General features: G+C 43.7%; 3 protein-coding genes and 1 pseudogene across 6 annotated transcripts; 1 reads left to right on the top strand and 3 right to left on the bottom strand.

The window, feature by feature from the left end:
• The first annotated feature begins 3,714 nt into the window (after window positions 1-3,714).
• On the top strand, window positions 3,715-13,161 carry Lgals12 (galectin 12). Its single transcript, XM_038313346.1, has 9 exons — window positions 3,715-3,893; window positions 6,486-6,574; window positions 6,708-6,921; window positions 9,221-9,340; window positions 9,890-9,928; window positions 10,663-10,689; window positions 11,216-11,304; window positions 12,272-12,422; window positions 13,015-13,161. Exons 1-9 carry the CDS (start codon window positions 3,825-3,827, stop codon window positions 13,159-13,161), a joined length of 945 nt encoding a protein of 314 aa, XP_038169274.1. The 5' UTR covers window positions 3,715-3,824.
• Window positions 13,162-26,205: 13,044 nt separating this feature from the next.
• On the bottom strand, window positions 26,206-50,528 carry LOC119803305 (phospholipase A and acyltransferase 3). Of its 3 annotated transcripts, none has more exons than XM_038314515.1 (5): window positions 50,394-50,528; window positions 49,951-50,016; window positions 35,708-35,810; window positions 30,688-30,956; window positions 26,206-26,445 (listed from the first exon to the last, which is right to left on the bottom strand). In XM_038314515.1, the coding sequence occupies exons 2-5, from the start codon at window positions 49,963-49,965 to the stop codon at window positions 26,344-26,346; spliced, it is 489 nt and encodes a 162-aa protein (XP_038170443.1). In that variant the 5' UTR covers window positions 49,966-50,016; window positions 50,394-50,528; the 3' UTR covers window positions 26,206-26,343. The 3 variants fall into 3 exon arrangements, with proteins under 3 accessions (XP_038170443.1, XP_038170451.1, XP_038170434.1); XM_038314523.1 differs by lacking the exon at window positions 50,394-50,528 and adding an exon at window positions 50,148-50,266; XM_038314506.1 differs by lacking the exons at window positions 49,951-50,016; window positions 50,394-50,528 and adding an exon at window positions 46,819-47,009.
• A 2,457-nt stretch (window positions 50,529-52,985) lies between these two features.
• Window positions 52,986-53,687, bottom strand: LOC119802246 (annotated as a pseudogene).
• An 11,195-nt stretch (window positions 53,688-64,882) lies between these two features.
• On the bottom strand, window positions 64,883-107,557 carry Atl3 (atlastin GTPase 3). Of its 2 annotated transcripts, none has more exons than XM_038326059.1 (13): window positions 107,339-107,557; window positions 92,767-92,981; window positions 92,417-92,560; window positions 86,968-87,072; window positions 85,624-85,674; window positions 82,375-82,431; window positions 82,022-82,114; window positions 80,426-80,564; window positions 71,562-71,689; window positions 70,940-70,996; window positions 69,857-69,928; window positions 67,725-68,156; window positions 64,883-66,410 (listed from the first exon to the last, which is right to left on the bottom strand). In XM_038326059.1, exons 1-13 carry the CDS (start codon window positions 107,382-107,384, stop codon window positions 66,324-66,326), a joined length of 1,626 nt encoding a protein of 541 aa, XP_038181987.1. In that variant the 5' UTR covers window positions 107,385-107,557; the 3' UTR covers window positions 64,883-66,323. The 2 variants fall into 2 exon arrangements, with proteins under 2 accessions (XP_038181987.1, XP_038181996.1); XM_038326068.1 differs by lacking the exon at window positions 107,339-107,557 and adding an exon at window positions 106,442-106,562.
• Window positions 107,558-117,387: the final 9,830 nt, after the last annotated feature.

Here is a 117,387-nt window from a genome sequence, read left to right as displayed (position 1 = left end):
TCAAAGGAGGAGACTGATAACTTGTTATCCACCATGGTTAATAGCCTGGTGGCTTTTGCGCTGTGTGACTGAGACCATACTGGATCCTCCCCAAAACCCTTATTGTGAACTTGTTTTCCCAGTCAATCTATAGCACCACCGAGGGGTCACGTGTACTGTACAAGGAGTTTCAGTGTGGTCAAGTCCAACCTTTGTTTCACTTACTTTGTGCTTTATTGTGCACATGGGATTGAGTTATTATCACCAGGAAAGTTTTACCAAATTGTGCTGTGCTTAAATATGCCAAAAATAAATTATCTGGAGTCAGACTTACAAAGTTTGAACCAGCACTAGCTACTTAGTCATGCTGCGTTGAACTCCCTTCTTGCCTCCCAAGGACTGTTACTCTGATGGCCATTGTGGTCACAGAGACACATACACATATTCATATTACTGTAGAGACTGTAAAATAGTCCACTGTGTGGTCATACCTTGATTTATTGATCCGGTGATAAAGTTACTGGGTGGATAGCTTTGATTGTTTGCCTTTCTCCTTAATTGAAGCAATTGGAAAGGAACCTGAATTGTGTCTTGGTATATTCATGCAAGAGAGTTATTGAGACTTGATACCCAAGGGTACATATAAATTTTCAGCTTTAAATAAAAAAAAAACTATCTTTTTTCTAACTGACAATATCAATTTTCAATTCTACCAGGAATATGTTAGAGGTCTTATTGGTTTACATTTCATCAGTGATTAATGTCAGGAGCCGTGTGACTTCTTCGGGGGACAAGACCTGAGAATAGCACACACAAGTTGTCCTTGTGACAAGACCCTGGAGAATCTGACCCATATTTAGCAAGGCCAATGGATAGTTCACGGCATAACTTTGGGCATGACCCCAGGAACAAACATGCCACCTGCTCTTCTCGTTTTCTTTATAAAAAACATATTGCTGGCTGCTTCTAGCTTTACTTTCTCAGAGCTGTGGATAAAATAGTTATTACTTCAGGAAAACTTCCCCCTGATCTTCCTCTGGGTGAGCCAGAGAGGATGTTGTTAAAAATAAACAGTGGACCTGATTCAGCCCCTAAAGCCTTTGATGGTTCAAGTGTGACCATGAATTCAGTCTTCTCAAGAACAGGATGTTGCCTTTCCAACGCACCTTGTGACTAGCCTGAAAGAGTCACAGACATTCATGACAATATTACAAATTATTTACATAACTGTTCTGAAGAGAATGATTTTAACCACAAGGGTCTAGGAGAAATTCTAATAAATAGATGATAACAGGAGTTAATGGGAACAGTCTAGGAACGGAGAATGAAGCAGAATGATAGAAACCCACAATGCCCTCATTGGGTAGCTCACAACTGCCAATACACCAGCTATGGGGGATCTGATGCCTTTGTGGGCATTTGCGCTCAAATGGCATATACAGGCATACACTAAACATAAATAAAAATGATAAGTAAGTGAATACCACAAGAGCAATGGGATAAAATGTGGTTGGTAACGCTTCTGCTCATTCACGAAAACCCAGCACAAGACACAGGGGACTTGTTCATCACTGGGAAAGGAAAGAATGTTCATATGTGAGAATGATTATTCATGTTGAGAAAAGTGAAGATTTTTCCCCAAATACACAAAAATAATTCCAGCTAGGTTAAATGGGGGTGGGGCCAGCTGCCAAGATCTGTCTACTCTTCCTGACTAGTTTTTCTCCTACTGTTCGCACCTCTAATCATCCCATCTAGTTCCCAGGTGTTGTGGACTGGCTCCTATGTGACTAAGGACCCCTTTCTTGTTCTGGAGAATGGATTCTTGGGGTGTTTTGAGCTTGCCCAGGTCCCTCCCAGATGTTCAAAACCTAGATGACCTAGAGAGAGAGGCATCATGCCACCCTTCTTCCTCCACTGCCCCAGAAGGCCCTCATTGGCCACACCCCTCACCACTGGACCTTGGAGTTGAGGAGGAGAGCACAGACCACTGCCCTAATTCAGGCCAGTTGTGACCTCTAAAAAAAACTGTATGCTGAATCCTGACCCCTAGAACTTTAGAAATGTGATTGTGTTTATAGACACAGCCTTTCTGGAAATAATTAAGATAAAAATGAGGTCTTGTTGGTGTACCCTAGTCCAATATGATTGCAGCCTCACATAAAAGGGAAAATAGAACCCAGCCACAGAGAGCAGAGACAACCGTTTGAGAACAAGAAGAAGCCGTGTGCCACCCCAGGATAGAGACCCCAGGAGAAACCCAACCTGTCAACAACACCTGATCTTCAACTTCCAGCCTCCAGAACAGACAAAACAGAATTCTGTCGTTTACAGCCCCACCCCCAGTCTGTTGTGTTTTGTTGTGGCAACCCAGGTGAATGAGTACATCCTCCCTGTTTCCTAGCAGAACCGAGTGTGGAGTGGGTGAAGGGCGCCACTGGCCTTGGGGACCCAGATCTGACTACAGTGCAGGGCGTTGTATCCTGGCTCAACTGGTCTCTCCACCTATAGTTTCTCCTCCCCACTGTACATAGATAGCATTTATTTATCCCGAACACGGCTGGGACTGGATTTCCCACAGAAATACCTTTGGCTCTGCTGCTCCACCTACCCAGCAGGAGCTGAACAAACTCCCTGGCTTGTGCTTTCAGTTACAAGCTAAGTCGAGGCTTCTCAGACATTCATGCACAACAGAACTGCCTGCAGGGCCAGTTCTTGAACTTCACCCCCAAAATACCCTCTTCAGTAGGCCTGGGGTGGAGGCCCCACAATTCACCTCTCTGGCAAACTTCTAGATGAGGAGATCAGGTGAAGTAGCCCATCCAGATCCCTCAGCGCAGGCCCCTCACTTGCTCTCCCCGTCCCAGGAACTATTTTCCTTTTCTGCACCCACGCACTTGGTCCTGCCAGGAATTCCCTGCTGCCAAATCTGACACGGTTAGACTAACTAGACTAAAGACAAGTTAGGCTAAAGTTGAGAAGTTATGCTATTTTTAAAGGAGAAGCTTTACTGGAATCTGTACCAGGCCTTGAGGCCTCTCCTAAAACACAGCTCTCTAGGCCCAGGCTCAAACACAACACCCGGCAATGGGCACCCTCTTGACCCACAGGTGAACAAAGGGAAGTGACTGTTCAGAGAGAAGAAATGACTTGTGGGAGGACACAACACGCAAGAGCAGAGGCTGAGTTCCCACCAGCCCAGGCTGCTCTGTCTGAGCCCAAGGGAACTCTCCTCTCCCTTTACTGGCCCCACTTTCTTGTGACCCCTAGTTGGTCCCTGGCATTTGCAGCTAATGCTGAAATGGTCTCAAGGGACTGTACAACTGGGAGAAAGGGGCATAGGGAAAGAGGCAAGGGAATGAGGGCAGGAGGAGCCAGGGAGCTGGGGGCGGAGCCTCTCGAGGAACCTGCACACGTGTACCACCACCATCCCTTCCTCTGACCCGCTGAAGGCCCAGGTGAGCCCTCGCTGAAAGGAGCCAACCCCAGGCTTCCCTTTGAGATGGCAGAGTGCTTCAGACACAGATGGGTTAGTTAACCGGCCCGTGACTGAGAGCCAGCTACCAGCCCCTGGACAAGGCGCTCCTGCTAGCAGCATTCAAAGCTGCTGCTGTGTACCGCCACGGCTGGGGGCGGAGCGGGGGCCGATATGGGTCCTAGAGGTGGACCACTGACCTTCCCAGGTCTGCTCCAAAAAGCATTAGGACTCCATAAAGAACAGGTGAGACTAACAGCTTGAACAGCTGTTACAGAGGCTGAAGACCCTGCCTGGAAAAGATTCGGTGGGGGACAGCGCTGCTGGAATCAGGATTGGCCGCTGAGTTGGAGTTGCCCCGCCTGCTCCCATGTCCGCGGCTGAACACCTGGACCCGATTCCTGACAACTTCATCCTGCAGCCGCCGGTCTTCCACCCGGTGAGTAGTCTTAACTCAGTTGAGGAATCAGCTAAATTCCAGCTTGCATGGGAGTGATTGGGCTCCCAGGGTCCTTGCCTCTTCAGTTTGTCTCTTCTGAGCGGGGTGACCAGAAGAACGGAGGTGGGATTGTTGAGAGACACTAACGACTAAAGGAAGCTGCTTCTCCGAGCTGGAAGGAAGGGCCTGGGAACGCTCCCAATCAGGAGTAGTGGAAAACCTTCTCTCCTTCCTCCCGTTCAGTGCCCAGGAGACTGCAGCCCAGCAATGCTCTACAGAAGGCCAAGCTCCCAGCAGGCACTGCCACTAATGAGCACTGGTTATTACCTTGCCCTGCTTGGTCGTCGTCGCGTCTCTAGAGGCCTCCATCTCTCAGTTAATTAACACATTCTGCCAAGAGCCTGGGAACTGGAAGCCACTGTGCTGCTGGGTCCTGCAAAACTGTGGGCACCATGCCATGTGGAGAGCCTGGCCTCTGGCATCTCCCCAGGTGCCTGAGTAATGGGCTGAAGTACGGGAAATCTCCTGGGCGCCCATCGCCTCTTCACAGGCTAAGAACCACCACCTGGAGGGCTCCCTGGGGTGGTCTGGGTTCTCTGATTGCCACTGGGTGTTGACAAGCAATACATGAAGGCTGACACTGTGACCCCGCCACGGGGTTCACCTGCTGGCCTGTTGGTAAGCCTTTTGCAGAGCTCCCACAATGCTCAGATACTTGCTGAGCCTGTTGAAGGGAAAGGCAATGAGGCTCCAGTTATAAGGGGCTATGATCTTAATGGGAAAATATCTAGCCAGTGCCTCTATACTAGGGAGCCAAGGACCAAGCTAGCATCGTGAGCTAAGTGCTCCGAGAACTCAGGAGAGGGAAAGCAAAAAAGTGTCCAGATGGAGACAGAGAGAAAAGGGTGAGAGGGAACACGCCCAGAAAGAGTTGAAAAGTGTATGCGTACTTTAGGAAGGCCAGGTGTAGCACGATTAATAAAAACTCAGAGACAGAAATTGGGGTTCAACCTGAAGACCAGAAAAGCAAAACAGCCAGCCACTGGTTCTTACCTCGACCTCAGTCTGAAATGGCGATCCTGCCTCCAGGAAACCTCAGAATGAGACTGAGACTGAGAGCTGTCTCCTCCCATTTTATAATCCTCTCTAGTTCTGAGATTAAGGGCATGCACCACTACTGCCTGGTTCCTATGGCAAGCTACTGTGGCTACTGGGATTAAAGGTGTGTGTCATTGCTGCCTGGCCTATAGGTCTGGCCAGTGTAGATGTTTACTTTGCTGATCCTCAGGCAAACTTTACTTATTAAAATACAAATGAAATATCACTGCAGCCAGGCACCCTCTGTGTGAGAAAAGATGGGCCCCGGGGGTGACTGACCACTGCTGGTGTCTCTGAGAGTTCACAGCAGGGTCAGCTTGGTCCCAACTTCTCCATTCTTTCCTCCTCTCAGCTCCTAAACTCTGGACACTCACCAGTCCTCAGTTTCCTTCCCGGGTGGCATCCAGTGGGTGAACTCCTCAGTGGGGGTCACAGTAGCCTGTTGGTGCTCTGACAGGGCCATGAAGCTATATTATAGGCTTCCCCCAGACATTGTGGTTTTGACATCACTGCCCAAGACAGGAGAGCTTTGAGAAGACCTGTGATGGTTCATTGGACTAACCACTTGATGGGATTTAGAATTGCCATGGAAACAAATCTCTAGATAAGCCTGTGAGGTATTATCTAGACACCATTAATCAAGGTAATGAGAGTCACCCAGAGTGTGGGGTGGCACCATTCTGGGGGCTGAATCCTGGTCTAAATAAAAAAGCGTGCATCAGGCTAAGCACCAGCTTTCATGGTGGCCTGAATCCTGACCGGATACAATGTCACCAGCTGCCCTGCCTCAGGCTAAGCACCAGCTTTCTTTGAATCCTGACTGGAATATATGTGACCAACTGCTTCACGCTCCTATTGCCGTGATGGACTGGCCCCTGGAACTGTGAGGCAGAAGAAACCCTCCCTTCCTTCAGCTGCTCTTGTCGGGGATCTTGTCAGAGCCATGAGAGAAGTAACTTACCCCAGCATATCAGAGAAAACTGGCTCTTCCCCACAAGGACACTTTCTCTTGAAGGCTTATTAGCTACTTTGTCTTATTGCTGTGAAAAAAATACTTAGCAGAAGCAACTTAAGGCAGGAAAGCTTTGTTCTGGCTCCCAGCCATAGGAGATGTGTCCCCTTGCCAGGAAGGTAGTAGGAGGTGCCACTCTCACAACTCAAGTGTCAAGAATAGAAGGCCACGAGGCTTGTACAACACTGGTCTTTGCCTTTTTATTCGGTCTGGGAGCAGCCTACAAAAAGGTACTGCCCCCATTTAGGGTGGGTCTTCCCACTTCAATTATCCTTACCTAGAAAATCCCTCACAGATGTTCCCCAGAGTGTGTTTCTGCAGTATCTGTAAATTTCATCAAGCTAACAGTCAAGATTGACTTCACAGTGGAGAAGCTGAGTTTCCTGGTCTTTCCTCTCCACCACACCCACCCCTACATACAGAAGTCCCTGGCTCCGCCTCTAAGTCTTCTCACCCCGGTTCTGGTTCTCTTCCCTGTTCAGGTGGTTCCCTATACCACAACAATTTTCGGTGGCCTGTATGCAGGCAAGATGATCATGCTGCAGGGTGTGGTCCCTCTACATGCACAAAGGTAAGAAGGACTGTCTAAGACTTCGTAGAGCCCAGATTTAGGGGCATCAACCTGGGGTTCCTCTCTATCTTCAGAATGTCTATGGGTCTCTGATCAGAAGGGCCTCTCAAAAATCACACAACGCTGCCACCAGGTTTCAGGTGGACTTCCAATGTGGGTGCAGCCTGCACCCTCGGCCAGATATTGCCTTCCACTTCAACCCTCGCTTCTACACTGTCAAACCCCATGTCATCTGCAACACCCTTCAAGGTGGAGTCTGGCAGAAAGAGGTCCGGTGGCCTGGTGTCACCCTGCAGAGAGGTGCTAGCTTCCTCGTCCTCTTTCTCTTTGAGAACGAAGAGGTGAAGGTGAGTATAAAGTATAAAGGAGATGCATCAAGCAGTCCAGGCCTGGCACCCTACACCATTCCTTCTCTTGTCCAACTTTCCGTGACCCTGCGATAAACAGCACTGTGGAGAGGGGGCTAAGGCTGCTCTGGGCCCACACAGCAGTAAGAAAACACTAAGGCCCCTGGGTCTAGCGGGCAGAAGAATCCATGGTCAGGGCAAGCACTTGGAGGGCTCCTGCTTGGTGTCGGGCACTGTGCTAAACCCTTTGTGAGAATTGTGCCCATTAAGTCCTCCCCACAAGGTCTGAGGTGGGTACCGTCACAATCCCCTGACAGCTGAGGCAGCAGGAGACAGGGAGAGTACTTAATGCCCAGACTTTGACCTCCAATATGAGCCTAATAGACAGATAATGAGACCTTCAGAAGGCTCCATAGGACAAGATTGCTGTAGAAGGGAAGTGCTAATGCACACGAATTATCCCCAACTTCCTGAGCCTTGGTTTCCTTCCTGTAGATAGGAGAAGGAAGAGGAGAAGAAAGATAATGGCAGTGATAACAGTGGTGGTGGTGGTGGTGGTTGCCCTGAACCACATGGCGACCATTGCTGTTTGACAAAGTTCTAGCATTCAACATTGTAGACAATTCTCCAGCACCTTTTAACTTTCATTTTTATGATTCTCACTACGTGTTATGGGAGTTCCCTTATGTCTTTTCCTTTGGGAAATTCCATGTGGGCTTTGAAGGATGAAAATGTGTAAAACCGCAGCCTCTTTAAACAAAATAATTCCTAGGAAAAACTTCCCTCCACCGTGGAACCATATAGCTGGATGATTCTGTGCTCAGGAATCCTGTTGTGCCCTCGCGATTACACCAAGAACAGGAAAGTTAGAGGTTTACTAAGGACACACTTGACGCCAAGGATGAAATGCCTACAATTCAGATCCAGGGCCTGAGGCCATTAAGGGCAAGAGTTCATTTAATAAGTACAGAGAAATCAAAGTGGAATAAGGGGAAAGAGTAAGACATCTTGATCCTCTCTCCCAGGAGCATATGAGGGGAACAGGCCCATATAGTAAGAGACCAAGACACAAGGGAGGCAATTAGGGGACAGCTCAGCACAAATGCTGCATCCTGCCCCTAGTGATATTACCATGCACGAGAATGGACCACAAGATATACGATGAAACCCACTTTAAGAGTTTTATTAATAAAGAGAAGGGGGAGGGAAAAAGGGGGTGGTGCACAGGCTTGTTTGAAAGCAAGGTGGTGAGAGAACGTGGAGTGGGCGTGTCTGCTTTTTAAAAGCAGTTTAGCACATGCGCATAGGGGCTCACATGGACCCATCACACAATTACAGTGACCACTCTGCCCGTAGATTACCTAGGGCATAAAGTCCTAGAGTTACTAGGCAGTTTGCATGAATGCTGATGGTGCATGCGAGGCCATGGGACCCAGAAATACTAACGCCTGGGGTGACTAAGCATTCTGCCTGAATGCTGATGGCTGTGGGAACCCGGATGTAATAGAAATAACAACACCTAGAGGAGTGAAAATTGTTCTTAAATTGTAGTGAAGTGTCTGGGCCCCAGAAAAAGTCCTTTTCCCAAAGTCATGCATTTGGTTAAAGGCCTCCTTTCCTTCAGGGACTTGAGGAAAGTTCCTACTTGCTAAAAGCGGTTATTCTTATCTCTGGCGGGAGCAACTTGCAGTCCCCATTGGTATAAGTGGGCTACTGGTGGAGCTGCTGACCCTTTGAGTACAATAGGCATTTAGATACTTGCCAAACTCAAAACTTTTGTCTCAGAAAAATGCTATAACGAAGGGCCACTTTTGCCCCTGAATCAGTGAGCCTGCGTTCAATCTTGCCTGTGGCTAAATTAAGTACAAAAGATGTAACCGGTTTCAATAAGCTCGATGGCAGCTTTCCTGATTCACCCTCAGATTTTGTCCTTCTCCCCAACCCCGACCCCGACCCCCAACCCCAACCCCAGGGCTCCATATTTTCTCTTTGCCACCTGACCCCTGCCAAAGCAGGTCTCCAGCAGGCAGCAGCAATGATAATGCTGACAACTCACACTGGCTAGGAAGGGAGAGCTCTGTCATAGCGCATGGACAGTGCTCTGGATCAGCTCTGCCACCTACAGCTCTCCAACCTGGGGCAGATTACAGAAGTGTATCTGCACAATGCACCTGTCTTGCAGAGTTTGGAAAAAAGTAAGTAGAATCTAGGAAGGCATGGGCATGCTAGGGCCTGGGAGAGATTATGCAAACAGTAAACAGTGGACCGCTCTTCAGCTGGGCTCTGTCTGCTTCTCCAGGTGAGTGTTAATGGACAGCATTTTCTTCACTACCGCTACCGGCTCCCACTGTCACGTGTGGACACCCTGGGCATATATGGTGACATTTTGGTGAAGGCTGTTGGATTCTTGAACAGCAATGTAAGTGAGCCATGACTGGGTCAGTGGTGGCTTCTGACTTCCCCTGATCTGGACAGGTCTGAGGCTCGCTCACTCACCCCAGACTGAGAGACGGAGAGCTTACATGCCCCAGATAACTGAGAGAGACGAAGTGCACAAGGTGTCAGAAATGAACGGGGTGGGAAGAAGAGAAGGTAACTTCAGTAAGGAAGCCCTGGAGCCATAGACAAGAATCTTTCCTAACAGTGGAATCTGCTTGTCACTGAGGGAGCAAAGGATTCAGCACATCAGGATCCATGCAAGTTGCAGTTTGAAAGATAGACCCTGTCTACCCAATTAACTTATTCAAAACACAGCTAAATGTGTGGCTCAGTGGTAGAGCACTGCCCCGGCAAACAGAAGGCCCTAGGTTCAAACCCTAGAGCTGCCAAAAACAGCCCTGGGTTGATTCAGTAAACCTGAGGTGGGGCCAGGAATAGAAATGCTCAACACACCAGCTTTAAAAGGCATGAGATGCAGACAGGGACTTACAGTGGTCCCAAAGGATTGTGGCTTTTTTTTTCTTAACAGCCATTTGTGGAAGGCAGCAGAGAGTATCCAGTTGGATATGTGAGTTCCTTTCTTCTGTTTTTTATTACATTTATTTATTTTGTGTGTGTGACTACACAATGTGTCCATGTGTGTATGATGAGGAAACCATGCATGTGTGGAGGTCAGAGGACAATTTGTAGGAGTTTCCTTTCCCCACATGTATCCAGGGAAGGAAGTCAGTCGTCAGGCTTGATGGCTCCCCAGCACAGATATCTGAGTCTTTGGGGAGCAAGGCTGGACAGTCATGCTTAGACGCCAGCTGGCCTCTGTCCTCCCTGCACATGGTCACACAAGGCCCAACTGACCCTCCCCTCACTGCTGTGGACACCGGCAATATGCCTGGCTCCCTTAAGTCCCTGGAAAGCCCAGATTTGCTTCTCCTCTCCTATCTCCAAGGTATCTAGCTACCTGCAGAGGCCCATGATGCCCATTGGAAGATACTTTCTATGGAGTTTTAGCTCCTCAGACCAACCCTGCAAGATGACTGAGGTTGGCTTCACAGGACAAAAGAGGGAGATGAGAGCCATGACCTTACTAGAGACATGGGATGGCCGCTCCACCCTCCTTCCACCTCTTCCGCACCACTCAGAGAGGGGTATCTTAAGATTCAAAGGATCCCCCATTGGGAGTCCAATCGCTCACCTGCTGCTAGGAGAGGCACAAACTCTGTGTCCCCCAATGCAAGCAAAGTAGGAAGACCTCTTTGCCCAGACAAATGCTAACAGCCTCCCCTGCTTCTTTGTCTCCTTCAGCCCTTCCTGCTGTATAGCCCCAGACTGGTAAGTAGCCCTGCTCCAGGACTCTCCTAGAGCGTAGACCCATTTCAGCTCCCTGACTTCCCGGACTCCCTCTCTCTGTGGAACACCACATTAGTGGGAGGGTGAGGCAGCTCTAGGCTGAACTCCAGGTTCATCTTCCCCTCTTCACTTACTCTGCAAACGGGTATTTAATACTACCCTGTGACCGGCTCAGTGCCAAGCATTAGGCTAGGGGGGGTCCATCCAGTCCCAGACCTCCAGTTGCTCATAGGTGTCAGAGTGACAAACTGCCGCATGCCTGCTGTATACGGTTCAGAGCACATCTGTAGAAGGCACCAGGACACTGAGCGCAACCTGGAGGGGCCCGAGGAAGCTCTCAGCAGGTCTACAGCAGGTGCTTACTATATGGCAGGACTGAGTCTCCTAGTTGCAAGCCTCTAGAGAAACTCACCTACCCTGGTGTCCCTGGGTCCCTGAGGGTAGCCTGCTGGTGAGGGACCCTGACACCCCTATGATCACCATCTCAGTCATTTTCTATCTCTGTCAGGAGGTGCCCTGCTCACGTACTCTTCCTCAGGGTCTCTGGCCTGGGCAAGTCATCGTAGTTCGAGGACTGGTCTTGCAAGAACCGAAAGAGTAAGTATTTAATTTCTAAGAAAGGACAGGAGGGAGGGAGGGAGGGAGGGAGGGAGGGAGGGAGAGAGGGAGGGAGGGAGGGAAGGAGGGAAGGAGGAAGGGAGGGAAAAAGGAAGGAAGGAGGGAGGGAAGGAAAGAAAGAAGGAAGGAAGGAAGGAAGGAAGGAAGGGCCCTGTGGTTAAGTTTCCAGCATCACCATTTCGCCGCTTATTAGAGCAGAGGAAAGAGAAGTAAGTTAGCCCAGGTTGCAGAGATCGTGACCAGGGTTGGGGCTGGGAACGGTAGCTCCAGTCATGGGTGCTGCGTCCCTGTGGAGTGAACTAGCTTCACATCACAAGTCCCAGAAAGGAACCTTTGTAGTTGAGACCCAGATAGGGGATATGGCCTCCTACTTTTTCGCAATGCTTGGTTTAGGAAACAACCAAGCTACCCTAGAAAGGAAGTGTTTGGGAGCCAGAACCTAGAGGCAGTTAGAAAATGGATGCTTCCTGGCTTCCCCTCCAGTGGATACTCAAACCCTGACCTGTAGCTTAGATCCATTTAGACTAGAGGCTTCAGTGTCCCCTAATGTCACCCTGACCACATTCAATCTCTCGGTAAGAGATTCCCTCTAGATGCCCATTAAAACTCTGGAGCTGGAGAGATGGCTCAGCATCTAGGAACTCTCCCAATACAACACGAGGGCTGGAGTTCAGACATCAGCACCCATGGAACAATCCAGGTACACTCATAATCCCCAGCACCCATGGAGACAGAGACAAGAAGAACACTGGAGCCTGCTGGCCTCTAGCCTCACTGAGAAGCTCAGGGAGGGAGCCTGTTTCAAAAGAATAGCAGAAAAAAATTAGGGAAGGACACCTGACACCCTCCTCTAGTCCTGGAGTCTCTGCCTCCAGCCTTCTGCTTCAGAGACACAACAGCCTGAAGGCAACAGAGACTGATCCACTTCTCTTCCTGTGTCCTGTAGTTTCACCCTGAGCCTGAGGGATGGGGCCACCCGTGTTCCTGTGACACTCAGAGCTTCCTTCACAGACAGAACACTGGCCTGGGTCTCCTCCTGGGGACGAAAGAAGCTGATCTCAGCCCCCTTCCTCTTTTACCCCCAGCGATTCTTCGAGGTAGGTCTGAGCCATCACATCTCTTCTGGAGCCTATTCCCATAGTGATCTGGGAGACTATGGGCTGCATCTGGGTATCAATGAGCAGACCAATACCCTGGAGCTAGGTAGCCAGAGCCAGTCCCACAGAGAGACTGTCCAGACATTGGCCTTCAGTACTCTATACTGATGCCAGAGATGCTGGACCCAGAAACACAGGCATAATGAATGCAGGTGGGGCCAAGCATCCGTTGTCTTTAAAAGCTCCCCTAAGCCTCTAATGGCCAGGTGTGACAGAGCACACCTGTAATGCCAGGCCTTGGAAAGTAGAGGCAGAAGGATCAGGAGTTCAAGGCTAGTCTCAGCTACATAGGAAGCTTGAGGCCAGCCTGAGCTTCATGAGACCTGATCTCGAGTTCCCTTTATGGCTCCAGCGTTTAACCAGGACTGAGAACATTTCCCAGTGGAAAGCAACATTGCAGATGGTGAACTTTAACCCCTGGACCTGACTGTCTCTGATCATTGTGTCCCCTCATTAGAGGAGGATTTCTCTAGTGGTACAGCAGGGAGGGTTTGTCTGGAAGCCCACCACCCAATCAGGTTCTTCTTACCAGGTACTGCTTCTGTGCCAGGAGGGAGGGCTGAAGCTGGCACTCAATGGGCAAGGGCTGGGGGCCACCAGCCTGGATCAGAAAGCCCTGGAGCAGCTGCGGGAGCTCAGGATCAGTGGAAGTGTCCATCTCTACTGCGTCCACTACTAGGGAGGACTCCAAGGGCACCCCAATCGAGGAGAGAAGAGGAAGGGCAGCTGCAGCCAGGGCTCCACAGTACAGCCTCGCTCTGCCATCCTCGCTGGACCATTGACCTGTCCTGACATCACCACGTCAGGCCTGTTCACGTCAGGTCACAAGCTTGCGTCTATAAGGGCGTCAGGGCCCCACGACTAGGGAAGGCTTATAGCTCTGTACCTCTTCTACCAGGAGCTTGGTGGCTCTGTTTTCCTAGACTGTACTCAAGGAGAACAAACTTTATAACCTCACAAAGACATACACACATTTATTGCATTTTAATCAATTCTGAAAACAAGGGTCCAGGTCAATGTGGTGGCCCTGCACCCATCTTCAGCATTCAAACTCTGCCTTGGTCCTCCTTCCACCACTCCGTGGGGCCATGGGGCTGAAACTATCCAGGCCCAGCCACTGAGAAGGCAAATAGAGTGTGAAAAGATAGGCCCGGGCCTATGATCAACACATCCTATCTACCCTCAAAGGCCATCCCATCTATAGTCACATTTCCATTTTCACTCAGATTTTATCTACAATTGCTCAATAGTTTGTGAAGCTTTGCCCAAAGTCACAACCACCACAGTTGCTTGCATGGTTTTGGCTAAAGGAAAATAGCCACATCCCAGAAAAACACACTGATAATGAGGTCACATTTTAGTCACCTAGCCATGTAAACAACAATGATCACTCATAAAATTATAAAAATAGTCTAGGTGGGTCAGCGGCTATGCTGTCTATGTATAATATACTCTGGGATGTTCACATAGTGGCAAAATGGTTGAATAATGAGTTTCTCAGAATTTCTCCCTGTCATAAAATGACACATGACTTAGCGGAATGAAAAAAGGAAGACTGTAGACGGTTTGATTTGTTCTACTCCTGGAAATAGAGTCTGGGCTCACCTTACAATGGACCTCGGATTATATCACTTGGAAATGTTTCTGTGACACCATCCACATGCCCGTAGCTGTGACAAGTCACTGGGTGGAAGATGCTGATGAAGGATTCGCTATTTCGTAACTTTATACTCTAAGCAGAGAGTCATTTTCTTCCCTCATCTGTTTTCCAAGAATGATCATATATCTATCATGAAAAAAAGAACTCAATAAATATGTGGGGGTGACTTTTACTACCAATATGCCTTTATTATAATCCAGGAAAGGTAGAAGTCAGAGAAAAAGATGGCTGAGAGGCAACCCCTAGACACCAAGGCTCCGGATTCTGGGAAGAATATGGGCCAAAAAGAGAGACAGGCCACTTAACCAGGAGCAAAGCCTGTGCCTGCTCTTATATACCTTGATGGTCTTCTTATACCTTTAAAGCCAACCCTAAAACTCTGTAGAGAAATTTTTTTTTTTTTTGTTTTTTCGAGACAGGGTTTCTCTGTAGCTTTGGAGCCTGTCCTGCAACTAGCTCTTGTAGACCAGGCTGGTCTCGAACTCACAGACATCTGCCTGCCTCTGCCTCCCGAGTGCTGGGATTAAAGGCGTGCGCCACCACCGCCCGGCTTGTAGAGAAATTCTTTATTCTCCTTAAAACTTTTTCTCAACTTTTCTCAGATACCACAATAGTTTTAGATTTAGGTATTATTAGATACCACAATAATTTTTTTAAATAAACTTGTTAAGGACTTGAAAGATGGCTCAGCAATTAAGAGCACTTGCTGCTCCTCCAGAGGACCCCTGGTACAATTCCCAGCCTCCACATGGCCACCCATACCTATCAGTAACTCCAGTTCCAGACGATCTGATGCCCTCTTCTGGCCTTCACAGGCACTGCATGAATGTGACAGATATACACAGGCAAAACACCCACATAAACAAATAAAAATTAGCCAGGTGGTGGCGGTAGTGCACGCCTTTAATCCCAGCACTCAGGAGGCAGAGGCAGGCAGATCTCTGGGTTCGAGGCCAGCCTGGTCTACAGAATGAGTTCCAGGCAGTCAGGGATACACAGAGAAACCCTGTCTCAAAAATCCACCAAAGAAAAGAAAAAAATTTTAAATAAACTTGTCAGTTCCCACACATACATATTCCATGATTTGCACTAATACCTCAGCAGCAATTGTTGATATAATCATATTTACTTATTTAATCTACTAAAGAAATAAATTATATTGAGAAAAATCTAATATACTACCTTAAAATTTTTGGAGTAAGATTTATTTGGTGCAGATGAATCTTAATAAATACATCATGCATTTATTCACTACTATGTATTATTTTGTATTATATTCATAAATTAAATTGGCCTGTCATTTTACTTATTCATACGTATTAGTGGCTTCTCTATTGCTGTGATAAACACCGTGACCAAAGAGACTTCTAAAAGACACGGTTTATTTAGGCTTATGGTTCTAGGAATTTGTCATGGCAGGAGACAGCAGGCATGATGGCTGAGTAGCAAGATGAGAGCTCGCATCTTGAACTATGCAAGCAGGGAGAGCAAATTCAAAATGGCAGAAGTCTTTAAACTCCCAAAGCCATCCACCCCCCCAGTGACATGTTTCCTCCAACAAGGCCACACCTCCCAAGTCTCCCCAAACAGCACCACCCACAGAGGACCAAGTATTCAAGCATCTGGACTATGGGGAGCATTCTCCTTCAAACCACCAAATCATGCATGTGTTAGACTTTCATTGCTACGACAATTTAAGGAGAGAAGAATTTTTGCTGTCCACTCATCATGGTGGAGAGCACTTGGGACAGCTGCTCACATCAACCTGGAAGCCAAGGGTGAGGTGGGATATGCCCACACTAGCTAGCTTGCTGTTTTCTTTTTCCTCTATGACTCCCAGCCTATCAGACCATGGTGCCTGCGTTCGGGTCAGGTCTTTCACACTTAGTAAATCCTCATAGACACATGGGAATCACACTTCACTTCTCTTCCAGACATTGCCTAACAGAGTATGAAGGAAGTTAAATCAAATACTCAAAAGTCGACACAAAAGGAATAGCAGCAGCTGGTAGATACTACCTGGCCTTCAGATGGAGGCATTAAATCATCTGGAATTTTCCATGATAGCATCTGCGACACAGAGACAGTGCTCTTCTATAAATGCCTTGGGTGCACCTAACTCCAGTTTGTCTTTAGAAGGCACTTGCTGTGGAAAAGTCCACGTTCTCTGCTGGACTGGACTTTGAGATCCAGGATGCCTGTGCAGGCCCCAGTCCTGCAGGGTCAGGCTCACCCTGTGTCTGGTGTAGCAGAGCTGTGAGGGGATTTCCATATAGTAGTAAACTATGGGATATTCAGACTCAGCTAATGTAACCCACCCCACCCCAGCTCTGTAACCCTGGCTCTCTCCTATTTCCTTCAACACATTTGTGTGCTTCAGTAAAAGTGTAGAGAAGCCAGTCATAGTGGCAGAGGCAGGTGGATCTCTGTGAGTTCAAAGCCATCCAGGTCTACAGAGTGTGTTCCAGAGCAGGCAGGGCTACAGAGAAAGACCCTATCTCAAAGAAAGAAAAAAAAAAGTAATACGGAATGATTAAAAGTGTTGTCTAAGGCTGAAGAGATGATGTATCAGTGGTCAAAAGAGGTTCCTAACCTTGCAGAGAATTCTAGCTCAGTTCCCAGCATCCATGTTGGGCAGCTCACAGCCACCTGTAACTCTAGTCCCAGGGGATCTAATGCCTCTGGCTTCCAGGAATAAATGCACAAATGTACACAGAATCACGACAGAAGCACACACATATATATTATGTAAAAATCTTTAGGAAATAAAAGAGCAGTGCAGGTTTAGCGATCTGAACTCTGACCCCTCCATGGCAAGGACAAACAGGCTGAACTCTGACCCCTCCATGGCAAGGACAAGCAGGCTGAACTCTGACCCCTCCATGGCAAGGACAAACAGGCTGAACTCTGACCCCTCCATGGCAAGGACAAGCAGGCTGAACTCTGACCCCTCCATGGCAAGGACAAGCAGGCTGCACTCAGTAGAGGGCAGCTCGGTGTCTCCCCCCCCCCCCCAGCTGGACTCAGAACAGACTTTGAACGCATCTCCTGATAGTGCTTCAGTAATCTCCTTCGTGTGCTCAGCTGTGCCGGGACATTGGGTAGAAGACACTGATGAGGATTGGCTAAGGTTAGCCCAGAGCAGTGTAGGGAACCTGCTGTCTCCTGCGGTGAGACACCATCTCCTCTCCGGCAGGACATTTCAGAGCATAAAAGGCCTGGTAATGTTTTTGTGAGCCCAGTACTGATTGCTAAACGTGTGGGAGCCCAAAAATGTGAACCTGCTTCACATTGTCAGGAGGTCAGAAAGTCTGAACTTATTCAAAGTTGTTGACAGGTGTGGCTACAAAACAAGATATCCTAACCCAAGAAGCGGTTGCTTGGTGGTTTGGATATTTGGCCCAGAGAGGTAGATCTGCTCCACCCTGACCAAAGGTCAGAAAATTCAAGCACGCTTCTGCTCCTCCCTTTGAAATAGGAGGTTTGACCTAGGGAGTGGCTGCCTGCAGGATATTTGATCTAGGGTGGGTTCACCGCCCAAACATCAAATACTTTTCTCAAGAATTGACTTGAAGTCTTAAGTATTGGAGCAAATGACTGTTCTGGTTGTCCTTTGTATCATGTTAAAGCAGTCTTTTGCAAGTGAAAAATAGTTGCCTTCCCGGCAGTATCCTACGTATCTGTGTGTCTTCTTACCTAACATTTCTAACCCTCACACTCCTGCCCTGGAATGCACGAACCCGCCACAGCTAGGATCCTGGCAGAAGTCACCCCCAAAAGGTGGCTCCTGACACAAACAGTGAGTTTCTTCCTTAAAAATTGAAAAGGATGGACAGAGAGCTGGCTCGGCGGTTAAAAACATGTACTGCTTTTTCAGATGACTTGGGTTTGCTTCCCAGAATCCATATCAGACAGCTCACAACTGTCTCTAACTCCTGTTCCGGGGAATCTGGTGTCTTCTAGCCTCAACAGACACCTGCACACATGTAGTACATATAAACTTACAGAAACACGCACACACATACACATAAAACATAAGTTAGTCCTTTTTCTAATTTCAAAGGAGTTTCAATTAAGAAATATCTAAACAAAGAGTACTGAAACCAAAACACATGTGTGTGCAAAAGTAAACAAGTGATGTGTTTTACCATCATTGCTTGTGCTGGTGGAAATTGTTTATATGCCAGAAAAAGAGGAAAATATATAGATTTTGATTTATGGAATTGAGCCCCTAAAACAAGTCATTTTCTAGTTTTGAATGCAGAGAGCAATTTTCACCCTCCCTGTTTGCTTTGTTCTCTGGGCATCCCCAGTCAGCCTCTTTCCTCGAGACTTTCTCAGAAGAAACACCTCCCTCCTTCACTTTGCACATTCCCCTGCTACCTGACACACAGCTCCTGAGAACTTCCCAGTTGCCTGCAAAGGGAAATACACCCAGGGGTAGATAGCTGCCTTTGTGCTAACAGAGGTGCTTACTAGAAAGATCATCTTTATCTCTAGTCACCAGATATTTTTTTCTAATAAGTGCACAGAATTGCTGGTGTCCCTGTGTCAGGGGAGCAGCAAATGGCAATTGATATCAGGAGATCAGCCCACTGGGAAACAAAACCCTGCTGGTGAATCTCAGATAGGCAAGGCCCTACCAGCCTTCACCCCAGAATGTTTCTTGCTAGTGCTGTGTCTTTGCATGTTTGGAGCTGCTGTTTTTCTCTGGTGTCTGGCATGGTGTGAATGGACTTAGGGAGATCCCCACTGCCCTTAATGAAGTAAAATAATCTTTTGGAACTATCCCATTCTACTGGGCATTTTACTATGAGATGATTTCTTCTTTTTTAAAGAAGATAGATTTATTTATTTATCTATTTTACATAACAATTCCAGTTCCCCCTTCCTCTTGCTATCCCACCTTCCTCCCACCCCACCCCCATCTGCTCCTCTGCTCCTCAGAGAGGATAAGGCCTTCCTGGGAAGTCAGCTAAGTCTGTCCCATCACTTCCTTGAAACAGGACCAAGCCCCACCCCACCCCAACCCACCCTCATGTCTGGGCTGAGCAAGGTATCTCTCCATAGAGAATGGGCTCTACAAAATCAGTTCATGCATTAGGGTTAGATCCTGCTCCCACTTCCAGTGACTCCACATACTGCCCAAGCCACACACATCATTGTCACATGCATTCAGGGGACCTGGTTCAGTCCTATGCAGGTTCCCCAGTTGTCAGTCCAGAGTCAGTGAGCTCCCACTAGCTTGGGTCAGCTGATTTTGTGGGTTTCCCCATCATGGTCTTGACCCCTGTGTTCATATTATCATTCCTCCCTCTCTTCCATTGGACTCCAGGAGCTCAGCCCAGTGGTGAGTTGTGGATCTCTGCATCTGCTTCCATCTGTTTCTGGATGAGGGTTCCAGCTTCTCTGGGATTGTGGACTGTAGGCTTGTTGTCCTTTGCTTTATGTTTGATATCCACTTATGAGTGAGTGCATACTGTACTTGTCTTTCTGGGTCTGGGTTACTTCACTCAGGATGTTTTGCTTTTTTTTTCTAGTTCCATGCCTGCAAATTTTAAGATGTCATTGTTTTTTACCACTGGCTAGTACTCCATTGTGTAAATGTACCACATTTTCTTTATCCATTCTTTGGTTGAGGGGCACCTAAGTTGTTTCCAGGTTCTGGCCATTATGAATAATGCTGCTATGAACATAGTTGAGTACATGTTCTTGTCGTACGATTGTGCCTCCTTTGGGTATATACCCAAAAGTGGTATTGCTGGGTTTTGAGTTAGATTGATCCCTAATATTCTGAGAAATTGCCGTATTGATTTCCACATTTCCCATTTATCATCTGTATATAGGAGGGTTACTGATTTTTTTGCTTGAGTTAATCTTGTTTCCTGCCACATTACTGAAGGTGTTTATCAGCTGTAGGAGTTTCCTGGTAGAATTTTTGGGGTCACTTATGTATACTATCATATCATCAGCAAATAGTGAAAGCTTTACTTTTTCCTTTCTGATTTATATCCGCTTGATCTCCTATTGTTGTCTTATTGCTCTAGCTAGAATTTCAAGTGCTATATTGAATAAACATGGAAAGAGTGGACAGTCTTGTCTTGTTCCTGATTTTAGTGGAATCACTTTGTGTTCCTCTCCATTTAGTTTGATATTGACTATTGGCTTGCTGTATATTGCCTTTATTATGTTTAAAAAGGTTCATTGTATCCCTGATCTCTCCAAGACCTTTATCATGAAGGGGTGTTGGATTTTGTCAAAGGCTTTTTAGCATCTAATGAGATGATATGTAGTTTTTTTCCTCTCCATTTGTTTATATGACAGATTACATTGATGAATTTTTGTATGTTGAACCATCCCTGCATCTCCGGAATGAAGTCGACTTGGTCATGATGAATGGCATTCTGCCCCCTCAGCAGTGGAAAGCCGCTCTAAAATACTTTAGCCCCCATTTCATGGGTAGCTTGCCTTTCACCAGGAGAGGCCATTTTTTAAGGCTCCAATTATACAGATTATCAAGACTTTAATCTTCCTAGAAAACCCATCGCCAGCACTCAGTACCACTGCCATGAGGGCCGGCCTCTACCAGCACAGGCCTGATGGGGACCTAGGAGTCAGTGAACTAGGACCTTTCTGTCCAAGGGAGTAAGGAAACACACTGCTGAGGGGGCATAACGTATGCGGGTGTCTTTACAGATTCACTTGAATAAGACTCAGATACAAGGTGCAAGGGGGACACTGAGATGGGCTGCTGGGAGTGCAAAGTTATCTGAAGACTCATCCACACCATGGACAGCCTACCAGACTCACAGACAGTGTCCTGGATGGGGTACCTGATAGAGACCAGGGAGAAGGGCTGGCTGGTCCGGATTCTAACAGAGCCAGACTCTGGTTAGATTTCAAGTTGCCTGGTGCTAATGTGTGAGCAATAGAATCCTGCCTTGAGCAAACCTTTTGTGCAGCACCCAAAAGGAATTCATTTGTGTCCAGAACACAGAGCCATGTCCAGTCCTGTGGCCCAGTGGGGATCACTTATTTAATGGGTTCTGTGTGTGTTGGAAATGACTCTGAAGTGGACTTCCCCTATCTGAAGGGGTAGCTAAATTGAACTCACTCAGAAATGTCAACAACTATCATTATGACCAAGCAGAAATCCAAGAGGTGTGTCTGTGATTGCTCAGATTACTTAGCCACAGCAGAGGATAAATTCAGTCCTGCCATTCCAGGGATTGTCTTTCTGTTTCACACTACAGGCCCTGTGCAGGTCTGGAAGGCAGGAGGGAGTCTGACCAGAGGCAGATTGTTTCTGTCTCCTCACTCCTGGTGCCTTCTGATGACACAAGCATTTGGGCCATGGAAATCAGCAGGGTTTAGCTGTGGGGTATAGCTCAGTGGTAGAGCACTTGCCTTGCATGTGCTGGCCCCTGAGTTGGCTCCACACCATGGCAAAAAAACAAGTAAAGATCTTGAATTCGAACATTTATTTTATAAATAGCAGTGTGCTGTAGAATAATCCTTCTGTACACTGTGAATATGTATTACTCCCATTGGTTAATAAAGAAGCTGATTGGCCTATAGCAAGACAGGATAAAATTAGGTGATACATCACACTGAAAATGCTGGGAGGAAGAAATGTGGAGTCAGAGGAGATGCCAGCCAGCCACTGAGGAAGCAGCACATGTAGAAAATGAGGTAAAAGCCATGAGTCATGTCACAAAGCATAAATAAGAAAGGGGGTTAATTTAAATGTAAGAGTTAGGTAGTAACAAGCCTGAGCTATCAGCCAATCATTTATAATTAATATTAAGTCTCTGAATTAGTTATTTGGGAGCAGGTGGTTGGTTCAGGAGAACTCTGCCTTTATGTTGGCACGGTAGTTAATCTTGATGGGGCATTTGATTGATGGAATATAGAATCACCATGAAAACAAGTCTCTGGGCTTGTGTGTGAGGGGTTATCTAGATTAGGTCAAATGAAGTAAGAAAAACAACCCTAAATGTAGCAGGCACCATCCCATGGATAGGGTCTCAGACCAAATTAAAATGAGATCATGATTAAAGCAGGGGGCTTATCACTCTCTGCTTCTCACTGTTGATGCAATGGGACCAGTCCTCTCCTGCTGCTGCTGCCAAACATTCAGCAGTTGTGTACTAGTCCCCAGAACTGTAAACTAATATTCCTTCCTCAGTGGCTTTTGTCAGGTATTTGGTCACAGTACCAAGAAAAATAACTAACAGAGTTAGAAAAGCAACTCCCAAAAAATTGTTCTCTGACCTCTGCAGGGGCCCCAAGGCATTGTACACACACACACACACACACACACACACACACACACACACACACACACAAATAAATGTTAAAATAAATAATTACGTGGATAGCTGGGGTAGTGGCACATTGTTGGGGGCTGCAGACCCCTGGCCCCTTGGATTTCTTTGCCTGCCTCAGACCCTTTGCCTGCTGGAATGAAACAACTTGTTTTCCTGTGCCTGCAGCTGCTCTGAGCACAAGAACCTCATGAGTTCCTGATGGCAGAGGAGTGAATTCTGGTGGGTTTTACAGCTGGAAATCCCAGGAGCTGGGGCGTGGCTATCAGTTAAGGATCCCTATATAAGCTTCCCTGGACACAATAAAGTTGGCATTCTTGTTTCAAGGATGACCTGTGGCCCATGTCTCTGTCTGTGTGCGTGTGTCTTTAAATCTCCAGCCCCTTTCCCGGCTCGCATACCATCCCACAGTGCAAGTGTTGCAGCTCATGTCTATAATCCCAGAACTCTGGAGGCAAAAGCAGGTGGATCTCTGTGAGCTCAAGGTCAGCCTGGTCTACAGAGAAAGTTCCAGGGTAGCCAGGTCTACACAGAGAAACCCTGTCTCAGAAGAAGGAGGAGGAGGAGGAGGAAGAGGAGGAGGAGGAGGAAGTGGAGGAGGAAGAGGAGGAGGAGGAGAGGAGGAGGAGGAGGAGAAGACAGTCTTGTGCATTTAATTAAAAACAACTGCTTTAGGGTTTCTATTGCTGGGAAGAGCCACCATGACCACAACAACGCTTATAAGGAAAAGATTTCATTGGGGTGGCTTGCTCACAGTTCCAGAGGCTCAGTCCATTATTATCATGGCAGGGGACATAGCATGCAAGCAGACATGGTGCTGGCTACATCTTGATCAGAAGGCAACAGGAAGTAAACTGTGACACTGGGAGGTATCCTGAGCATAGGAAACCTCAAAGCCCTCCCTCACAGTGACACACTTCCTCCAACAAAGCTACACCTCCTAATATTGCCACTCCTTATGAGTTTATGGGAACGAATTACATTCAAGCTACCACAACAAGTTTTAATGGATCAAGGATGTTGCTCAGTTAGTAGGGTGCTTGCCTAGTATGGATGAAGACCTGGTTCTGTCCTTAAGACCCCAAAAACTAAGCATGATGGCACATACCTGTAATCCCAGTGTTTGAGAGGTGGAGGTAGGAGGCTCAGAAGTTATTAAAGGTTATCCTCACTACATAGTGATTTGGAGGCCAGCCTGGACTACATGTAAGTCTATCAAAAAAACAAACAAACAAAAAACCCTGTTTCTCTGACCCATGTAAGAGCTAGCCCCAAAAGAAACTCAAATTTAACCCCTTTTAAAATGCCACGTACATGGAATGGAGAAATACTCCAGAGGTTAAAAGCAGGGAACCTGGGTTTGCTTCCCAGCACCCGTGTGTGCTGGGGAAGGTGTCCCAACCATCTGTAACTTCAGTCCTAGGGATTCTGACAATCTGTAGATACGTTGCTATGACACACAGGTACAAATCAGAAGACAACTTTTGGGGGTCAGTTTTCTCCTTCCAGTATAGGTCCCTGATGTGTATCAAAATTTTTCTTGAGGAGACACTACACACGTGTCTACTCCCCCCCAGTTAGGGAGCCCACAACAGACCAAAGTACAGATACCACTAAAGTCCATCTTGGTGACCCAATGAGTTTCACTGAAGTTACAGGAATATGGATGAGGGGTTACTTGAGCAGAAATGACCAAGGCCCACCCCAGCATGGGTGACAGCTCACAGAGATGGGCACCTGGAGCACACTGCACAGACTCAGGCAGCTCAATAGGTTGGTGTTGGGGAATATTATTTTAAGGTGTGTTGCTTTTGTTTATGCTGCATTTGTTTAACTCTGTGAACTTGTGATTCTCTCCCTGTCTAAAATACCTGATGGTCTAATAAAGAGCTGACCGGCCAATAGCAAGGCAGGAGCATGGATAGGCAGGGCTAGCAGGTAGAGAGGATAAACAGAAAGAAAAATGAGGAAGAAGAGAACAAGGAGAGGAGGACGTCAGGGGTCAGACACCCAGCTACACAGCAAACCACAGAGAAAGAAGTTAAAATAAAGTATACAGAAATAGAGAAAGACAAAAGCCCCAAAGCAAAAGGTAGTCCAGATAATTTAAGTTAAGAAAAGCTGGCCTGCAGAGAAACCCTGTCTCGAAAAACCCAAAAAAAAAAAAAAAGAAAAAAAAAAAGAAAAGCTGGCAAGAAACAAGCCAAGCTAAGGCCAGGCACACATTACTAAAACTAAGCCTCTGTGTGTGATTTATTTGGGAGCTGGGTGATGGACCTCTCAAAAAGCCAAAAGAGTAAAACATCACACAACAGGTTGGAAAGTGTCCTTTCCAAATGACTGAGTTGGTCTAAACCTCTTCCAGGCAGCTGATCTGCAGCACCCCTGAAACTATTTTAAATTGTTGAATTTTCTGCTTAAAAAGCTTCCCTGTTGGATGAAATATTTCACTTGCAGAGGATCTGGGGCCAGTTCCCAGATCCCATGGGGCAGCTAATACCCATCTGTAACTCCAGTTTCAGGGTATCCAGTGCCTCTGCTGGCCTCCACAGGCACTGTGCACACACTGTGCACATACATATGTGCGAACACATATACACATAACTTTTAAAAAAAAATCAATTGCAAAGGGGATACCTTGCCCCTGGGATGAGCACTAAGTTATTAGTCACCCCAAAACCACAAGTACTACATGATTGAGCCATTAGACACAGTTAATTGACTTAATAGAAACCACTTGACCAAAAGGCAGCCTATGTGTAGGCTGAGCTCTGTGGTGCACTGAGCCAATCACATTCTCTCTTGGGAATTCAGGGCTGATGTAAGTGATAATGAAATGAGGTGGGAAGAGAAGGGCAGGTGGAAATACTGGACCAGTGGTGAGCACTGAGGAGGAGGAAGAGCCAAGGCAGAAGGACCTTGTACTGGTTAGTTTTTCTCAAGGTGACACAGGCTGGAGTCATCTGGGTAGAGGAAGCCTCCGTTGAGAAATGCCTCCATGAGATTGGCTGTAGTTGAGTCTGTAGTGCATTTTCTTGATCAATGATTGGTGTGGGAAGGAGGGCCCATCCCACTGTGGGTGGTACCACCCCTCAGCAGGTGGTCCTGGATTATATAAGAAAGTAGGCTTTGAAAGCCCTGGAGAGCAAGCCAGTGAGCAGCCCCCCTCCATGGTTTCTGCTTCAGCTTCTCTCAACAAACTGTGACCACGAATGTGTAAGCCAATAAATCCTTGCCTCCCCAGTTGTTTCTGCTCTTTAGCGCAGCAATAGAAAGCTAACTAGAACACACCTGGAATGCAGAGGGACATTGGAAGGCTTTAGGAAGACCAACCAAGAAGTATATCCTGAATTTCTATGCAGAAAGGGGTTGTACTAGGGGTTGAGCTTTAAACCTCATGCACCCCAGGACAGCACTCTGCCACTGAGCTACAGTCCCAGACCTAGAGGATCTGTCTTTCACACTCCTCTGAATATCCATAGACTCCAGCTCCTGAGTCTCAAGGTGCCAAGTTGGATCAAGTTCTAGGCCAGGAGCCCTGGTTATCTGAGGTTTCTGTCCAGGCTGTTTCCTTTGGCATACCACATCTGTCTGATGAGATAATCATGTCGGACTCTGTTTTCTGCAATGCAAAGGGTGCTACAGCAAAGAAAAGGAACAAGCAGGAAAGAATATTGCCCAGAACAGAACCCAGAGCTTCCCTCCAAAGACGTCACACCAGGTAGCTACTGCAGCATCCTTTTGGTAAAATCACCTGCTTGTGCTTTATTGTATGCTGTGAAAATAAGCCTAATTATAAAACAGTAAAATCTATGAATCAAACTTCAAACCCTCTAGCAAAAGAAGAGCCCGTAAGGCTGAATAGTCATTCAACTCATTGCTTCTGTTTCTTGTTTCTGGAACACATGATTCCAATGAGGCCTATGGCTGCCAAGCTCACTCCAGTGATGCCTACCGCTTTGATGGCATCTGTGACCTGCAACAGAGAAAGAGGTGAGTCAGGCTCTCTGTCAAGAATGTGGGAACAGGGTAACTCAGCTCACAGCATCTCATATGCTCCCTTCACTTCCAGTGGCCAAACTAGAGAGCCAACAAATACTGCCAGGGTCAATGGGAGATGAGGACTGGGAGGTAAAGGAATGGACAGAACCAGCTGGCCTGGAATTTACCCGGACCCAAAATGGTAGCCTGAATTGAGCCCCTGACTATTTACATCTTTGCAAGGCATCTGTGGAAAGGGCAGTGAGGTGACAGCAGGGGCTGAAGATCCTGGCCAACCGATGGCGAGTGCAAAGTCAGGAAGAAATTGCAATTGAGAAATCAAAATATATCTGACCTTCATGGCACAGAGACCTCCCTCATGCCCTGTGTCCAGTGTCTGGGCCTGCCGGATATGGAGGTGTTCCCTTTAAAGGGTTTTATTGCTTTTGCTGATTGCTAGTTTTTTTCTTTTGGAATCAGGGTCTTTCTATGTAGAAGACTGAACTCAAGATCCCCCTGCCTTGGCCTCCTAAGCACCAGGGTTAAAGACATGATTTACACACGATCCGCCCAGCGACCAGAGTCAAAGCAGTGGCTCCTATTCCACAGTCCCCTTTCTGTCATCTTTTATGTTTTAAGAAAAGGTCTCATGTAGCCCAGACTGGCCTCAAACTTGAGCTCAGTACATGGTGAAGTCTTAGGGTTTCTACTGCTGCGATAAAACACCCTGACCAACAGCACCTTGTAGAGACAAGGGCTTATTTTATCCTACACTTCCAGGTAACACTCCACCATCGAGGGGAGTCGGTACACGCAGGCAGGGCAGGAACTTATGCAGAGGCCACGGAGGAAAGCTGCTTTCGGGTTTGCTTCTCACACATGGCTTACTTAAGCCTCCTTTCTTAGCACCTGGTACCACCAGCCCAGGGGTGGTAATACCTACAATGAAATAGGCCTTCCCCCATCAATTATCAATAAAGAAAATGCACCACAAATTTGCACACAGGACAATCTGGGGGGGGGGGGCATCTTCTCAGTTGAAGTTCCCTCATTCTAAAATGTGTCTAGCTTGTGTCAAGTTGAAAAAAAAAAAAGTAGCCAGCACACCAAGGTTAATCTGAAACTCCTGGTCCTTCTGCCTCTGCCCACCATGCGTTACTGGTGTGAGCCACAGAAGCTGATTCTCTGTTCTTAAATTCTGCTAGGAATGGCAGTGATGCAGGTGTGAGCATAACTGACTCGTGCTGCTGCCGAGCAGGAAAGGAAAGCACTGCAAAAGAGGACGGTGCGGGGAAAGCTGAACGTTTGTCAGCGCTCACTCTCCTAAAACCCAGCTAAAGTAAAATAAAGCGTTTGCTTGTGTGGGGAGAGGGCAGCATGGTAGAGCACTAGCCTACCAGGGAAAGACACTGAGTTCAATCCCCAGCACCATTTTGGGGCATTTCTTTCTGGTTGTGAGCCTAGTCTTGGTGGCAGAGCCATCACTAGCCCTGGAGGCCTTTGTTTTAAGCAGAATTCAGCAAAGACAGAGAAGCTGAGGCATAACCCTACTTAGAGAAAGAAACTCCTGAGAGGGTCAGACAGACAAGCCAAGGTTCCTCTGGGAGTGAACAGGAGAGAACACTTCCGCCGGTTCCCTGGATCTCCTCCCTCACCCTAGCAGAGACCTGAATGTTTGTTCTCTGGACCGGGATAAACAAGAGCTTTCAAGGTCTACAAGTGTAGAACATGCGAGGTTGTATCATACCACAAACAGGACATTGAGTGACTATGAGCATGTTCAATACGAGTCTCCCAGACCTCGCAGCCTCACTACTGCCCCTCATGGTTGCATGCTGTTCTAGCACCCCTGCTCTAGCAAACTCTCCCTTTGAAACTCCATCCTGCAGTCCCGGCCCCATCTCTCATAAAGCTCTCGCATCTCAGCCTGATCATGGCTGCCTGGGGTTGGGAGGCTCTTGTTCTCTCTCCTAACAAAGCTTTTCTGAAGGATAGCTTTATGTCAGTTCCTTTCTAGGAACTCATGCCCGTCTCCTTTCTTCTAACAGATAACAGTTAGTGTGGGAGAGAAGCTCAAGGGTTCCTCAGTGCACTGGGAAAGAACCAGGGCTCATGACCATCAGGATAAATAGGACTCAGCAACGAATGTTTCTTACTGTGCGTGTCTGTGTGTATTTCTCTCGGTTTGTGTATCTGTCCATGTGTATTTGTCCATGTACGTGCAGTGTGTGTGTGTGCGTTGCTGGTTATTGAACCCAGGGTCTTTAACCTTTATGCCAATAGACAGACTGAGTACTGTCATCCCCCAGATCCCTTCTATCATGGTATCATTTTCTGGTTTTCTTTTTTGTTAATGCTTTATTTTGTTTTGTTTTTTGAGACAAGGTTTCTTTGTGTAGCCCTGGCTGTCCTGAAACTCTAACACACACACACTCTCTCTCTCTCTCTCTCTCTCTCTCTCTCTCTCTCTCTCTCTCTCTCTCTCTCTAGATAAGGCTGGCCTTGAACACACAGGGATCCTGCCTCTGCCTCCTGAGGGCTGGGATTAAAGGCGTGCGCCACCATTGCAATTGCAGTCACCCAAGAACTAATGGCATTCCTCTTATATCCCTGCCTGCTTCCTGCCCCAAAGGGGCTGTTCTATGAAGCCAGACTGTAACTCAGACCCTTGGGAGTGCTCAGCAAACACTGACAATATCGCCTTCCTTGTTCACTTAGCAATATGCAGCTCCTCTATGTCAATCGCCCTTGACAAGGATATATCAAGTAGCTGCTGAATAATCGGCTAATTGAAGAAAGAAATCAGGCTGCCCATTGGACGATACCTAATGTCTCACTGTAGACAAGAGAAACCAAACGACCAGAACAATCAGTGCGAGAGAAAGTATGAAAGCAGTATAAGACAAGCGACCAGTATGGGCAGTACGAGAGAAAGCCGAGACTGTCCCTGTCAGCAAATGCTTCCCCATCCAAGTCACAGTGGCCCAGAATGGCCAGCAACCAAAGCCCTGGATGAGCCAAGCAAGAAGAGCAAACTTCAGAGACTGTCTCTGCAACGGTAATGTATCTGTATCAGCTTCCTTTTCTGAGTCAGCCCTGTGTGGAGCATAAAAATTCTCCTCTCTAGTTCACATGAAATCCTCTGATCAGTTCTCATAGGTACTATACTAAGTGGGGGAGCCTGACTAAACTTGTCATCCAAGATCACACAGCTAGTAAAAGACAGGGGCCAAAGAGCCAGAAAGGGGGTGGTTAGCTCAATAATAGAGGGCCTACCTGTCATGGCAAGACCCTGGGTTCAATCCCTACCACTGGAATAGAAGGGTCCAAGTCTATGACTACAGGAGTCCATGTCTCCATCACCACATTAGCCAAGCAGAAAGAGAAAGGATTTTGAAACACAGACGCAAATAACCACACAGATCTTAATTTCTCACCCATGCAAAGCCAAATGTGGTATCACTTGCCTGGGATCCCAGCACTGGCAAGCTAAATAAATTTGAGAAGACTAAGGGTTCAAGGCCAGGGGTCTTGAAAGAGAAAATGGACAAATGGAAGGGCCTCCCCTTGGATGAAGACAGTGCTACCTGTAGCCTGCTAAGTGAGGCTGGTTAAATGAGCCCACACATCAACTCTCTCTGCCCCTCACCAACACAGCTGCATCGCACTGCCAGGAAAACACAGCACGAGTCTGAAGACTCAAAAAGATTTGTTGGGTGAAATGAATGGCCATAGCCAGATGGCTTTTTCTAGAAGCTTCTAGCTCCTCATCTACAATATGGGGCTAACAGCTGCCTCCAAGGCTTGAAGAGCATCATCACAGGGGTGGACTGGTCGTCACTACCCTATGTGCTGATCTGCACTGCCATCTCGCCTGCCTGACTCCCCACCCTACGCATGACACTCGGGGACAGGAAGCATAACGCCTAGGCTATTTTTTTCTTTAAGATTTATTTATTTATTATGTATCTAGTGTTCTCCCTGCACACCAGAAGAGGGCACCAGATTTCATCACAGATGATTGTGAGCCAACAAGTGGTTGCTGGGAATTGAACTCAGGACCTCCAGAAGAGTAGCCAGTGCTCTTAACCGCTGAGCCATCTCTCCAGCCCAGCCCACACCTAGGCTATTTTTTGTCTTGTTTATAACTCTGTCTCCACCCACACTCACATCCAGTCACTGTCATCTGGGGAAATGACCTGGTACCTAAAGTCAGGTACAGGGGCTAAGGACGTACCTGGTCACTGCGGGAAACTCCATAACGGAGTTCGTTCACAAAGTGCTCACAGTTCTCACTGGTCAGCTTGTAGAGCACCTCCTGTCCCACCAGCTCCTCGGCACGTTTAATGATCTTGCTTAAAGGCAGTGGGGTATATTCACCGTCATGTTTGTTATTGACCTGGTACTTGTCCTTCCCGGCCACATCACACAGCAGTTCTTTCTTCACGATGGCCTTGTCAGTCAAAGCAGACATGATGCTGGCTGCCCCAGCTCCTGCAATTTCACCTGTGGATTCGCAAAGAACAGAGGAGTCATTCCTGGTCAGGGCCAACAAGTGGTAGCACAGGGATTCAGTGCTAGTCCGCAGAAGGGCATCTAGGCTTAGCACCATCCACAAAGAATGAGCAGGACGGAAACAGGTGAGGCTTTAATGCCATAATTTACTGTGATGCTTTAGTGGTAGCAGGGCTAGGAAGGGTGGTGGTCAGTTGAGGGATGAGATAGTGGCTCACTCTATAATCTAACCTGGAAACTACTGTGTTATGTAGTCCAACCTGGTGTCAAACTCTCAACAACTTCCTTCCTCTGCAATCCATATGCTGGGGTGATGGGCATATACCATCACCCCTGGCTACTGGGATGATGGACATGCATCACCACCCTGGCTACTGGAGTGTTTCTTTAACCAAGAAAAGCTGGTCCTTGGCATTGTAACCAGTTCTTGACTCTACAACTATGTGCTAGGACCTCCTCATCTTCCTGGGAAAAGAGCATATAACCTATTGATTCCATCTGGGCTACAATTCCTTGACCTCACTAGGCTGATGGCCTCAGGAAGAGAGGTTGGTTGATGTGGGATTCTCCTCTGTATACTGTGAATATTACCATTGGTTAATAAAGAATCTATTTTGGTCAGTGGGTTAGCAGAGTAAAACCAGGCAGAAAATCCGAACAGAGATACAGAGAGAGAGTAGGCAGAGTCAAAGAGATACCATGTAGCTGCTGAAGAAGAAAGACACTGCCGGAACCTTACCAATAGTCAACAGCCTCATGGTGATACACAGATTAATAGAAATGGGTTAATATAAGATGTAAGAGTTAATAAGAAGCCTGAGCTAATAGGCCAAACAGTATTGTAATTAATATAGTTTTGTGTGGTTATTCAGGCCTGGGTGGAAAAGAAATAAATGTGCAGTCAGTGCTATACCATTGGTCTTCTAGATTCCCACCTATCCAGGAAAAAAAGGGACCAATACTCTCCAGCTGCTCCCCCAAAGAGACCCAGAGGATGTGGTGGCAGCCTCGGCCAAGGTCCACAGGTGAAAAGAGGCAATAATGGAGTGACTCGAAGAAGAGGAACTTGGGTTCTGTAGGACCAGGCTGAGGCAGTGAAGAGCAGCTGACATAGCATAGAGCATGGTCTCTTGACCCGTACCCTGAGGAATGAGCATGCACTGGGTATGATGGCTGGAAAGGAGCTATATCCCGAAGAAGTAGATCCAGGAGCCCATGGAGTATCACAAGACCGGTTCCCTGTCAGGAACAGGGCCCTCTGGGTGAAGAAACGGCACCCCAGTAACCAGGACAGGACCGGTCTTTAAATGTGACACTGGGAGACCATCGAACAATGGCAGAAAGGAAAAGAGCAGAGGCCAAGTAATCTTTCTTCCATGAAGTTCGGCCATAAAATAGGCTGATCTCTTCCAATGCATAAAACATTTGAACTGGGCATTGTGAGATACTCCCTTGATCCCAAAACTCACGAGACAGTCAGGCAGATCTTTATGAGTTCAAGAGCAGCCTTGTTGAATACATGATGAACCATCCTAACTCCATTTTAAGATTAGAAGCCATTTTAGTACAAGGGCAAAATAACTTCACTCTTGTTTTCTGTAAAACTTGGGTTTGACCATGTATTGGCCCTTTTTCTGGAATTTGACATGGTCTACATCCTACACTCTGACTCCACCCTAAGAAGATAAGATATTCTGCCAAATAACTTTAAAATGTTCAGCCAAAAATGGATGGATCTAGAAAACATCATTTTGAGTAAGGTAACCCAGACCCAGAAAGACAATTATCATATGTACTCACTCATAAGTGGTTTTTAAACATAAAGCAAAGAAAACCAGCCTACAAATCACAACCTGAGAGAACTCTAGATAACAATGAGGACTCTAAGAGAGGCATACATGGATCTAATCTACATGGGAAGTAGAAAAAGACAAGATCTCCTGAGTAAATTGGGAGCATGAGGACCATGGGGGAGGGCTGAAAAGGAGAGGAGCAAAGAAAACTGTAGAACTCAATAAAATCAATTAAAAAAAAAGTCAGTCACAGGACAGGCTCCAAAGCTACAGAGAAACCCTGTCTTGAAAAACCAAATAAATAAATAAAAATAAATTTAAAAAAAAATCCGCCCATTAATCCCAGCACTCGGGAGGCAGAGGCAGGCGGATCTCTGTGAGTTCGAGGCCAGCCTGGTCTACAAGAGCTAGTTCCAGGACAGGCTCTAAAAAAGCTGCAGAGAAACCCTGTCTCGAAAAACTAAAAAAAAAAAAAAAAATCCGGCCAAATTCTTTCATAACCAGATTCCTCTTGAAAGCTTCCAACACTTAAAAACTATTAGCCTCATAGTTTTGGGGGGTTATATAAACCCCACTGTCTCTTGTGTTTGATGCCATTTTCTCAAACCCAACTTTAGGGTCATGACCCTATCTGACAGAAAACAAAATTTGCTTAATTTGATCAAAGAATTTGGGTAATGATCTTTACTCTTTGGAGGGATTAACATAAAGAATTCTAGACCATGTAGGATGACATAGTGAGACCCTGTCTTTTGTTTTGTTTTGAAATAGGATCCATGTAGCTCTACCTGTCCTGGAACACTCTATGTAGAACAGGCCTTGAACTCACACACAGAGATCTGTTCCTTTAACTTCAGCACAGTAGCTGTGCCTTAATCTACTGCTATTTCAGCCAGCAATTGTGAATCCACTGTTACTGGCCCGTTTCTCTGGCCTGGTTGCTCAGGCTGCAGCCTGGCAGGAATTCTGTTTCTGTAGGTACCAGCTCTGCCACTGCCACTAACAGTAGCTTTCACTAAATCTCTATCATTCTATTTATAAAAAAAGTTTCGAGATTCAAAGGCTGGGGTGAAAACCTGCTAGCTCAGAAGGTTGCGTGTCAACCAGCTTACCTTCTCTCCTGTGGGTGTCTCCCAAAGAGTGTGCAACCTTCTGCTCCACCAAACAAACAAACAAAAAAGTCATGCCACTCCAAATCCCTCCCTACTCCTTCCAGTGCATCTATCTCTTCCAGATGCCCTCTGATGTTCTATGATCATTTTCTGTCTACTGGTTGCTCACTCAGCCTCCTGACCCAAGATTAATTTTATTTAATGCAAATGCAAACTCTGATCAAATATCCCCCAACAGAGATCTGTCTGCCTCTGCCTCTGCCTCCTGAGGGCTGGTATTAAAAGAGTGCACCACTACACCCACCCATCCATGAGACCCTGTCTTTAAAAAATAAAAACTAGAAAACAGTTATGTATAGCTGTCTACAACAGACCTCGCATAAGACTGGGCCTATCAACAGTCACCCATGGATTGGGGACAGACTCACAGGTCTCTACCCTCCCTGCTGAACTATTGACTATTGGTGGATCTAGGGGCAGGGCCATCATTGTCTTCTGTTGTGTACCTTATAAACCCACCAGTCTCCATCAGATAGTTCCAAAACAAGGGTCATGGTGTGGGACAATTCTGTATTCTGTCAATTACATCTTAAATAAATGCTGATTGGCCAGTAGCCAGGCAGGAAGTATAGGTGGGACAACCAGACAGGAAGTAGAGGTGGGTCAATGAGAACAGAAGTATTCTGGGAAGGAGGAAGCCCATTCCTTCCCAGTCCTACCCAGACACGGAAGAAGGAAGATGTGACCTGCCCCACTGAAAAAGGTACTGAGCCATGTGGCTAACATAGATAAGAATAATGGGCTAATATATGTTATAAGAGCTAATACAAAGCCTGAGCTAATAGGCCAATCAGTTTATCATTAATATAGACCTCTGTGTGACTTTCTTTGGGATTTACGGGCTATGGGATCTGGGCAGGACAGAAACCCCAACAAGCAGCCTCTCATGTTACAGGGTCACACAGAGGACCCTGGTTAAACCAATGGGTCTCAACAACAACAACAAAAAAGGCATAAATATGGGAAAGGGATTTGTAGCGGAGAATGATGAGGGTGGGGCCAGAGAGGGAGGGGTGATATTCAGGATGCACTTTGTACATGATGAAACTGTCTAAGAACAAATTCAATAAAAAATTATAAAGAAAGAAAACACCTCAGCCTCTCTACAAAGACCCCTGTGTGGTACAGCGCCAAAGGGGAAAGGCTTCCCTAGTGAAGTGTCACAGCTCTGAGGGAGGAGGCTCCCCCAGTGGACGTGTCACAGCTCTGAAGGGGAAAGTATTCTGGCAGTCAGAAGCTAAGGAATACCACAAAGTCACAACACATAACAAACCTCACACAAGAGACTTATTGGGAAGGAAAAACCCAGGAGGGTGGTCACCTCTGCTCCTGCAAGAAGCAGCAGAGAACTGAACAGAAGACAGGGTTTATATAGGCTTTTTGGGGGGATGGAGGTTGTCAGGGTGGAGACTTCCAGGGTGGGATTTCCAGTCCTGAGACTGTGCTTTTTACCCTGTAGGGCTGACCTTGGCAACCTACATCTGGAGGGATTGGTTCCAGCTTTTACAGCGCTTAGAGTGTTCTGTGGGCAGAGCCTGGCAGGTGTAGATCCTTGGGGGCAGGGCCTGCCTATTCACAGGCCTTGAGGGGCTGACACCCTCTGCTCTAAGGAAAAGCTCAGAACCCATCCTGACACATCAGATTGCCCTCACATAAACTTAGAAACAAATGGTTAATCAAGGAGCAAGAAGCACCCAGGAACAACCTGTTACCCACAGTTCCACACATCCTTTCCCAGTCCCTAGGCCCAGAACAATAAAGGCCCTGGTGTTCTTACTTGGGGGAGCCAGGTGGATCACATATCCATCACCGACATAGATAGCCCAGTGTCTGTATATAGGGCGGAAAATCTCAATCAGGTCTCCAGGCTTTGGTTCCGGCTGCAAAAGCATGAACACGACTATTAGTGATGGCGTGAAACCTTGAGATGAGAGCAGGCTCATTTAAGAAGGTGCAGCCCTTATGTCCCACCAATCAGTTCCAGTAGGCAGGCCCATGTGGATGCAGGCCCTGCAAGTATGATGCTGGCTTGCCTCACAAGGCCATGATCCAGGCCTGCAGAAAAGATACCATCCCCCACACCCATCCACATATGCCATGATTAAAAACTGCAAAATGGGGGCTGGAGAGATGTCCTGGCAGTTAAGAGTGTTTACTGCTCTTGCAGAAGACCCGGGGTTAGGTTCCCAGCACCCACATGGTGGCTCACAACCATCTGTAACTCCAGTTGCCAGGGTATACTATGTCCTCTTCTGACCTCCACAGATACTGCATGAAGGTGTTACACATGCATACGTGCATGTAAAACATGAATACACATAAAACAAATCTAAGAAAGAAACCTATAATATGCACGATACTGTAAATCTGATCAAAAGTACATTGCTCAGGTCACAGGCTCTAGTAAGGGACCTACTTCTGTTGTTTTGATAAATGGACAGACACACTGTCAAACTCCCTTCCAATACTTGTGTTTATACACATAGAGGCTTCTTCTGCTGCGGGCAAAAGTCAATGCAGAGACTCATAACTTGGCAAAGTGCTGAGAATAAGCAGCTATTGAGTGCTCATTTCTGATGGGACACCTACGTCACCACGGACCCACCCACCCAAGGTTCGGGGAATGTGGCAGAAGAACCAGAGGATGGAGAAGTGCTGCTGTCTTCCGGACGTGACATGGCTGTAGCACCCAGGATCACTGCAGCTATGGTCACCTATAGAAGACTTACACAGAGCAAGAGACCAGACCAGTCAGTATTCCAGCAGGCAACACTAGTTGGATTCAGTGGGTTACCAAAACCAGAGAAGAGAGACAGAAGAGGCAGAGAGAAAGAACATGAAGGTGAGAAGGGGTTATGTTGGAATGGCCAGGTGAAGTTGGAGGCGGGTTATGATCAAGATACATTGTATACATGTATGCACTTATTAAAGAACAAATAAAAGACACTCCTTAAAAACTGTGAACCTAAGCCAGGCGGTGGTGGCGCACGCCTTTAATCCCAGCACTCGGGAGGCAGAGGCAGGCGGATCTCTGTGAGTTCAAGACCAACCTGGTCTACAAAAGCTAGTTCCAGGACAGGCACCAAAGCTACAGAGAAACCCTGTCTTGAAAAAACAAACAAACAAATAACAAAAAAACCCAAAAAACTGTGAACCTAAAAGTATTTTCATGTGAACCTAAAAGGTCTTCTCATTAGCTTTGTCTTCTTAGTGCTCTTGCTACAAATATTACTTACTGAACTCCCGCTCAAGGTGGCGGTGCTGAGGCAGGATTATTAAGAATTCCAGACTAGGGTGAAGAAATGGCTCAGCAGTTAAGAATGCTGACTGCACTCTAGAAACTACAGGGAAACCCTGTCTCGAAAAACCAAAAAAAAAAAAAAAAAAAAAAAAAAAAAAAAAAAGAATGCTGACTGCTCTTCCAGAGGATCCATATTAAATTTCTCAGCACCCACAAGGTGGCTTACAACTGTCTAACTCCAGCCCAGGGAGACCTAAACCCTTTTCTGCCCTCTCTCAGGCACCAGGCACCCATATGGTACACAGACATACATGCAGCCAAAAACACCCATACACATAAAATAAGTAAATAGTTTTTAAATGACTTCTAAGCTAACCTGGACCACATAATGAAACCCTGTCTCAAAGCTTCTTCTTCACTCTCCCTACTCCCTCCAAAACCTTACTACAATGACAAAAATGCATTTAAAATGTAACAGTCCAGCCTGTAAAATATTCAGTTATTTACAAAATAATGAGTTCAAGGTCATATCCCCAAAGCTATACACTGTACAGATTTCTTTATATGACATTCCAAAGTAGGCATAAATATAGGACAAAAAACTGGTCAGCAATCCTGAGGGGCTGGGATGAGGAGAGGCACCATAAGAAAGGAACATGGGGGATGTTAGGGTCATTAAACTGTGCTGCTCTGCAGTTTTCTGACCTTTTTAGTTTCTTCCTTGTATACAATATAGTGTAATCACATTCCCCACTCCCACTACCCTCTCTTGTCCCCTCCTCTTTCCAGAGGACCCCTTTACAGCCCCAGCTAGTCATTTCCTACTATATGTGTGTGTGTGTGTAATTTATTTATTTTAGATGTATTTTTTTATGTATGAAGGTGTTTTGCCTGCATTGTATGCTTGTAGACCAGAGGAAAGTATCAGATTGTGAGCTGCCATGTGGGTGCTGGGAATTGAACCTGGGTCCTCTGGAAGAACAGCCGGTGCTCTTAACGGCTGAGCCATCTCTGCAACCCTGTTATTTCCTATTTTCATGTCTCCATTTTGTGCAGGTGCCATACAAGGGTTCACAGCTACTGTATGTTCAAGACATGCATGATGCAGCGGCCAACTCCTATTCAGAAGACAGTGCCCCAAAACACTCTTCCCTATCCTCTGGCTTTTTCTGTCTTTCCACCCCTCTGCCTCAGTATTCCCTGGTCCTTGGTGAGGGACATAGCTATCCCATTAGAACTGAGCACCAGCAGTCCTTATCCTCCGCGCTTCGACCAGTTCTGAATCTCTTCTTTGACTTAAGGCTATGCGTGCATCTGCTTTGTCCTCCATTAGGGCAATAGTTCACTTGTGTTTATCAAAATGGAACTAACTACACACTTTAAAAGGTGAATTATATAATAAATTTGGGGTTTGGTTTGGTTTTATTTTTGAGGCAGGGTCTCACTTAGCCCAGGCTTGCCTGGACTTGCTATGTAGCTGAGGACAACCCTGTACTGGTTTCCTACACCCACCTCCCAAGTGATAGAATTTCTGGTGTGCATCACTGCAGCTGGCCCTCTTTATTCTATTTTAACTGAAGTTATTATCTTCCCCATGTTATTTCCTGGTTAAATTACACATTAATTTTTAAATTTAAAAATAAAAATTAGCTGAATGTAGCGCCATACACCTTTAATACCAGTACTTGGATGGTAGAGTCAGGAGGACCTCTGTGAGTTCAAGGTCAGCCTGATCTACATAATGAGACCCTGTTCCAAAAGCAAACTGAAACAAGAGAGGAAGCAATAATGAAGAACTAGAGTTGACTGGGTGGTTAAGAGTACCCACTGCTCTTGCCGATAACCCAGTTTCAGCTAGCAGCACCGGCAGCAGGCAGCTCCCAGGTGCCTGTAACTCCAGCTCCAGGATCTGACCCTCTTCTGGGCTCCACAGGCCCTGACCTGCGACTTCACAAGGCTTTGTGAAGGCTTTGTCAACAGAGGACTCGCAACAGAGAAAGGGTAGCCTGCTAATCGAAAGTGTTGTGGACTGGAAGATAGCTCAGTAAGCAAAGTGCTTGCTTTGTTTGACATCCATTTGATCCTCTCTAGAATCCACATGAAAAGGTCAGACATGGTAATTAATGTGTGTTTACAATCCCAAACTGGGTGACTTGCAGGTCACCCAAGTTTGGTTCTGAGTATGCATATCAGGCAGTTCACAGTCACCTGTAACCCTGGCCTCCTCAGGCATCTGCACTCATGCCACACAGACACACAGACACACACACAGACACACAAACACACACACACACAGACACACAAACACACACATACAGACACACACAGAGACACACAGACAAACACACACACACACAAACACACACAGACACACACACACTTAAAAATAAAATAAATCTTTTAAAAATAACCTAAAATGTTTGTTATCTAGCCTTGTACAGAAGAAAAAAAATGCCAATCTGATGGACCAGCCTGATTCCATCTTATTTTTTTTCTAAGTCAGCACACCACAGAGACATTTGTGTATCCGTGTTTATTGCTGCACATTCACAATAATCAGGAAGGAATAGAACCTGTCTAGCTATCTACAGATGAGTACATCATGAACTATTTTGTTATAAGGTCAAAATAAGTTCATTTCTGTTTGCTGCAAAATTCAAATTAACCAAGTTTTTAGCCTGTTTCTGGAATTTGATATACTCCCCACCCTGTGAAGTTTGACTCACACCTCAGACACACTCTATCCTGATATGATAAGATGTTCTGGCTGGGCAGTGGTTGCAAATGCCTTTAATTCCAGCACTTGGGAGGCAGAGGCAGGCAGATCTCTGTGAGTTCAAGGCCAGCCTGGTCTACCAAAGCTAGGACAGTTAGAAGCTCTGTCTCAAAAAGACAAAAAAAAAAAAGTTTTGAGAAACTTTGACAAAATTTACCCTCCTATAATTAAGCAGGATTGTGATTATCCTATCACCAAGGACTGCCCCTGATCCTTCTGTGAGCTGCAGTGGCTTACTTTCAGCGTTGGATGGCCCCCAGAAGCACCTTCAGCTCCCAGGTAGCCTGGGCAGTGTTCCTGGCCACCCAGACCAGATTAGGTATATTCTACCCTGGGCAGAGGCAACATCCAATCTGCTCCTATGGATGAAGGTTTGTATGTTCTGAACAGGCAAGGTGGCCAAGCCCTAGTCATAACAAAGAAGACTCTCTAGAAACCCCTGTCTGTGGACCAAAATTTTGCCCTCCAAAAATCCTGTCCTACGGGACTCTCAGAAGGACCCTGTCCTTGCCCCATGTCCCCCCTTTATCTCCACTGCCCCCACCTCTCCTGAGCCTATTACCTCCTCCTGCTTCTCCCTCACCTCAGCCTCTCCAGCACTCACCCCACTCAACTACTCGCTCTGTTCCAGCTGCCACGGTGGAGCCACCTTTGGTCCTTTCCCCTCCCATATCTGTCCGGGAGGTCCAATGGGTAGCCAGATTCAGTTTCCTGGCCCTGGCCAGTCTACAGCTCGTTTCCACTCCTATCCCCAAGCAGAAGCAACTCCAGATTCAGCTTCCTCCCCCTGGCCAACAGGTGACTTCAGTTTCCATTTCTGTGTGTGAAACAGAAGGACTCCAGTCCCTGTCCTTCCTCTCTGCCAGGCACCTGAAGGACGATACCTATATGTTCCAGGTGCTACAATGGATCCTTACAACTGGAAACAAGAATCCAATCAGCAAAGACCCAAATTCTCTGATTTCCCTGATTAATTCTGTTTTTTTTTTTTTTTTTAACCATCTCCTCACCTAGGATGAATGACTGCCAACAAATTCTCTGCACTCTCTTTGCTAAGGGAGAGAGAGCAAATCCTACCTAGCAGAAGCAGCTAAGGAGCTTGCTAGCATTAAGCAGTCTTGATAACGATCTGAGAACAGCAGCTATTGACAAAGTTCTGTTCAGGAGACCAGACTGGGATTACAGGACAGAAGGAGACAGGAGGTCACCCTGAGTACCACCAGATTCCTCTGGTGGGCCTGAGGTTGGTGGCTCACAAACCTACTAGTCTGTCTACAGAAGCCGATGTAAAACAGGGCTCAGAAGAAGCATTTGGAGGCATGCCCACTATATATACTTCTCCAGATCCGGAGGACCCAGGAAACCTCAAGGCGATTAACCTGGCCTTATGAGAAAAAAAAAAAAAAAACAAAAGATGGATGGGTTTGTAGGAAAGAATTGGTCAGAATTATTAGAAATAGCCCAAAAAAGTATTTGACAATAGAGACATCAAGGAAGATTCTCTAGTGAAAATAAACCATGCCACTGTGGCCGCACCACAGGCTCCTGGCACTTCCAGCCCTGAATAAGCCACCTACAAGAAAAAGAAAACGCCCTTACAAAAGTCCTGCAGGAATTGAATGACCCCAGTGGAAAACGGGTTGGCCTTCTCAGCCACAGATAAACAGTCCTGACTCTAGAAGAACTGGGGTTGGGGACATGGCTCTTTCAATTTAGGCTCCCAGAAACCTATGATAACTTTCTCAATTGGGAACCAACCTGTAAACTTCTGGTAGACCTGGAATCATCACTTTCTGTATTACTGAAACCCCTGAAACCCCTTGATAAAAGGACAATGGAAGAACAGAAGACTACATGGGAAATTTAAAACTATAACTGGACCACAAAATGGACTGTGGTTTTTATTTTCACTCAGTGGGATCAGCAAATCTCTGCTATAAAAGGACCCACAGGGATCCCAGGAGCCCAACTGAATGCTGTTGTATTCTGCATAGGGAACATGGATTGGCTTATCAGAAAGTCCTCTCAGATGCAGGAACAAGGCTGCCTTTTCCAGAATGGGGCTCAGGAAACCCCTAGCCATCACAACACCCTACACAACACAGGCAGGGACAGTGACAAAGCTGAGACTATGCGCCCACAGGATTTCAGAACAAAGCACTTTTATTTCCCACAAAAGAGGGTTGCAGAGCTGTTTTCCTTAGCCAGCAAACTGAGGAATTCTGGCCTCTGAAATTCATTTTGAAAAACAACCCCAACTACTTTATAAGGACCAGATTAAACATATCATGTGTGTGTGTGTGTGTTTGTGTGTGTGTGTGTGTGTACATCAGATCACTGAAGAAAACAATATGGATTTATGTGGACAGGTATAGAAACAATAATAAAAATTTTTTCCAAAAAAGCAAGCCAAAGCCAGACACGATGGTACACGCCTTTAATCCCAGTATTTGGGAGGCAGAGGCAAGTGGATCACTGTGAGTTTGAGGCAAATCTATGTACTGAGTTCCAGGACAGCCAGAGCTACATTTTTTTTTTTTTTTTAAAAAAAAGGCAAGTTGAAGGCTGGGGATGTGGCTTAGCTGGTAGGGTACCAGTCCAGCATGTACAAAGCCATGGGTTCATTCCTCAGCACCCCATAAAACCCAGCACGGTGGTGCCTACCTGTAATCCCTGCATCTGGGAGGGAAGGCCAGAGGAGCAGAAGTTCAAGGTCAGCCTCAGTAAATTCGGAGGCCAGCTTGGGCTTCATGAGACCCAATCTCAAAAATGCCCCTCTCATCAAAAAATAAGTTGGAAGACATGACAGGGTTGAGGATGCCACTCAGTGGAAGGGCACTTGCTTAGCATGCCAAGGTCCTGGGTTTGATTGCCAGAACCACCACCTCCCCCCTAAAAAGACTACTATTTTATTTCTGCTTAAATGTACATTTTTATATACTTGGAATTAAAATGAATTATATATTATGCATGATCTGAGGAAAATATGCCAAACTATTGGTTACTGCCTACAGTGACTGATAGACATTTGGGGACTCATATTTTATTATTTGACTCTTTGAATATTTTTACTATGAATTATTTTAAAAATAAAATTTTTAAAGAGTTGAGTGTGAGAAAACGTGTGTTGCATGTCTGTGTCTGTGAGTGTTCATGTGCCTGTGTGTTCGTTCATGTGTGTGTGTGTGTGTCTGTATGTGTGTGTGGTGTATTGTGTGTGGTGTGTGTATCTATATGTGTGTGTCTGTATGTGTATACAGAGGCCAGATGCCAACATCAGGAGTCGTCCTCAGCCAATTTCCTCCTTATTTTGAGACAAGGCCTCTCATTGACCCTGAAACTCACTGGTATAGCTAGGCTGGCAGGCCCATGAGCTCCAAGGGTTCTTCTCTCCCCACCCGACCCCACCCTTAGTGCTGGGACTGCAGACCTGTACCATGGGCCCCGTTTTTTATATGGATGCTGAGGATCTGAATTTAGACATCCAGCACACATAGCAAGAGCTTTGCTGACTATGCCATCTCTCCAATCCCAGTATTTAAAAAAGAAAATTTAAGTGAGAAGAAATGCTCACATGTTGAATATTCAGTTTTTAAACTGGAAAATGTAGACACCATCTGTTACCAAACCTTCATGAAACTGTCTCAATTAGAAGGATTAATTTTTATTGATTTTCTAGCTTTTCAAATTATTTTAATAGTTGGGTAATGGTGCTGTATGCCTTTAATCCCAGGACTTGGGAAGCAGAGGCAGGTAGATGGATCTCTGTAATTTCAAAGCCAGCCTGGTCTACAGAGCGAGTTCCAGGCAGCCAGGGCTACACAGAGATACCCTGTCTTGAAAAAAACAAACAAACAAAAAGTTTAAATAAATATGTACCTATGTTTTGGTTTTGGTTTTGGTTGATAGGGGGGTTAAATGCTTTATTTTTATTTTTTATATTTTTTATAGGTATGCATGTTTTGCCTATGTACCATATATATTTCAGAAACCTTCAGATGTCAGAAGAGGGCACTGGATTCCCTTCAACTGGAATTATAGGCAGTTGTGAGCTTCTATATGGGTGTTGGAACCTGACTCTTCTGCAAGAACAGCAAGTGCTCTTAGCATCTCAACAGCATCTCCAGTCCCTATCTTTTTGTTTTGTTTTGTTTTGTTTGTTGAGACAGGATCTCACTTTGTAGTTCAGGATGATCTCAGATTTACTATATAACTTAGGCTAGCCTCAAACTCATAGTAATCCTCCTGCCTCACTTTCTTGATGCTACGATTATACCACCTTGAAACTTGACAAAAATCAGTGGGTTATAATCTGGAAAGATGACTCAACAACACTTGTCATGCAAATGGCTTGAGTTCAATCCCCAGACCCCATTATGGAAGGAAAGAACTAGCTCCCATAGGTTGTCTGGTTTCCACACATGTGCCATAGCACACAGGCTCAGAGAGAGATGGAAAATGCGGGATAAAATAAATGTAAGATTTTAAATATTTACTTATAGTGTGGCCATTATAAAGGGCTACATCAGCAATACTGTTCCAAGGACAAAAACCATCGTTTCTGGACCAATATGAAGTAAACTGCTTGCTTTGAACTGTTCAGAAATTGAAAAGCTGGAAACCCTCCTGGATATCTAACAGCTGTGCTTAAATTGTCAGGAGGGATTGTTCTCACCAACAATTCATTTATTCTTTTGTATTATTTACCCACACTTCCATTTATTTTTTTCCCCACGCAACTAACCAACGACCATTTAAATGTGCACGGCATTTAAGAGTCTTAGCTTCCTGGGTGCTAGATTATGGGCGAGGCCCACTATGCCTGTTTAACTCAAACTAAGTTTAATTTTCAGGAACAGCACAGTGATTATGCTTAGGACTTTGTGCTTCAAACCATGGCTCAACTGCTTACTACAGAGCACTGGGCAAGTTTACCCAAATTCTCCCTGGGCCTTACTCTCTTCGGCCATAAAATGAGGACAGTTATATATAGCATCTGATTCAGATTAAATAAGCCAGTAACTATGAAACACGACTGGGTAGAGGAGGAAATAGCTCAATAGAAAAAGCATTTGCCGCACACATACAAAAGTTTGGTTTGATCCCAAAAACCCAGTTTAATAATAATAATAATAATAATAATAATAATAAGCAGCCAGGGGCCAGGTGTCAGGTTTGGTGGCAGCACACATCTTTGATTCACTCCTCTGAGTTCAAGTCTAGTCTACATGGTAAGTTCCAGGCCAACCAAAGCTACAGAGAGACCTTGCTGAAACAGAAAGCCACATTGGAATGAGTAAAAGCACTTGCTGTACAAATGACCCAAGTTCACCTGAGTGCCATCCCTCGAAACCAAAAAGCCAGAAAGGGTGGCATAGAGTGAAGCCCAGCACTCCTGCAGCAAGGAGGGGGCAGAGAGGGAGAACATGCCTGAAGCCCATGGCCCAGCTACACTGCATAGTGGCAGAACCAAGAGAAACCCCCACTCAAAAAAGGCAAAAGTGAGAACTAATTCCTAAATGCAATTCTCTGATCTCCACGCAAGCATTCTAACATATAGTTAGCCAGGAAAGCCTACTTGGGATTTCCAAGCAAGCAAGAAATCTGCCCCTCCCCCCAAAAAGGTAGAGGCTAGAGAGATGCCTCAGCATTAAGAGCACTGGTTGCTCTTTCAGAAGACATGGGTTTGATTCCCAGAACCCACATGGCAGCTCACAACCATCGTAACTCAAGTCCCAGAGAATCTGGGGCTCTCCTCTGACTTTTGTGAGCACTGCATGCATATAGCATGCAGACATATATGCAGTCAGAACACCCACACACATAAAATTAAAAAAAAAAATGAAAGAAGGACAGCACCCAAGACTGGCCTCTTGCCTCCTGATGCACACAGCATACATGAGCATATGCGCGCTGTTTTATAATCAAGACTCAGCACAGAGGGAGTGTTCTGGAATCAGCAGCTTCTGCTGCTGTAATGGGTGGGGGCTGTTAGTCTGTTTTCATCCAGATACAGCGAGGACACCGTGGCTCTTGTGAAGCCAGCCTGAGAGAATTCTCCCTGTTCCAGGAAACCACATGCCCCAGTGAATGTGAAAATACCTGACCATGTCTTTCACTTTCGATGCCGAGTTAAAGGTCTGGGAGCTTGTGGAACACAAATAAACAAAGCCTGAGTCTTGCCAAGAATGGACTTTTCATGAGAAGCTGGGGGAGTTTCCACGCAAAGGTTTTAAGAAAAGAAAATCTGTGAGAGCTAGGGGCTGATCTGAGATGACAGGAAGCCCAGAAACACACCAGACACCCTTAGAAACTGCTCAAACTTCTGGACTTAATCTCTGGGGGTTAATCAGGACTGTTGATAGCTACCCGGTACTGCTTGTGTATGAAATAACTAAGATAGGGCTGAACGCTGTAAAAACCATAAGGAAAATGCTAGAGAGACTGTGCTACAGGCTAGGTGGAGGAGGGGAAGGGGTGCAGAAGAAGTAGGAAGAGCCTGGCAGCCCCAGCTTCCTAGCCTCGGGTCAGAAGAAAGGTAGATAAGACAGAACTGGCCTGACTACCTTTCCTCATGCCCCTGCCCAAGCCTCCTAGTCAGAGAGTGCCAGTGGCAACTCCAGCAGACGTCCAGTCTCAGAAGCCCAAAAGCCCCAAGCATCCTGCCCACCCAGGCTCTCCAGCACCAAACCCCAGGCCTATTCTCCTCCAGGGTAAATCTGGCCCCTTTGTGCATTCCAAACTGCCCCACCCCCAACTCATACACCCCCACCAAACACTACTGGGGCCTTCACAAGTTACCTGGAATCCTGCTAACGGCCTCATTTTATAGATGAGAGAAAAAGAGTTTCCAAGCTGGGAATGAACTTACCCAAGGCATCAGGGACTGTCCAGAAGCCATAGCAGGATTTTACCACAGATCTACCTGGATTCAAGTATTCATTGATAAAATAGGATATGAAAACATAAAAGAGCTGGGGATAGGGGCCACGGGGAAGGCCTATCAGTCTCTCTTATTGTAGAGCCCCGGCTTCAACTTTAGTGTCGGAGCTCTCTTCTAAACTGAAACCAGCTTCAAGGTCAAGTAATAGATAAGTGGGCAGAAGAGGAAACCTCAGGGCCTCTTCCCTCCCACCCTGCAGAGGGAGGTGTTCCCTCCTCCACGATTCCAGCCCAGTCCTTTTTTTTTTTTTTTTTTTGGGTTTTGGATTTGATTTCTCATTGTTGGTGGTAGTTTGTTTTGTTTTGTTGTTGATGATAGTGCTGGTGGTAGTGGATTTTATTTATTTTTGAGATGGGGGGGGTCTTGTTGTATTGACGAGCCTGGCCTCCAACTCTACATGCCACCTCCCCAGTGGTAGAATTACAAGTGTGTGTGTGTGTGTGTGTGTGTGTGTGTGTGTGTGTGTGTTTGTGAGACCATGCACAGTTCGCTAGCTCTCTTAGACAGTAAGACTGTAATGAACGTCTGAGCTGGGGAATGTGTGACCAGCTTCCATGTGTATCCTATTATCTAGACCGGCCAAGCATGCTGAGGGGTGAGAACTGGATCCACTCCACCAGCATCCAGCCTGGCACTTACAGGGTCTCATCAGAGGCTGATGGCCTGGGGAGGGGACACTGTCTATTCCTCCAGTCCCTCCCAACTCTGGGGGTGAAGATGCAACCCTGCAGGAGCAGAAGCCCCCACCACACGTGAGAAGCATCCTCTTTCCTCTCCTTTATTTTCACCCTAACCCTAACTCCACAGATTCCCCAGATATCAAGCTCAGATCAGAAAACAGTCAGGCCTAGCTTAGTGGCCCTTGCCTTTACTCCCAGTGCCTGGGAGGCAGAGACCTGAGGATCTCTTTCAGTTCTGAGATCATCCTGGTCTACACAGTGGATTCTGGAACAACCAGAACTACATAGATACTCTGTCTCAAAGAAGCAAAACAAGATAAGAAAGGAAGCAGTCTGTTCAGGGCTCTGGGCTAAGGACTGGAAGGTACATTCACATCACAGGACTTCGGTTTCAGTTTGAGTTTGAGTATTCACTTCCTGGAAACACCCAAAGTCAGCAAAACAGTGGTAGAAGATGAAAGCATCTTTCATCCAAACTTCTTACCTGGCTAGAAAGTTTAGGGCAGGGAGAGGCCTGGGCTGAACCTTCATGCCGCCCTCTTCCCACAAGCCCTGCCAAGGGAGCTGCACAGGTCTCTAGTCACAGTCTGCATTTTTAGTTCAGGTTTGAGTTTTGTTTTTTAAACTTTTCTCCTTTATTTTTATCTTATCTAAATGTGTGCTTTGACTGCACATTTTTCTATGCATCATATGTGTACAAGTGCTCTTGGATGCCAGCAAAGGGTGTCAGACCACACGGTACTGGAGTTACAGATGGTTGTTGGCTACCGTGTGTGCGCTGGGAATTGAATCCACATCCTGTGGAAAAGCATCGGGTGCACTTAATCACTGAGACCTGTCTTATTTTGTTTGAGTCAGGTCTCCCTACATAGCCCAGGCTAGCCTCCAACTCTGCAGGCTCTTGCACCTAGCTCCCAAGTGGTGGGATTGTGGGTGTGTGCTACCATGCCCAGCTTCACAGCCCCACTGACGGGATAACGACAAATACTGAGCTGAGTGCAAGGAAAAGAACGATGGGTTTCCCTGTTCAGCCTGAGAGGAGAAGGGTCAGCAGTAAGATTTGATAGCTTCTATGCAAACCTCCAGTTGGTAAATATTTATTTCTCATTCTTTTAATTAAATAAAAATGCAGGGGCGGTGTGATGGCTCATCAAGTAAAGGAGATTGCTGCCAAGCCTGATGACCTAAGTTCAAATCCCAGGACCCAAACAGTGAACAAGAGAACTAATTCCTGCAAGCTGTTCTCTGACCTCCACATGTTTGCCAAGGCCGATGCATGCCCCCCAAACACATAAATTTAAAAACAGTTTGTGTATGTGCGTAAGTTAAATCAAAGAACATACAGTTCCACAGTCAAACACACACAACAGAAGCACACATGCGTTTTTAAACAGTCAGTTCCTAATGTCTCAGCGGTAGTTTATGGTGCTGTAAGCGCAGCCTGGAACTAGACTCGTGTGACTGTTCTGGGAACTACTAACTTTTAAATGATATTTCAAGCAGGGGAACAGAATGAATTCGAGCTTGATTAAAATCCACAACAGGTACTGAACTAGAACACAATCCCAACTGGGTTGTCTTCAAAAACCTACAATCTGGACCAAGTCAGTAAAGTCCTTGTTAAAGTGAAGAAGACATTTGCCCAGTAATGATCTCAAGACGTCATGGGTTAAGAAAGATGCTGGGGCTGGAATGTGTCTCAGTTGGTAGAGTGCTTGCCTGGCATACAGGAGAGTTTCAAAAAAACGAGTATGGGTACACACCTATAATTCCAGCACTTAAGAAGCAGAGGCAGGGGAATCAGAAATCCAAGGTTGTCCTCACTACGTAGCAAGTTTGACACCAGCCTGAGTTACCTAAGGCCTTGTCTCAACAAATATACAACAAACAAAAAAATAAACAAACAGAAAATCAGAAAGAAAGGGGAAGGGGACTGGAGGGAAAAGGAACGAAGGAGAAACAAGAGCTGGGAATCTGCTGGCGACAGGGATGGTCATGAAATGAGTCAGCTGAGGAGAGAAAAGCCCACTGCCAAGCCAGTTCAGCCTCGGACTTTCCAGCCCAGGAACCTGTCCAGGGTTCCTGGTTTGATAGAAAGACCCAACCACCAACTTGTCCACCTCTTCTGCCTTCTACTGAGCCTGTTTCAAGCAGGGTGGCTTTCCAACCTGCCCACTTCAGCAACCGCTGACATCACTCAACAAGTGGCATCTGATCCACAGCTGATACCTGATCCCAGCAGTAGAGAGAAGTGTGGCTTTCACTACAAAGATCCTCTTCAAAACAGCAAATCAGACCCCGAGAAGACAAGAGTCATCATAAAAACACAATTTCATCCCTGCTCCCCCTCGCCCCCCCCCACCTCCACCCCCATGCTTACTATGGGCGTTGGCATCTTCTTCAGTGATTGTGGGGCTCAACTTCAGCTCAGCAGCGGTGTGGATGCCTAAGGCACAGAGGGAGAAGAGCTCATTATGTCTCTAACAAGAAGCAAGGTCCCCAAGCCTTCAGGAGCAGGAGGCTTCTCGCAGGGCCCTCTAGGAACAACCCTCAAACTCTTCCAACTTTCTCGCCCACCTCTGCTTTGCTCTGCACTTGCCCTTGAACGGACAAACCCCTCGCCAGAGGCCAGGAGGCTCACCCGATCCCTGGACTCTGGCACTTGTTCTGGCCGGGCATTCGCGCGTCCCTGGCTGCTTCTCTCTGCCCCGGCGGGTGCCAGGTGGGTGGCAGCTACTCGCCTGACTTGTTTATGCCCGCGCAGCCGTTCTCCATCTCCCAAACAGCTCTCGGGGACCCGCAGAGGCACCTGGGCTTTCTCACCTTTGTTTGGGTCCCAAAAGAAGCGCTCCACCTTCCTCCGGTCACGAGCGTACAAGCGAGGCCACCGCAATCAGGATCGGTTTAATGGCTGCAGAGTCCTGGCCGCGCCATGTCACCCCGCCCACCTCCAGTGACAGGCTAATGAGAGCATCGCCAAGGGCCTGCCTGCTGCGTCCTCAGGGGTTCACTTAAATGCCTCCCTCCTGCTTCATGCCTGGCCACTCTGCTCCTCTGCTCCAGATTCCCCTGCCCCTAACAGCCTTCACACACTCCTCTATCAGTGCCTAACATGTAAGAACATGTCACATTACTTGTTATCTTTGTACACGAATCATACAGAGAAGGGTTATTGATCTCTTCCACTCAAGAGTGGGACACATCTGTAATCCTAGCATTTGGGAAGCTGAGGAAGGAGAACTGTCATGAGTTCCAAGTTAGCCTGGGCAACGGTGAGACCTTGTCTCCAAAATAAAATAATAATAATGATGATGATAATAATAATAATAATAATAATAATAATAACTGGACCTAGCGGTTCATGCCTTTGGTTCCTGCACTCAGGAGGCAGAGGTAGGCCTGTCTCTGTGCTGGAGACTAGCCTGCTCTACATAGTGAGTTCTAAGGGGAACATAGAGAAACCTTGCCTCAAATATTGAAAATACAACAACAATAATAACAATATCAGTAATATGGAGCTGAAGAGATAGCTCAGGGGTTAAAAGCACTTGCTGCTCTTGTAGAGGACCTGGGTTTGGTTCCCAGCACCCACATAGTGGCTCATAACCACAGATAACTCCAGTTCCAGGGCATTTGATACCCTCTTCTGATATCATTGAGCACCAGACACACATGTATACATGTATACAAAACACACATACTCATTGTTGTGGGGTATTCACCAGGGACAACTGTTCAGACATGGGTTTAAGCCAATAAAAAGTCTTTATTAGCTGGGCAGTGATCACATTGGGTGTTCAGGATCCCAGTGTAGTACTAAACCTTTCTCATGGTGAGCTTTTAAATACAAAAACCATGTCCTGGGCTGGCATACCTCAGTTAATGAGAACAGCTAGCCAGAAGTGGAACTACAGGAGTCAGAAAGCAAGGTTAGTGCATCTAGAGACTTTCCCAGAACTATGGTCTCCGATGGACTGGGCCTTTGTTGTAGTGTTGGCAGGTGGTGCTGTCTACCTGCTCAGTTTTGCAGCCTGAACATCACTTCTCTCAGTTATGCTAAGGCCTTGGAACCTATTAAGTCTGGGACTCTGTTGCACCCAAAAATAAATCTCAAAACATTTTTTAAAATTAAAATTAAAAAAGTACACCCTCTGACATTTTGATAGAGGAACTTGAAATGTGTAAGCTCTTTTGGTTTCCTTGTCAGTGTTCAGGATACTTTATTAGTTCCTGTAATCAAACCTATGTGAATAAAACCATAAGTGTTTAATACAGTGCATCACCCTAGCACAGATGAAAAAGCAAAATAAACATTTTGGACCAATATTGTAGGAGGAGGGGCCGCTTGTTCATCCTGACTGCCCGGCTAGCTTAGCCCCGAAATAATCACACAGAAACTGTATTAATTAAATCACTGCTTAGCCCATTAGCTATACTTCTTATTGGCTAACTCTTGGGTGACTGTCCAGGTAACAAGATGTCTCTGTCAATTCTAGAGTTTTGGAAGTTGTTTACAATGTACTTCCTGTTTACTTAGGTAATATTATATCCTTCTGAAGTCTTTGGTGGAGTTGGAGAATTTATAGTTATAGCTATAGCTTTTCTTAGTTATGATAAAAGATAAAGTAGATATAAATATTGTAACTGAAATTCTTGCTTGATACCTGTTTTGTAATATGTAATTTTACTATGTTAAAGTTAAAGCCTTCCTTTTCATTTAAACAGAAAAGGGGGAGGTGATGTGGGAGTCCCTTCTGTGTGCTGTGATTAGCATTAATGAATAAAGAAACTGCCTTGGCCTGTTGATAGGGCAGAACTTAGGCAGGTGGAGAAGACGGAACTGAATGCTGGGAGGAAGAAGGGCAGAGTTGGGAGATGCCATGAGCCCACCACTGGAGATAGACGTGCTAGAACTTTGCTGGTAGGCCACGACCTCATGGTGACACACAGATTAATAGAAATGGGTTAAATTAAGATGTAAGAGTTAGCCAATACGAAGTTAGAGCTAAACTGGCCAAGCAGTGATTTAATTAATACAGTTTCTGTGTGGTTATATCGGGGCTAAGCTAGCCGGGTGGCTGGGATGAACAAGAGGTCCCTCCTTCTACACAATGACTGTTAACTTCTTATAATGTTCTTTTCTGTTTCTTAAAAGCAGGATATGAGTCCTGGATGGTGGCATATGCCTTTAAATCCAGCATTCAGGAGGTCTAGCAGAAAAGACATTTAACTCTAAGCCATGTGTCCCCAGATGTCTGCATATATATTCCCAATGGCACACAGTATTTTACAAGTGAATGGATGGCCAAGCAGAGCCCCTTGCTCTGTGATAGGCCCTGGACTCCACAGAAATAAAATAAACTCTTCTTTTTTAAATGGGTTCAACCTTTTATTGGACGTGTTAACTAAAGAGGTTTAATCAAAAAGACCAAAGCCCATGTCATCATCAGACTCCTCAGATTCTTCCTTCTCTGCTTCCCCTTTCTTCTCCTCAGCTGGGGCAGCAGCGGTGGAGAGGGCAGGACCTGCTGGTGTGGCTCCAGCTGCTGGAGCAGGCCCACCAGCCCCTACATTGCAGATGACGCTCCAGTGTTGACATTAGTCAGGGACTTTGTAAACAAGCCAGGCCAGAAAGGTACAACACTGATACCAACTGCTTTAATGAGGACATTAATATTATCGTCCATGGCCGTCACCTCGTGGTTGTACAAGATGAGGGTGGAATAGATACAGGTGAGCTCAGAGATGGAGATTATGTTTCAGACTGCCGGCACGGTGCTTGTCACAGGAAGAAGTAAGGGCCTCACCAAAACTGAGCCTTTGAAGTGAGGCTCGTCAGACCAAACCCTAGTCTTGCCCTTGCTACTTTAAGAGAATACAGTGTGTAGCTCCCTCTGAGCCTCATTCTGTTCATCTATAAAATGGGTTGCTGATGCTATTAGGCAATGTATAAGAATATATTTCCTGAAGGAAGAGCTCATTAACCTGCTGAGCACTGTCTGCCACGTGGTAAGTCCTTGATCAGAATGTGTTAGTCACACGGGAGGCACATGGTCATTCACATCACAGATACTCACCTGTTTCTTGATAAGGAGAGTCAGCATTAATAAACGCCATTGTTTGATGTGCTCTACTCCTCAACCAACCCACTGCTGAACATATTGGGCTAGTGACTGTAAGGTCATCTTAACCCAGGATGTGGCTGGTAAGAGGATGGCTCATCAGATAAAAAACATTTGCCACCTTAGCCTCAACCTGCATTAGATCCCAGGACCTGGACGGTGAGGGAGAAGTGAACTCCTGCAAGTTCTCACCGGCACATATGCACCATGGCGTATAAACTCTCTCTCACGCACATGCTCACCCTCTCTCCCTCCCTCCCTCTCTTGCCCGCTCTCTCTCAGCTGTAATAAAATAAATAAAACAAATAAACCAAAGATGGAAGATACTTTGTACAGCAGCAGTTCTGGAAGTAGAATGCAGCATTAGGCAAGCTACAGCCCTATCACTGAGCTTTTTCCCCAACCCAGGAGCATTTTTGGAAGCCCCTGTTGGCTTCTACTTCTCCTCACGCTCTGCTTCTACACGGGCCCAGCTGTAACCTCCAGTGCCCATCTTTCCTAATATTGTGCCAGACACAAACAAAACAAATTGAATGGCAATAGTCTAGTCAGAGAGCTTCGAATTTTTACTTTTCACCCCATTCTGTAATATTCATCAAGAAGCTGTTATTTGGTGCCAGCACTGTCACTAGATGGTCCTCAACATGTCGAAACTGGGCAACAAATACAGGAAAGGTCTATTTAGCTCACGACTGTGGAAACTGCTTGGCATCTGGTGAGGTCCTTGGGCTGCCCCAAAACATGGCAGCAGCCGTGCACAGCAACACAGAACCAGGATGCTTTCTTGATGGAGCCTCTCCTCCCACTACCTACTAATGACAAAGGGTTTGGTCCATCAGTGAGGGCTCTGCCCAGTCATCTCCCAACAGTCCCACCTTTTAAATGCTGTCGACGTCTAGCACTGGGAATTCAGTTTCCAGCACATGAACTCTGGGAAACATTTAAACCATAGCGCCTGACAAGATAGACAAGATTCAATTTGTCCCTTGCCTGAAGTTTCCAGGCTTTTCTACAAACCCATTCTGCTTCTGGAAAAGAGAGTAGCAATACTTTTCACTCTGCAGTCTTTTCACTCTGCCTGAGTGGAAAGAGAAAAGCTTTGAAGAGGATGCACAGACCCCATGAGGAATCTGAGCAGGTGAAGAGGCCACTGTAGGATAAGGCAGGGGTGAGGCTAGCAGGAAAATGGTAAGCAGGGGCTGGCTGTGATGCCTATCTGCCCTACACAAGGACCAGAGAGCAGAGGCTCCTGGATAACAACAGGGAACATGTTGCTTAACAGCCAGCCAGAGCAGGCAATCTCCTCAGGGAATGGATCCTTTAGCCAACTGAATACAGAGTTTCCACATGTGTCCAGGTTGCTGTGGTAACGCTTGGTGAATATGCCAGTTCTAAGTTTCCCAGGATTTCATAAAAGACAAAAGTGAAGTTTTTCTTCCAAATCCCCTCCCTCTGAGACCCCCAAAGTACTGCTGTAGAGACCAGAGAATAAATCCTGGGTTAAATGCCCTGAAGCACACCTCCTGCATAGATGTGGAGCATAAACATCTCTGACCATGACCCTCAAAAGAGCATTCCAGAACCTTTCCCCTAGGCAGTGTACCAGGCTTAAGTGTCTCAATCTGCTGAGTGTGCGTAACTAGGGAGTGAAGTGGGTTCTAGCATTGGGCTGGCCGACAGTCTTTCCTTTGGTGACTCTGGTAGGAGCAGCCTGCAGATTATCATCTGTGACCTAGGTCTGACTTTTCTGAGCCTTAGCCCCTGGGCCAGCGCTGACTACAAAGGGCATGACTCCAGCCATACCATCCAAAAGCCTTCTCTGGAATGGAGATAAACATGTTTTTAATAGACAGGAGTTTAAAAAAAATTAAAGACTCTTTCCTCTGGTGACATTTAAGTGGGATGACATAAAGCTAGAGCCATTTGAGACTGCTCGCCTCCCCAAAGGCACAGGGAAAAACCATCTGCCACAGCAGACAATGTGTTGCACAGTGATAAGAGCCCTGTGGAGGTTTTTCCTCCAGTGTCTAGTGTGGGTTTTACACTTGGGCACCCATTGAAGCTGGACTTGCTTTAGAAGCAGCTACCAGGTAAGCTAAAGCAAGTGTCAGCATTGAAGAGAAGCCACAATTGGGCCCACACTCCTTACCTTCGTCCTAATGATAAGGGCAACAGTAATAGCCTAAAAGTATTGGATCTTCGTTTTTACTCCACCCCTTTCTGTCCCTCCCCCGCCAACCTGTGAAGAACCTCCTACTCACCTAGAATAACACTGACACAATCAGTAATCAGAGATGGAAGATAGAATGAGGGTTGAGCCCACCCAGTGGACTCCAAAGTATAGAACAAATCTTTCTTGGCTAGAATCATGGGGGCTGGAGATGGCTCTGTGGTTTAAAAACACTGGCTGTTCATCCAGGGGTCCTGAGTTCAATTCCCAGCACCCACATAGCAGCTCACAACTGTCTATAACAGAATCCAATGCCCTCTTTTGGTGTGCACATGGGCATGAAGACAAAGCACTCATATACATTAAATAAATAAAACTTTAAAAGAAAAAATCATAGCTCAATTGGTAGAGTGTTATCAGGGAGCCCTCCATAGATGACCTTTCAGACACAGTATACAACCAAAGGAAAGTCTTTATTCCAGCTGGAACTACTCTCAGTTATTCAAGACCCACCAAGTGTTTAGAGGAAGTGGTTTTTAAAGGCAAAAAACCACATCAGTTATCACATTGAATAGCTGCAGATGGAGGTTTTATGCAAGCAAGCAGTTTAACAGAAGCTAATTGGTTAGTGGGGGCAGGTGCAGAAATGGACAGCTTAACAGAAGCTAAATTAGTTGGGGGCATCCTGATCTCAGATTCCTAAAACAGAGTTGGGTAATTTTTTCAGAGCATTCTCCATCAAGGAGCCCAAATTCTAGTTAAACCTAAAATGGCCTAAGCAAGAATGCTCTGTCACACTGTCACTGGTTTTATGGGCATGAGTCAGGTGGTTGACTCCTCCTGTTCTAGGAGGGCATAATTGGTCCACAGGACCAGTAGTTTATCTGAGTTTATTCTATGTTTGATGTAGTTAGCCATGCAGTTGAGGATGCAGAGTCCCATCATTAGCCCTTTCAGGATAAGAATTAATGGTTGGCTATTGCTGACATTAAGGTGGTCGGCCATAAGAACCAGGTAAGCAGAGACGCATACCAATTATTTGATCTATGTTTCCTTTCTTCCCTTTCTTTAAGGTTTTCCCTGACCATGGCAAGGTATTCCCTAGTTACCACTGACTAGTTGACATAGAAACAGCAAGTTTCTCCTAAGCTATGCAAAGTCTTCCTTGCTTCATAAAAATGTCTAGCCCCCTTTAGTTCTATAGGACTACCTATGCAAAGGAATCAGCTTGGCTCTCCAGCCTGGAAATAGAATTTTCCAAATGGCCTAGGCCTAAATCTATCTGGAAACTGAGGTTTCTAAAGTTTTGGTTTCCGACAACCAAGGTCGAGGTGCCAATGGCAGTTGTACCAACTAATCCCGCCCCTACTAGGTTGGGAACCAGAAAGGGGCAAGTTCAACCTTTGTTAACATTGAATCCAGGCCACTATGACCTCTCCTCTATTCCCCATTATAGGCATCTACCTGGAATATAGTGCAGAGAAGTACACATAGAATCGGGGTGTGGTTTTGAGCTGGGGGCAGGCACGTTTAGTCTCTGAGGTGGAACTAGTATGGAGATGGGAGATGGCAGGATTCCCTTCACCATTGGGTCAGTGGCCTGGCAAGTTCCTGATAAGCTTGCAGGGACTTGGGATCGGAGTGATTAGGCATTTCTGCCAGGGAATGAGATAGGGAGGATGGGAGATGATCTCCCAAACATCATTTCAAAAGGAGTAAGCCCCTCCCTGTAAGGAGTACATCAGTCCCTGAGCAGGGCAAAGGGAAGAGGTTGATCCACTTTTCACCTATTTCCAGCACCAATTTGATCAAAGACTCCTTAAGAGTTCTATTCATTCTTTCTATCTGATCTGAGCTCTGTGACCTAAATGCACAAAGCAATCTCTAGTTAATATTTAACCTTTGTCAGATTTTGAGATACTTTAGCCATGAAGGCCAGGCCATTGTCAAACCCCAAAGCTAGGAGCAGCCCAAACCTAGACTGAGAAGTCTCTTAGTAACTATTGGATCATTCTCTATTCTGTCAGGTAGGCCTTCACCCATCCTCAGGAGGTGCCTATAAACACCAGCAAATGATTATAGCACAAACAATAGACCTGATTTCAATAAAGCACAACACCCAATGTTCCCCAGACTCGGATCCTCTGTGGGATCTTCCTTCCGTCTTTGGGGTTTAACTGAACACAGGTGGCACACCTAAAAGTGATGCATTTAATTTAGGCTTTCCAAATTTGGAACATAATACCTAGGTCTGAGAAATTCGGTCCTTTTTTGTGGCTCCTAGATCGGTAGTTTGGTGAAACTCTGTAACCAGTTGCCTTCTCAGACTCATGAGAAAGATGGGCTTGCCATCCAGCAACATTCACCATCCTTATTTATCTGTGTGTCCAGTTTGGCTGCACAGTCTCACCTGGGGTGTCTCAGGCTATCCAATAAGATGAACTCTAGCAGAGCTAGCAAGAATTGGAGAGTTCTGCCGGGTGGTGGTGGCACATGCCTTTAATCCCAGCACTGGGGAGGCAGAGGCAGGTGGATCTCTGTAAGTTCGAGGCCAGCCTGGGCTACAAGAGCTAGTTCCAGGACAAGTTCCAAAGCTACAGAGAAACCCTGTCTAGAAAAAATAAAAAGAAAAAGAACTGGAGAGTTCTAGGGTCACTTCCCAGGTAGCCAAATCAGCTGCTCTGTCACCTCTGGCTTCTGGGGAATCCCCTTCTTAGTGCCCTTTGCAATAGCCAATGGCCATCCTCTTGGGTAACCAGATAGCTTCTTAATAGGGCTGACTTCTTTATTTTCCTGCTGAGCTTAGCAATCCTATTTCCTTATATAGAGCCCCATGGACATGGGCTGTGATGAATGCATATTGGCTATCAGTGTACATGGTGATAGCCTTGTCTTTCCCCAGTGGAGTCCTTGATTCAAAGATAAAAGTGCATCTCACTGAGCTGAAGTTCTCCTGCATACAGACTGCCCAGATAGTCTCATCTTAGGTCACCACCTCTGCCCCCCTGCATAACTGATCCCATCTTGGGTGAAACTACTACCATCTGTGAAGAATACCTCATCTGGTATCACCACCATCAGTCAAATTAGGCCTGATTGATTGAACCAGGTCAGTCATGCAGGGGACCCATAGGGTTGTTGTCTGAAAAAAGTCTGGCAGGGTTGAGGATTGATGTCCTGTGGGACCAAATACAAAGTTGATCCAGAAGTAAGGCTTGGTATTGAGACACCCAGGTTTTAGACATCCATCTCTTGGGTACCTTCCTCAGGAGGGTCTCAACACAGTATGGGGTTGTCAGTAACACTTCGTGCTCTAGTCAGCTTCTTTTACCTGCAGGGCAGTAGCAGCTATGGCCCTATATGACCATCTGGTTGTGACAGAGACAAGTCTCTTGGAGAGATAAGCCACCAGTCTTTTCCAGGATCCCAGGTTTTGTGTGAGGACCCCCCCCCCAGGCAATGCCTCTGGCCTCGTTCTCATACAAGTAGAATGGCTTAGTAATGTGTTGGCGCATAGGGTCAGAGCAGACTCCAGAGCCTTTTTCTAGGCCTCAGTCTCAGTTCATTTCAAAGTCTGTGTGCTCCCAGTGTTGGCATAGAAGAGGTTGGCCAACTCAGTAAATCCCATTCTCCATAACTGGCAGTATCCAACTGCCCCCCGGAATTGCTGTACTTGGTTGTTTTGTTTTTTTGTTTGGTGTGGGAGTGGAGGTTTGCAGGGTGGCTGAAATGTCATGGGAAAGCATCTGTTTACTTTTCTCTAGGTTGTAGCCTAGGTATATGACCTGTAGGATGCACATAGGTATATGACCTCCATGCTGCCTTTGGACTTGAGAGCACAGTTGTACGCCTCAGGGCGGGCTCCCACGATCTTTCATGGGCCATGGTACAGAGGTTTCTTCCAGCCATGGCCTGTGGGCTTGAGAGTACAGCCACAGGCCTAAGGGCACAGCTGCATGCTACTTAGTTCTGCTTCCCGGAGTTGGAGAGGTAAGCATGACTCTCCTGGGTATCTCTGCCCATATAGGAAGTGCCACTATTAGGAGGTATGGCTTTGTGTGTTACTGTGGGGGTGGGTTTTGAGGTCTCCTGTGCTCAGGTTACGCTCAGGGACACATCACTTCCTATTGCCAGATACAGAACTCAGCCAGGTGGTGGTAGTCATGCACACCGTTAATCCCAGCACTTAGGAGGCAGAGGCAGATGGACCTCTGTGAGCTTGAAGTCAGCCTGGTCTACAGTACAAATTCTAGGTCAGACACAGCCAGGGCTGTTACATAGAGAAACTGTGGGCCAGGGGTGGGAAACAAGATGTAGAACTCTCAGCTCCTTCTCCAGCACGTCTGCCCGCAGACCACCATAATGATAGCGGACCTCTGTAAGGCATCCCAATTAAATGTTTCATAAGAGTTGCCATAGACAGTGTCTCTTATCAGCAACAAAACATGGTCAGAGAGGATTTTCCTGGGCCCTAGAACATCTCAAGTTGCACACCCTCTAGGAGTCCTCTCCAGCTGGTGTGCTCTTCACCAATCTTGGGATCCCAAGGGCCCTAAAGTGTCAGGATCCATTCTCTGGAGATCTTGCTGGGGGACTCCAAATGTTATAGGGAGCCCTTTAGAGATGACCACTCAGACAAAGTTTATATTAAATTGAAAGTCTTTATTCCAGCCAGCAGGGACTACACAAGTATTAAGGACCCAATGCAGTCTTTAGAGCTAGGGATTTTTAAAGGCAGAAACCACATCATAGCATCTCCCTTAGCAGCTAACGGGGAGGTTTCGCACAAGCAGGCAATTTGCCAGAAGCTAAGTTAGCTAGGGCATTTTGACCTGAGATTCCTAGAATAAAGTTGGGTTATCTTACATGAATTCTTCATCAAGTTCAAATTCTAGCTAAACAAAATGGATTCCACAAATATAAGATGGAGGAACCTCTGTACTGTCTTTTCTTCTATTACAATAGAAAGTCTGACGTCCTCATTCCATTCCCAACACAAATTAGGCATGGCACAACTTGGTTTTATAATCCCGGACAAGGCAGGACGAAGCAGAATCAAGCTTATCCTCAGAAACATATTAAATTTAAGGCCAATCTGGGTAACTGTTGACCTTCATTGACCTATGCCAACCTGTCTTCAAAATCCAAGATTTGAGGACCTTAATGGGGAGAACTAAAGTCTAACACTGCAGACTACTTCAATTTCAGTGTACATGAACATAAGAAAGCAGGGATCCAAGGAAGTCATTTGGGTTCAGAAAAACATGTAAATAAATAAATGCCAGTAAGCACATACTATTAACAAGAGCAGCCCTTTCCTAGAACTTCTCAGGACAGACCAGTTTAAAAACAACTGCCTGGTATGTACTACAGATTATATCTGGGAAAGCACAAAAACAAAGTAGAAGGCCATATCCAGACTCAGGGACATTGAGGACAGCACTCAGCATATCCTTTCAGCAGACTGGGTTCCACAGCTATGTTCCATCCAACAGGAACAAACATGTCTTAAAAATTGATTGCAAATTTTTATCACAGGCAGTATGAAATCATTTGAGGTAAAGTGTCTTCTGCCTTTTTTCCTGGCATCCCACACTTCCCCTAGGCATTGTTCATCATGTATCATGACTATGTTGAAGGACAATATGAGACTTTGACTCAAAGGGAACAGAGGGAGGGAGGGAGAACCCAGGAGATGGTGGAGCATACTTTTTAAGTTCAGCATTCAGGAGGCAGAGACTGGCAGATCTTTGTGAGTTTGAGGACAGCCTGGTCTACAGAGGGAATTCCAGGACAGCCAGGGCTAAACAGAGAAACCCTGTCTTGGAAGAGGAAGGGGGGAGGGGAGAAGAGAGCCCAGTGTAGTGGCATACTCTTATCCCAGCACTCTTAAGGTCTTAAGGCAGAGGCTGGTGGATCTGTAAGCTCAAAGCCAGTCCAGACTACATACTGAGCTCCAGACCTGCCACGGCTACATAGTGACCTTTCTCAGGACTGAAGAAACTCAGTACTACTTCCCCACTGGTCATCAGTGAAGAGAAAATATTTCAACACAGATCTCCCTCTATCCACCCCACTGTGAGATTCTATTTAACTACAGTTGGCTCTGGTTCCAAGTAGCCAACTAGAAGATACTGTAAACCTCAAGACTACACACTGCTGACTTTCAAGCAGCTGGAAAATAGCCTTTCCAGCTCACTGCTAAATAGCACTGTGGAGGGCTAAGTGAGCTGACCTGCCATTGCCCCTACCTCTGACCAGATCACCAATTCCCCTTGCCAAGCCCCATTCTGTCCTACGGGTCTTCCACAAGAAAGAATAGCAACAACAAACACAGGTAACATGACATTGTGATCTTTAATCCATTAAATGAATGTACAACCCAGAAAAGAAACAGAAATGTGCCTTAAACACAGAACAACATCATTGCTTCCCATTGCACTTCAAAAAATTGTATTGTTTTAAAGCCATTCAAAAGCAAGGATCTAGCAAAAGTTCTTATAACAATATATTTTTAAAGTAAAATTCAGGATACCTTGTGTATGTTCAAGATTAAACTCTTTTAAGGCTCACATCCATAACACCTTTGATGACCTGAACTAAAGAGGTTTGGGCATCAATGTGACCTTCCCTTGGTCTAAACATTAAACTTGCACTCTGGCACATGAAATTCTTTCCCATAGGAAGCATTTCTGTTGATAAGGGCTATCTTGTGATGTTCCTGCTGTGGGGTGCACAAGTGATTACTTTCATACTTATAATCCCATCCTTTGTTCATTACTGGTATTAGTACTTCAGGGTTTTCTGTGTATAAAAGATTTCAGGATCTGAAAGGAGACAGACTCATCTCTGTGAGTTCAAGGCCAGCCTGGTTTATATACTGAGTTTATATAGTGAGTTCCAGAACAGCCAGGGTTATATATTGTGCCCCTTTCTCAAAACAAAACAAAAAAAAAATTAAGGGATTCAAGTTGCAGTGCCCAACTTGGCTTCTTCAGAGTATGAGAGGGAATACTATCAACATTTGTTTAAAAAGAAATCCTAATTACCTGTTAGCGTGTGAGGGCAGGTATATAAGAGAAGGCACTATGACAGCTTTAAAAAGCTTGGACAATCCTCTAATTAAGGCACCCTGATGATTCTAAACATAGTAAACTCTAGATGAGCAGACCTGGCAGCAAACCTCAGGCATCTGCTCGAAATGCAAAGGGCACTTCCTGTCTGGGTACTCCCATTCCTAGATCAGTTTATTCTCCCTCACTCATCCCCACCCTCACCCACCCACCCACCAGTCACTTACTGGTATTTATAAGAGATGGATCTCAGGGCACAGACAAAACCACTGCAACAATCCCTAGATACAAAGCAGTCTGCTTCTTTCAATACACCCCACAGATTAATCTAAAGCATGAAAAGGTAGATGAGAACCAGTGTCCAAGATAGAGCTACAGTCAGTTCCCGAGGAAAACAACTGTATCCTACTACAACAGACCACATTGGACAGGGAATATTTTGCTAAATGATGCTGCTTATGGCCTTGTTCCTGACAAAAACTGTATTGGCCCCACATGCTAAGTAGAAGGATACGAAGATGTTGGTCACGTGATGAAAAAAACCAACTCCTCATTACATTTAAAAAAAAAAAAGACATGAACAAAATAGATCTTTTGATACTTCCCTGTTACTTTTGGGGGGGATTTTCTGGGGGGTTGGGGGCTTAGGCTGAAATTAACCTACTGAATTTTTGTCTCACTTACATATCCTAGGTACCAGTGTGTGACCTCCTAAAGAAACTGCAAAGAAAACACAATGCTTGTGCCTATGCATTTGTCTGCCTTAAGCGAGTGACAGAAAAGGCAAATTAAACACAAGCATTGAAAACAACTTGACCCAGGATAAAGCAAGTATCAAACAAACATCTGGCTGGAGCTGCACAGAAAAAGGAAAAGAGAAAAGGGAGAGAAGAAGAAAAGAAATAAAAGAGAAATTACAAGCATCCATGAACCAGATTTTTGGTACTCTTCAAAAGGGATGTATGACATTTATCAGCAAGTGATAAATCATGACAGAGACTTCTCAGCAAAAGAATCAAAGGGGTGATTGTATCCATTTGATGGTAAGAGGCAGACTGAAGTGTTTGACTTGGTGGATAGAGCAAATGCCTGCCATACACACAGCCCAGGGGCACCCCAAAACACAACCAAGAATATCTTGGCAACATTTAGTTTCTTCTAAAGTGAGTTATTTTTAATGAAAACCTCCATTATGTTCATAGGAATGTGTTCCACATATTGACAGGAGTGCAGAAATTAATATCTCACACACACACACACACACACAGAAAGCGTGGTCTGACCAGGGGGCACTGGTCTGATTCCTATACATGTCCCTGACCCACAAACAAAAGGCTGGAGGTGCTAACAGAATCTTTCACCAGTTATGAATATCCTCAGGACTATTTCTAGCCAATCATTAAAGACATTTTGCATTGAAAACTGTGATAAAAAGTTAACAATTTAAAGTTAGAAAAGAAGCTGGACGGTGGTGGTGCACGCCTTTAATCCCAGCACTCGGGAGGCAGAGGCAGGCGGATCTCTGAGTTCGAGGCCAGCCTGGTCTACAAGAGCTAGTTCCAGGACAGGCTCTTAAAAAAAAAAAAAAAAAAAAAAAAAAAAAACAAGCTGGAATTGTTCCCAGATGGCACAGCGAAAGGAAAAATTACTATGAACTTCAGGACAAGATAATAGGAAAATAGTAAAATGCTTAATATTAATTCAGGATTTGTTAAATGTTTGATTGGAAAACTTAGAATAAAATTCTGATATGGAAATTAAATGCAAGACTTCCTTTTTTTCTACCTTCCATTCATATTTCATGTACATAAATTTAGACTAGCTTTGGCCAAAACCATTATATCTCCTTCCCAAAACACAATTTCAAATTACCTAAAAAAAGTTATGGTTTCTATATTTGTGGGCATGTTTTAAGACTTAAATCCACAATAATTCACCACTACAAAATCAAAGGAAAAAAACTAATAGATAAAACTTTATTACATAATCGAGGTAAAAGTAAAAAAGGAAATTTTAGAGTCTGAGCAACTATCCTTCTTAAGTCAGTTATTAATAGTTTAGCTTTGATATTATGAACATTAGACAGTTTGGGGTCAGGCACAGTGGCACACAGAGGCACAAGGATCTCTATGAGTTCAAGGCTAGCCTGGTCTGTATTAAAAACTCCAGGCTAGTCAGTGCAACACAGACAGACACCACCCCCACCAACAAAAAAATAAAATAAGTTTGACTACAGTTTTAAACTAAAGTTTGATCTAAAGTAAAAAACTTTAGATCAGATTATTTGGTATTACCACTAAGCAACATGAAACTGAACATTAATTAAAATAAGTAATATTTGGTAATGTCTTTTCTCCACTGAAAACAACTATTTTTAAAAGTAACACATACATACATAAATATGCAGTGAATCTGACCAAGACACAAGTTCAAACTACAATTTTACCATGAAGTATCTCACTCATACCTTTTATTATGAACCACTGGCTTTTAAAGGACTGTTTACCTCTTTTCTAGAAAGAAGCTATAGGACTGAAAGTAAAATAGCAAGTTCAACAAAACTGCCAGCCTATGTAAAAGACCTTATATTCTCCAACACAGATTACTAAATGATTTAATTTTTTCCATATTGCATAGCAAAGATAATTCATATAAATAAGGTTTCTGAAGGATGGATGGTAGCACAGGTCTATATTCAAGCTACTCAAAAAAGCTAGAGAGGGAGGAAGAAGATGGAAAGCTCACAGCCAACCTGGAAACAAAGTAATTTAAAGACCTGAAACTACACAGTCAAGCAGGCTAGGGGACAGCTCCAGGCTAGGGCAACTGCCTATCTAGCATGTTGGGCACTAGGTTCAATCACCAGTACTGGGAGAAATTGTTTAAGTGTAATAAGTATTATTTCAGTTGGCCTTTAGTTCTGAGCCTTTTTCAAGTTGTGTAAACATTTGAAAAATAAATTTTCAAAGGTACAAAACTAAAATCCAAAAGAGAACTTGATCCAAAAACCGCATTTCCTGAGGCTGTCCTCCATTCCTCAGTCTTCACGGCTGCAGAGGCATGGTCTGGTCTTAAAAGGCACTATGTGGCACATCAGAGACTTAAAAGCTGCATTTCCATGTTTTCCTTTTAGCCCCACCCCCACCCCTTAAAGTGCACAAAGCAGAGAAGAGAGTAGCCTTGGGCTTGTAACAGCAAGAAAAAGAACTGCTTCCAAGACAAGTGGAACGGGAAACCACAGGAGAGGTCAGTTCATTTATTACAGTGCCCTGTCTCAGCTCTTCCAGGATGCTCTCAGATCTGCCATTCCTCTGGAACTGGACCCATGGTGGCATTAGCAGAAATCCAGGGGCTGACTGGGCTCTTGTTGGGTCTTGCTATTAAGATGCTATTGAGCTTTTTTATCTGTAGGTGGCCTCCCAACGATGGCATCCCTCACTGCAGCCTGGGTAGAATTGCCAATATGAGAAGAAGCCTGCAAAAGTCCATTTAGTTAATGTATTAGTTAATAAACTACAACACAGCATAAAAAACTAAGTCCTAGGTGATAACTTCTAATAGCTTTCCTCATCAGCGGTGAATGAGACCGCAGTGGTGAGAGGAAACAAGGCCACAGCTGACTCCTAAGAGCCAGCGGAGCATCTGCTCCTCTGCTGAGGTGGAGGCTTCCCCTAACTGATCTGTTTATGCCAGAGAAACAAACAAACTTGTACTAAAAACATACAAAATGACTGGTTGCAGTGGTGCACACCTGCAACACAATCTCAGCACTCAGAAGGTTCAGAGTATATGTTTCAGGCCATTTTGCATAACACAGGGAGCCCGAGGCCAGCCTAGACTATGGAAAGACCCTGTCTCAAAAATAATGTTTGGAAACTGGAGCTCAGCCAGGTGTAGCATATAGGATATGCATATATCCTTAGCAGTTGTAGCACTTAAGACCTCTTTAGAGGCGCAGATTCAGGAATTCAAGTTCATTCTCTTCTACGTTATTAAGTCTGAAACCAGTCTAGGCAACATAAAACTATCTCAAACAAACAAACAAAAAACCAAAACCCTAAATGGGCTAGCAAGATGGCTCATCAGGTAAATACTTGCTGCTCAACCTTAACTACCTGAGTTAATTCCCAGAACCCATATAAAGGTGAATGGCAAAAACTGACTCTGCAAAGTTGTCCTCTGACCTCCACATCCTGTGCTCTGGGTCTCATACCGCCACATTCACATATCATATGCAACACAACATACATAATATTAACAAATTTAAAGACTTTAAAAATAAAAAACCCTAGAAATTACATCAATCTCAAAAACCATTAGCAGCTGAGCAGTGGTGGTGCACACCTTTAATTCCAGCACTCTGGAGGCAGAGGCAGGTGGATCTCTGTGAGTTCTACCACTACAGATAGCCAGGGCTGTTACACAAAGAAACCCTGTCTCAAACCCACCCCCCAAAATATTTGCATTTTGGAGACATAAATGATGGTATATATGAAGATGCCATAAAGAACCCCACTATTTTGTATGTTAACCAAAACAATTAAAAATAAAAATAAAACTGCCCCAGGAGGAACAAAGTAGATCAAAGACTTTTTTTTGCATTAAAGGGTTATTTTTAGGCATTAAAACAAAATATCAGGACTAAATATTAATATACTAAAAAAGAATTAAATATAAAGCCCACCCATCAGAAAATGGGCTTAACCCCCTTTTCACTATGAAAATCTTCCACACTTTACAACATAAGCACAATCACCACAGACCCCCAGCCTCAGCCAGCATCACTCACCTGCTCTAACACATATGCTGCACCAGAGTCAATAGCTCCACCCAGCTCACGGTACTGACCAGAATACCTGATGTACCCCCAGGTAAGGAGTGCTATTAACAGCAGTCCAACCATACAGTTGAACAGCTGGGCCACAACCTCAAGCCCAATGAAGCCAGTGAAGCCCGAGGCTATGTACAAAGCTGCTATGCCTGTGAACAGAACTGCAGGGGTTCGGAAGGTGCTGAAGACATTCTTGCTGCCATTGTGCTTGCAGAAATTCTCATACAGTTCCTTGATTTCCTCCTCGAGCTCCTGCTGGTATCGGAAGCTGAAATCCTTCCCACCCATCTTTTTGGTCTTCTTAAAGTGGTCCAGAGCAAGTTGTTTGAATTCTTGGTGCTTCTCTTCTAAAATGTCTGGAGACAAATAAGGTTTCTCTCCCCCACAAACCTAAAAATGACAAAAACACATGATGAAAAGTCTTGTACATGCCAAATAAAAAAAGTAAAAAGACATAGTAAAGACTAGAATGCTCTTAAGGCTTTAGAAAAAAAAGCTTGGAAGTTAACTTCAGAAAATATTCAAGGGAGACTGAGGACATAAATCACATTGTAGAGTATTTGAGTATTTGCCTAGTATCTGTATGCACAGACCCTGGGGGTTCAATCTCAATACCATAAATATCAGTATGGTGGTGCCTATGTATTATTCCAACACTCCAGAGGTGGCTACAGGAGGATCAGAAAGTTCAAGGTCATCCTCAGCTACATAAAGAGCTTGTGGCCCACCTAGATTACATGAGATTCTCCTTCAATAAGAAGTCAGAAAAGGGGCTGGAGAGATGGCTCAGTGGTTAAGAGCACTGACTGCTTTTCTAGAGGACCTACGTTCAATTCCTAACACCCACATGGCAGCTCACAACTGTCTGTAACTCCAGTCCCAGGGGACCCAACACTTTCACACAAACATACAAGCAGGCAAAAACACCAATGCACATAATTTTTTTTTAAGTCAGAAAAGACAAATAGCCGTGGCCAAAGCCAGACATACTAGTATACATTTATAATCCCAACACTCAGGACGCTGAGGCAAGAGATGGAGCTGGAGCTGGAGCTGGTCTACATAACAAACTCCAGGCCAGAGATACACAGCAAGCCTTACATAAAAATATGATAGCCAATTTTAAAACAAAAACAAAAACAGGGTTAACACTAATCAGAAAGAACAAAGATAATCTTGAGAAAGCTTGGTCAGAAATGGTTAATAACCAGACACTGGGAGGCTGGAGAGATAGCTCAGCAGTTAAGAACACTTGCTGCTCTTGCATACAATCAAGAGTTCAGTTCCCAGCACTCACATGAGAAAGCTCACAACCTATAACTAGAGCTCAGGGGATCTAATACCCACCTCTGGCCTACTCAGCTATCTACACGTACAAATATACACATTAATAAACAATAAATCTTAAAAGAAATAACAATCATGATGGCACACATTTACAACCCAAGCCTTAGGAGACTTGTCACGAGAGGATTGTCATGAGTTTGAGACCAACCTGAACTACATATCAAGACCCATCTCAGAAAAACAAAAATAACTAGAAGATTCCAATTACATAGAAAGACTCTTCTATTTCAAAATAAGAGAAAAATTAAATTAAGAAAGTAATAATTAGAACATCCCAATTACCAGGATGACCTGAAAAATAGCTTTGCATCTCAACATCTTAAGACACATTAGGCAGGGACTGGAGAGAGAGCTCAGTAGTTAAAGGAGGGCTTTCCCAGACAACCAGATTACATTTCCAACATGTATGTTAAGCCATTCACAACCACCTGAAACTTTAGCTTCAGAGGATCCAATACCATCTTCCGTGAATACCCACACATATGTGGCATACATTCACAAGATTCATAAGTGAAGACAAACCTTTAAGGCACATTGCTGTGCCATAGCATTAGTAAGGTAAAGGCAGTACAATCAGACATTTAAAGCAGCCTTCACTACACAGTGATTTTCAGGCCAGCCTATTACATAAAACCTTATCTCAAGCAAAAAGGATACATTGAGTAGGATAAAGTTTGGGCCTCTGAGGTCAACATTCATGCTCAGGAGATAGACACTCCAGGGAAAAGGTGTTACCAACATACCTCCTCCATGTTGCTGTAATAAATGTCTTTGGCAGAGGCTGCAGCTGCCAAATTATTGGCTTCAGCAGTAGCCTTTTAAGAAAGAAAAATATGAACTATAAATACTTCTTGAAACATTTTCCCAGAAACAAAGCAAAAACATCTCTTTCTATTCCCATTCTTCCTTTTTTAGCAACCTGTCATTATTTACATTTCCTTATAACTCAACTGATAAAATACAGACTTTAGTCAATTTTTGTGCCAAAACATCTATTCTGATAATCTTTAGCATAAACCAAAACTTCCAAAACTCAAGAATATGTCATTTCCTTTACTTCAATTTCTAACAGTGGCATACTTTGAACTGGAGATGAAGCTCAGTGGTAGAGCGACTTACCTAACCTATAAGGTATAAGGAACCTGGGTTCAATCCCAAGAGCCTCGAAAAGAGATAAAAAACAAGGGGAGCCGGGCAGTGGTGGCGCACGCCTTTAATCCCACCACTCGGGAGGCAGAGGCAGGCGGATCTCTGTGAGTTCGAGGCCAGCCTGGTCTACAAGAGCTAGTTCCAGGACAGGCTCCAAAGCTACAGAGAAACCCTGTCTCGAAAAACCAAAACACACAAGGGGAAATTTTTCATTATACTATCAATCACAAGATCCAACAATTTGGTGAAACCATTTTCCTACTAAAGAAATGAGTATTAAACAATAAATACCCACATATTCAGCATCAGAGCAAGAAGCTATTTCTATTTTAAGCAAATGACCAATGAATCCTAAGGACAAGAGCCAGAAATTCTACCAAAAGTAAAGCACCAATGACTTGAAGCAACTTGTCCAACACAGCAACTATGCTTCAACTGGGTATAGCAGTGTTCCCCAAGTCTGCCATGAAAGGAGAGCAGCCCCAAATGCATTAACTGCTCTACAGAGAACACAGCTGAAGCAGAGGATACCCACACTTGCTGCAAAATGTGCTCTTAAAAGGTAAGGCTATAAAGAAAGGGGCAGTCCCACTCTTGTCCTCAACACTGAGTTGGGTCATATCGGGTCAATTCCAGCAATTAAAACATGTCATTTAGTATAACAAAGAATTTATTACCTGAAGCATGGATTTTGGGTGAGGCAGATCTTCTCCTTGGTAAATTTTAATATATGCCTTAAAATGGAAACATAGAAGTAATCACAAAAACACAATTCTAAAGTATTTTGCTCATGTTTTAAAATGGTGAGACCACACAACTGCATTTTCCTAAAACCCTAGATCAACAATCAAGAATTAGCAGAAGCACGACACACTTCTGAGTGCATGTTAGCATTTTTAGTTATCTGAAAATACTCTCAAGCAGCACAAGACTACCAAGGCCAGGATTCCAATCAGGCCCCCATGCACAATGGTCTCACCATGACCTGTGGACAGAGACCATCACCTGGAGATAGTTGCGTCCCATTTACAAGCATCGCCTACTCACAGCAATCTCCTAACCACCTCCTGTTCACACCATCTTCCTTGAAGACACAGTAATGACTAAGAGAGTACAAAGAGTATCATTTGGTTCTTATGCCCATACTGCCACCCAGTGGCCCACTCCTGGAAGGACACTAACATCGTAAAATTCCTCTGAACATCTTCCCAAGAAAACTACTAATATCAAAATCAATTTTACAAAAAAATAAACAAATAAACAAAAAATTCTAAATTTAGGACTAAAATTTATATTTACCTTAAAATATTCCAACAGTCCTCGGCAAGTGACTTTTGAGCCATTGATCTCCTTTTCCATTAGCTTAGATGGGTTTAGTACATATGGTATCAGTGCCTGCAACTGCTCTTTGAATTCACTTGCAATATCTATATACAAAATCATAAAGAAAGAAACAAGAAGCCAAAATGAGTACAAAACAAAACCCTTGCAGAAAGGGGTGAATAATGTGGAATTCCCCTCTGTATGTTATGAATGTTTTATTACCATTGGTTAATAAAGAAGCTGCTTCGACCTATTATGACAGGGTAGAATATAGGTAGGCAGAAAAACAAAACTGAACGCAGGCAGATGCCATGTAGCTGCCAAAGGAGAAAGACACCAGAAACCTTACTTGTAAGCCACAGCCTCGTGGCGATATATCGATTAATAGAAATGGGCTAATTTAAGATATAAGAGCTAGGAATACACCTAGACCGCTGGTCAAACTGGAGTGTGATTGGAGCCTCCATTATAGGTGAAGACTATGTTTGCTATCTTTTGGCTGCGCCCAGGCTGCTGTCCTAGTGCACTTACATTTGTGCTCTCTCTTCCTGTCACATGTAAGTAAGTCCTTTCCAGTTCAGAACAGAATAAGGAGAATATCCTTATCTAGCCAGGCAATGATGATGCATGCCTTTAAACCCAGCACTTGTAAGTTCAAGGCCAGCCTGGTCTACAGAGTGAGTTTCAAGACAGCCAAAGTATACAGAGAAAAACAAATCCTTATCTTGGGTTTCAATTCTGGGATATTTGGTCTATTCCCTCAATTTTTAAGAAATTTCTTGGCCTGAGGGACAGAATCCTGGCTATGAACCCAGGAGGTCTGGTTTCAAATTGCAATCCTCTTGCTTTTGCCTCCCAAGAAAGCACAACTTCTTAAAGAATTAAAAAAGGAGCTGGGTGGTGGTGCTGTACACCTTTAATCCCAGCACACGGGAGGCAGAGGCAGGCAGATCTCTGTGAATTCCAGGTCAGCCTGGTCTACAGAATGAGTTCCAGGGTAGCCAGGGATACACAGAGAAACCCTGTATCAAAAAAACAAAAACAATACAAAGAATTAAATAAGGTTCAAAAACAAAATAACTACTACACTTGCCCCATGCCCTTCCTGCACCCCACACTATCCCTCAAAATAAACAGGAAGTCATTATTTATTCGTTTGCCTCATTTTTGCTAAGATTTTGTCTTAAAAGATGAAGCCATTGCCTGATGCTGTGACTCACACCTATAATCCCAGCAGAAGCAGGTGGAAGGGCATCAGGAGCTTAAGGCCAGCTTGGGCTACATAATGAATTTGAGACTTAAACGAGCTATAAATTGTCTCCCTCCAAAAAAGTTGCTGGATGGTGGTGGCATGCGCCTTTAATCCCAGCACTATTGTGGCAGAAGCAGGTGGATCTCTGAGTTCAAGGCCAACCTGGTCTATAAAGCTAGTTCCAGGACAACCAGGGCTACACAGAGAAATCCCCGTCTCAAAAAACAAACAAACAAAAAACTACACTCAAAGAGTACCTCCTGCTATTTTCTTCTAAGTATCTCATCAGTAGCTCCCAGGCTACCTTAATGTAAAAAGACTATTATGTCAGAAAACTGACTCTTTGTAGGTTGCACAATGTTCTCAAAGCAGGTTCAGGGGATTCATCAAGCAGAGGTGCCCTTTCCTCAAAGAATAAACAGATCTGACTATGAAAATGTAGGAGAATTAATTATCAGAAATATCATTTATATAAATCTAATATCTTTATGAGGTTCCAACAGTCAAATGAAAATAAAGTTTTGCCCATATCAAGATACTCTTCAGCACTCCATAAAATTATTGACGGAGACTGCACTTTCGTTTCCCAGTCATCCAGACCCAAATAATCACACAAAACTATATTAATTACAATACTGTTTGGCCAATGGCTCATGCGTATTCCTAGCTCTTACATCTTAAATTAATACATTTCTATTAATCTGTGTATCATCACAATGCTATGGCTTACAGGTAATGTTCTCACATCTTTCTCCTTCGGCAGTTACATGGTGTCTCCTCGACTTTGCCTACTCTTTCAATGCTGTTTAGATTTTCAGCCTGGTTTTACTCTGCTAAGCCATTAGCCAAAACAGCTTTATTCATCAACCAATAAAAGCAACACATATACAGAAGGACACCCCACATCGATAAACCTAATTATAATATGAAAAAATGAACCCATTAAAATTTTAAGAAATAAAAAGGTAGAATGAATCATTAATCTCATACTTAAGGGGTTAGAGAGGGCTCAGCAGTTAAGAGAACTGGCTCCTCTTCTACAGTTCCAGAGGATCCAACATCCTCTTCTAGCCTCTGCAGGAACTACACTCATATAGTGCATAGACATATGTGCAAGCAGAACATGTAAACACATAAAAGTAAAAATAAAAAATCTAAAAATATGTACTTTAAACCCTATTCTGAAAAAATTAAAAAGTAGTGGACACACTATACTGTTCTACAGAAACTTACTTGCTTACATATGTTAAACTATAGAACCTTACAAAAAATGACATTTCATTAAATACCTTTTAATTCTTTGAGGAATTTTTTTAAATGTGTGTGTGTATACAAGTGCATACGTGTTTGTGTGTAAGTCAGAAGACAACTTGTGGTAGTCATTCTCATTCTACCACGTGAGTCTAGGCTTGGAGGCCTTTATTTCCTGTGCTATCTCTCTGATCCTCTTTTTAAATGTGATAACATATCTATTTTTAACCATTTTATGGTTTCAACTTTCATTATACTGAAGGACTATTTCAAAAACCAAAGATTACTTATTTCATGGACCCAAAAGGATGCAGACACTAAGATTTAAGGATCTCAGACTACTTATGCCTCTATTAAGGCAATTCCAAAATAACAGCTTCCAAATCCTAAAAGAACTATCTCAAGACAGTCAGTCCAGTCACTAATGACATCAAAAAAGACTAAGCCCTAGTGTGTGGTTAAGGAAACACATAAATAGTTTCTGTAGCGATCTCCCCACTCCAGAGAACAGTTTTCTTTATGCTGATGACAGTCATCCTCCATATGATGAAACGATGCCTCCAAAAAGCAGCTGATCCTCTACCTACAAGACACAGCAGCTTAGCTTCTATGACACCAAAGCTAAATTCATATTTGACCTGAGATTACTACAATCATCATACTTGGCAGCAGGTACCTTTACCTTCTGAGTCACCCCCACATGGGTTCTACTTACAATCACAATAAAGTCTACCACATGTGGTGCCAGATATGGTGGCACACAGCTACAATACTAGAACTTGGGAGGCTAAGGCCATCCCTGGCTACCTAGAATGTTAGAGGCCAGCATGGACTCTGTGTCTCCAAAAATCTTTTAAAAATTGTGTGACTTTCAGGTCAGTCCTAACCAAATATTTTTTTTATATTTATTTATTTATTTATTTATTATGCATAAAATATTCTGTCTGTGTGTATGTCTGTAGGCCAGAAGAAGGCATCAGACCTCATTAAAGATGGTTGTGAGCCACCATGTGGTTGCCGGGAATTGAACTCAGGACCTATGGAAGAGCAGGCAATGCTCTTAACCATTGAGCCATCTCTCCAGCCCCCTAACCAAATATTTATAAGTCATCTTTTTTCAGGTTAGCACTTAACTTCACTGAAGCTCCTCAATAAAGCCAGGCTTAGATGTATATGTTGGAAATCCCAGCACTAGGAAGCTAAGGTAAACAACTGAATTCAACGTCAGCATGGGCTATATAATGAGTTCTAGGCCATCCAAGGACATAGTAAGACAATGTCTCCAAGAAATGGGTACAACGTGCCTCAGTGAATAAAAGGCTTTTGGCTATGCAAGTCTCATGACCTGAGTTTAATCCCTGGATCCCACCTAAGGGTAGAAGAGAATTACCTCCACAAAGCTATTCTCTGACCTCAACAAGCTTATCTAAAATTACAAAATATCCACCTATAAATCTAAAGTATAGTCACTTAATCTAAAAGTATAGTATTGCTTAGCAACAGGGATAAAATCTAAGAACTATGTCATCAGGTAAATTCCTCACTGTGCTAACACTGTCTAACGCATATGTACAAATCTGTATCGGGCAGACATGACACTCATGGGCTCTATAATCTCTGGGACCATTTTGTACAAAGGCCATTGTTGAATGAAAAGGTATATAGTATCTGACTACACTGTAGCTCTTTAAACAGACACAAACAGCCAGACTATTAACAGATTTTAAAATTGAGGTAAAAAAGGAAAATTATACTTTTAAGTGTTTAAGATACACAGGGTTTCTCTGTGTAGCCCTGCCTATCCTGGAATTCGCTCTGTAGAGCAGGCTAGCCTCAAACTCAAATATCCTCCTGTCTCTGCCTCTCTGAGTGCTGGGATTAACGACGTGCACCACCACCACCTGCAAGTGTTTTCATTTTTTAAAGTACTTGTAAACAAGGCAAGATGATACTAGTCTGTAATCCTAGCACTGGGATGCATAAAACAGGAGGAGAGGAGGTTCAAGGTTAGCCTGTGTTATATAGCCAGTTTGAAGCTAGCAATGACTACAATACAAGCAATGTCAACCAATATGTCAACCAATACAGTAAAACTTAATTTTTTGGATCAGATTTCATATGCTATTTTTCAATCTTCTTACATTTAATAATTTATTCCTGACTCCTCTTTATGTACATGTACAGAGATCCAAATATTTACCTAGTTATTTTTAATAACTGCTTTATTTTGAGACAAGGTCTCCCTTTGCAGTCCAGGTTGGTCTCAAGTTGGATGCTCCTACCTCTGCCTTCCTGGTGTTGGAACTACAGGTGTGCACCACCAAAACACACCTGGCTAATGACTGAACTTCACTGAACTTAAATACTCTGTGTTTAACATATCATAAATCAAATAATTCCTTGTAAGTACACATTTGATTTGAAGTTATCCCTACCAAATATGTATTTTTGAACACAATTTTTACCCATTTGGACAATTTCTTAAGATAAACTCTTAAAAGCAGAACACTAGATCCAAGAAAAAAAATTTAATTTTGATATCACCAAATTACTATGCAATAAAACTATAACACAGTCAAGTGGCACTCGGGAGGCAGAGGCAGGCAGACCTTTGTGAGTTCAGGGCCAGCCTGGTCTACAGAGAAACCCTGTCTCGAGGAAAGAAAAAAAGAAACTATAATATACTAACATATTTCTGTTATTCTGATTGTTGTAATGATTTTCAATAATTTACATATTTTCAATAATTTAGGTTTCGGAGTTTGGAGATTATGGTCTGTTCTGGGTTTGGTCTCAATTTTGTGTTTGATTGCTTTTTGGTTTTTGCTCTATGCTGAGATCACACTCAGTGCTTTATACATGTCAGGGAGGCCTCTATAAGTGAGCTCTAGCTCTAGCCCTTCTTGGACTTGCCTTCTCATATGTAAAAAATTAATTAATTAATTAAACCCTATTTTATTTTATAATTCTATTTTGAGGCTATTTGTGGTGGTGTACACCTTTAATCCCAGCATTTCAGAAACAGAGACAGGCATATCTCTGTGAGTACATGGCCAGCCTGGTCTACCACAGTAAATTACAGAGGATAGCTAAGTGAGACCCTATCTCTAAAAATACTTTTTAAAAATATGGTTCTATCTTGAATGAGGGAACCAAATGTTTCCTAGTCATGAGACTAGAGATTGATTGCTTACACTAAATTTGCTCCCTGTTTCATAAACATAAACAGTGTGAAACCACATACTTCCTGTTTAGTGACTAAACCATCTGCAAACTCTATGTGTAGACAATGGAGTAAACATTTCTCTCCCTCCTGAGAGAGAAACCACTTTTTGGATCTTAAGTTCTCCTTATTAGAGAGAAGAGTAGCAAAATGCTATGTACCATGAGCTGAGCTGTGGCTTAGTTAAAAATGAAGAAGGTTCAAATACAGTATGGAGAAAATCATGAAGTTATTTTTATTCTAGTACTTGACAAAATACCCCAGTGAAGTTCAAAACTTCTACCATTATACAAAAATAGGTCTCTCCAAGTGATGTTATGTCTTCTCCACCAGTAGCAAATATATTAGGCAGAAACATGTAACATGTAAGAAAAGTGCTAGCAGCATTATCATTTGAAAACCTTAATCTCCTCACCCATCTGATAAATACAGTTTATAATTTAATCATTTAAATTAGCACTCCACAAATATACAAGTAACTTCATGATTATTGTGTGTATTTTATATACACAAACTCTGGTTTATCTTTATGTACTTGCAAGGATTTGTACACAACCATAAGTGTGTTTGTATTGGTTGTTTTTATTGAATATACACAATAAGAAAGCATGAAAAAAAAAAACAGTGCCTCCTCCCCAAACACACACCTATCTGTAACCTCAGAATGTGACCTTACTTGGAAGGTGTCCCAGCAAACGTGATTCACTAAAATAAGGACTTACTATGGCTCTGAGGGGGCCTTAAATTTAGTGATGGGCTGGTAGGAAGAAGAAGATACGAAGACAGCCATGACAACAAAGAAATTAGAGGCACAACCATTGTCAAAGAATGCCAAGGATTGCCATCACCTCCCAAGGGCCAGGAAAAAGGCATGGCGGAGATTTCTCCTCAGAGCCCCTATAAGGAACCAGCCACTACTCCACACATCTAGCTTCCTGAACTGTAAAGGAATACATCTCTGTTGTCTTAAGCTGCCCAGCTTGTAGTACCTTGTTAAAGGCAACCATAGGAATGCAAACAATGTGCATCCCAGTAACAACACACCTTCAAGTCACAGTCACACAACTTTTAAAAACTATCTACTTTCTAAATAAAAATGTTAAAATGAAACTGAGTTTCAAAACTGAAGGCTTTGAAATATTAAAATACCTTAACATAGGAAAGGCCATTTTTCTATGCATATACCTGGTAACCTGAGCTCCCCATGACACAAGGCACAAAAAGTCACTCTGATCCATTCTGCTGAACTAGGTGTGGTAGAACACATCTGGAATCCCACCATTCAAGGAGTGGAAACAAGGGAATTGCTCCAAGTTCAAAGCCAGGGTGGTCTACATATCAACTCCCAGGTAAGGCAGGACTAAATAACAACAAACAAAAATCCAACAGCTTAGATTTTATAAAAATCCAGATAATCATGAAGCACCATAACACTGAAAGAACATTTCCAGCTGGGCACAGCAGTGTATATCTTAATCTCAGCAGTCAGAAGGCAGAGGCAGGAAGAAAAGTTCAAAGTTACTCTTGGCTACCAACTGAGTTTGATACCAGCCTGGGCTACATGAGATCCTGCCCTTTCAAAAAATAAAAAGGAAAAAAATATATGTTATCACTATTTGTGTGCGCATACACACACACACATACATACACACACAAATATATATGTTATCACCACACACACACATACACACACACGCTGGAGAAATGGCTTCGTAGTTAGGTATACTTGTTGCCCTTGCAGAGGATCCAGGTTCAGGTCTCAAAATCCACATGGAGGCACACAACAACCAATAACTCCAGTTCCAGAGGATCCAGAACACTTTTCTGAGCTCTGCAGGCACCAGACACACACATGGTGCACAAACATACAAGCAGGCAAAATACTCATACACATAGAATAAATCTAAGAAAAAAAGTTAAGTATCCATTTTTAGTTTATGTGTATGGCTGCATATACATATGTTATGTGTACTATGTTCATGCCAGTACCCAGCCAGGTCAGAAGAAGGCAGCAGATCCCCTGAAACTGAAGTTACAGACAGTTGTGAACTATCTGATGCGGGGTGGGGGCATGGACAGACGACAGAAGCAAAGAGCACTCTAAACTACTGACTTATCTCTTTAGCCTTATGTCTGCACATTCTGACAGACAAATATATTATTCTTCTTAAATTAACTAAATAAAAAATGAAAACTATGTATTTCATATACACTGAGACTATTTTTAAAAGGCAAGTTGCCCTGGTAACTCAACAAGTAAATATTCTCTAAAGACTTCCTTCAAACAACAATGAACGACTATTCCCATGGTACGGCTTTAAGGCACCAGAATCAGGACGTGAACCTCTGCCCCATTGCTTTTAGCTCAGAACTTTGAGTGAGTTGCTTAACTTTCCTTGTTTTCACCAGCTTGAGATAAAAGAAATGATGTAACTTCATGGAATTACTGTGAACTTAATTTGAAAGCACTTGGCACAACACTGGGAACACAAAGGGACTGTAAAGCTGGCAGCTACTATTACCAGAGTTTTAGGGAAAATTAAGAGACTCTGATCAGCCTATAAACAAACTGCTTAGCAAGTATAAACTGTGGGCCAGCCATCAGGTGACTCAAGGCCTCCAGGAATAAGGAACAAAATAAGATAATGGTACCCAAGCATCCTAGTTCTCTAACCCACCAACAACTCAGCAATTTTGACGTTAGCCCATGACCCAGCATCAGCTTTTGCTACAAACACAAGTAAGTTTAAACAGTAACTTAGCCGTCTATCGTGTACTTTTCTTGAGGAAGATAATTGTATTTGAAAAATATTGGATTTCTTAACTTTGTCTTCCTTTATTCAGCACTTTGATCTCTTTTAAGGTGGGAACCATAATATATCTCTTGGAAAGATCCCTGAAGAACATTATCTTATTTCCAGTTTGTGAAATAGGCAAAATCCTTCTGATGGTCACAGTAAGTCAGGAGCAAAATCTGAGTTAGACTAATGCTACTCTCTCTATGAAACTACATTTGTTCTCATAACCATCCATTTGACTTATAATTGACACTTACTGTTCATTATGGATTCCAAAGATCAAATCATATGTACAATAACTATGTCTGTAACACACCTTTCAATTTCCCATCAAAGTCAGGGCTTGTGGCCACCTGGAGCCCTGGATGTGGTAAGAGAAAACAGGTAACATCCGAGAAACATGAGTGAATATGATTTCGAACGTTCTGAATTTCTTCATGTTGATGTTCCTTCACCTGCCAAGGAAAATCAACAGTTTACCAGCTAAAAATAATTTGATATTTGTCACTAACAGCCACTAGCATAAAGACAAAGGAAAGAAAACTTCCTGACTGACAGATCAGAGTGACCAATGGGAAGAGCCAGAAGACCAAAAGCTTAAGTAAGTGCATGGCCGTGCACTTTGCTCCCATAGCTAACAGAGAGCAGTTAGTAACTTGATTTTAAAGCGTATTGCACAACATTTAAGAAGAGAAGCCTTGTTGGCCAGAAGGAGGATCCAATAAGCTAGCAGTTACTGACAAAAGTCTCCTGTGCTTCGGTTTTAGGGAACAGGCTAGGCTGGTTTATATATATATATATATATATATATATATATATATATATATTTGCCAAAGCAAATAATAATGAGTAAGAACAGAACTACAATTATAGACATGACATTCTAAAGGCACAAATAGAACCTGATCCAAATAACAACTGGAAACTATAATTATAATGGCCTTTTGCTCAGAGTTCCTCTACAGTGCCAATATATTATATGCCCAGGCCCTTCAACTTTACCATGAAAAAAATACTGGGGCCAAAAAGATGGCTCAGCAGGGAAAGGTACTTGTCACCAAGTCTGCTGACCTAAGCTTGGTCCCTGAGACCCACATGGTGAAGAGAGAACTAACTCCCACAAGCTGTCCTCTGACCTTCACATGAGTACTGTAGTGCTCTCCTCTCTATCACACATACAGATATATACATGCAATTTTAAAATTTTAAACAAAATATATACTGGTTTATAATAATTACAAACATTTTACAGAATATCATTTTCAATAATATGCTTTAAACATAATAGTCAAATGGTGTAGGGGGTCTTCTGTTCATGTGTTGCTTTCATTGGTTAATGAGTAAAGAAACTGCCTTTTGGCCGGGCGGCGGTGGCACATGCCTTTAATCCCAGCACTCGGGAGGCAGAGGCAGGCGGATCTCTGTGAGTTCGAGACCAGCCTGGTCTACAAGAACTAGTTCCAGGACAGGCTCCAAAGCTACAGAGAAACCCTGTCTCGAAAAACCAAAAAAAAAAAAAAAAAAAAAAAAAAAAAAACTGCCTTTTGGGGCCTGAAAGGGCAGAACTTAGGTAGGCAGAGAAGGCAGAACTGAATGCTGAGAAGAAGGGAAGAGTGAGAGAAGTCATGGATCCTCTGCCTGAGATGGACACCGGTTAGAATCTCCGGTAAGCCACGGGCACGTGGCGATACACAGATTAATGGAAATGGGTTAAACTAATATGTAAGAGTTAGCCAATAAGAAGTTAGAGCTAATAGCCAAGCAGTGTTTTAATTAATACAGTTTCTGTGTGGTTATTTCGGGTGTAAGCTAGCCGGGAGGCCGGGACAAACAAGCAGCCCGCTCCCTCCAACAGTCAAAAGCAAATGAGTAAGTTACTACTTTTAGGCAATTATTCAGATCTCCCACTTACCTGTAAACGCTTATCCAAAAACGCCATTCCTCCTTGCAGTCCATAGCTATATTCATAAGGAAAACTCCAGTCTCGAACCAAAAACATCAGAGTCTATTGTGGCAGAAAAGAACAGAATTATAACCCTGTACAAGTGTATATTCAAGATTAATTACAGTTATTATTGTAATACTTTAGCAGAAAGATTAGCAGAATCTTCTTCAAAGGGCATGCTGAAGGAGACCAGCCTGAGCTAAGTAACAAGAATCAGTCTTAAAAAACAAACAAAAAAAACCCCAGCAAAACAAAGGTTATATTAAAAACAGGCACATCTGCTGAACTGTGAACTAAACTGTGACTCTATAGTGCTTTACCTGGAAGGGTTTTTGGAAAATTTCATCCATTGCCAGACGTCCATATTCTGTGAAGAGCTTTAGAAAAGAAGAGTCAGTGGCTTGAAACTACTTTAAAATAGTTTTATAGTATTCTTTTGCAAAAATATTTGGGAGCTGGTAAGATGGTTCAGTAGTTAAGAGTACTTGTTCTTCCAGAGGACCTGGGTTTGATTCTTAGCACCCATATAGAGGCTCACAATCATTTATAACTCCAGTTCCAGGGGATATAACACTCTTCTGACCTCCATGGGCACCAGGCACACTTATACATGTAGGCAAAACACTCATACACATAAATCTAAAAAATGTAAATATTAATTTAGCGGGGTGTGGTAGCCTTTAATCACCATGAGCACTCAGACCACAGTGCAGGGGGCAGGGGCATTACCATTTTGTGCACTGTTATCTCCAACAGCAAAAGTCCTGTTAGTATAGTAAATATTTACACCATTCAAATGGCAATGAATTCACTCAGATTAGGATTCCTGCATATATTTACCTGTTTCTTCAGGAAGCCACAGTTAAGTATAATAAAATGAAGCTTAACTGTCAAATTCACAGGACAAAGAGAACATGAAATAATGTGACAGTACAAAGAACTTGTCACAAATACGATGGGCAAAAAGAAACAGAGGACAAATGTCCAGTTCCAGCATTTTATGCCCTGCTAACAAATGGGAGGAAGCAAAAAGGCCCAAGAAATAAAGCATTCTCTTAGCAGAACTCTTAAACAGCTGAGAAATTAAAAGCTAGGACTGACAACTAAAGAAATGTTTAGAAATCTGACCATAGGTCCCTACCCTCTACCAGAGAAATACAATAGTGTATATAATCTTAACAAAAATTTAGCCTGAGAAAATCATTCAGTGGGTAAAAGTCTGAGGACCCCAACCCAAATTCAAGCCCCAGAACCCACACAAAAAGTCAGATGTGGTAGTTTGCATCTATAATCCCAGCACTCGTACAGCAAAATGGGATGGAGAGTCAGAACAAACTCCCAAAGTTAGCGGGCCAGTTAGCTTAAGACACACAGTAGCAAAAATAACAAGATAGGTTCTGTCTTAACAAGGTGGAAAGTGAATATGGACTCCCAAATTAAGTTACACATGTGTAACATAGCATGCAAACACACATGCACATACATACATACATTTTTTTAAAATCTAGACTTTAACATCAAACTTTGTAATGGCGTGTTGGACACTGACTAAGGTATACACATGATATGCAGTTGCTTTACCACTTAACTATATCTCCAGCCTCCCTTATTTAACGTATTCATTTTGTGTGTGTGTGAGACCCCTTTTATGTGAGTCAAAGGACAACTTTGTAGAATTGGTTCTCAGTTTCTACCCTGTGGGATCCAGGGATTGAACTTGGTCCATCAGGCCTACATGAACTTGTGACATCTCGCTGGCCCATCCCCACCCAGCACTTTTTACTTTCAGCAATTCTGTAGAAAATATACCATCAAGTTTGCAGAGTATTTTGACAGTAGTCTCCATAGTAGAATGAACGAACCACTATGCCTGTTCATTCATGTCTCTCTCACAGACCTGTGAAGGTAGCCAGATGGTGGTGGCGCACGCCTTTAATCCCAGCACTTGGAAGGCAGAGGCAGGTGGATCTCTCTGAGTTCGAAGCCAGCCTGGTCTAGAAGAGCTAGTTCCACTCTAATCACAGCACTGGGAGGGTAGAAGCAGGAAAATCAGGAGTCCAAAACCATCCGGTCTCAAGACAAGGCAGACAAAGAAAGACAGGTACAGAGTGGAGAATTAGTACAACCAAAACCTTTGCACTTAGTTCGAAATTTTCTGTTTTAAATGCTTCATTCACTTTCTTCCAGGGTTTTCATCCATTGTGGAATTTTGTTTAACTTTTTTGTATTTATTTATTTGTGCACAAACACACACACACACACACACACCAATGCAAATATAGAGGTTAGAGGACAACTTTAAGGAGTTGGTTTTCTCTTACCAACATGTTGGTTCTAGGGATTTAACACTTCTACTGAGTCATATCACCAGATCTCACCAGATCCGTTTGTTTGTGACAGAGTTTCTCTGTGTAACAGCCTTGGCTGCCCTAAAACTTGCTCTGTAGACCAGGCTGGCCTCAAACTCAGAAATCCACCTGCCTCTACTTCTTGAGTGCTGGAATTAAAGGCATATGCCACCAACGCCCATCTTATTCTTAAATTCTTTAAAATGATAATCATGATATTAAAGGCTGGCTGTAGTGGCACATGGCCTTAATCCCAGCTCTTTTGGAGGTTTAGGCAGGTGGAAATCTGTGAGTTCCAGGCCAGCCAGGGATACATAGAGAAATCCTATCTCAAAAAACAATACTCAAGGGCTGGAGAGATGGCTCAGAGGTTAAGAGCATTGCCTGCTCTTCCAAAGGTCCTGAGTTCAATTCCCAGCAACCACATGGTGGGTCACAACCATCTCTAATGGGGTCTGGTGTCCTCTTCTGGCCTGCAGTCATACACACAGACAGAATATTGTATACATAATAAATAAATAAATATTTTTAAAAAAACAATACTCAAAAAACAAAAAACAAAGAAAATTATGAGGCATACACACCTATAGCTGTTTGCTTTTATTTCTTTTGTTTTTATATGTGTATGTTTTTGCTGTGTGTATATGTGTCATATGCATATGTACATGCTCGTGTGTGGTGTGTATGTGTGTGTGTGGTGTGTATGTTTGGGAGACCAGAGGATGTCAGGTTTCTTCTATACCATTCAACCTTAGTTTATAAAACACGATCTCTCACAGAACCTGGAACTACCCAGTTGTCTAGACTACTGGCCAGTGAACTCTAGATATTGTCCTATCTACCTTTCCAACACTGGGGTTAGCAGACCACCATGCTGGCACTCACTGTGTAGACCAACCTGGTCTCAAGCTTAGAGATCCACCTGCTTCTACCTTGAGTGCTGTGATAAAAGGCGTGGGCCACCACCCCTGGCTGTTCATTTTATGTGAGTGCTGGGGTTTCAAATGCAGGTCCTCATGCTTGCACAGCAGGAGCTTCAATGACTGAGCCCCTCCAGCACCACCACCCACCCACTGCTATTTTCTCACACCCCTTCTACCCCCTGGTCTCTTTCCTGTCCTCAGACGTCCCTCCTTCTGCTTTCATGTCTAGATTCCACAGGATAAAAAACATTTGATACTTTATCTTTCAGCCACTATTCCCATTACCCTTTCTTATTACCTGTAGCTGCTGAAGATCATCTTCCTGAATGTTCTGGGACAAATTGTAAATCTAGAAAACAAAATCCAGTTTGTAGCATACTGGCTTACTTCATACAAGTCCCCAGTTAGCTTAGAATACTGGATGGAGCTTTGTACAATTCAAGATTTGCATTTAAGCATACGAGGGCTATTTTTATATACAGCAGTATTATCAGTCTTTTAGGAAAAATAAGAATATAAAACTAAAATCCAAAAATTCCTTCTTTATAGTTTAAAACAGGTTAAGAGGTTTGAGATTTTTCTTGAAATGCTTTGTATATACTTATAAAAAAAAACTCATTTTGAGCTTAAAAGTTTAAGTTATGCATGTAGCTTATGTTAAATTTTTTTTAACAACTTGACACAATCCTGAAGTCACTGGAGAAATCAGAAACCTCAACTGATTAATTTCCTCAGACAGACTGTTCTATGGTCATGATTATAAGAGATTTTCTTTCTTTTCGAGATTTATTTTTTAATTTGTGCAGTACTTTGTACAGGTATGTGCACCACATGTATGCCTGGTGCCATGGATCCCTTGGAACTGCAGTTACAGACAGTTATGAGCTGCCAAATAGGTGCTGGGAATTGAACTCGGGTCCTCTAGAGGAGTAGCCAGTGCTCTTAACTGCTGAGCCAGGAAGAGATTCTCTTGATTGGTGACTGATATGCGAAGGTCCAGCCCACAGCAGGTGGTACCATCCCTAGTTAGGTAGGTCTGAAATTATACATATAAAAACTATCTAAGCCGGGCGGTGGTGGCGCACGCCTTTAATCCCAGCACTCGGGAGGCAGAGGCAGGCGGATCTCTGAGTTCGAGGCCAGCCTGGTCTACAAGAGCTAGCTCCAGGACAGGCTCTAGAAACTACAGGGAAACCCTGTCTCGAAAAACAAACAAACAAAAAAAAACCTAGCTAAGCACGAGCAAGAAAAAGCCAATAAGCAGCATTCTCTATAGATCCTGTCTCCAGATCTCCAAATTCCTGCCTTGAACTCCTGCTGTCTTCTCTCGATGATGGATTGTGACCTAGAAGTGTAACTCAAATAAATCTTTTTTTCCCCAAATTGATTTTAATCAGAGCGGTTTATCACAATCACAGAAGAGCAAACTAAAACACAATCTAAAAAGAACTCTCATATACAACCACAAGAACTGTGTTAACAGAAAATAACTGACAGACTAGAGAGCTCAGTGTAGAACAGTCAAATATTGTCAAGGGTGGCCCAGCATTGTCAAGGTCCTAGGTTCAATCACCAAAAGAAGGGAGGGCAGAAGGGAAAGGGGAAGATGGGCAAAGGAAGGGAGCAGAGGAGGGGAGCTTACCTGAACAGAACTAGTCATGGTGCTTAGAGCAAAGATAGTAGCACAATCTTTCACAGTTGATTGGCTGTCAAATGCCCCCTGGGTATCCATCAGAACAACTGCAACCTTGAAAAGGAAAGGAAAAACAAAAAAAATTAAAATGAAGGAGAATGCAAAGAATAAAAGTACACAGTTACCTGATATCCTACCCTATAATCCCAGCACTTGAGAAGCTGAGACAAGAGGATAGTCATTATGTTCAAGATCAGTCTGGACAACATAAGGAGTTAAGAGGCCAGCATGAGTTATAGAATGAGATACTGTCTTAAAAAAAAATCAAAAAGAAAAAAATTTTAACATTTACATGAGCTACCCAACCCCTGCTTGTAGGTTCTATCAGTAAAATGCAATTGGGTGCTGCCTTGCTAGGTATCATTATCTGCTCTGACCTGGTGAAATGCTACAAAACACAAGTACATGCAGCAACGTAAAGATAAAATTATCCCACCAAAGAAAAATGTGTCATATAGCCAGCCACATCTCACTACTCACCAGGCATTTCATGTTTTAATATTTTTAATTAAATTATAAAATATTTGTTTATTGGGAATGTAAACTGGAATAACCACTATGAAAAGCAGTGGCTAAAAAATAAAAAATAAAACACATATGATCCAGCTAATACTACTCACAGTCATACCAAAAGACTATGCTACCACAGATGTGTACTAATCCATGTCCATTGCTTCTCTATTCACAGTAACAAAATGAAATCAATTCATTTCACAGTAAGAAATTCACCCCAGATGAGTGAATGAAAAATGTAGCACATGTAAACAAAAGAATTCTACAGCCTTAAAGGAAAATGCAACTCCCAATAAAGTATATAGGAATGGAAAATAGTATATTAAGCAAGGTGACTCAGGCTCAGAAAAACATTTTTTTCATATGCAGATCCCAGTTTCTAATTTTTTATGTAAGCCTTATTTATGTGGGTGAATGTGTAAAAGCCAAAAAGAAAAGAGGGAGGCTTTAATAGAGATGGGATTAAATCAGGAGTTGATGGTGAATGCCTTTAATCCCAGCACTTGAGAGGCAGAGGCAGGCAGATCTCTGAGTTCAAGGTCAGCCTGGTCTACAGAGTTCCAGGACAGCCAAGGCTGTTACACAGAGAAACCCTGTGTAACAAAAAAAAAAAAACACAGAAAGAGAGAGAGATGGGGTTACTAGAAAACACATGATTTGAAAGTGGAAGGGGGAATACTGGGGCTGAAAAAAAATTGTAAGAAAACCCACTACCTCTGTAAGCTAATTTATAATGATAAGTAAGTCAGTGACTAGAAAGATGATTCAGTAGTTAAGCACACCTGCTACTCTTATAGAGGACCTAGGTTCAATATGGTTGCTAACAACTGTCTATAATTCCAGTTACAGAGGATTTGATGCCCTCTTCTGGCCTTCATGAATATCATTTACATACATGGTACAGACATACACATGGGCAAAACACCCACACACATAAAATAAAAAAATTTGTAAACTTTGGATTTGATTTGAATAGATATTACTCCAAAGAAGTACAAATGGCTCTTAAGTACCTGAAAAATGTTCAATAACATTAGTCATTAGTAAAATACAAATTATAATATGTAATACAAAACCACAATGACTTACTACTTCATACATACTATGCTGGATATTAAACACACACACATACACACATGTGTGCGCATGTGCGCGGGCGGAGCTAGACATGAAATGGCTCCAGTCAGTTAAGTGCTTATCTTATAAACCCATATGAAAATCCTGCACTTCCAAAAAAAAAGAAAAAAAAAAAGAAAAAAGCCGGGCGGTGGTGGCGCACGCCTTTAATCCCAGCACTCGGGAGGCAGAGGCAGGCGGATCTCTGTGAGTTCGAGGCCAGCCTGGTCTACAAGAGCTAGTTCCAGGACAGGCTCTAAAAAAAAAAAAAAAGCTGCAGAGAGACCCTGTCTCGAAAAACCAAAAAAAAAAAAAAAAAAAATCCTGCACTTCATGGTGTGCATTTATAATCCCAACACTAGGGAAGAAGAGACAGGATCCCTGCAGCTCACTAGCCAACAGTCTAGCCTAATTGGTAAACTCCATGCCAATAAGACACTGTCTCAAAAGAGAAAAATAACATTCCTAAGGATGACACCAAAGGCTAAGGCTCTCCTCTGGCCTCAATATATGTTTGTACACAAGCACACATAAATATATATTCACCAACAAAGGAATACACACACACAAATAGAGAGGTCTCAAGGCAAAGGTAGTTGGGGTTACAAGGTCATCAAATAAGTTACTACACATATAAAGGACAAATAAGCCAAGCATATTGGTGTGCACACCTGTAATCCCAGGAATCAGGAGACTAAGGTATCAAATTGGAAGCCAGTTTTGACTAAATATGATTCATTCAAAAGGAAGAAAAATTAGTATCAGGGGCTGGAAAGAAATAGAAACTAGAGCCTCCTGTATTGTTAGTTATGCACACAGGTTGGTTAGAAGGTATTAGGCATCTTTTTTTAAAGTTAGTCACAGGGATTGGAGGTGATTCAGTGGTTAGGGGCACTAACTGCCCTTTCAGAGGACCTGAGTTGGATTCCTAGCATCCACATATAGGGCTCACAACCATCCTAAACACTGGTTCAGGAGATCTAATGCCCTCTTCCGGCTCCTTTAGGCACTGCATGCACATGGTATACAGAAATAAATGCATGCAGCCGGGCAGTGGTGGCGCACGCCTTTAATCCCAGCACTCGGGAGGCAGAGGCAGGCGGATCTCTGTGAGTTCGAGGCCAGCCTGGGCTACAAGAGCTAGTTCCAGGACAGGCTCTAAAAAAAGCTGCAGAGAAACCCTGTCTCGAAAAACCAAAAAAAGAAAAAAAAAGAAATAAATGCATGCAGAAATACCCACACATTAAAAAGAAATAATAAAGTAAATTAAAAAATAATCAGGTTAGTCACAGAGTTGCCATGTGACACTGAAACTCACACAGCATTTTTCCCAAGAAGCTCTTGCCGACTACTTGGTCCTCAGGTGCTGAATCTAACATCAAAAGGTGACTTCACTGTGAGGGCACTCACCTCATTAATGGTGACCCACTGATGAGTTCATACTGAATGAGGAGGTAGGTGACTCAGGACACAACCTCTGAGGCAAATGCTTGTCCTGGCCCCTCCTGTCTCCAGCTTCCTGTCCACGTGCGTGCTTTGCTCCAACACGTGCTTCCCACCATGGTATTCAACCCTGCCTCATCACAAGCCTCCTGATATGTTCAGCTTAGCCTCAGGTCCACAGCAATCAACAGCTGAGGATTGCAATTTCTGAAGCTGACACCAAAATAAACCTTTCCTCCCTTAAGTTGTGTATCTCAGGTATTTGTCACAGACACAAAAAGCAAGCATATGGATATATACGAGAGCTTCAATCTTAGAAAAACTTGCACATAGATGTTTAAAGCAGGTAGTATTTATGTATTTATTTATTGGTTTTTCGAGACAGGGTTTCTATGTAGCTTTGGAGCCTGTCCTGGAGCTAGCTCTTGTAGACCAAGCTGGCCTCAAACTCACAGAGATCTGCCTGCCTCTGCCTCTGATCTGCCTGCCTCTGCCTCCTGAGTGCAGGGATTATAGGCATTCACCACCACCGCCCGGCAGAAGGTAGTATTTTTATAAGTTTTTAGATGTGTTTATTTTATTATTTTGTGTATATGACTATTTTGTTTGCATGTATGTCTGTGCACCATATATGTGGTATCCACTAAGGTTGAAAGAAGGTATTGGGACTAGAATTACAGATGATTGTACAATACTATCTGAGGGCTGGGAATTGAACCCAGGTCCTCTAAAAGTGCAGCAACAAATGCTCCTGAGCCACTGAGTCAACTCTCCAACTCTGGGTATTTTGTTTATTTTGAGAGGAGAGGTTAATCTAGATAGGATCTCACACTGTAACCCAAGCTACCCTGAAACTCATGTCTCAGCCTCCCAAGTACTGAGATTATAAGCATGTACAGGCATTATTTATAATATACAAAAGGTATAAGCAGCCCAAATATTCACAACTGATGAATTAAAAAAAGAATGCTATTTTTATACAATGGAATATTGCTCAGCTATGAGAGGTAATAAAGAACTATTGAATACTCTAAGAGAATTAAGCTGAATGGGTAAGGGCAGACCCAAAAACACATCATTTCACTTTTATCATATGCTCAGAACAGACAGCTCCATAGAGATGCTAGAGATGTAACTGAGAGCTAGAACATTTGCCTGACATACACACAACACTATGTTCAATCCCCAATACCAGAAAAGGAAGGCAGGGGAAGAGAGAAGACAGAAAATGAGAGAAAGGAAGGTGGAATGCAAACACACCTAGTTCCCCATCCAGCTGTGCTTCCTAATAGCTCAGGCAATAGTGAATTAGAAGAGACAAGGAGCTGGAAGGAGCTGGAAATGGAGAGTGACTGTTACCAATACCAGAGGCTCCTTTGAGGTAATGAAATGTTCTGGAGTCAGATGGGGCTGATAACTGTTTAGCTTTATGTATACACTAAAAACCACTGAATCAGGATGAATTCTGAATCAGTTTGATATCCCAACTGAACAAAAGTTTACTGTCACGCATGTCTGCTAGTTAGAAAAATGAGACTAAAGAGGAAACAAGGGGACATATTGGAAGCTCTCTGAAGAATAGAAGCTACGCGTGTACTCATTATTGAGAGAAATGGTCTCACAGCACACAGTAGCACAGTAAACTTCCAAATCACTTTCTTGTTGCTTTTGAAACAGTGTCCCACACTTTGTAACCCATATTGGCCTCAAATGTGTGCCAATCTTCCTACCTCAGCCTCTCGAGTGTAGGGATTACATTGCATGGCATAAGTCACCATGCCTAGCTCTTTTATGTACATTTTAAGATGCCCAGGCTGGCCTCTAAGTGGTCGCCATCCCACCTTAGCCCCCAGTGCTGACACTATAGGTACAAACAGCACATACAGCTCTAACCATTCATTGATTTCTTTTGTTTTACAATACTTTTTTTTAACAGCAGAGTGTCTTTCTCATTAAATGAATTCAAAGATGGAAGGGAGGTTTGAGTGAGTGATGTTTTACAAAGCAAACATTTTTATTATAAAATATATATTAACACCTCCTTAAATCAAGCTTTCTACTTAGTAAAGGATCTAGATGAGTATACTGTAGGATCTACTGTCAAGAGCTCAATTGAAAAGCAATAAAAGGATGAAAATTATTCTCTAATTGGATTAACACAGAATATGTTAAAGTTCTCATCTAGAGTCAACCAAACATGGCAGTATGCACCCACATCTTATCTCAAGAAAAAAAAAAAACATAAGTTCTCATTTGGTTATTCTGTTATAGCATCTAAGTCTTTTTATTTCTTCCTTCCTTTCCTTTTTATTTTTAACATCCTTACCTTTTTCCCACCTGGCTTCTCCACTGTGAAAACTTCACTCCAAATCTGAATCCCAGTGGTTTCTGGGTCAGAACCTCCTCGCCATGAAAATCCTGTCAGTGGTTCTTCTGGGTCACCCAACCAATTTGAATGACCACCTTCTTTCTACAGGAAAAACAAGATGTTCCATCACATTTTTGGTTTTGCTTTCTGAGGCACTGGGGATAAAATACAGGGTCTCCTCACACATGCTAGGCAGGCACTTTACCATTAGACTACATACCCAGACCCCTCACCAAATCTTAAGCAATTTTAGCTCATGAGCTTATTTTGCTCACTTTGTACTTTGAAATAAGCTAATTCTTTCTTACCTGAGAATACAAGTATCGCAGCATAAAATCCAGAATGAAGGATTTGCCCTTTCTAAAGGCTCCAGCCACTGATACTACCACAACATCAAGATCTCGGATGTGGTCCTGCAGGAGGATGCTGGCCAAGGCTCTCTCTTCTAGCTCAAAGGAATGTTGCTCTTTGTGAACCAAAACAACCTGCACTGGACCTGGTTGTCCACTTTCCATGGCATCACCTATGCTCATTTAGAGACCAAAAGAAATTAAGTTATACACACACACCATAAAGAGAACAAAAGCTTTAACAAGACACATATATAATAACCATGAAGCTGGGAGTATACAGGGATACTAACAGAACTCCATTAACACTAATAAATATACAAACACACACACACACACACACACACACACAGATGGAGGAGGGTCTATGTGTTACTTCCATTGGTTAATAAAGAAACTGCCTTGGCCTTTGATAGGCCAGCCTTTAGGTGGGTGAAGACAGAACAGAATGCTGGGAGAAGAAGGCAGTGAGGCAGACGCTATAGCTCTCCTCTCCAAGATGGACGCAGGTTAAGATCCTTACCAGTAAGACACCACCTCGTGGTGCTGCACAGATTATTAGAAATGGGTTAATCAAGATGTGAGAACTAGCCAATAAGAGGCTAAAACTAATGGGCCAGGCAATGTTTAAAGAATACAGTTTCTGTGTAATTATCTTGGGGCATAAGCTAGCCAGGCAGCCGGGAGCCAGGGCGGCAGGAATGCAGCCCGCCGCTTCTTCTACACACACACAAATGAATATAACATTTTTTAATTAAAAGGTCCCAGAGCTGGGAGGTGGTGACGCATGCCTTTAATCCCAGACTCGGGAGGCAGAGGCAGGCAGATCTTTGTGAGTTCGAGGCCAGCCTGGTCTACAAGAGCTAGTTCCAGGTCAGGCTCCAAAGCTACAGAGAAACCCTGTCTCGAAATACAAAAAAAAAAAAAAAAAAAAAAAAAAAAAAGAAGAAAGAAAGAAGAAAGAAGAAGGAAGAAGGAGAAGGGAAAGGAGGAGGAGGAGGAGGAAAGGAAGACGAAGACGAAGAGGAAGAGGAAGAGGAAGAGGAAGAGGAAGAAGAAGAAGAAGAAGAAGAAGAAGAAGAAGAAGAAGAAGAAGAAAGAAGAAGGAAGAGGAAGAAGAAGAAGGAAGAGGAAGAAGAAAGAAGAAGGAGGAGGAGGGGGGGAGGAGGAGGAGGAAGCAAGGAAGCAAGCATGGGTATTCCTCCATGGTTAATGCATCAGCTCTGCCTCCAGGTTCTTGCCCTGCTTGAGTTTCTGCCCTGACTTCGATGATAAACTATGACATGCAAGCTTACACCAAATAAACCTTTTCCTCCTAAGTTGCTTTGGTCATAGTGTTTCATTACAGAAACAGTAACCGGGGCTGAAGAGATGGCTCAGCAGTTAAGAGCACTGGCTGTTCTTCCAGAGGATCCAGGTTCAGTTTCCAGCACCCACATGGTAGTTCACAACTGTCTATAACTCCTGTTTCAGGGGGGTCCAATACCCTCACACAGACATACATACAGGCAAAATACCAATATACATGAAATAAAAATAATAAATTATAAAAAAACAACAGAAACAATAACCCTAAGATACCTATGTATGCAATTCTGCCTAATTTGCACTAACACTCTGGGTAAAGGCTCTCCAGTTATGACCTATCAGAAGGAGGAGCGCTCACACCCCTATAAGAAATCCCTCACCTGTGTTCTGTGGGGAAGCCCAGAGAACTCACTGGTTTCCCAGGGTGTATGTACTTTGACAGAATTGTGCCTTGGTTTGTGCTTGAGCAATTAGGAAAAGAGGTAGACAGAGATTGTTTATGAGATGGAATTTTAACGTGTCACTGTTGTCTAATTCATGGCCTTCCCCTATGTAAGTTTTAAAAGGCCATTAACCACCCAAAAGAAACACATTTCCAAACCAACTTGTGATCATGTTACACATGAAAGTTTTGATCAATAGACTATGGCTGAAAAGAAAAAGCAACTTCCAGATAAGCATTTTCCCCTTCTGACTGGAGAAATGGAAGTGAGTCACTGAGGGCCAAGCACAGGAAGGCAACACCCTAAAGCACTGGCACAACAAGCGAGGCAGGGCCTGAGCTCCATGCAGAAGTGCCCTGCCAGTTCACATTTATGGGAGAGGAAGATGTCTATCTTGTTTCACATACAACCAGACCAATACAAGAGTCTCCCAAGATCTTATTACTAAGTTTATACATTGGAACTTTCAATTTCATCTATTATTCTATTACAGCTTGATTGAACAATGAGAATGACTCACAGCAAACACACAGTAATTCTCAAATGAGTGGATGGTATGCAGTATAACACAGTCTAAAGCTGTGATCCTAAGGATGCTGGTGGGACTATCAGCCAAAAGGCATAAAAGACAAGTACAGGCTACAGGCAAGATGAAATAATTCAATGACAAAAAGGTAAGCAGTTAATCACAAGGAAATGCACTTCAAGAATAGCTAGACACTGTTGGGGACATAGGGAAGAAAAGGAAAGCTGTTACTCATCTATTCCTCTCTTGGTTTCTACAACACATTAAGCAAGAGTAAAGGAAAACAGGTTATATTAGTGTGGGAGCTGGAGTAATGCTGCATGTCCCTTCATCAGGAATATAAGCAGTCATTAACATCCACTTGGCTAAAGGGGACCTTGTTCACTAACAGTGTCTCTCTGATTTGGATCATAAAAACAAAAAAATCATTTTGAAATGTATGCATCACCAACAAATAAGTTTATACATATTAGACACACCATTTTTTAGCATTCTATCACCATCCTGCTTCCTAAAGACAAGAGGGTTTATTACTGACTTCCCATGCAAAAACGTCATTTTCACTCATCCCAGATAAAGGGTCTTTGCTGATTTATGTTGGACTCCTTAAGCAAAACCTTAGGGTCTGGGTCTATCTCAGCAGTGGTGTATGTATTTCTCTAGGGAACTTAGGGTATATAGCACTGAATAGAGAGAAAAAAAATGTTTCCTAGAGGACACTGGGAAAAAATAAAACATGAAACCTTAGGGTCTTGTCCCTTACCAGCATGCCTTTTCCCTTTTTAACCTAGCCTAGTCTTTGTCTCTGACTGTTCCTTTGACTACATCATTACTTCATCCCTTGGGGCTCAACTCCTGTTCTTCTTTACGTATTAAGAACATCAACAGTCAGAAGTAATGGCATACACCTTTAATCCCAGCACTCAGAAGGCAGAAGCAGTCATATCTCTAAGTTCAAGACCAGCCTGGCCAGTGAGTTCCAGGACAATCAGGGCTACACAGAGAAACCCTGTTTTGAAAAACCAAAAACTAGCCAGGCAGTGGTGATGCAAGCCTTTAGTTTCAGTACTCAGAAGGCAGAGGCAGGTAGATCTCTGTGAGTTTGAGGACAGCCTGGTTCAGAGACCTAGTTCTAGGACAGTCAAGGTTACATAAAGAAACCCTGGCTACACATAGAAACCCTGTCCTGAAAAGAACAAGAAAGAAAGAGAGAAAGAAAATATGTCATGAAGACAGCCACCTTAAACACTATCAAAATTGCAAGGTATAGGGATGCAGCTCAGTGCGGAGGCCTGCCTAGTATGCACAAAGCTCTGTGTTCCAACCCTAGCAACACAAAAATACAAAATCAAACATTGATGGACTGACAGCTCAAAACTGTTTCCATCCTGTAAGTCAAAACCTTTCACTATTCCCCATACTATCTTGCTTGAAAAATTTATTCTCACTGGTATTTCTACAGGGAGAAAGCTCGGGCTCAAGTCCTATCTTGTCCTGCCTTAATCCCACAATTTCAAGTAGATGACCTATGCAGCCATTTATCCCATGGCCTGAAATCCTTCTTGCTCTTTACTCAGACTTCAACACTCAACTCACCTTGTCTGGATCGCTACCCCACCCTCTTGAGTACTTAGTTTTAATTTTCTGTTTCATTTATTATTTGTGTGTGTATGTGTGCATGTACATATGTGCTTGAACTGGTGGTTGGGTTCATGTGTAGACGTGAGAGGAAAACTTGTAAGGCTTAGTTCTCTTTCCACCAGATAGGTCCCAAGGACTTAACTCAAGATAACAGGCTTAGCAGCAAGCACTTTTACCTGAGAGTGATCTCACCTGCCCTGCTTTACATAGTATGATAAAATGAATAAAACTAGGCTTTAGCATCAAGACAGAGCAAGGCATGAATTTTAGCTTTATCCACTCCAAAACATAAGTTCTATGAAGGCAGGAATTTTTGTATTTGTTCAATGCTATGTCCTTCAAGTTCTCAGATCAAACCCCACAAACAGCAGCCAACAAAAAGTTGCACACGCCTTTAATCCCAGCACTTGGAAGGCAGAGGCAGGAGGATCTCTGTGAGTTTGAGGCCAGCCTGGTCTACAAGAGCTAGTTCCAGGACAGGCTCCAAAACTACAGAGAAACCCTGTCTCGAAAAAACAAACAAAAAAACCTGTAGCATAAACAAAACCTATGACTTTGTCTCAATATAACTCGAGAAAACATACAGCCACTCCAGTCTCCATTTGTAAACCTAATACCTAGCTGAACAGAGGAAGAGTCAGAAGAACTGTGGATTCAAACCCAAACTAGGCTACAGTAACAATTCAAATTCAGTATGGCCTATATAGGGAGATGCTATGTCAAAAACAAAAACAAAACAAAACAATCTTCTGGACAGTGGTAGTGTTTGCCTTTGGGGCAGAAGCAGAAAGATCTCTGTGAGTTCTAGGCCAGCTGGTCTATAGAGCCCAGGACAGCCTGGGTTATACAGAGAAACCCTGTCTTAAAAAATAAAATAAAATAAAAATCTAAAGGCTAAAATATAGCACCTGACAATACAAGGTGCTCTATGAACAGTTTCCCTTCCCATATTGTTTCCATTGAGATATGCACAAAGTATTGCTCCATTCATTATAATATTGTCATATTATAATTAAGAGTTACCAGCCAAGGGATGGTTAACACACACCTGCAAATTCCAACACTCAAAAGGCAGAGGCAGGGGCTGGAGAGATGGCTCAGAGGTTAAGAGCACTGGCTGCTCTTCCGGAGGTCCTGAGTTCAATTCCCAGCAACCACATGGTGGCTCACAACCATCTGTACTGAGATCTAGCGCGCTCCTCTGGCATGCGGGCATACATGGAGGCAGAATGTTGTATACATCATAAATAAATAAATCTTTAAAAAAAAAGGCAGAGGCAAGGAATCAAGCATTTTAGGCCAGCTTCAGAAACAAATGAAGACAAAAGGTACCCTGGACTACATGAGAGGCTCACAAATAAAAGATATAGCAACCAGATTGGGAACTACTGCCTGGTAATCCTAGAACAAGGGAGAACTGAAAATTTGAGGCAAGCCTAGGCTATATTAAGAGCCTGTCTCACCCTCTTCTCTTGTAGAGGGTAAAAAAGAAAGGCAAATTAAAGCTTCTATTCAAGACACATCCTAGTATCCTTTCAGGTCCTTTGGCAGCTCCTTGCAGAAGTTCTTTTCTTTCCTCACCCTCAGTGACTGTATTTATATCAATGCTTTCTATAACTCCTTGTGGTTCTTACTCTCTCAACAAACTTTTCTGAGAGGGACAGGTCTCAAAATCACAAGGCAACCAAGGATGACCTAATCCCTCTGCCTCCCAAGTACTACATTTACAGGACAACCATAGTGGCCAGCTTAATGAGCTCTTTATTTTATAATTTCAACTCCATACTCAATTTTTAAACTTTTTCTACCCTGTATTTTGATGTTATAACTCCCCTACTCTCTAGCCTACACTGAGGAGACATGTACAAAAAGCTCAGTCACTAGATGTTCAACTCATACTAGCAAAACGTTTATGTGGAAACACTGACCTGAAAAGTCAGGAGACAAGTCCTTATTCCAGTTCTCCCACTTAGCCTGTGTGATTTGGCCGGTTTGCCTCCAGTCTCCTTTCAAAATCCCCCATGGTAATTTTACAAGTCTACACTTAGTATTTCAAAATGGGTCCTCTCAATTACTCCATCTCTCCCCCAAGTCCTCTGCATTTTCCATGCTTTATCTCCCTATATACAATATAGTATCGTCTCCTTTCTAAAACTGAAGTTTCTGCTTCAGCAAAGGTTATTTGCAGGAATTTTTATTTGAGCTTTTTATTTTTACAGGGTCTTGTCCAGGCTCAGCTCAAACTCTCAATCTTTCTTCTTCAGCTTCCAGAATGCTGGAATTAGTGTTGGGATTAAAGGCAAAGGTTGTCACTCTAATGAGGCAGTGAGCAAAGAAGAAAAGCCTACCATAACAATAAGGAAGCACTAGTTTTGGCCCCGGTTCTGCAATGAATAAACCATTTCATTTCAACACCTCTATCTGCACTATTTGTTTAGCTCTAAAATCCAACCACTGTTTTTTGTTTTTGGTTTTTTGGGGGGTTTTTTTTGGCGCGTGGGTGTGCGTGCATGCGTGTACAGAGACAGAGTCTCACACCTTAGCTCAAGCTAGCCAAGAACTCATGACAATCCTCCTGCTTTAGCCTCCTACATGTTGAGATTATAGGCATGAGCCACCACACCTGCCTTACCTCTCAAGAATCTCAAATTCTTGGTGATGACATTTAATCTCAGGGGTAAACTCCTCTCCCTTTAAAGAAGCAGCTATTTACAAAGTACACATCTACATATTGAGACAATACATAATGTAAGATTATAAGCACTTACACAAATGTAAACAACAGATGTGAGAATTTTTTTTTTTTCGAGACAGGGTTTCTCTGTAGCTTTGGAGCCTGTCCTGGAACTAGCTCTTGTAGACCAGGCTGGCCTCAAACTCACAGAGATCCGCCTGCCTCTGCCTCCCAAGTGCTAGGATTAAAGGCGTGCGCCACCACTTCCCGGCTGAGACTTTTAAAATATACAAAAATCTGGCCTACCTATAGTTATATCCATATCCACAGAAGACTTAAGTCTATATATCAAGGTTTAGTAAGATCACATCACCTATATGCTTCATGACAACAGAAACACTGTTACCAGTGTTGTCTAATTACTGCTGCAAATTGCTCATGATAACTATCAGTCATTTTATCATGATGAAAATCTTGAGTAATGACAAAGCAGTTTAACAGTTTATGTGGACACTACCACCTTTTTCCTAATTACTTATGAACTACTGACTTATCCTTTACTTTTGGCACAATGCATCTAATCCACACTCACCAAGAGGTTTAATAGGCCTATTCAAACAATCTCTCTAGTAAACCACATTCCATATAGTCTCTGCACTAAAATGACAACCACTCAAACTGAATGAAAAAATAATCTAAATGGCCAGGGGGTGGTGGCTCATGCCTTTAATTCAAGCACTTGGGAGGCAGAGGCAGACGGATCTCTGTGAATTTGAGGTCAGCCTGATCTACACAGCAAGTTCCAGTACATAGCGAGTTCCAGACCAGTCCAGACTAAACAGTAATACCTGTTTCAAAATGGGGTAGAAGGGCTGGGAAGCCAGGGAATGTAATGTAGCTCAGTATTGTAGCACACGCTTAGGATGAACAAGGCCCTGGATTCAATAACTAAATCAACAAAAACAATATGGCACTGGGCCTAGTGGCAAACACCTTTGATCTCAAGTGGATCTCTGTGAGCTCAAAGCCAGCCTGTCTACATAGGAGTTCCAGGACAACCAGAGGTACATAATAGAGAGCCTGTCTCTAAAACAACAACAGCAAACAGTATGGCACAGTTTAAAAAGCATAACATAGGTTGATTACTAATCATGGCTAGCTTTTCAATCTTACAAAAGAATACATAAAACCTAGTAAGCTCAACTATAAGAACATTACTGGGAGGACTAGGCTCAGTGGTAGGGCTCTGGATTTGACCCCAAGCACCACAAATACTCAGAAGATATACACATACAACCAATAAGGTTTTTTGGTCTGTCTGAGACAGAATATCATGGAGCAGAACTGTAGAGATGGCTCAGAGGTTAAGAGCAGTAGCTGCTCTTCCAGAGGACCCAAGTTCAATTCCCAGCACCCACATGGCAGCTCACAACTGTCTATAACTCCAATTCCAGGTTATCTGACACCTTCACACCAATGCACTAAAAATAAATTTAAATCGTTCCTCACGTGGTGAGCCCCCCAACCACAAAAAAAAAAAAAAAAAAGTAGCCCAGGCTGACCTTGAACTTCTGATTCCCCTGCATCCACTTCCTGAATATTGGGGTCACTGGCCCAGTTTTATGGGATTCTGGGACACAAATCAGGGCTCCATTCATGCTAGACAAGTATTCTACAAACTACTGTACATGCTCAGCCCCATAGCAGGTAAACTGAAGTGATTCTCAAATACTTAATACCATAAATACTTAATACCTGAAGCCAGGTAGTGGTGGCACATGCCTTTAATCCCAGCACTTGGGAGACAAAGGCAGGTGGATCTCTGTGAATTTGAGACTTGGTCTACAAACTGAGTTCCAGGACAGTCAGAGCTGTTACACAGAGAAACTCTGTCTCTAAAAACAAAACAAAATAAACAACAAAAAAGAATGCCATCTGAATAGTAATGTATTCAATGAAACTGGTTAATAGAAAGCAGTTTGCTACTTCAAAAAAAATCTTAATTTAATGAATTAATACAGATTAAGATTTGGCAACCTTGGCACTACTGACATTAGTGACCAGTTAACCATTTGTGGAGAGAAGGGGTCCTATGGACTATGTGATATTTAGCAGCTCCTTGGTCTGTACCCACTACATACTCATCGTATCAATAGTACCAGAAGGATTGACATATAGACATTTTTAAAAGATACGTGGACACAGCAGGGCCATCGTGGTGCACACCTTTAATACCAGCACTTAGGAAGCAGAATCAGGCAGGTGAGTTAAAGGACTTGTTCTAAAACTACAGAGAAACCCTGTCTCAAAAAAAAAAAAAAAAAAAAAAAAAAAAAACAAGCAAACTAACAAACAAAAAGACACACGGTGGCAAAAAGTCATCTTCTGTTAAGAACCACTAAGAAACTGGAAAAATGGCTTAACAGTTAAGACCCTTGCTGAGCCAGCGATGGTGGTGCATGCCTTTAATCCCAGCAACTGGGAGGCAGAGGCAGGCAGATCTCTGTTGAGTTTAAGGCCAGTCTGGTCTAGAGTAAGTTCCAGAACATGCTCCAAAGTTACAGAGAAACCCTGTCTTGAAAAACAAAAATAAATCAAAACAAAAAAGACCCTTTTTGATCATGCAGAAGAGGGTGGTTTGGCTCCCAGGACCCATACAGTAGCTCACAACTGTCAATAACTCCATTTTCAGGGTATCTGATTCCTTCTTCCATTGTAGAGAGGCTGCTAGATAGTTCACGGCCATTTAGCCCCAAAATAATCACACAGAAACTATATTATTTAAGTCACTGTTTGTCCCATTAGCTCTAACTTCTTATTAGTTAACTCTTATATATTAATTTAACCCATTTCTATTAATCTGTATCACCATGTGGCTGTGGCTTACTGGCTAAAGTTCCAGTGTTGCTACATGGCTTCTCCCTAACTCCTCCTTCTTTCTCCCAGCATTCCATTTAGTGTCCCCCCCCCTTTAGCTCTGTTCCCCTATAGCTCTGCTATAGGCCCAAAGCAGTTCCTTCATTAACCAATGATATTTACAGCATACAGAGGGGAATCCCACATTCTTCTGATCTCTGCAGGCACCAGGCATGCACATGGTGCACATACATACATACAGGCAAAATCTTAAGAAGAAAAAAACTTAAAAATAAACAAACAGGGCTGGAGAGATGGCTCAGAGGTAAAGAGCACACTGGCTGTTCTGCCAGAGGTCCTGAGTTCAATTCCCAACAACCATATTGTGGCTCATAGCCATCTGTAATTCAATGAAGTTCCTTCTTCTGGCCTGCAGAAAGAATACTATATACATAATAAATAAATTTTTTTAGCACCTGCGCTATATTTGTTTTGTTGTTGTTGTTAGATTTTATTTATTATGTATACAGCATTCTGTGTGTGCCTACAGGCTGGAAAAGGGCACCAGATCTCATTTTAGATGGTTGTGAGCCACCATGTGGTTGCCGGGAATTGAACTCAGGACCTTTGGAAGAGCAGCCAGTGCTCTTAACCTCTGAGCCATCTCTCCAGCCCCAATAAATAAATTTTTAAGAAAAAAAAATAAACAACTGAAAATAAAAGAACTACTGGACTAGAACCATCCTCGGTCCTCATCCTCACTCTACAGAGACTTCTGAAAAGCATAGGAACCAAAGTTACAGATACATTTTACTGAGCAGACTGTATGACTCATGGTGGAGTTATGACCTGAGTTTTCCAGTCCTCTTCTGAAATAACATTCTCTAAAGGGAAGAGCAACACACTGAAGGAGGCATACCATTTCCACGCCTTGCCTTTGCTGGCAGTCCTTAGAGTTCTTGACTCACAAAGCAGAGAAAACATCACAGACAAGGGAAGTATGCTAAGTTTAAAGCCTCTCCTAACTCCCTAACGACTTAATGCAGTTCTTTCAGTGCTTCTACCGAGCACTATAACTTAAGGTGGTAAATGTGCCAGCAGATAAGGTTGTGTGAAACTACTCAAACCCAACTGTACTGGCTGGTTGTGTGTCAACTTGACACAAGCTAGGGAAGGAGTCTCAGTTGAGGAAATACCGCCAGAAGATCCAGCTGTAAGGCATTTTCTCAATTAGTGATCAATGGGGGAGGGCCCAACTCATGGTGGGTGGTGCCATCCCTGGGCTGGTGGTCCTGGGTTCTATAAGAAAGCAAGCTGAACAAGCCACATGGAGCAAACCAGTAAGCAAACCTCCCACCATGCCCTGTGCATCAGCTCCTACCCCCAGGATCCCACCCTGTCTGAGGTCCTATCACTGACTTCCTTCAGTGATGAACAGCAATGCTGAAGTGTAAGTCAAATAAACTCTTTCCTCCCCAGCTTTTTTTTTGGTCAAGACATTTTGTTGCTGCAAAAGAAACACTGACTAAGACATCAACCAAGAATACTGGGGGAAATGTATATTCTAATTAAAGGGTTAAGGAGGAAAATTTTTTCCAATTCATTCACTATAAATATTTGTGCTTTCAGCACAAGATGCTAAACAAAACTATTTTATCTATGGACAGGAAAGTCAGTGTTTCATAGATTTATGACAACTAACCAATATTTAGGATTCAGAAACTAAGCAGCCAAAAGGGCTCAGCACGTAAAGCTGCTTCTTCAAAAGTCTGCTGACCTGAGTTCCATCGCGGGAATCCAGGAGAACTGAATGTACAAAGTTGTCCTTTGACATCCACACAGAGGCCATGGCAGAAACACTCATACACATCCATCATGCACCCACATGCAATAATAATAATAATTTTTAATTAAAAAAAAGATTCAGGTAGTCAGGAGATGGTGCACACCTTTAATCACAGCACTTGGGAGGCAGAGGCAGGCAGATCTCTGTGAGTTTGAGACCAGCCTGGACTACAAAGCAAGTTCTTGGACAGCCTGGGCTGTTACCAAAAAAACAAAAAACAAAAAACAAAAAAAACAAAACAAAACAAAACAAAACTTTCTCAAAAAAAACCCTAGCTAAGAATTTTTTTATGTGCATATATGTGTGCTTTCCCAAGTTTATGGGCAGAATATCCATGCAGGATCCCAGGGAGACCAGAAGGTGTTGACTGATCAAAGCCCTGAAGGAAAATGTGCAAACAGTTGTGAAGGGTACAGACTGGATGTGGTGCAAATGTGTCCTCTGCAAAAGCAGTAATTCCTCTTAGCTACTGAGCCATCATCTCTTTAGCCCCAGGGGAAAAAACAACTTTCTTAACAGGATAAATTCAACAGTGATTGTACTTGCCTCTTTCCCAAACACAGGAAATCTAACCTGAAGGTTTTAATTAGTATCAAAATATAGTTAAATAATCTTTCTTGTTTTGTTTTAGTCTGGTTTGGTCTTTTTGTTGTTTTCATCTGCCTTTTATTTTTGATTTTGGCTTTTTGAGAGACAAAGTTTCTCTGTGTAGCCCTGGCTGGCCTAGAACTCGATCTGTAGACCAGACTAGCCTCAAACTCTTTTTAATATACTCATTTAACCCAAGCATATGCAGGCTTTAAATTTCTAGATAATATAAAACCACAATTCTAAAACAACTGGAATTTGTTTTAAATTAATTATCCCCCCTTCACTATTTTCCCTAAGCATTAAATATGCTCCTAGAGTCTGTAAGACAGCCAGGAAAACTTTTAAAATTCAAAGTCTTATTTATTTCTTTGATTTTTATTTGTTTGTTTGTTTGGTGGGTTGGTTGGTTGGTTCGTTTTTCAAGACAGGGTTTCTCTGTAGCTTTGGAGCCTGTCCTGGAAGTAGCTCTTGTAGACCAGGCTGGCCTCAAATTTACAGAGATCCGCCTGCCTCTACCTCCCGAGTGCTGGGATTAAAGGCGTGCGCACCACCGCCCAGTTAAAATTCAAATTTTAAATTGCAGTTGTGTTACCACTTCTGAACCTGAATACACGAGACCATAAAGAACTTTTAACAGCATCTGGTGCAATGGTACATGTCTACAATCACATGAGGTAGAAGCAGATCAAAAGTTTAAGGTTGGCTGCCAGAGAAACTGTCTCAAAAAAAAAAAAAGTTTAAAGTCAGCCTCAACTGGAGGCCTGCCTAGGTTACATGAGGTACTGTCTCAAAATAACAGACAAAAGATTAACAGACATGCTGATTATTACGGCTAAATTCTTTTTTATTATTTCATTCATTTATTTATTTAATGTGTGTTCACATGTACAGTGCATATATGGAGGTCAGAGAACAATGTGTTGGAATCCGTTCTCTCCTTGTACAAGCAGAATGGGTCCCAGGCAAACTCTGGTGGTTAAGCTTGGATGATTTAAAAAAAAAAAAAAAATGCCTTTACATGCTGAGCCATCAGGCTGGTCCATCATTGATAAATTCTAAATCAATTTTCAAACAAGTTCACATCCATCTAAGCTACTCATAGGAACAGGCAGGACTGAACATCATATTTCTGTCATATGATTCTCTATTATTTGTTTCATTAAGACAAAACCTCCAATTCAGAAATTCTCCTGCCTCAACCTCCAGAGTGTTAAATTATAGGTATGTACCATCAGGACCAGCTCCATTATTTGTTTTAATTAGTAATTATAATTTTTATTTAGAAAACCATTTTTTATTATTTTTATTTTTGGGGGGTGGAAGTTTGAGGAAAGGTCTCATGTAACCCAGACTGACCTTCAAATTCAATTCACTATGTACCCAAGCATGATCCTGACTCCTCGCAGTCTGCCTCCACCTCTCACGGGCTAGATTTACGGGCATGTATTATGCCAACTCAAAAAAACAACAAATTTTAAAACCCCATTTTGAACAGCACTAGGAACTAGGATTAAGCTCACAAAAAAACACAAAAGTGCAAGGACCTGAGTTCAATCCCTAGTGTCACAAAACAAAACAGACCTTACTAACTAAACACTAAAATTAACTCTGGCACACAATTACACCTACCTCTGTTTTTCTTATTGTTCTATCACAGGAGACAGTAAACCACTGCAAAGAAAACGTTCTTTCACTCATGTTAAAGCCGCACAAAAACTGACTTTCCACTCTGTATGGAGACTAAATACCTGGCACTGAGAACAAGTCCAGAGTTTTGACGTCTACTTCTCCAAAGCAAAACTTCAAACCACGCCGTTTTAATCCGTTAGTTTTCCTTCACCTTTCACAAAACATTCCACTTCATGTTCAAATTTGAAGACAAAGATTTGCTAAAAGAATCTGCAAACACAACTATTGACTCTCGCCACACACATCCCCCCCCCTTTTAGATTTCGCAACTGAAACTTGCAATCATTTCAGGAGTGTACCCATCAAACAAGAATAGTGCCAGGCAAAGTGACAGGCGAAATCGCATCCCTATAGTTTTGGTGAGACTATCTGGCTTTCATTTAGTACTTTTACTACCTCGCTTTATGTCTTCAGAAAAGCCAAAGGAAAACCCAAACTTAACTAAAAAAAACTTGCAAAACAAAACAACCAATTTAGGCCAGTTCTTTTATCTCCTAACGTGGAGATTAGCGCGGGTGGAAAACGAACTTTACTAATGCTTGTCAGCACCTCAAGGTCGTTCCGAGGGGAAAAAAAAAGTTTCAACTCCAAGGCCACACCGCAGCAGTCCAAAACTTTAAGACTGAACAATAAAGCATCCACCGTGGCGCCGATCCCCGCCCGTTAAGACTGACAGGCTCTGGGCTCGGGCTTCCCGGCACCGGAGAGCGCCGCCGCCCGGCACGCCCTGCAGTGCACAGGGCGGAGCTCGACGGGCCAGAACACCGGGTAGCCCGCACGAGGCCACCGCCCGCTCCTGGAGCCCCGCGCCCCGAACTCGGAGCGGAGGCACGCCGCGGAGCAGTCGCCGCACGAGAAAAGGCGGCGGCAGGGACGTGTTGTCACCTCGGAGCTGGAGCACTGGGAGGCGGCGTGGGTGACCACGGAGCGGGTCCAAGGAAAAGTGGACGCCTCACCTGCTCCTCTCGACGCCGCCGCTGCCGTTCGCTGAGGGGACAACATGGAGCCTCCGCCTTCAGCAGAAGTAGCAGAGGCGCAAGGGACAGGAGCGGACGGAGGAGGCCCTGGGGGAGAGAAACAGGCGGGGCCTAGACTCCGGGAGCGACCGAGAAGGAGGAGCGAGAGCCTACAGCTGAAGGGGGAAAAGCCCGACGGACGGCGCAGGGCGTGGCGAGGGCGGGAAAGCGCACGCGGCCGAGTCCCGCCACCGTTCGGTGCGCATGCGTCCGAGCGCGGATCACGACGCGGGTACCTGTGACAGCGTACTGGAATCTTGGGTCCATCGGGAATTGTAGTCCGGAGTTCTCTGGGCCCGGCCCCCCTGTGCCGAGTCTTCGCCCTCATCCGGGGCGACGAGGAAACGGGGATGGAGGCGGGGCCGAGTGGGTCGTCTTACCGCTGAACTACAACTCCCAGCAGGCCTTGTAAATGGGGGGGGGCATGAGCAGGGTTCTCAGGAGACCCTGCGGGGGCCCTAAGGCGGAAACCAGGGCCTGCCTTCGGCTCCCGGTTCCCGCCGGGATCCCTCACCCGGCCAGTTTGATAGGGTCTGGTGTTCCTCGCTGTCCAGGACTACAGGTGGTGGGCTTAAGAAGGCCACAACCTGGGATGACGTGAGTCTTTGATGATTTTGACTTCACAAGGACAGACCATCGTGACTTCATTACTACCAGTATCATCATCACCCCCAATTCCTGTCCTCGACAAGTCTTTAGTGAATCATCACCAATAGTGAAATGAGACTTTACTAAATTAGTCTCCGTGTGGCACCTGGTAATCTCAGTTCTCAGGAGATCAGGGGAGGTGCCAAGACTACGGAATGAGTTCTTTTAAAAAAAAAAAAAAATTAGTTAGAAAGTCTGCTAGAGTTTCTCTTTTCTAAGCCATGACCCACCTTTTATAAACTTTAGGCTTATAGGATCTCGCTTCAAAGTTGCTTTGTAAAACGAACTTGTTGGAAAATGCTTAATCCTTTAATTCATGCTTGACTTATGATTGTGAAAATACAATTTGCCTATGCGGGGCAGTGGTGGCCTGTAATCCTAGCACTCGGGAGGCAGCGGCAGCTGGATCTCTGTGAATCTAAGACCAGCCTGGTCTACAAAGCAAGTTTCTGGACAGCCAGAGCTGTTACACACAGAACCCGTCTCAGAAAGAAAGGAAGGAAGGAAAATACAACCTGCCGCAATTGAAGAATACTGTTTTCTGAGTTCTAACAAATCCTAACAGATGGAGGTAGATGTCCATGCTCTCCCCAGCCACCACCACCTGTCCTCACCATTGTCTTTTGTTCAGCAAATGTTTCTACTTCCTTCCTTCTGCCTACCCAGAACTCTCCAACTACCTCTAGACCCTGCCAAGCCTTTTGGCTATTTTCACTTCCTAGGTAATTAAGCCAGAGGTGATGAAGTCTGCCTTAGCCTACCTAAAGAAGTTCTGTTTCCACTTCTTTAGCCTTGCACTTTTTGATTCCCCACACACACCCCAACTCTCAAGACAGATGTTCCCTTCCAGATTTTAGATTTAAACCCAGATTAGGCCTTCTAGGCTGCCATGTAGTTTTTTCTTCTAAGACAGACATGACCGTTGCTGTCCTGAATCAGCAGCTGTGATCACCCACAGGAGACTCATGGGACCAGGCCTATTAATATCCCCTCATGACGGGGAGATGCATATTCAGGAGCCTTCATGAGCTCCTCAGAGACCCCACTGCTCCCCAGGTTGTACAGGAGATGGAAAATTGACCGGAAAGAGGGACTCTTCCTTTACTGTAGCTGCCCGTAAGTGATCCAAGGAGCTCTTCAATGGTGCAGGTCTCAATAGTCGTCCATGCTGCAGATGAAACTCTTAATTTGTATAGTTGCCCATAAATTGCCCAAGAGACTTCCTGGTGATGTAACTGTCTTTGAGTCACCCAGGCACCTATAAGTAGCCCCAATAAACTCAATGGTTCACCAAGCTGGACTTGGATGGAATTCTTTCCTTAGTCTGTCAGCACCCCTCCCCCAGGATGAATAAGCCTTTCTTTCCATCTCCCAAGAAAAAAGTCACATAGCATAGGCCAACCTGGGCCAGCAAGAAAGTAGAAGCAAACATCAGGGGAAGAGATATTAGTTCAGAAGACAGGACCTACAGGACATGACACAAATCCATTATATTCTACGTCGGATAGAAGAACCAGAGGTCAATGACTGGTCAAAATTGCAAGCATTATTGTGAAAGAATATAAAATTATCCACACATGCTATCATTCTCCATTTACCTTTCCTAAACTGTCTTCTTTTAATGATCGTGTGTGTGTGTGTGTGTGTGTGTGTGTGTGTGTGTGTGTGTGTAATTGCAGGCATGCATGTGCTACATACAGTACACATGTAAGTCAGATGACAACTTTTCAGAAGTTGATTCTCTCCTACATTAAGATTTGTAATTATTATATGCCTGTATGTGCACATGAGTGTGAGGGCCCATGGAGGCCAGAAGTATTGGGTACCTGATGTGGGAGTCCCGTCTGTATACTGTGAATACCATTGGTGAATAAAGAAACTGCCCTGGCCTGTTGATAGGGCAGAACTTAGGTAGGCAGAGAAGACAGAACTGAATGCTGGGAGAAAGGAGGCAGAGTCAGAGAGAAGCCATGTAGCCCTGCCAGAGATAGACACAGGAACTTTTCCTGGTAAGCCACAGCCTTATGGCAATACACAGATTAATAGAAATGGGTTAAATTAATATGTAAGAGCCAATAAGAAGCTAGAGCTAATGGGTCAAGCAGTGATTTAATTAATACAGTTTCTGTGTGATTATTTCAGGGCTGGGCAGCTGGGAACCAACAAGCGGCCTCCTCCAACAGGTACCCTGGAGTTGGAGCTGTAGGTATTTGTAAGCCACCTAACATGGGTCCTCTGCAAGAGCAGCACGCTCTCTAACTGCTGAGCCGTCTTTCCAGCCTCCACCTTGTTTCTGAGGCAGGGTCTCTCCTTTCTGGAGCTCACTGCCTCTGAAAGCTTCCAGAAGACTGCCCAAACTTAACTCTCCTCTTGCTGTAGGAATGCTGAGAAAGCCACTATAGCTTTTTTAAATGTGGGTTTGGGGATCAAGACTTGAGTTGCCAAGCAGACAGAGTAAGTGCTTTTAACTACCAAGCCATCTTGTTAGCTCCTATACTATATTTCTACCAGTGCCTTCTTACTATCAAATTCGTGTTTTACTTTTTGTTCCCCTTGGTTTTTTTGGAACAGGGTTTCTCTGTGTAGCCCTGGCTGTCCTGGGAAAACCACTATCAGACATGCTTTCCCTTGGTAGAAGTTGGTTTCTAAGCTGTGACTTAGAATCCTGAAATCTATCTACAATTTATACCATGTTTCAAAAGTCAAAACCTTCCAAATATGAGGAAAGCTGTTGTACTCATGTTGGCCTCAATGAAGTCACATTCATTTGAGCAGAGCTGATGCTAGCACTTATTGCTCACTTCCCAACAGGATGGATTTCAGTGCATTTTTATTGGCAGCTGTTAAAATCAAACAGAGTGTTGTGTTCCATAGCAGAATTAGGTATGTAATATTAAAAGAAGCAGAAAGTTTGTGAGCAGGTGGTATAACATACTTTTTTTATTCATTCATTAATACAACCTTTTCAGTTTCTACTTACTACCTGTTTTAAGTACTGATGTTGTAGCTATTTTGTTCAAACAAAATTCTCCTTTTGGAATTTATATTAAAGACAAAACAATGAAACATCGCTGGGCCTAGTGGTATAGGCCTTTAATCTCAGCACTTGGGAAGCAGAGGCAGGTGGATCTATGTGAACTCAAGGCCAGTCTTGTCTACATATCAAGTTCCAGGACAGCCAGGATTAGAGGGGGGGGGCGCTCAAGTTCAAAATACCAAATATTGAATCTCATTGCAGCCTGCCTTTAGAAGTTAAATACCTGCCATGACTGGAGGTTGACCTTTCCTTGTGGTTTTCTAGAAGGTGACAGGTGATATATAGACATTTTTGACATTTTTGAGTGGTTAAAGCCATTGGATCTGGGGCCAGACTGACTGGCATTAAATTTTAACACTAATACTCACTAGCTGTGCAAACTCAGGTGAATCAGTCCCTCTGAATCTGTTTCATCAGCTACAAGCTAATTCTAATACCCACAGAGTTTTAGATTAAACAGATGTGTTTGTCCCTGATGACTGTTATATAGTTAGTCCAGAACTAGTGATTATATTCATCCTGGAAAAGCCAAACAGTCATAAATACTTAAGGCACTTATGTTATGAAACATACAAATAGCAAAATTGTTATCCAAAATAACATCCACTATGACTCAAGATTCCAAAGCTTTCCCAAAATAGTACATTTGATATGTTTTGGGCACAGTGAGAGGCAGTAATGCTGTATAAGACACATTCCTGTCTTCCACAGACTCACAGACTTGTGGGTAAACAGCTAAGTACCATTTCCTACTGATGGTACAGTGACACCATTTGGCCTCTTATCACCTACTTACAGGACCAATGGCTAAGCAACTTCAAAAGGATAGAATAATGCCTGCCTGGAAATTATTTAAAATCCCCACCTGGGTTTGGGGTGGAACTCAGAGGGAAAACACTTGCCTAGCATGCTCAAAGCCCTAGTTTGGATCCCATCAACACAAAAATAAAATGCCTATCTGGGCTCAAGAGATAGCTTAGTGGTAGAGCACATGTTTAACATGTAGCAGGCCCTGGGTTTGATTTCCAACATCACAAACTAAGATATTGGCACCTTAATTTTCTTGTTTATAAAATAGAGTGATGAGTGTTGGGCACAGTGTAGAAGTTTCTGACCTGCCAGCAGCTCCCAAAAAAAACACCCTGAGACTTACATTAATTATAAATGCTCAGCCAATGATTCACGCTTGTTACTAACCCATACAATTTAACCCATTTCTATTCATCTATGTGCTTCCCAAGGCTTATGGCTTTTCCCTCTATCCCATTTTGTGCGTCCGACTCGTTCTGCAACTGGCTGGGGACTCTTCTGACTCCACCCTTCCTTATCCCATCTTTCTCAGTTTGGCTTTCCTGTCTAACTTTATCCTGTTCCTATTGACAAGTCAGCTTGTTTATTAAACTGATCAGAGCAACATATATTCACACAGTGTACAGAAGGATTATTCCACAGCACATTAGGTAGCATACGCCTTTAATCTCAGAACTCAGGAGGCAGAGGCAGGTGGACCTCTGAGTTCCAGAAGACTATGAAGGCTTCAGAATGAGACCTTGTGTCAAAAACTAAACAAATAGCGAGATGATTTAGTTACAATAGTCAACTCCACTCCATGGTGTGTTCTAAAGCTGAATTAGCCACAGCAACAAAAAGAAAAAGAAAAAAACTCTAGCCCCAAATACAGAGGAAGCTAAAGCAGGAAGATGGTTTGAGGCCAGTCAACAGAAAGACTGCATCTTTTTATAAAGAAGCAGGTGAGTTTGATCACCTGACTTCAAATGAAAGCCAGGGATCCACATAAAACAAGTTGCATTCAGTAGCTCATGTCTGTAATCCCAGCACTCCTGTGAGTTTATGGGAGTCAGAGATAGGAGAAGCTCATAGAGCAACTGGTCAGAGTAGCTGGTAGCTGGCAAAGGATGAGGAATGTTGAGAGTAATCCTGCCTCAACTGGGCAGTGATGGCATAAACCTTTAATCCCGGCACTCGGGAGGCAGAGGTAGGAGGAGCTCTGTGAGTTCGAGGCCAACCTGGTCTACATAGTTAAACCAAAAAAGCAAAAAGAAAAGAAAAGAAATGAAAAAACAAAGAAAAGAGAAAATTCTCTTTTAAAGGTAGATGTAGGTATAGAGTTGCCATACTTATTGATGCTTAATAGAAGATTTTAACCAGGGTTACCTATCTATGTGTAGCAGTGTGGACAAGGTTAGTAATAAAAGAAACTACAATATAGTCATGTACCACATAATGACATTTTGATCAATGACAGCAGAAAAACTGTCATTTAGTGATTTGGGCATTGTAGTACATATCCTCTCATGTGATTATGCTAATTCTGGGCAAACCTACTGAACTGTCAGTCACAAGAAGAGATTGCACATTCTAGTGTAACTCATAATGACTGGTCATGGCAAGCATCATGCTACTTACTATAGTTTATTTAGCATCTCAGAGTTTCCTGCTTCTACTTATAAAAATGAAAGCAGTGTACATGTGACAACAGAAGCAGCTTTGCATGGCTTGTGTTCACTGATCATTTGATTGCACAAAGAGCCATAAGGACCCACATGGACCATCCCATTGAGGTTTCTGAAAATACACTTTCCAATGTTCCCATAAGAGTAAAATTTCCTGATGATGCCATTCTCTCAACACATCCCTACCCCTTAAACAACTCGAGTGTGTGTGTGTGTGTGTGTGTGTGTGTGCGTGTCTGTGTGTGTACGTGCGCGTGTGTGTGAGAGTGTGTGTATATATATGTGTGTGTGTGTGCGTGTGTGTTTAGTTCTGGGAATCAACTCAAGGACTCAGCCCTATTCATAGTTCTATTCGTTTGGGGGGGCAGTTTTGGGGAGGAGGGAATTGGAAACAGGGTTGTAGCCCTGTCTGTGAAGCCCTGACTTTCCTGGAACTCTATGTAAACCAGGCTTGCCTTGAACTCCTAGAGAGTCACCTGCCTCTGCCTCCACGTGCTGGGATTAAAGGCCACTATCACCTGGCTCATAGTTCTTCATCTACATGTGCATATATATGCTTATATGAATGACAGGTAGATGTTTATAATATGCCTGGTGGCACAGACCTGTAATTCCTGCTATTCAGGAGGCTGAGGCAGGAGGACAAAACATTTGAGGCCAACTTAAGCAACATAGTAAGACTTTGTTTCAACACAAATAAAATTGAGATTAAAAAAGGGTTGTATCTGGGCAGGGGTGGTGCACACCTTTAATCCCAGCACTCAGGAGGCAGAGGCAGGCACATCTCTGTGAGTTTGAGACCAGCCTGGCCTACACAGCTAGTTCCAGTATAACCAGGGAGGGCTACAAAAAGAAATCCTGTCTTAAAAACGCAAAACGGGTGGGAGCAGGGACTGTGGAGCTGGGCAGTGGTGGCACATGGCTTTAAACCCAGGATTTGAGAGACAGAGGCAGGCAGATATCTGAGTTCAAGGCCAGCCTAGTCTAGAGAGTGAGTTCCAGGACAGCCAGGACTACATAGAGAAACCCTGTCTTCGAAAACTAAAAATAAAATAAAGGGGGTGTGGAAATAGTGTATTAGTAGAGGAACTTTCTAGCATGTGAGGGGCGCTGGTATCAATCCCTAATACCAGAAAGAAACAAAAAGTGAAGATAGGGAGAAAGGGGAACTTGTACACTCTTAGAGGCGCAACTTTGTGCAGCCATATGTAAAACAATAAGAAGTACTTCAAGCCGGGCGGTGGTGGCGCACGCCTTTAATCCCAGCACTCGGGAGGCAGAGGCAGGCGGATCTCTGAGTTCGAGGCCAGCCTGGTCTACAAGAGCTAGTTCCAGGACGGGCTCTAGAAACTACAGGGAAACCCTGTCTCGAAAAACAAAAACAAAAACAAAAAAACAAAAAAAAAAACAAAAAAACAAGTACTTCAAAATACTCCAAGCAGAACTGCAGTATGATCCTGCAATCCCCAGTATTGGGTATACAACTGATGGAAAGCTATCCATCTGATGGAAAAAGATGCCCGTGGTTTGGTTTGTTCTGATTGTTTGAGATGGGATCTCACGATATTGTTCAGGCTGGCCTCAAATTCTCTATCTTAGCCTCTTGAGTGCTGGGATAGTAGGAGTATGTCTGCATGCCTGGCTTTCCATTATACACAATAGCTAGGATACAGGTTCAGCTACCATGTCTATCAGTGAATGAATTGATACGGAAAATGTTATACATGTGTACAATAAAATATAATTCTGGAATAAAGAAGGAAATCCTGTGATTTGCAGCAACATTTAGGAACTGACAGTCATTATGTTAAGTAAAATAAATCAGTCACAGAAAAGACAAATACCACATGTTCACTTTAAAATTTTTTATTGGGCTGCAGGGATGGCTCAGTGGTTAAGAGCACATTTGCTCTTGCAGAGGACCCACATCCAATTCTCAGCACACACATGGCAGCTCAAAACTACCCACTACATTTTCAGAGGATCCAATGCCCTTCTCTGACCTCTGCATGCTACAGCATGCATGTGGCATTACACATGAACTCACAAAACTACACACATGAACATTAAAAAAAATTTAAGTCTCTGAGCTGGGCAAGATAGTGTGGGCCTGTAATTGTACTACTTGGGAGCTAGAGAGGGACAGTAGGGCAGAGCCTTCAGGCCCAGCCTGAGCCTTATAGCAAGACCTAGCTCATAACAAAGCTGAGGCATGGCTCTGTGGTAGAACATTTCTTTTTTTTATATTTTTATGGTTTATTTAACTTTATTTTATGTGCATTGGTGTGAAGGAGTCAGATCCCCTGCAACTGGATCTTCAGACAGTTGTGAGCTGCCATGTGGGTGCTGGGAATTGAACCTGGGTCCTCTGGAAGAGCAGTCAGTGCTCTTAACCACTTAGCCATCTCTCTAGTCCTAGAACATTTCTTAGAGAAACCTTGTCTCAAAAAAAGTGTGTGTGTGTGTGTGTGTGTGTGTGTGTGTGTGTGTGTGTGTGTAATAATTTCTTCTGAGTCATTTCCCACCTAGAAGTTTTACTGAATTCCTGTTAGCCCTAAGATAAGGCCTCAATTTCCCTTCCCAACCTTCTACTTTAACCTCCAGAATGCTGGGATTGCAGACAGAATGCTGGGATTGCAGACATCGCCACCACACCTGGTGTCTTAGGACATAAAACTATCCAGCACAATTGATCCCTTATCAACCTGACACATAAACAAATCACTGTAAAGTCACAACTTTTCTTGTTTAATCCCCCAGGTCACACATTGAAATAAACATCACAGGAGAAAACATTTTACTAACTTAAAAAAATCCCACAGCCTTACAAATTCACTCTTTTTTTTAATCCAAATTCTCTGTAAAACTCCAAAATCTCCTGTTTCACAAATGTTAAGTCTCTCAATGTGGGCTTCTGTAACATAAAAAATAAGTACTTTTATACTTCATCAGGGGAAGAATTAGGGCAAATTACAATCTGAACAAAGCAATGTAAATCAACATCCAATGACTGGGACACACTCACAATCTCCTGGGCTCCTTCAAAGGGCTCATGTCACTTCTGCAGCTCTGCCCTCTACAGCACCCCAGCTTGTCTCCTCGGCCTCAGCTGGCTCCACTCCATACCTGCTGCTGTTCTTGGTGGCTACCCCACGGTACTGGCGTCTCCAAAATGCTGGAATCTTCTCCCGAAACTAAGCTAACCTTTCACCAATAGCCTCTCCTGGGCTCCCTTCAGGGACTTTAGCATTCCACACAGTGCCAAGCCTCAGCTGCTCACCATGACCCCTTAGTGCCTTCAAAATCAGTACCACCTGGGTGACTCATACTACCAAGATCAGCTGCCAGCCTGAGGTACAAACCTTGGCCATTTCTGGAACACAACTTTCTGTGTGCTGATCCTGAGGAAACACTTCCCAGAAGGCTTCACCTCAGTGATATGCTTAATCACATCTGATTACTTTGACCCATTGTTCCAGCAAAGCCAAAGTTATATTTTAGTGATTCTGGTCTCTCGTTAACCACAGACAATTCTTCAATTCCAGCTGACTCGACACCACAGATTCTTCACACACAAAGCCTGGTTAAGTCTTTGCTTCTGTCTGACACTTCACGAGCCAGGCCTCCATCGTCTGCACTGCTTTCAACATTCTTATCTTCCAAGCTCGTTCAGAACAGCCCACTGAGCTCTCAACACTCAATGCCTTTTTCTAGCCCAAAGTTCCAAAGTCCTTAAACAGTCCTCTCAAAAAACATGGTCAGGGCTGTCACAGCAACACCCCACTACACTGGCACCAGTTTGTCTTAGGATTTCTATCGCTGTGAAAAAA

Source organism: Arvicola amphibius, chromosome 1, assembly GCF_903992535.2.
Source record: "Arvicola amphibius chromosome 1, mArvAmp1.2, whole genome shotgun sequence".
Classification (NCBI taxonomy): domain Eukaryota; kingdom Metazoa; phylum Chordata; class Mammalia; order Rodentia; family Cricetidae; genus Arvicola; species Arvicola amphibius.
The sequence above is the reverse complement of the archived record's forward strand: the minus strand, read 5'-3'. Positions and strand labels throughout refer to the sequence as shown.

Excerpts from the sequence above, each read along its gene's own strand:
- Atl3 (XM_038326059.1), bottom strand. The coding sequence starts at position 107,384 with ATGTTGTCCCCTCAGCGAACGGCAGCGGCGGCGTCGAGAGGAGCAG. Across the intron at positions 71,690-80,425 it reads CTTTGATGGGAAATTGAAAG|ATATTGCAAGTGAATTCAAA; the intron begins GTGTGTTACAGA and ends TTTTGTATATAG. Across the intron at positions 66,411-67,724 it reads CAGCATATGTGTTAGAGCAG|GCTTCTTCTCATATTGGCAA; the intron begins GTGAGTGATGCT and ends GGACTTTTGCAG.
- Lgals12 (XM_038313346.1), top strand. The coding sequence starts at position 3,825 with ATGTCCGCGGCTGAACACCTGGACCCGATTCCTGACAACTTCATCCTG. Across the intron at positions 9,929-10,662 it reads GAGAGTATCCAGTTGGATAT|CCCTTCCTGCTGTATAGCCC; the intron begins GTGAGTTCCTTT and ends TGTCTCCTTCAG. Across the intron at positions 11,305-12,271 it reads GTCTTGCAAGAACCGAAAGA|TTTCACCCTGAGCCTGAGGG; the intron begins GTAAGTATTTAA and ends TGTGTCCTGTAG.
- LOC119803305 (XM_038314506.1), bottom strand. The coding sequence starts at position 46,848 with ATGGCTTCTGGACAGTCCCTGATGCCTTGG. Across the intron at positions 35,811-46,818 it reads GACAGTCCCTGATGCCTTGG|CCGGAACCAAAGCCTGGAGA; the intron begins GTAAGTTCATTC and ends ATGCTTTTGCAG. Across the intron at positions 26,446-30,687 it reads GAGTTTCCCGCAGTGACCAG|GTCACAGATGCCATCAAAGC; the intron begins GTACGTCCTTAG and ends TCTCTGTTGCAG.